At 48.2% G+C, this 136,889-nt stretch overlaps 1 protein-coding gene across 1 annotated transcript; it reads right to left on the bottom strand.

The window, feature by feature from the left end:
- Window positions 1-22,467: 22,467 nt before the first annotated feature.
- On the bottom strand, window positions 22,468-80,856 carry rhpn2 (rhophilin, Rho GTPase binding protein 2). Its single transcript, XM_041192395.1, has 15 exons — window positions 80,420-80,856; window positions 61,256-61,371; window positions 49,292-49,420; window positions 46,635-46,710; window positions 45,303-45,380; window positions 43,815-43,939; window positions 42,759-42,925; window positions 36,275-36,462; window positions 34,814-34,970; window positions 34,322-34,441; window positions 32,083-32,274; window positions 31,887-31,963; window positions 30,279-30,425; window positions 29,587-29,745; window positions 22,468-24,243 (listed from the first exon to the last, which is right to left on the bottom strand). Exons 1-15 carry the CDS (start codon window positions 80,486-80,488, stop codon window positions 23,992-23,994), a joined length of 2,052 nt encoding a protein of 683 aa, XP_041048329.1. The 5' UTR covers window positions 80,489-80,856; the 3' UTR covers window positions 22,468-23,991.
- Window positions 80,857-136,889: the final 56,033 nt, after the last annotated feature.

The following is a 136,889-nucleotide window of genomic DNA, read 5'->3' as shown; positions in this document are numbered from 1 at the left end:
CATCTCACTCTCACTCTCAGGGTGCTCACTCACTCTCTCCCCCTCGCCCACTGTGAGAGGGTCAGTGTGTGTGTGTCCATCTCACTCTCACTCTCAGGGTGCTCACTCACTCTCTCCCCCTCGCCCACTGTGAGAGGGTCAGTGTGTGTGTGTCCATCTCACTCTCACTCTCAGGGTGCTCACTCACTCTCTCCCCCTCGCCCACTGTGAGAGGGTCAGTGTGTGTGTGTCCATCTCACTCTCACTCTCAGGGTGCTCACTCACTCTCTCCCCCTCGCCCACTGTGAGAGGGTCAGTGTGTGTGTGTCCATCTCACTCTCACTCTCAGGGTGCTCACTCACTCTCTCCCCCTCGCCCACTGTGAGAGGGTCAGTGTGTGTGTGTCCATCTCACTCTCACTCTCAGGGTGCTCACTCACTCTCTCCCCCTCGCCCACTGTGAGAGGGTCAGTGTGTGTGTGTCCATCTCACTCTCACTCTCAGGGTGCTCACTCACTCTCTCCCCCTCGCCCACTGTGAGAGGGTCAGTGTGTGTGTGTCCATCTCACTCTCACTCTCAGGGTGCTCACTCACTCTCTCCCCCTCGCCCACTGTGAGAGGGTCAGTGTGTGTGTGTCCATCTCACTCTCACTCTCAGGGTGCTCACTCACTCTCTCCCCCTCGCCCACTGTGAGAGGGTCAGTGTGTGTGTGTCCATCTCACTCTCACTCTCAGGGTGCTCACTCACTCTCTCCCCCTCGCCCACTGTGAGAGGGTCAGTGTGTGTGTGTCCATCTCACTCTCAGGGTGCTCACTCACTCTCTCCCCCTCGCCCACTGTGAGAGGGTCAGTGTGTGTGTGTCCATCTCACTCTCAGGGTGCTCACTCACTCTCTCCCCCTCGCCCACTGTGAGAAGGTCAGTGTGTGTGTGTCCATCTCACTCACACTCTCAGGGTGCGCACTCACTCTCTCCCCCTCGCCCACTGTGAGAGGGTCAGTGTGTGTGTGTCCATCTCACTCTCAGGGTGCTCACTCACTCTCTCCCCCTCGCCCACTGTGAGAGGGTCAGTGTGTGTGTGTCCATCTCACTCTCACTCTCAGGGTGCTCACTCACTCTCTCCCCCTCGCCCACTGTGAGAGGGTCAGTGTGTGTGTGTCCATCTCACTCTCACTCTCAGGGTGCTCACTCACTCTCTCCCCCTCGCCCACTGTGAGAGGGTCAGTGTGTGTGTGTCCATCTCACTCTCAGGGTGCTCACACACTCTCTCCCCCTCGCCCACTGTGAGAGGGTCAGTGTGTGTGTCCATCTCACTCTCACTCTCAGGGTGCTCACTCACTATCTCCCCCTCGCCCACTGTGAGAGGGTCAGTGTGTGTGTGTCCATCTCACTCTCAGGGTGCTCACTCACTCTCTCCCCCTCGCCCACTGTGAGAGGGTCAGTGTGTGTGTGTCCATCTCACTCTCACTCTCAGGGTGCTCACTCACTCTCTCCCCCTCGCCCACTGTGAGAGGGTCAGTGTGTGTGTGTCCATCTCACTCTCAGGGTGCTCACTCACTCTCTCCCCCTCGCCCACTGTGAGAGGGTCAGTGTGTGTGTGTCCATCTCACTCTCACTCTCAGGGTGCGCACTCACTCTCTCCCCCTCGCCCACTGTGAGAGGGTCAGTGTGTGTGTGCCAATCTCACTCTCACTCTCAGGGTGCTCACTCACTCTCTCCCCCTCGCCCACTGTGAGAGGGTCAGTGTGTGTGTGTCCATCTCACTCTCACTCTCAGGGTGCTCACTCACTCTCTCCCCCTCGCCCACTGTGAGAGGGTCAGTGTGTGTGTGTCCATCTCACTCTCACTCTCAGGGTGCTCACTCACTCTCTCCCCCTCGCCCACTGTGAGAGGGTCAGTGTGTGTGTGTCCATCTCAATCTCAGGGTGCTCACTCACTCTCTCCCCCTCGCCCACTGTGAGAGGGTCAGTGTGTGTGTGTCCATCTCACTCTCACTCTCAGGGTGCTCACTCACTCTCTCCCCCTCGCCCACTGTGAGAGGGTCAGTGTGTGTGTGTCCATCTCACTCTCACTCTCAGGGTGCTCACTCACTCTCTCCCCCTCGTCCACTGTGAGAGGGTCAGTGTGTGTGTGTCCATCTCACTCTCACTCTCAGGGTGCTCACTCACTCTCTCCCCCTCGCCCACTGTGAGAGGGTCAGTGTGTGTGTGTCCATCTCACTCTCAGGGTGCTCACTCACTCTCTCCCCCTCGCCCACTGTGAGAGGGTCAGTGTGTGTGTGTCCATCTCACTCTCACTCTCAGGGTGCTCACTCACTCTCTCCCCCTCGTCCACTGTGAGAGGGTCAGTGTGTGTGTGTCCATCTCACTCTCACTCTCAGGGTGCTCACTCACTCTCTCCCCCTCGCCCACTGTGAGAGGGTCAGTGTGTGTGTGTCCATCTCACTCTCACTCTCAGGGTGCTCACTCACTCTCTCCCCCTCGCCCACTGTGAGAGGGTCAGTGTGTATGTGTCCATCTCACTCTCACTCTCAGGGTGCGCACTCACTCTCTCCCCCTTGCCCACTGTGAGAGGGTCAGTGTGTGTGTGTCCATCTCACTCTCACTCTCAGGGTGCTCACTCACTCACTCTCTCCCCCTCGCCCACTGTGAGAGGGTCAGTGTGTGTGTGTCCATCTCACTCTCACTCTCAGGGTGCTCACTCACTCTCTCCCCCTCGCCCACTGTGAGAGGGTCAGTGTGTGTGTGTCCATCTCACTCTCACTCTCAGGGTGCGCACTCACTCTCTCCCCCTCGCCCACTGTGAGAGGGTCAGTGTGTGTGTGTCCATCTCACTCTCACTCTCAGGGTGCTCACTCACTCTCTCCCCCTCGCCCACTGTGAGAGGGTCAGTGTGTGTGTGTCCATCTCACTCTCAGGGTGCTCACTCACTCTCTCCCCCTCGCCCACTGTGAGAGGGTCAGTGTGTGTGTGTCCATCTCACTCTCACTCTCAGGGTGCTCACTCACTCTCTCCCCCTCGCCCACTGTGAGAGGGTCAGTGTGTGTGTGTCCATCTCACTCTCACTCTCAGGGTGCGCACTCACTCTCTCCCCCTCGCCCACTGTGAGAGGGTCAGTGTGTGTGTGTCCATCTCACTCTCAGGGTGCTCACTCACTCTCTCCCCCTCGCCCACTGTGAGAGGGTCAGTGTGTGTGTGTCCATCTCACTCTCACTCTCAGGGTGCTCACTCACTCTCTCCCCCTCGCCCACTGTGAGAGGGTCAGTGTGTGTGTGTGTCCATCTCACTCTCACTCTCAGGGTGCTCACTCACTCTCTCCCCCTCGCCCACTGTGAGAGGGTCAGTGTGTGTGTGTCCATCTCACTCTCAGGGTGCTCACTCACTCTCTCCCCCTCGCCCACTGTGAGAGGGTCAGTGTGTGTGTGTCCATCTCACTCTCACTCTCAGGGTGCTCACTCACTCTCTCCCCCTCGCCCACTGTGAGAGGGTCAGTGTGTGTGTGTCCATCTCACTCTCACTCTCAGGGTGCGCACTCACTCTCTCCTCCTCGCCCACTGTGAGAGGGTCAGTGTGTGTGTGTCCATCTCACTCTCACTCTCAGGGTGCTCACTCACTCTCTCCCCCTCGCCCACTGTGAGAGGGTCAGTGTGTGTGTGTCCATCTCACTCTCACTCTCAGGGTGCGCACTCACTCTCTCCCCCTCGCCCACTGTGAGAGGGTCAGTGTGTGTGTGTCCATCTCACTCTCACTCTCAGGGTGCTCACTCACTCTCTCCCCCTCGCCCACTGTGAGAGGGTCAGTGTGTGTGTGTCCATCTCACTCTCACTCTCAGGGTGCGCACTCACTCTCTCCCCCTCGCCCACTGTGAGAGGGTCAGTGTGTGTGTGTCCATCTCACTCTCAGGGTGCTCACTCACTCTCTCCCCCTCGCCCACTGTGAGAGGGTCAGTGTGTGTGTGTCCATCTCACTCTCACTCTCAGGGTGCTCACTCACTCTCTCCCCCTCGCCCACTGTGAGAGGGTCAGTGTGTGTGTGTCCATCTCACTCTCACTCTCAGGGTGCTCACTCACTCTCTCCCCCTCGCCCACTGTGAGAGGGTCAGTGTGTGTGTGTCCATCTCACTCTCACTCTCAGGGTGCGCACTCACTCTCTCCTCCTCGCCCACTGTGAGAGGGTCAGTGTGTGTGTGTCCATCTCACTCTCAGGGTGCGCACTCACTCTCTCCCCCTCGCCCACTGTGAGAGGGTCAGTGTGTGTGTGTCCATCTCACTCTCACTCTCAGGGTGCTCACTCACTCTCTCCCCCTCGCCCACTGTGAGAGGGTCAGTGTGTGTGTGTCCATCTCACTCAGGGTGCTCACTCACTCTCTCCCCCTCGCCCACTGTGAGAGGGTCAGTGTGTGTGTGTCCATCTCACTCTCACTCTCAGGGTGCTCACTCACTCTCTCCCCCTCGCCCACTGTGAGAGGGTCAGTGTGTGTGTGTCCATCTCACTCTCAGGGTGCTCACTCACTCTCTCCCCCTCGCCCACTGTGAGAGGGTCAGTGTGTGTGTGTCCATCTCACTCTCACTCTCAGGGTGCTCATTCACTCTCTCCCCCTCGCCCACTGTGAGAGGGTCAGTGTGTGTGTGTCCATCTCACTCTCACTCTCAGGGTGCTCACTCACTCTCTCCCCCTCGCCCACTGTGAGAGGGTCAGTGTGTGTGTGTCCATCTCACTCTCACTCTCAGGGTGCTCACTCACTCTCTCCCCCTCGCCCACTGTGAGAGGGTCAGTGTGTGTGTGTCCATCTCACTCTCACTCTCAGGGTGCTCACTCACTCTCTCCCCCTCGCCCACTGTGATAGGGTCAGTGTGTGTGTGTCCATCTCACTCTCACTCTCAGGGTGCTCACTCACTCTCTCCCCCTCGCCCACTGTGAGAGGGTCAGTGTGTGTGTGTCCATCTCACTCTCAGGGTGCTCACTCACTCTCTCCCCCTCGCCCACTGTGAGAGGGTCAGTGTGTGTGTGTCCATCTCACTCTCAGGGTGCTCACTCACTCTCTCCCCCTCGCCCACTGTGAGAAGGTCAGTGTGTGTGTGTCCATCTCACTCACACTCTCAGGGTGCGCACTCACTCTCTCCCCCTCGCCCACTGTGAGAGGGTCAGTGTGTGTGTGTCCATCTCACTCTCAGGGTGCTCACTCACTCTCTCCCCCTCGCCCACTGTGAGAGGGTCAGTGTGTGTGTGTCCATCTCACTCTCACTCTCAGGGTGCTCACTCACTCTCTCCCCCTCGCCCACTGTGAGAGGGTCAGTGTGTGTGTGTCCATCTCACTCTCACTCTCAGGGTGCTCACTCACTCTCTCCCCCTCGCCCACTGTGAGAGGGTCAGTGTGTGTGTGTCCATCTCACTCTCAGGGTGCTCACTCACTCTCTCCCCCTCGCCCACTGTGAGAGGGTCAGTGTGTGTGTGTCCATCTCACTCTCACTCTCAGGGTGCTCACTCACTATCTCCCCCTCGCCCACTGTGAGAGGGTCAGTGTGTGTGTGTCCATCTCACTCTCACTCTCAGGGTGCTCACTCACTCTCTCCCCCTCGCCCACTGTTAGAGCGTCAGTGTGTGTGTCCATCTCACTCTCAGGGTGCTCACTCACTCTCTCCCCCTCGCCCACTGTGAGAGGGTCAGTGTGTGTGTGTCCATCTCACTCTCACTCTCAGGGTGCTCACTCACTCTCTCCCCCTCGCCCACTGTTAGAGCGTCAGTGTGTGTGTCCATCTCACTCTCAGGGTGCTCACTCACTCTCTCCCCCTCGCCCACTGTGAGAGGGTCAGTGTGTGTGTGTCCATCTCACTCTCAGGGTGCTCACTCACTCTCTCCCCCTCGCCCACTGTGAGAGGGTCAGTGTGTGTGTGTCCATCTCACTCTCACTCTCAGGGTGCGCACTCACTCTCTCCCCCTCGCCCACTGTGAGAGGGTCAGTGTGTGTGTGCCAATCTCACTCTCACTCTCAGGGTGCTCACTCACTCTCTCCCCCTCGCCCACTGTGAGAGGGTCAGTGTGTGTGTGTCCATCTCACTCTCACTCTCAGGGTGCTCACTCACTCTCTCCCCCTCGCCCACTGTGAGAGGGTCAGTGTGTGTGTGTCCATCTCACTCTCACTCTCAGGGTGCTCACTCACTCTCTCCCCCTCGCCCACTGTGAGAGGGTCAGTGTGTGTGTGTCCATCTCACTCTCAGGGTGCTCACTCACTCTCTCCCCCTCGCCCACTGTGAGAGGGTCAGTGTGTGTGTGTCCATCTCACTCTCACTCTCAGGGTGCTCACTCACTCTCTCCCCCTCGCCCACTGTGAGAGGGTCAGTGTGTGTGTGTCCATCTCACTCTCACTCTCAGGGTGCTCACTCACTCTCTCCCCCTCGCCCACTGTGAGAGGGTCAGTGTGTGTGTGTCCATCTCACTCTCACTCTCAGGGTGCTCACTCACTCTCTCCCCCTCGCCCACTGTGAGAGGGTCAGTGTGTGTGTGTCCATCTCACTCTCAGGGTGCTCACTCACTCTCTCCCCCTCGCCCACTGTGAGAGGGTCAGTGTGTGTGTGTCCATCTCACTCTCACTCTCAGGGTGCTCACTCACTCTCTCCCCCTCGCCCACTGTGAGAGGGTCAGTGTGTGTGTGTCCATCTCACTCTCACTCTCAGGGTGCGCACTCACTCTCTCCCCCTCGCCCACTGTGAGAGGGTCAGTGTGTGTGTGTCCATCTCACTCTCAGGGTGCTCACTCACTCTCTCCCCCTCGCCCACTGTGAGAGGGTCAGTGTGTGTGTGTCCATCTCACTCTCACTCTCAGGGTGCGCACTCACTCTCTCCCCCTCGCCCACTGTGAGAGGGTCAGTGTGTGTGTGTCCATCTCACTCTCAGGGTGCTCACTCACTCTCTCCCCCTCGCCCACTGTGAGAGGGTCAGTGTGTGTGTGTCCATCTCACTCTCACTCTCAGGGTGCTCACTCACTCTCTCCCCCTCGCCCACTGTGAGAGGGTCAGTGTGTGTGTGTCCATCTCACTCTCAGGGTGCTCACTCACTCTCTCCCCCTCGCCCACTGTGAGAGGGTCAGTGTGTGTGTGTCCATCTCACTCTCAGGGTGCTCACTCACTCTCTCCCCCTCGCCCACTGTGAGAGGGTCAGTGTGTGTGTGTCCATCTCACTCTCACTCTCAGGGTGCTCACTCACTCTCTCCCCCTCGCCCACTGTGAGAGGGTCAGTGTGTGTGTGTCCATCTCACTCTCACTCTCAGGGTGCTCACTCACTCTCTCCCCCTCGCCCACTGTGAGAGGGTCAGTGTGTGTGTGTCCATCTCACTCTCAGGGTGCTCACTCACTCTCTCCCCCTCGCCCACTGTGAGAGGGTCAGTGTGTGTGTGTCCATCTCACTCTCACTCTCAGGGTGCTCACTCACTCTCTCCCCCTCGCCCACTGTGAGAGGGTCAGTGTGTGTGTGTCCATCTCACTCTCACTCTCAGGGTGCTCACTCACTCTCTCCCCCTCGCCCACTGTGAGAGGGTCAGTGTGTGTGTGTCCATCTCACTCTCACTCTCAGGGTGCTCACTCACTCTCTCCCCCTCGCCCACTGTGAGAGGGTCAGTGTGTGTGTGTCCATCTCACTCTCAGGGTGCTCACTCACTCTCTCCCCCTCGCCCACTGTGAGAGGGTCAGTGTGTGTGTGTCCATCTCACTCTCACTCTCAGGGTGCTCACTCACTCTCTCCCCCTCGCCCACTGTGAGAGGGTCAGTGTGTGTGTGTCCATCTCACTCTCACTCTCAGGGTGCTCACTCACTCTCTCCCCCTCGCCCACTGTGAGAGGGTCAGTGTGTGTGTGTCCATCTCACTCTCACTCTCAGGGTGCTCACTCACTCTCTCCCCCTCGCCCACTGTGAGAGGGTCAGTGTGTGTGTGTCCATCTCACTCTCACTCTCAGGGTGCTCACTCACTCTCTCCCCCTTGCCCACTGTGAGAGGGTCAGTGTGTGTGTGTCCATCTCACTCTCACTCTCAGGGTGCTCACTCACTCTCTCTCCCCCTCGCCCACTGTGAGAGGGTCAGTGTGTGTGTGTCCATCTCACTCTCACTCTCAGGGTGCGCACTCACTCTCTCCCCCTCGCCCACTGTGAGAGGGTCAGTGTGTGTGTGTCCATCTCACTCTCACTCTCAGGGTGCGCACTCACTCTCTCCCCCTCGCCCACTGTGAGAGGGTCAGTGTGTGTGTGTCCATCTCACTCTCACTCTCAGGGTGCTCACTCACTCTCTCCCCCTCGCCCACTGTGAGAGGGTCAGTGTGTGTGTGTCCATCTCACTCTCAGGGTGCTCACTCACTCTCTCCCCCTCGCCCACTGTGAGAGGGTCAGTGTGTGTGTGTCCATCTCACTCTCACTCTCAGGGTGCTCACTCACTCTCTCCCCCTCGCCCACTGTGAGAGGGTCAGTGTGTGTGTGTCCATCTCACTCTCACTCTCAGGGTGCGCACTCACTCTCTCCCCCTCGCCCACTGTGAGAGGGTCAGTGTGTGTGTGTCCATCTCACTCTCAGGGTGCTCACTCACTCTCTCCCCCCTCGCCCACTGTGAGAGGGTCAGTGTGTGTGTGTCCATCTCACTCTCACTCTCAGGGTGCTCACTCACTCTCTCCCCCTCGCCCACTGTGAGAGGGTCAGTGTGTGTGTGCCATCTCACTCTCATCTCAGGGTGCTCACTCACTCTCTCCCCCCTCGCCCACTGTGAGAGGGTCAGTGTGTGTGTGTCCATCTCACTCTCACTCTCAGGGTGCTCACTCACTCTCTCCCCCTCGCCCACTGTGAGAGGGTCAGTGTGTGTGTGTCCATCTCACTCTCAGGTGCTCACTCCTCTCTCCCCTCGCCCACTGTGAGAGGGTCAGTGTGTGTGTCCATCTCACTCTCACTCTCAGGGTGCTCACTCACTCTCTCCCCCTCGCCCACTGTGAGAGGGTCAGTGTGTGTGTGTCCATCTCACTCTCACTCTCAGGGTGCTCACTCACTCTCTCCCCCTCGCCCACTGTGAGAGGGTCAGTGTGTGTGTGTCCATCTCACTCTCACTCTCAGGGTGCTCACTCACTCTCTCCCCCTCGCCCACTGTGAGAGGGTCAGTGTGTGTGTGTCCATCTCACTCTCACTCTCAGGGTGCGCACTCACTCTCTCCCCCTCGCCCACTGTGAGAGGGTCAGTGTGTGTGTGTCCATCTCACTCTCACTCTCAGGGTGCTCACTCACTCTCTCCCCCTCGCCCACTGTGAGAGGGTCAGTGTGTGTGTGTCCATCTCACTCTCACTCTCAGGGTGCGCACTCACTCTCTCCCCCTCGCCCACTGTGAGAGGGTCAGTGTGTGTGTGTCCATCTCACTCTCAGGGTGCTCACTCACTCTCTCCCCCTCGCCCACTGTGAGAGGGTCAGTGTGTGTGTGTCCATCTCACTCTCACTCTCAGGGTGCTCACTCACTCTCTCCCCCTCGCCCACTGTGAGAGGGTCAGTGTGTGTGTGTCCATCTCACTCTCACTCTCAGGGTGCTCACTCACTCTCTCCCCCTCGCCCACTGTGAGAGGGTCAGTGTGTGTGTGTCCATCTCACTCTCACTCTCAGGGTGCGCACTCACTCTCTCCTCCTCGCCCACTGTGAGAGGGTCAGTGTGTGTGTGTCCATCTCACTCTCAGGGTGCTCACTCACTCTCTCCCCCTCGCCCACTGTGAGAGGGTCAGTGTGTGTGTGTCCATCTCACTCTCACTCTCAGGGTGCTCACTCACTCTCTCCCCCTCGCCCACTGTGAGAGGGTCAGTGTGTGTGTGTCCATCTCACTCTCAGGGTGCTCACTCACTCTCTCCCCCTCGCCCACTGTGAGAGGGTCAGTGTGTGTGTGTCCATCTCACTCTCACTCTCAGGGTGCTCACTCACTCTCTCCCCCTCGCCCACTGTGAGAGGGTCAGTGTGTGTGTGTCCATCTCACTCTCAGGGTGCTCACTCACTCTCTCCCCCTCGCCCACTGTGAGAGGGTCAGTGTGTGTGTGTCCATCTCACTCTCACTCTCAGGGTGCTCACTCACTCTCTCCCCCTCGCCCACTGTGAGAGGGTCAGTGTGTGTGTGTCCATCTCACTCTCACTCTCAGGGTGCTCACTCACTCTCTCCCCCTCGCCCACTGTGAGAGGGTCAGTGTGTGTGTGTCCATCTCACTCTCACTCTCAGGGTGCTCACTCACTCTCTCCCCCTCGCCCACTGTGAGAGGGTCAGTGTGTGTGTGTCCATCTCACTCTCACTCTCAGGGTGCTCACTCACTCTCTCCCCCTCGCCCACTGTGAGAGGGTCAGTGTGTGTGTGTCCATCTCACTCTCACTCTCAGGGTGCTCACTCACTCTCTCCCCCTCGCCCACTGTGAGAGGGTCAGTGTGTGTGTGTCCATCTCACTCTCACTCTCAGGGTGCTCACTCACTCTCTCCCCCTCGCCCACTGTGAGAGGGTCAGTGTGTGTGTGTCCATCTCACTCTCAGGGTGCTCACTCACTCTCTCCCCCTCGCCCACTGTGAGAGGGTCAGTGTGTGTGTGTCCATCTCACTCTCACTCTCAGGGTGCTCACTCACTCTCTCCCCCTCGCCCACTGTGAGAGGGTCAGTGTGTGTGTGTCCATCTCACTCTCACTCTCAGGGTGCTCACTCACTCTCTCCCCCTCGCCCACTGTGAGAGGGTCAGTGTGTGTGTGTCCATCTCACTCTCACTCTCAGGGTGCTCACTCACTCTCTCCCCCTCGCCCACTGTGAGAGGGTCAGTGTGTGTGTGTCCATCTCACTCTCAGGGTGCTCACTCACTCTCTCCCCCTCGCCCACTGTGAGAGGGTCAGTGTGTGTGTGTCCATCTCACTCTCACTCTCAGGGTGCTCACTCACTCTCTCCCCCTCGCCCACTGTGAGAGGGTCAGTGTGTGTGTGTCCATCTCACTCTCACTCTCAGGGTGCTCACTCACTCTCTCCCCCTCGCCCACTGTGAGAGGGTCAGTGTGTGTGTGTCCATCTCACTCTCTCAGGGTGCTCACTCACTCTCTCCCCCTCGCCCACTGTGAGAGGGTCAGTGTGTGTGTGTCCATCTCACTCTCACTCTCAGGGTGCTCACTCACTCTCTCCCCCTCGCCCACTGTGAGAGGGTCAGTGTGTGTGTGTCCATCTCACTCTCACTCTCAGGGTGCTCACTCACTCTCTCCCCCTCGCCCACTGTGAGAGGGTCAGTGTGTGTGTGTCCATCTCACTCACTCTCAGGGTGCTCACTCACTCTCTCCCCCTCGCCCACTGTGAGAGGGTCAGTGTGTGTGTGTCCATCTCACTCTCACTCTCAGGGTGCTCACTCACTCTCTCCCCCTCGCCCACTGTGAGAGGGTCAGTGTGTGTGTGTCCATCTCACTCTCACTCTCAGGGTGCTCACTCACTCTCTCCCCCTCGCCCACTGTGAGAGGGTCAGTGTGTGTGTGTCCATCTCACTCTCACTCTCAGGGTGCTCACTCACTCTCTCCCCCTCGCCCACTGTGAGAGGGTCAGTGTGTGTGTGTCCATCTCACTCTCACTCTCAGGGTGCTCACTCACTCTCTCCCCCTCGCCCACTGTGAGAGGGTCAGTGTGTGTGTGTCCATCTCACTCTCACTCTCAGGGTGCTCACTCACTCTCTCCCCCTCGCCCACTGTGAGAGGGTCAGTGTGTGTGTGTCCATCTCACTCTCACTCTCAGGGTGCTCACTCACTCTCTCCCCCTCGCCCACTGTGAGAGGGTCAGTGTGTGTGTGTCCATCTCACTCTCACTCTCAGGGTGCTCACTCACTCTCTCCCCCTCGCCCACTGTGAGAGGGTCAGTGTGTGTGTGTCCATCTCACTCTCAGGGTGCTCACTCACTCTCTCCCCCTCGCCCACTGTGAGAGGGTCAGTGTGTGTGTGTCCATCTCACTCTCACTCTCAGGGTGCTCACTCACTCTCTCCCCCTCGCCCACTGTGAGAGGGTCAGTGTGTGTGTGTCCATCTCACTCTCACTCTCAGGGTGCTCACTCACTCTCTCCCCCTCGCCCACTGTGAGAGGGTCAGTGTGTGTGTGTCCATCTCACTCTCACTCTCAGGGTGCTCACTCACTCTCTCCCCCTCGCCCACTGTGAGAGGGTCAGTGTGTGTGTGTCCATCTCACTCTCACTCTCAGGGTGCTCACTCACTCTCTCCCCCTCGCCCACTGTGAGAGGGTCAGTGTGTGTGTGTCCATCTCACTCTCACTCTCAGGGTGCTCACTCACTCTCTCCCCCTCGCCCACTGTGAGAGGGTCAGTGTGTGTGTGTCCATCTCACTCTCACTCTCAGGGTGCTCACTCACTCTCTCCCCCTCGCCCACTGTGAGAGGGTCAGTGTGTGTGTGTCCATCTCACTCTCACTCTCAGGGTGCTCACTCACTCTCTCCCCCTCGCCCACTGTGAGAGGGTCAGTGTGTGTGTGTCCATCTCACTCTCACTCTCAGGGTGCTCACTCACTCTCTCCCCCTCGCCCACTGTGAGAGGGTCAGTGTGTGTGTGTCCATCTCACTCTCACTCTCAGGGTGCGCACTCACTCTCTCCCCCTCGCCCACTGTGAGAGGGTCAGTGTGTGTGTGTCCATCTCACTCTCAGGGTGCTCACTCACTCTCTCCCCCTCGCCCACTGTGAGAGGGTCAGTGTGTGTGTGTCCATCTCACTCTCACTCTCAGGGTGCTCACTCACTCTCTCCCCCTCGCCCACTGTGAGAGGGTCAGTGTGTGTGTGTCCATCTCACTCTCACTCTCAGGGTGCTCACTCACTCTCTCCCCCTCGCCCACTGTGAGAGGGTCAGTGTGTGTGTGTCCATCTCACTCTCACTCTCAGGGTGCTCACTCACTCTCTCCCCCTCGCCCACTGTGAGAGGGTCAGTGTGTGTGTGTCCATCTCACTCTCACTCTCAGGGTGCGCACTCACTCTCTCCCCCTCGCCCACTGTGAGAGGGTCAGTGTGTGTGTGTCCATCTCACTCTCACTCTCAGGGTGCTCACTCACTCTCTCCCCCTCGCCCACTGTGAGAGGGTCAGTGTGTGTGTGTCCATCTCACTCTCACTCTCAGGGTGCTCACTCACTCTCTCCCCCTCGCCCACTGTGAGAGGGTCAGTGTGTGTGTGTCCATCTCACTCTCACTCTAGGGTGCTCACTCACTCTCTCCCCCTCGCCCACTGTGAGAGGGTCAGTGTGTGTGTGTCCATCTCACTCTCACTCTCAGGGTGCTCACTCACTCTCTCCCCCTCGCCCACTGTGAGAGGGTCAGTGTGTGTGTGTCCATCTCACTCTCACTCTCAGGGTGCTCACTCACTCTCTCCCCCTCGCCCACTGTGAGAGGGTCAGTGTGTGTGTGTCCATCTCACTCTCACTCTCAGGGTGCTCACTCACTCTCTCCCCCCTCGCCCACTGTGAGAGGGTCAGTGTGTGTGTGTCCATCTCACTCACTCTCAGGGTGCTCACTCACTCTCTCCCCTCGCCCACTGTGAGAGGGTCAGTGTGTGTGTGTCCATCTCACTCTCACTCTCAGGGTGCTCACTCACTCTCTCCCCCCTCGCCCCACTGTGAGAGGGTCAGTGTGTGTGTGTCCATCTCACTCTCAGGGTGCTCACTCACTCTCTCCCCCTCGCCCACTGTGAGAGGGTCCAGGTGTGTGTGTCATCACTACTCTCAGGGGTGCTCACATCACTCTCTCCCCTCGCCCACTGAGAGAGGGTCAGTGTGTCTGGGTGTCCATCTCACTCCTTAGGGTGCTCACTCACTCTCTCCCCCTCGCCCTCATGTGAGAGGGTCAGTGTGTGTGTGTCCATCTCACTCTCACTCTCAGGGTGCGCACTCACTCTCTCCCCCCCTCGCCCACTGTGAGAGGGTCAGTGTGTGTGTGTCCATCTCACTCTCTCTCTCAGGGTGCTCACTCACTCTCTCCCCCTCGCCCACTGTGAGAGGGGTCAGTGTGTGTGTGTCCATCTCACTCCACTCTCAGGGTGCTCACTCACTCTCTCCCCCTCGCCCACTGTGAGAGGGTCAGTGTGTGTGTGTCCATCTCACTCTCACTCTCTGGGTGCTCACTCACTCCTCTCCCCCCTCGCCCACTGTGAGAGGGTCAGTGTGTGTGTGTCCATCTCACTCTCACTCTCAGGGTGCTCACTCACTCTCTCCCCCTCGCCCCACTGTGAGAGGGTCAGTGTGTGTGTGTCCATCTCACTCTCACTCTCAGGGTGCTCACTCACTCTCTCCCACCTCGCCCACTGAGAGCGGGTCAGTGTGTGTGTGTCCAATCCACCTCTCACTCTCAGGGTGCTCACTCACACTCTCCCCCTCGCCCACTGTGAGCGGAGTCAGTGTGTGTGTGTCCATCTCCACTCTCACTCTCAGGGTGCTCACTCACTCTCTCACCCTCGCCCACTGTGAGCGGGTCAGTGTGTGGGTGTCCATCTCACTCTCACTCTCAGGGTGCTCACTCACTCTCTCCCCTCGCCCCACTGTGAGAGGGTCAGTGTGTGTGTGTCCATCACTCTCACTCTCCAGGGTGCTCACTCACTCTCTCCCCTCGCCCACTGTGAGAGGGTCAGTGTGGTGTGTGTCTCCTCTTCACTCTCAGGGTGCTCACTCACTCTCTCCCCCTCGCCCACTGTGAGAGGGTCAGTGTGTGTGTGTCCATCTCACTCTCACTCTCAGGGTGCTCACTCACTCTCTCCCCCTCGCCCACTGTGAGAGGGTCAGTGTGTGTGTGTCCATCTCACTCTCACTCTCAGGGTGCCTCACTCACTCTCTCCCCCTCGCCACACTGTGAGAGGGTCAGTGTGTGTGTGTCCATCTCACTCTCAGGGTGCTCACTCACTCTCTCCCCCTCGCCCACTGTGAGAGGGTCAGTGTGTGTGTGTCCATCTCACTCTCACTCTCAGGGTGCTCACTCACTCTCTCCCCCTCGCCCACTGTGAGAGGGTCAGTGTGTGTGTGTCCATCTCACTCTCAGGGTGCTCACTCACTCTCTCCCCCTCGCCCACTGTGAGAGGGTCAGTGTGTGTGTGTCCATCTCACTCTCACTCTCAGGGTGCTCACTCACTCTCTCCCCCTCGCCCACTGTGAGAGGGTCAGTGTGTGTGTGTCCATCTCACTCTCACTCTCAGGGTGCTCACTCACTCTCTCCCCCTCGCCCACTGTGAGAGGGTCAGTGTGTGTGTGTCCATCTCACTCTCAGGGTGCTCACTCACTCTCTCCCCCTCGCCCACTGTGAGAGGGTCAGTGTGTGTGTGTCCATCTCACTCTCACTCTCAGGGTGCTCACTCACTCTCTCCCCCTCGCCCACTGTGAGAGGGTCAGTGTGTGTGTGTCCATCTCACTCTCACTCTCAGGGTGCTCACTCACTCTCTCCCCCTCGCCCACTGTGAGAGGGTCAATGTGTGTGTGTCCATCTCACTCTCAGGGTGCTCACTCACTCTCTCCCCCTCGCCCACTGTGAGAGGGTCAGTGTGTGTGTGTCCATCTCACTCTCACTCTCAGGGTGCGCACTCACTCTCTCCCCCTCGCCCACTGTGAGAGGGTCAGTGTGTGTGTGTCCATCTCACTCTCACTCTCAGGGTGCGCACTCACTCTCTCCCCCTCGCCCACTGTGAGAGGGTCAGTGTGTGTGTGTCCATCTCACTCTCACTCTCAGGGTGCTCACTCACTCTCTCCCCCTCGCCCACTGTGAGAGGGTCAGTGTGTGTGTGTCCATCTCACTCTCACTCTCAGGGTGCTCACTCACTCTCTCCCCCTCGCCCACTGTGAGAGGGTCAGTGTGTGTGTGTCCATCTCACTCTCACTCTCAGGGTGCTCACTCACTCTCTCCCCCTCGCCCACTGTGAGAGGGTCAGTGTGTGTGTGTCCATCTCACTCTCACTCTCAGGGTGCGCACTCACTCTCTCCCCCTCGCCCACTGTGAGAGGGTCAGTGTGTGTGTGTCCATCTCACTCTCAGGGTGCTCACTCACTCTCTCCCCCTCGCCCACTGTGAGAGGGTCAGTGTGTGTGTGTCCATCTCACTCTCACTCTCAGGGTGCTCACTCACTCTCTCCCCCTCGCCCACTGTGAGAGGGTCAGTGTGTGTGTGTCCATCTCACTCTCACTCTCAGGGTGCTCACTCACTCTCTCCCCCTCGCCCACTGTGAGAGGGTCAGTGTGTGTGTGTCCATCTCACTTCATTCAGGGTGCTCACTCACTCTCTCCCCCTCGCCCACTGTGAGAGGGTCAGTGTGTGTGTGTCCATCTCACTCTCACTCTCAGGGTGCTCACTCACTCTCTCCCCCTCGCCCACTGTGAGAGGGTCAGTGTGTGTGTGTCCATCTCACTCTCAGGGTGCTCACTCACTCTCTCCCCCTCGCCCACTGTGAGAGGGTCAGTGTGTGTGTGTCCATCTCACTCTCACTCTCAGGGTGCTCACTCACTCTCTCCCCCTCGCCCACTGTGAGAGGGTCAGTGTGTGTGTGTCCATCTCACTCTCAGGGTGCTCACTCACTCTCTCCCCCTCGCCCACTGTGAGAGGGTCAGTGTGTGTGTGTCCATCTCACTCTCACTCTCAGGGTGCTCACTCACTCTCTCCCCCTCGCCCACTGTGAGAGGGTCAGTGTGTGTGTGTCCATCTCACTCTCACTCAGGGTGCTCACTCACTCTCTCCCCCTCGCCCACTGTGAGAGGGTCAGTGTGTGTGTGTCCATCTCACTCTCACTCTCAGGGTGCTCACTCACTCTCTCCCCCTCGCCCACTGTGAGAGGGTCAGTGTGTGTGTGTCCATCTCCTCACTCTCAGGGTGCTCACTCACTCTCTCCCCCTCGCCCACTGTGAGAGGGTCAGTGTGTGTGTGTCCATCTCACTCTCACTCTCAGGGTGCTCACTCACTCTCTCCCCCTCGCCCACTGTGAGAGGGTCAGTGTGTGTGTGTCCATCTCACTCTCACTCTCAGGGTGCTCACTCACTCTCTCCCCCTCGCCCACTGTGAGAGGGTCAGTGTGTGTGTGTCCATCTCACTCTCAGGGTGCGCACTCACTCTCTCCCCCTCGCCCACTGTGAGAGGGTCAGTGTGTGTGTGTCCATCTCACTCTCACTCTCAGGGTGCGCACTCACTCTCTCCCCCTCGCCCACTGTGAGAGGGTCAGTGTGTGTGTCCATCTCACTCTCACTCTCAGGGTGCTCACTCACTCTCTCCCCCTTGCCCACTGTGAGAGGGTCAGTGTGTGTGTGTCCATCTCACTCTCACTCTCAGGGTGCTCACTCACTCTCTCCCCCTCGCCCACTGTGAGAGGGTCAGTGTGTGTGTGTCCATCTCACTCTCACTCTCAGGGTGCTCACTCACTCTCTCCCCCTCGCCCACTGTGAGAGGGTCAGTGTGTGTGTGTCCATCTCACTCTCACTCTCAGGGTGCTCACTCACTCTCTCCCCCTAGCCCACTGTGAGAGGGTCAGTGTGTGTGTGTCCATCTCACTCTCACTCTCAGGGTGCTCACTCACTCTCTCCCCCTCGCCCACTGTGAGAGGGTCAGTGTGTGTGTGTCCATCTCACTCTCAGGGTGCTCACTCACTCTCTCCCCCTCGCCCACTGTGAGAGGGTCAGTGTGTGTGTGTCCATTTCACTCTCAGGGTGCTCACTCACTCTCTCCCCCTCGCCCACTGTGAGAGGGTCAGTGTGTGTGTGTCCATCTCACTCTCACTCTCAGGGTGCTCACTCACTCTCTCCCCCTCGCCCACTGTGAGAGGGTCAGTGTGTGTGTGTCCATCTCACTCTCACTCTCAGGGTGCGCACTCACTCTCTCCCCCTCGCCCACTGTGAGAGGGTCAGTGTGTGTGTGTCCATCTCACTCTCACTCTCAGGGTGCGCACTCACTCTCTCCCCCTCGCCCACTGTGAGAGGGTCAGTGTGTGTGTGTCCATCTCACTCTCAGGGTGCTCACTCACTCTCTCCCCCCTCGCCCACTGTGAGAGGGTCAGTGTGTGTGTGTCCATCTCACTCTCACTCTCAGGGTGCGCACTCACTCTCTCCCCCTCGCCCACTGTGAGAGGGTCAGTGTGTGTGTGTCCATCTCACTCTCAGGGTGCTCACTCACTCTCTCCCCCTCGCCCACTGTGAGAGGGTCAGTGTGTGTGTGTCCATCTCACTCTCACTCTCAGGGTGCGCACTCACTCTCTCCCCCTCGCCCACTGTGAGAGGGTCAGTGTGTGTGTGTCCATCTCACTCTCAGGGTGCTCACTCACTCTCTCCCCCTCGCCCACTGTGAGAGGGTCAGTGTGTGTGTGTCCATCTCACTCTCAGGGTGCTCACTCACTCTCTCCCCCCTCGCCCACTGTGAGAGGGTCAGTGTGTGTGTGTCCATCTCACTCTCACTCTCAGGGTGCTCACTCACTCTCTCCCCCTCGCCCACTGTGAGAGGGTCAGTGTGTGTGTGTCCATCTCACTCTCACTCTCAGGGTGCTCACTCATTCTCTCCCCCTCGCCCACTGTGAGAGGGTCAGTGTGTGTGTGTCCATCTCACTCTCACTCTCAGGGTGCTCACTCACTCTCTCCCCCTCGCCCACTGTGAGAGGGTCAGTGTGTGTGTCCATCTCACTCTCACTCTCAGGGTGCGCTCTCACTCACTCCCCCTCGCCCACTGTGAGAGGGTCAGTGTGTGTGTGTCCATCTCACTCTCACTCTCAGGGTGCTCACTCACTCTCTCCCCCTCGCCCACTGTGAGAGGGTCAGTGTGTGTGTGTCCATCTCACTCTCAGGGTGCTCACTCACTCTCTCCCCCTCGCCCACTGTGAGAGGGTCAGTGTGTGTGTCCATCTCACTCTCAGGGTGCTCACTCACTCTCTCCCCCTCGCCCACTGTGAGAGGGTCAGTGTGTGTGTGTCCATCTCACTCTCACTCTCAGGGTGCTCACTCACTCTCTCCCCCTCGCCCACTGTGAGAGGGTCAGTATGTGTGTGTCCATCTCACTCTCACTCTCAGGGTGCTCACTCACTCTCTCCCCCTCGCCCACTGTGAGAGTGTCAGTGTGTGTGTGTCCATCTCACTCTCAGGGTGCTCACTCACTCTCTCCCCCTCGCCCACTGTGAGAGGGTCAGTGTGTGTGTGTCCATCTCACTCTCACTCTCAGGGTGCGCACTCACTCTCTCCCCCTCGCCCACTGTGAGAGGGTCAGTGTGTGTGTGTCCATCTCACTCTCACTCTCAGGGTGCGCACTCACTCTCTCCCCCTCGCCCACTGTGAGAGGGTCAGTGTGTGTGTGTCCATCTCACTCTCAGGGTGCTCACTCACTCTCTCCCCCTCGCCCACTGTGAGAGGGTCAGTGTGTGTGTGTCCATCTCACTCTCACTCTCAGGGTGCGCACTCACTCTCTCCCCCTCGCCCACTGTGAGAGGGTCAGTGTGTGTGTGTCCATCTCACTCTCAGGGTGCTCACTCACTCTCTCCCCCTCGCCCACTGTGAGAGGGTCAGTGTGTGTGTGTCCATCTCACTCTCAGGGTGCTCACTCACTCTCTCCCCCTCGCCCACTGTGAGAGGGTCAGTGTGTGTGTGTCCATCTCACTCTCAGGGTGCGCACTCACTCTCTCCCCCTCGCCCACTGTGAGAGGGTCAGTGTGTGTGTGTGTGTGTTGATATGTGATGCTGACAGTGAGTGAGAAACCTGAGACTGGGACCAAGGCAGACTCGAAGGAAAAACCTTTTCAGGCACTGAGTGTTTAGGGTCTGGAATGCTGTGCCTGAGAGAGTGGTGGAGGCAGATTCATCTGAAACATTCAGAAGGAATTAGACTGCTATCTGAAAAGGAAGAATGTGCAGGGTTACATGGAGAGGGTGGGGGAATGGAACAAGAAGAGTTGCTCAGCTGGAGACCCAGTGCAGACGCTATGGGCCATGTGCCCTCCTTGTGCACCATAACAATCCTGTGGGTTCACATCCCACCCATTCCCACCCATCCCACCCATTCCCACCCATTCCCACCCATCCCACCCATTCCCACCCATTCCCACCCATTCCCACCCATTCCCACCCATTCCCACCCATCCCACCCATTCCCACCCATTCCCACCCATTCCCACCCATCCCCACCCATTCCACCCATCCCACCCTCCTTGTGCACCATAACAATCCTGTGGGTTCACCTCCCACCCATTCCCACCCATCCCACCCTCCTTGTGCACCATAACAATCCTGTGGGTTCACATCGCACCCTTTGCGGCTGGTGGAATTTAAATTAAATTAATTTTTAAGAATTGGAATGGAAAGCTAGTCATTGATTGTTATAAAAACCCATCTGGTTCACAAATGTCCTTTCAGGAAAGAAATCTGCTGTGCTTACCTGGTCTGGCCTACATGTGACTCCAGACCCACAGCAATGTGGTTGAAATGGCCCAGCCAGACATTCAATTCCAGGCTAAAAAGACAATCAGACAATTCCAGTGTCTGACTGCCTGTTAGGGGAAAACAGCAAGAAAAGAAATAGATCCATTTCTTACATTTGACAAAACATTACAATAAAGAAAAAAAAACAAACATGCTGGAACCATTCAGGTCAGTCAACATCTCCAGGGAGAGAAACAGAGTTAATGCTTCAGCTCGGATTTTTGCAGCATTCTGATTCCCTAAATGGCTGCCTATTCCCCTGTGTAACTAAACAGGACGAGTCTCATTCCATCAGCATTAGTCAGAACTTTAGATTCTGCAACAATGTGCCTATCTGATTGAACTCAACCCAGCTTTATTGCCACAGGGTTAGAACATGCGTGTCAGCAAGTGATTTCCAATCTAGAGCAGTGAGGAAATTCACCTCACTGAGAAGGTGCTGACTGTAGCTCGGGTTCAGAACAGATAACTGAAAGTTGTTAGAAGCGCTGGAATCTGGGAATGGTTACACTGGGGAATAAGCAGCCAGGGAGACTTTATTGGACAGGACAAATCCGTAGTATCTGCTTCCATCATCTCCCTAGAGAATCGGTTCCCTAAATTGACCACTTGCTAGAGTTTAGAAGGATGAGAGGAGATCTCATTGAGGTATATAAGATGCTAAAGGGGATAGACAAAGTAGACATGGAGCGGATGTTTCCCCTTGTGGGGCATTCTAGAATGAGAGGCCATAGTTTTAGGCTAAGGGGTGGTAGATTTAAATCAGAGATGAGGAGGAATTACTTTTCTCAAAACGTCATGAATCTGTGGAATTCACTACCTCAGAGTGCAGTGGATGCCAGGACACTGAATAAGGTTAAGGAGATAGGCAGATTTTTAGTTAGTAATGGATTGAAAGGTTATGGGGAGAGGGCAGGAGATTGGAGTTGAGGCTGAGATGAGATCAGCCATGATTGTATTGAATGGCGGGGCGGGGCAGGCTCGAGGGGCTGAATTGCCTGCTCCTAGTTCTTATGTACTAACTTTTCTTCTCCCACTGCTGTTGTGATCATTTGAGTCGCTAGGAAAGCATAGCAGAATTTCCCATGACAATTTGCTTGTGTGTGTGTGTGTGTGTGTATGTGGGGTATGGTCTGAGTTATTGGCTGAAACTGTCCCTCTCCGCAGCTTGACTGGTTACTCGTGTCCAGTTCTCTCCTGCTGTGGGTCTACTTGCCATTGCTTCTTGTACTGGTCACCGAGCCCAAGAAATGTAACAGTAATGTGACCAAGATGGGAGGAGTGTGCGAATTATCGAGTCCAACTACTCTGCAGGCTGTGCGATTAATTTAAATGTTTAATTTTCTCACTGAAATGGCCAATTGTGTTCCTATACCTCTAGGCTTCTTTCAAAAAACCCCAGTAATTTATTTTAAAATAAAACTTCTGTGAACAAGTTGCAAGTACTGGATAACACGTAATAGTAATCAGGAAGTATAACTATCTATCTCTTCCTAAAGAAATCCCCAGCACACACACACACACACAAACAAAGGACAAACAGAGTTTCTGCAGAGATGGGCTTTTGAGAATGGGCGTTACAAAATGAAGGATAAAGTCCACAGGGTCTCGACGCTGTTGACCTGGATTTCCCTCGTGTGAAGATAGGCCGCTGGTCCCAGTGGATGCCTGGATGTTCTCACCAACTGGTCTCAGCTTTGCAGGTCCAAATACAGACCAGTTACACTCAGATGAGGGTTCTCTGGCTACAGGTTGACAGCCACACACAATCGCAGGCAAGGTAGAGAGAGGGAGCCAGTCAAGGGAGCCTTCTTTCCTTAGCTTGTTCACAACTTCAGTTTTTTCCTCTCACCCATGTGGCTGCCGTTTTTGTCTCCCAGCTTTTCATTAATTAAAGTGCTTTGCAGCTCAACACAAATAACTCCTCAAGTACCATAAAGGTCAGGTGATTTCTTGGAAGAGGCCTGCTTATTTACAGTTCCAAGACCTTTTTAAAAAATCCCAGGTTAGCATCCAGATGTCCAGATTATACCAAATCCTTCCATTTTGTAAAAGAAAACTTCAGGCTTGAAAGATATGATTCTAACAACAGGCAGGCAATTGTACATTTATTTTGATCTTTAATTTCTACACATTAAAAAAAAATCTCATTTTACAGATGTAATCACAACATAAATAATCCAAATACAAAACAAAGGCTAGAGGATGTGAGCTGGGAGTCTCCTGGAGTAGAAGTGTGGATCTCTCTATTGTGTATGGGTTGGGTAACTTGTTCCTGGAGTTTATTGTTCTGGTGGGACAGAGTTTAAATAGAAATGGAATCCTCATGGGAGGCACCAGTTTAACAGAGTAATAGTAAAGGAGAAATAAACATGAAGCCTTCCACAGGGGGAGAGCTCTTTTACCACTTCCATATTCGATGGGTAAATGCACTCCCAACACCAGCAGAAAGTGCCATCTCTTGGTGGATAGATCCTATCCTAGAGGGATGGGGTCAGTGCCTCTAATGGTCAGATCAAAGAGGGGCATTAATCTCACCATCACGACACAGAATGGAAGATAGTGCAGTAAACCATACAGTTGGGGCAGAGCTTAGTGAAAAGATCAAAATCTACACATCTCGATTAAATGAACTTGTTAAATACAGGACAAGTTCTGTACAAAACACTTGAATAAGTATTTATATATAAGTTAAACCCACATAGACCCTGGTTAAACAATGCAGTTAACCCAATGGCATGTACCCAAAAATAAATCAGACTTGCTGTTTAAGATTTATATTCTAATTGTTAAATTAAGGCACAATTTTCATTTGAGTATCAAACAGTAATATTTTAAATCTACCCTGTAGATAGTATTTATAAACTAACAGAATATAGTATTGACCATACAACCTCAAGAATTCAAAGCATTTGTTTAATTTCCTTTTAAATAGAAAGGAATCAGCTTGCTGTTCATTCTTCAGTGGTTTGAATGTGCGAGAGGGATGTCAATTCACCTTTGGCCTTTGACCCCATTTCTGGGGTGTGTACCAAAGAGGATCATAATCGATCACAGCAATCAGAAGTTCTATAGTTCTGAATAATGAAAAACTGAGGAGAGTTTGTCAGAATGAAGTGTCCTGACCCTCTCCCCTCCTTGTATGTCAACTCCATACCCATCAAGAAGCTTAAATCCAAGCGTGTAGTGTTTCATAAGAGCAATACATACAGACATTACATAGAGGCTGTGAAGTCCCTAACAATTCTTTAGCAATCAGATGTGATAGAGCTGGAACACCTCAGTTATGCTGTAGGACATGAGTCATGAGCTAGTTCTGGGGAGAAAGTGATCAACTGATTGTCAGTTATAGAAATGTGTGCGAGAGCTACACATTCAGACAGATTCATTGAGCTGCTTGGCAAGAGTAGAGATTAAATAGCTGGACTTCAAGCAGGAGAGATACTGCACCTGCAAGGACATGGTGTTTGAGATAAACCATGCACATCTGTACCCTCAGACACAATTCAGGAAGCCTCCATTTATTGGCTTATGGTCCAAACGAGAGCATAGACAGGGTAGAATTGTCTACAAAGCTTTAGGAGTTTGAATCAGGAGCCCAGTCAGTAGACAGGGCCCCTCAGTACAGAGAGCTCCCATCAGATGTGTCTCGGAAGTGGGCAGTGCTGTCAGGGACTTGCTGGGGGCTGCTATCCACTGCTGAGGGAAGGCTGACTGTACTCGCTGTCTTCTTTGTGTTCTTAATGCCCCAGTTCAGGAACGACAGTTTCTTCACCACTTTCTTGCCCTTCCTGCTTTTCCCATCATCCAGAGTCAAGCACGTCAATGAATAAGTCTTGGGTAACCCACCATAGTACGTCGCACACTTGGGCTGAGATCAGAAGGGAAAAAAACATTAGCAAGGAATTTTAAAATGGCCAAGATCAGTCAATGAGCTGCCTATGCCTGAAAGATATGAATTATTTGCTAAACCATCTCCATTGGTAAAAACTCGAGGCTTCTCAATAACAAACCAATTTCCCCTCTGTAATTAGCAAGTTGCTATGTGACAATGGGAAGTCACAGGTTGGAAAGTTGCAAGCTCACTACCTAGGTTTAGAGGAAGACTAAGACATGTTCCTGCTTTTAATTAAAAAGGAACCCTTCCCCCTCCCATTTATTACCATGCTTTGTAATTCTTGCAGACCAATATTTGACCTTTTGTCAGCTTCAGCAAGGATACTATGCACATTTAATAAAGTGAACATTTCTACAATAGAAACCTCCTTAAAGCACCCTGTCTCTCTCTCTCTCTGTGTGAGGGAGAGATCATTATTCAACAGGCTACAGGGTGTTCAAAAAAATTGAGGGGAGGAGAAAGAGACCAGTAATTAGCAGCAGATAAACACATCCTGGTAAACAAACTCGACTGAGCTCCCAGTGGCCTGTTTATTCAGGAGACTACTCCAAAACATCAGATTTAATCACACCGTTAGACAGTGTACAGAGCAAGACCGGAAATAAAAGCAAGGGGGAGAACAATGTTATATATAAAAATAAATAGGTATGGAATGAGTTACAAGCTGGGATAAATAGATAGGACTGAAACTAGTCATTTATAATAAACCCCCTTAAAATGGGAATACAATGTTCACTGCTTGGGCCAATATTTCTTGAAGCTTCTGGTCATTTCCATTAGAGTGCAGCTTGCTGGAGTAAATAATGGAAATATTTATAGAGTTCCAACTGCAATTTATGGGGAGACAGGGGTGTAGTGTTAATGTCACCAGTAATCCAGGGGTCCAGGCCTTTGCTCTGGGGACATGGGTTCAAATCTCACACGCCAGCTGGTGGAATTTAAATTCAATGAATAAAATCTGGAATTGAAAAGCTAGTCTCAGTAATAGTGACCACGAAACTATCATCGATTATTGTAAAAACCCCATCTGGTTCACTAATGTCCTTTGGGAAAGGAAAGCTACCATCCTTACTTTGGTCCCTGGGATGAGGGGGCTGTCCTATGATGAGGGACCGAGTAAATTGGGCCGATATTTTCTGGAGTTTAGAAGGACGAAAGGTGATCTAATTGAAACCTATAAAATCCTGAAAGGGTTTAATAGGGTGGACGCTGAGAGATTGTTTCCACTGGCTGGGGGAATCTAAAACACGGGGGCACAGCCACAGGATAAGAGGCAGGTCATTTGGGACTGAGAGGAGGAGAAATTACTTCACTCAAAGGCTTTGGAATTCTCTACCCCAGAGGGTTGTGGATGCTCCATCACTGAATATATTTAAGGCCGGGATAGACAGATTTTTGGTCTCTCAGGGAATTAAAGGACGTGGGGAGTGGGCAGGAAATTGCAGTTGAAGTCCAAGATCAGCCATGATGGTATTGGATGGCGGAGCAGGCTCGATGGGCCGAAAGGTCCACTCCTGCTCCTATTTCCTGTGTCTTTACCTGGCCTACATGTGACTCCAGACCCACAGCAATGTGGGTGACTCTTAATTGCCTCTGAAATGGTCCAGCAAACCATTCAATTCAAGGGCAGTTAGGGACGGGCAACAAATGTTGGCCTCGTCAGTGATGCCCACATCCCGTGAAAGAATCAAAAAAAGCAGTTATACTGCAGGCAGCGAGAAGCTGAAACTTGCTGGGGTTTTTGGGGAAAAGTGGAAGGGTGGAAGAAGTTCCATCACCCCTGCAGAGTCTCAGGAATAATCAAACCTTTCTCAATCTCCTCCATCCTACAGGTACAATCATTGGCTTATCACACATACACTGTTTTTAATAGAATCCTCAATCCCAAAGTGTTTATTGACATGAGGCCGAGTGGGACAGCTGAGTACACACTCACCTGATCCCTGTGTACGGTAACTACAGCTCAAAGAACTCGTTTGCATTACGGTTGGAAGGACACCACTGCACAGAAACAAAGTAAAGCTGTACAGCTGGGGCTGAGATCACCAGGACTAGGCCAGAAACAGCTGGAGAACCAGATACCAAGATCACACCAGCCCAATGCAACATCCCCAGCAGGTCAGTGTAAAAACAGCCAGCTTCATTTCCACCCCCGCAGCATCTGCAGCAAGTCACCCAGTCACTGCTGGGCAGCTAAATGGCATCCTAAAGCTAGTCACCGCACTCTGCCCTATGGGGGTGGGGGAAACCAAACATTCTGCTCCGATGCAGCACTTGTGGCAGAACCTGCTTCTCATGGATTGGTCTCTTCAGCCATCAGCAAAAGTGACACCATCTTATGTAGCAGGTAGGATGCTTATGATGTTCTAACTGGAAATGCAGATCAACAGTGGGACATATTAGGCAAAGTTGTGATGCTCACAATCCAAAGACTTGTTGATTTGCACTGATGAGGAATAGGAAAGGCCATTTAGCCCCATGAGCTTGTTCATTCCTCCCCCCGCCCCCCGAGCAGATCCCCAAAGCCTGCCCACCATCTACAAAGCACAAGTCAGGAGTGTGATGGAATACTCTCCACTTGCCTGGATGAGTGCAGCTCCCACAACACTCAAGAAGCTCAACACCAGGACAAAGCAGTCCGCTTGATTGGCACCACATCCACAAACATTCACTCCCTCCACCACCGACACACAGTAGCAGCAGTGTGTACCATCTACAAGATGCACTGCAGGAATTCACCAAGGGTCCTTACACAGCACCTTCCAAACCCATGACCGCTACCATCTAGAAGGACAAGGGCAGCAGATAGATGGGAACACCACCACCTGGAAGTTCCCCTCCAAGTCACTCACCATCCTGACTTGGAAATATATCGCCGTTCCTTCACTGTCGCTGGGTCAAAATCCTGGAACTCCCTCCCTAACAGCACTGTGGGTGTACCTACACCACATGGACTGCAGCGGTTCAAGAAGGCAGCTCACCACCACCTTCTCAAGGGCAATTAGGGATGGGCAATAAATACTGGTCCAGCCAGTGAAGCCCACATTCTGTGAATGAAAATAAAGATCAGCACTCTGGTGACTGCAGCAACACTCCAACAGTCACAACTTCTCTTGGGGTGGTTCAAGGAGGGGGGACAAAAGCGTGGCTAGGAATCCAGCTCAGTCAAGATGTTCCAGAAGCCTGTGTATATGGCAGTACATGGAGTGCTCCCTCAGTGGCCAAGGTAAAGAGCACAGTAGAGGAGACAGTGTACTGAATCAGTCTGCAGTACAAAACGCACATGCACATCCTCTTCTCTCTCCTACCTATGCCTTTGGCAATAACAGCTCACCAGTCATGGAGTCAGCCACACTCCACTCACTAACCCATTTGTTCTTCCCAGGGTTTGGAAGTGGCTAGTGAGATAGTTGATGTGTAGGTTTTAATTTTCCAAAATTCCCTAGATTTGGGGGAAGGTTCTATTAGATTAGAAAATAGTGAATGTAACTCCTTTCTTCAAAAAAAGGGAGGGAGACAGAAAGCAGGAAAATACAGACCAGTTAGCCTAATATCTGTCAAAGGGAAAATATTAGAAGTTATTATTAAAGATGTTATCCCAGGGCACTTAGAAAAATTCAAGGTAATCAGAGTCAACATGGTTTTATGAAAGGGAAATCATATTTAACCAATACATTGGAGTTCTTTGAGGAAGTAACGTGCTGTGGATAAAGGGGAACCAGTGGATGTACTGTATTTAGATTCCAGAAGGCATTTGATAAGGTGCCACATCAAAGGTTATTGCAGAAAATAAAGGCTCATGGTGTAGGGGATAACATATTGGCATGGATAGAAGATTGGCTAGCTAACGGGAAACAGAGAATAGGCATAAATGGAGCATTTTCTGGTTGGCAAGGTATAACGAGCGCTGTGCCACAGGGATCAGTGCTGGGACCCCAACTTTACAATTTATATAAACAATTTGGATGAAGGGATGGATGGAATGGTTGCTAAGTTTGCTGATGACACATGATCGGTAGGAAAGTAGGTTGTGAAGAGGGCGTTAGGAGGCTACAAACAGATATACAGGTTAAGTGAATGAATGGACAAGGATCTGGCAAATGGAGTATAACGTGAAATTGTCCATTTTGGCAGGAAAAATAAAAGAAGCATATTATCTAAATGGTGAGAGATTGCAGTGCTCTGAGATGGAGGGATCTGGGTGTCCTAGTGCATGAATCACAAAAGGCTAGTCTGTAAGTACACCAAATACTTAAGAAAGCTAATAGAATGTGATCATTTATTACGAGGGGGAATGAATACAAAAGCAGGGAGGTTATGCTTCAGTTATACAGAGCACTAGTGAGACTGCATCTGGAGCACTGTGTACAATATTGGTCACCTTATTTAAGGAAGGGTGTAAATGCGTTGGAAGCAGTTCGGAGAAGGTTTACCAGAGTAATACCTGGAATGGGTGGGTTGTCTTATGAGGAAAGGTTGGACAGACTGGGCTTGTATCCGCTAGAGTTTAGAAGAGTAAGAGGTGATTGAAACATATAAGATCCTGAGGGGTCTTGACAGGGTGGATATGGAGAGGATGTTTGCTCTTGTGGGAGAATCTAGAACTCAGGGTCACTGTTTAAAAATAAGGGGTCGCTCATTTAAGACAGTGATGAGGAGAAATTTTTTTCTCTGAGGGTTGAGAGTCTTTGGAACTCTCTTCCTCAAAAGGTGGTGGAAGCAAAGTCTTTGAATATTTTTAAGGCAGAGCTAGATAGATTCTTGATAAGCAAGGGGGTGAAAGGTTATCAGGGGTAGGTGGGAATGTGGGGTTGAGGTTACTATCAGATCAGCCATGATCTTATTGAATGGTGGAGCAGGCTCGAGGGGCCGAGTGGCCTACTCCTGCTCCTAATTCAGATGTTAATATGTTTGGATAGTCGCAGTGCAAGGATGGGTCAACAGAGTCAGTCAATCAATAACAAAGAGAATCAAAAGAAACAAAGAGAAGCTGGGTTCATTCTGATCCCTACTGTGGCTACACTGACATTTTCCTGGGTTATGGATCTCAATCAGGAGCGAGGACCCAGGCTGGATTTCTGTTCTTCCCCCACTTCCCTCCCAGGATCGGGACTGTGAAACAGAAACTCAGCTGCAACGGCTAACTCAACCCAGGCAGCAGGATTGGAACTTGTCTGCTAGACAGATTTTCATTAGGATATTGAGCAGAGTAATCAGTGCTGGCATTGTGTACCTACTCCACTGAATTTCATCATCTCGGTGCAGAATCCTATACATAGAGCCAGTGAGATCTGACAATTGCACACATTCACTCACCAGCTGCACAGTCTCCAGTCCTTGAAGGCTGATAACCTGAATGTCTCGTCCATCTTCCGGTATCTCCTTCAGCATCTTAATCACCTCACTCACCGAATTCCATTTACAATCTTTCCCTGCGACAGACACAATGATATCTCCATCCCTCAGCCCTGACCGCTGAAAAGAGAGAGAAATTGAGACACAGACACACAGAGTCTGGACTCCCAATCACTGATGCATTAACCTACCTCACACCAGGGTTGCCTTAGGGATGGGGAGGGGATGGTGTTGGAGGAAAGGACAGAGAAGGAGGTTGGAATGTCAACTTGTGAAACTCCTGCCAGCTCCGTCTGTTCACCCAGCGGGTGCTTAGGCCTTAAGCCTGATCCTTGTGGATCTTCCTGCGAGTCTAGTTTGATTGCTGGCAGGTACTTCAGTTTTGGTAAAAGGCAGGAGAAGGGGTGGGTCACATAGGCCAAGTCTGACTCTGCCTCCCTGCAGCGATCAGAGCACCAATTCTGTTGTGGCGATACCTTCCCTGTTCCAGGGAAGTGTGCAGAAGCAGAATGTCGAGCTTGAGATCCACCAGCTCGACACAGAAACTCTATCCAACAAATGGACAGATGGGAGTGAGAAATAAATTAAATAGCAAGTGATGTTTGTTATCAAGCAACAGGTTTTTAAGCAGAGAAAATTGAGGCTTTACTTACAGCAGCACCACTGGTGGGATCCAAGCTCATAACCTGCACTGCTGACTCGCCCTGGAGCGTGAATCCTTGATCCTGGTCCCCTGGCATCAAGTGAATTTTACGCGGTGCTGTCCATTTCTGTTTAGCCGAGAACACACTAAGCGGGCCCTGAGAGAAACAACTGCAGTTAACGACACGCCTGAGAAACTGATTCAATAAAATACTGGAATTTCTAGTAAGTGCCATTTGTGGGATCTTCCTGTACCAGTGAGATTAATGGCCGCTCAATGTGTTTTTGGCTGTGCTGGTTTGAGGAAGAAGTATTGGACCCAGGAGAAGCTCACCAGCTAGTGCCCAGCTGGACACGTCAGACAGCCGGAGTCAGTCGTGGCTCCAGTGGGTGGCATCCAGCCTCGTGGGTTCAAGTCTCACTCCAGAGAACTGAACACATAATCCAGGCTGACACTCCCCGTGCTGAGCAAGTGCTGAACTGTTGGGAAGGCTGTGTCTACGCTCTCAGATGGATGTAAAAGATCACATAGCATCATTTGAAGAGCAGGTCAGTGTTTCAAGAAGCCCCATCAGCAGAAGCCTAGGAAAGCAGGCCTGCCCCCGAATGCCTGAAGACTAATGCTTCAGTCACCACCATTCCCTTTCCTACTCTCCAACCCAGCACTTTTCCTGCCTCATTACCTCCCTCAAAAACTTCTCGGACAATCCCTCCACCCCACTGAGTTGCCTCCTGTTACTGACCAACAGGGAGCTGCTGCCTTTCCTGGGTGCTGTGGAATTGCTGGTAGCCATTATTTAAAAGGACTGAAGAGGAAAAGTTAAAAGCAGTGTGGAGCGCCAGGTCACTGTTTATGAAGGCAGATGTGTAACACAAACCATGAGCTACAGTGAAAGTGGGCAGAGTCTGAAACAACACCTGACTGACTCCTCCACTCAACGTTGTCCACAGAGACACACAACTCATTAAAAACTGACAGATAACTGATATGCTGAGATGAAGATGGACAGAAGAACATTTGTATGGAGCATAAACACTGGTACAGAACTTTCGAGTCTGTTCTGTGCTGTGTTTTTATGTAACGCTGATTTCCTTATTCAGCAACTGTACCACTGAGTGTGGCTCTAATCTACACAATCTGCTTCTTGACTCCAGCAATCTAATCTACTCAAGCAGCAACTGCTCTTGTAGAAATGGAGTTTCAGTGTTTGGGGTGGGGACCTGGGGGGAGTCAGTCAGGAATCCTGATCATTGTCCAACAATCATTAGTTGCCTAAATAGTTCCCTAACAGGGACAGGACAGAGTTCAGCCAGGACCACTATTTCCAAATTGATCAGCCTGTCCGCTTATTATGGAGACAAAGGATGTCCACTCAGGTGAGAATGACCATCATGGTAGAATAGTCAGTGTCTTGAGCAGAGGGAAATGTTTACAGGAAAGTGTTGGTGGAAAGCTGGATATTGGGAGTTACACTTGGCAGTAAGCGGGTGAACTCTCAGCCCCGAGTCTCCGCCTGCTCCCAATCCTCCCCCCAGCCCCCACTTCCCATCCTCCCCCAGCGCCCCCTGTTGCCATGCCCCTGGCTCCCCGCCCCCACCCTTCAGCCTGTAACACGTACCAGCTTGTGGAAAAAATCCACCACTTTCACCTTGGAGAATTGCGGCTGCACAACTTCAATCTTTTGATCACTTTTAGCTGCGGGGAGAAAAAAAAACCCACAACATAATCAATAAATCACACAGGACCAGAGTGATGGTGATGGAGAAATGTATCAGAATAAGAGAGATGCACACTGGGAGAGGCGGCAAGAGTACCGATTATATTGGGAGCGTTCATCATGTCAAAATCATCCTCTTGATCGTGTTCAGAATACTTGGTGAGTGAGCGTTTATGGGAAACTCTCAGAATCTCTTGAAGGATCTCGTTCTTCCTCAGAGGTTTGCAGAGGTTCTGAACCCTCATGGCCTCCTCCTGTCCCATTATGGCTTTCCTCAGGTGAGCTTTCCCTGTAGATACAGGACATGTATGAGGAAGTGTTCATTGCTGACTGACCAGTAAAAGGCTCTCAGCTCAGAATGAAGCTTTTATTTCCTAACCGACTATCCCATTCACTACAATATTTCAGATTTTCAAATCGGCAAACATTTAAAACCCCCCCTCTCTCTCTAAACCCCCCCTCTCTCTCTCTAAACCCCCCCTCTCTCTCTCTAAGGGAAATCAGTGTCAGAGCAGTCAGAGGGGTTTTACATTCTAGGAGAATTTAGTGAGGGTTCAGAACAAATATGTCAGCTCAAAGAAAATGGGTGGGAATCCCAAATCTAGACACTCCAGGATGTCAAAGGACATATAGAGTAGGATAAAGCAAACAAAAGGGAAGCATGTGTCAGACACTGAGAGCTCGATACTGCAGAAAGCCTTGAGGAGTGGAAAAGAGGAGGGCTTTCGCTAACAAAGAAATGAGGGAGACAGAGAAAAGGCATGAAAAATAATATTGGTAAGTAAAATGAAAGAGAACTCAGTTTTATAAAAACATAAAAAGCGAGAGGATAATTAAGGAAAGGGTAGAGCCTATTAGAGAACAAAAAGTTAATTGGTGTGTGGAGGCAGAAGATGTGGGCATGATTCTTATTTTATATCCGTCTTTACAAAAGGGGAAGATGCAGTCATTGCAGTTAAAGAGGAGGAGTGTGAAGTGTTGGATGAGGTAAACATAGAGAAAGGACATATTAAAGGGGGTTAGTATCTTTGAAAGTGGATAAATCACTAGGTCCAGATGAAATGAATCCCAGGCTGTTAAAAGAAGCACAGCAGGAATTAGCGTAGGCCCTGAGCATCACTTTCCAATCCTCTCCAGCCACAGGTGCAGTGCCAGAGGACTGCAAACATTGTTCAAAAAGAGAGGAGTGGACAGACTGAGTAAGTACAGGCCAGTCAGACTGACCTATGATTTTTTGGAAAAAATCTTCACGACATAGATGACTATGTGTGGGGTAGGATTAGTAAGTTTGCAGATAACGCAAAGATTGGCCGGGTGGTTAACAGTGAGATTGAGTGTCTTGGGCTACACGAAGATATAGACGGGATGGCCAAATGGGCAAATAAGTGGCAGATGGAATTTAATCCTGAAAAGTGTGAGGTGATACACTTTGGAAGGAGTAATTTGACAAGGAAGTATTCAATGAATGGCATGACACCAGGAAATTCTGAGGAACAAAGGGACCTTGGCATGTGTGTCCATAGATCTCTGAAGGCAGAGGGGCACGTTAGTGGTTAGGGGTGATGAAAAGGGCATATGGGACACTTGCCTTTATCAATCGAGGCATAGATTACAAAAGTAGGGAGGTCATGTTGGAGTTGTATAGAACCTTAGTGAGGCCACACCTGGAGTACTGTGTGCAGTTCTGGTCACCACATTATAGGAAGGATGTGATTGTACTGGAGGGGGTGCAGAGGAGATTCACCAGGATGTTGCCTGGGATGAAACATTCAAGTTACGAAGAGAGGTTGGATAGACTTGGGTTGTTTTCGTTGGAGCAGAGAAGACTGAGGGGCGACCTGATCGAGGTGTACAAGATTATGAGGGGCATGGACAGGGTGGATAGGGAGCAGCTGTTCCCCTTAGTTGAAGGGTCAGTCACAAGGGGGCAGTGAGGGGCAGGAGGTTTAGGGGGGATGTGAGGAAAAACTTTTTTACCCAGAGGGTGGTGACGGTCTGGAATGCGCTGCCTGGGAGGGTGGTGGAGGTGGGTTGCTTCACATACTTTAAGAAGTACCTGGATGAGCACTTGGCACATCATAACATTCAAGGCTATGGGCCAAGTGCTAGTAAATGGGGTTAGGTAGGTAGGTCAGGTGTTTCTCACGTGTTGGTGCAGACTCGATGGGCCGAAGGGCCTCTTCTGCACTGTGTGATTCTGTGACACAATGTTATGGAGAAAAGCGCAAAATTATTCAAGGACAAACAAGGATTTGTTAAGGGAAGCAATTCTTACACCCAGAACACGCCTACTCTGCTACAAAGCAATCTCCGGAGTGCAGGCAGCAGTTTCTTACCTACACGTTTGCGTTCTTCTTTGCTCTGGAGGATAGACAGTGGTGCGAGGCCATCAGGCATTGAATCATACAGCTTAGAGAGCAGCATCTCCTGTTGGTCAGCATCATCCCGGGCATTCACTGCAACACACACACACACACGCACACGGTGAGAGAACACCAACACTGAACATACTACCTGCTATCCGATAGTTTACAGGTTGTCCTTCTCCATACACCTTGATTAATTCATAGGCTCCATCACCTCGCTCACTGCAGCGGTTCAAGAAGGCAGCTCACTACCACCTTCTCAAAGGCAACTAGGGATGGGTAATAAATGCTGGCCCAGCCAGTGACGCCCACATCCCGTGAATGAATAAAAAAATCTCCAAGAGTGAGCATTAGCTGGTTATTTGATTATGGAGGGCATCAAGGTGAACATATACAACTGGCCTCCATCTGGCCATCTGTCCCCACCCACCCTCTCCAAGCCTGGCAGCTCCCAGTACTCACATTGGTGATCCAGCATTGCAATAGCCATAAAATAATGCGCCAGTGCTCTGTAATGCTCCAGCTTCACCTGGACAGTGTAGGACCATGCTGGGGGAACATGCTCCTTGATTGGAGCCTGTGTGATGGACTGGTTAATGAAGCTGTACACATCGGACACCTAGGAAATCCAGAAAAGAAGCATTAACCAAGTCAGCTAACACTGCTCAAATTAAACTCAATTTTCAAAATCAACAATCATGCGTCGTATACAAACCGCCCGCTGTGTGCAAGCCGCCCGCTGTGTACAAATCGCCCGCTGTGTGCAAGCCGCCCGCTGTGTGCAAGCCGCCCGCTGTGTGCAAGCCGCCCGCTGTGTGCAAGCCGCCCGCTGTGTGCAAGCCGCCCGCTGTGATTCCCCACAGGACAGTGACCATGACCGGGATTTTCCGGTCCCGTTGTGGTGACCCAGCCAAAAGTCCACTGACTTCCTGCAGGGGCAGGAAATCCTGCCCTATGTTTCCAAAAACACTCCATTGGCTGCAAAAGCTGTGGGATGCCCTGAGCTTGTGAAATTTCTTTAAATTCCAAGTTAGTATTAATCATCACTTCACTTCCCTCACCCAGTCCATGTCCTGCTGCCTGGACCTTTCACAGCAAATCCACAGCACAAGTTGGAGAATTAGCCACAGACACACCCTAGCAGCAGGTATCACCCATTACAGTTGTTGGCACGAGGGGATAACAGAGAGACTATGTTACATATGATATTGACAAGGTGGACGTGGAAAGGATGTTTCCTCTTGTGAATGAGTCCAGAACTAGGGGGCACTGTTTTAAAATTAGGGTTCACCCTTTTAGGTCAAAAATGAAGAGAATGTTTTTCTCTCAGAGGGTTGTGTGACTTTGGAACTCTCTGCCTCAGGAGGTGATGGAGGCGGGGTCACTGAATATTTTTAAGGCAGAGGTAGATTGATTTCCTTGTCTAACAAGAATCTAAGTTTATCAGGTGTAGATGGGAATGTGGAAATCAAAACACAAACAGATCAGCCATGATCTTATTGAATGGCGAAGCAGTCTCAAAGGGCCGAATGGCCTCCTTCTGCTCCTATTTCGTATGTACTGGAGAAGCAGTCCAAAGGCCCCAGTTAATAATCTGAACGCAAGTTCAAATCCTAGCAGCTGGGGATGAAATAAATCTGGAATTATAAAGCTAGTCTCAGTAATGATGAGCATGTAAGTACTGAATTGTAGTGAACCAGATGGGTTTTTACAAGTGGCCTTTAAGGAAGGAAATCTGCTGTCCTTACCTGGTCTGGCCTAAACATGACTCCACAGCCACAGCAATGTGATTAATTCTTAAGTGCCCTCTAAGATGCCCTCAGCTATATTCAAGATGGCTGACCACCACCCTCAAAGGGCATGGGAAATAAATGTCGACCATACTCACATCACATGAATTAAAAACCCAAGCATGTAACGTACCCTGGCAGCTTCCTGTGCCACCTGCAGCAGGTTGAAGTATTGGTTGCGAATTCCAGGCAGCACCATCTTCTCAAAGGCACATTCCTGGGCTTGGGCTAACATCAAGCGGATCAGCATGTTCTGCATCGATGGGCTCATGTCGAAACTTGGGGTGTGGGTGAAGGTTTCTTTCAAGTGGCTCAGCACCCCTGAAAACAGAGTAAGGTGAGGAATGTGGTAGGGACACTCGACAGATGGTTACACTACCTTTTACCTCAAGGGCAATTTCTTTTGTCTCTTGTTTTAGTTGAAATCTCATCATTACTCGTTGGTCCAATCATTCAATCCCCTAAAAGGCTCAGAGCGCAAATAATGTTACCCTACATTATACTCCATCTGCCATCTTGTTGCCCATTCACTTAACCTGTCCATATCTCTTTTACAGCCTCTCTGTGTCCCCCCCACAGCTTACCTTCGCACCGAGTTTGGTATCATCAGCAAACTTAGATACATTACTCTCTGTCTCTTCATCTGAGTAATTAGTCGAGATTGTAAATAGCTGAGTCTCCAGCACTGATCCTTGCGGCACTCCACTATTCACTACCTGCAAGTAGCTGAGTCTCCAGCACTGATCCTTGCGGCACTCCACTATTCACTACCTGTAAATAGCTGAGTCTCCAGCACTGATCCTTGCGGTACTCCACTATTCACTACCTGCTAACTTGAAACAGTCCTGTTTAATTCCTGCTCTCTGCACAATGGGGTGAAATCTTGCAGAAGAAACCTTGGTTAGTTTCTGCCGTCCATTTTGTAGATGGTACATACTGCTTAAACTGGGCTGGTATTCCCTTGAACATAGAAGATTAAGGTGTGACCTACTTAAGAAATAGAAGCACAGGTAGGCCATTTAGCTCATTGTGCCTGCTTCACCATTCAATAAGATCGCAACCGAACTTCTCATATCTTTCAAATTCTTTAGTGTCCAATCATACCTCAGTTTGTATATACTCATCAATGGAGCATCCACAGTCCTCTTAAAGGTAGAACGAATTCCAAAAATTCACAACCGTGAGTGAAGAAATTTCTCCTCATCTCAGTTCTAAATAGCTGTGCCCCCCTGCTACTAGACTCTTAGGGGAAACAACCTCTCAGGATCTACCCTGTCGAGTGCCTTAAGAATTTTGTATATGTTTCAATGAAGTCTCAACAACACACTTAGAAAGGCATAGTATGATTAGAACAAGTCAGCATGGTTTTGCTAAAGAGAAATTTTGTTTAACAAATTTATTAGAGGATTTTGAGGATGTAACTAGTAGGGTAGATAAAGGGGAAGCAGTAAATGTGGTATACTTGAACTTCGAAAAGGCATTTGGTAAGGTGCAGCACAAAAAAACATGGTAGGCAAGATAAGGACTCATGGAATTGGGGGTGATATTTTAGCATGGATAGAGGATTGGTTAAAGGACAGGAAGCAGAGAGCAGGCATAAACGGGACTTTTTCAAATTAGCAGGTAGTAAATAGTGGAGTGCCGCAAAAATCAGTGCTGGGTCCCCAGCTATTTACAATCTACGTTAATGACTTGGATGAAGAGACAGAGAGTAATGTGTCTAAGTTTGCTGATGATACCAAGCTAGGTGGGAAGGTAATCTGTGGGGGGGACACAGAGAGGCTACAAAGAGGTTTGGACAGGTTAAGTGAGTGAGCAACAAGATGGCAGATGAAGTATAATGTGGGGAAGTGGGAAGTTATTCACTTTGGTTATAAGAACAGAAAAGCAGAATATTTTTTAAAAGGTGAGAAATCTGTAAATGTTGGTGTTCAAAGAGGCTTGGGTTGGCTTGTATAGGAAACGCAGAAAGTTAGCTTGCAGGTATAACAAGCAATTCGGAAGGCAAATGGCATGTTGGCCTTTATTGTGAGGGGATTGGAGTACAGGAATAAAGAAGACTTGCTACAATTGTATAGGGTTTTGGTGAGACCACATCTGGAATACTGTGTGCAGTTTTGGTCTCCACATTTAAGAAAGGATATACTTACACTGGAGGTGGTACAGCGACAGTTCACTAGATTGGTCCCTGGGATGAGGGGGTTGTCCTATGATGAGAGGCTGAGTAAATTGGGTTTATATTCCCTGGAGTTTAACTCCCTTTTTAGTTATTTAAAGAACCTGTTACTAATGTTTTGTTTGCACTTCAGCCCCACGGTCCTGATCTACGGGCACCCAGTGCGGAAGGGGGTCGGAAAGGAGGAGGACCTCCTCGTGAACCTGCTGCTGAGCCTGGCCAAGTTGGCTATTAACAGGTCCAGGCAGCGGGCGATCGACGGGGGAGTCCCGCCCGATTGTTTGTCCCTCTTCCGCGGCTACGTTCGCGGCCGGATGTCCCTGGAGAGGGAGCACGTGGTGTCTGCTGGCACACTCGAGGCCTTCCGTGCTCGGTGGGCACCGCGGGGACTGGGGTGCTTTATCGACCCCTTAAATCACATTTTAATTTAAAGTTTGTAAGTTTCCTTTAAACTTTGTTCTTGGTTTTACAGCTGACCTGAATTAGGGGCTGTGTCTGATTTATCCCAGTTTTGTTAATTTGGTTTAATTGGTTTTAACTCAAAAGAGTTACATCTTCCCTGGAGTTTAGCAGAATGAGAGGTGATCTCATTGAAACATACAAAATTCTGAAGGGTTTTGACAGGGTTGATGCTGAGAGACTGTTTCCATTGGTCGGGCAATCTAAAACACAGGGGCACAGTCTCAGGATAAGGGCCCGATTATTTCGAACTGAGATGAGGAGAAATTACTTCACTCAAAGGGTTGTGAATCTTTGGAATTCTCTGCACCAGGGGGTTATGGGTGTTCCGTCGTTGAATATGTTTAAGTCTGGGATAGGCAGATTTTTGGTCTCCCAGGGAATTAAGGGATATGGGGAGCAGATGGGAAAGTGGAGTTGAAGCCCAAGATCAGCCATGATCATACTGAAGGCGGAGCAGGCTCGATGGGCTGAGTGGTCTACACCTGCTCCTACTTATTGTGTTCTTGTGTCACCTCCCATTCTTCAAAACTCCAGAAAGCAGAGGCCCATTCTACTCGATCTCTCCTCAAAGGCCAACCCTCTCATGCCAGGAACCTTTATTTCTATACTCACTGTACTCTAGGTGTGTCTCCCTGAGGCCCTTTACAACTGAAGCAACATTTCCTTACTCGTACTCCAACTCTCATGCAATAACGTTAGCATACAATTTGCCTTCCTAATAGCTTGCTGTATCTGGATGCTAGCTTTCTGTGAGTGAGGTGTTTAAGATGAATAAAGATAAAAGCAAAATACTGCAGATGCTGGAACTCTGAAATAAAAACAGAAAATGCCGGAAAAACTCAGCAGGTCTGACAGCATCTGTGGAGAGAGAAACAGAGTTAATGTTTCGAGTCCGTATGACTCTCCTTCAGGATTCAGATGAATAAGGAATTTGATGAGAGAGAGAGAAAACTATTTCCTCTGAATGAGGGAGTCCTGAACAAAAGGAACATAGGCCCCAATTTTAACTCAATCAAAAATCCATTCACTTAGACAGAGTTAAAGTCAGGCCCATAATCTTAAAATTAGGGCCAGGCTGTTCAGTGACAATGTCAGAAAGCACTTTACACAGAGGGTGGTGGGATCTGGAACTCTCTTCCACCCGCACCGCCCCCGCGCCCCCCCCCACACACACACTGAGATACATGTAGACTTGTTAGGCAAAGGAATTCAGGATTATGGAATCAAGCTGAGTCAATGGTGTTAAGATACAGATCAGCTGAAATCTAACTGAATGCTGCAACTTGCTCAAGGGGCCGAATGTCTTTCCCTTGTTTGTATGTTAATACAGAGCATGTAGATACACAATAAGAGACATCACCCAGATAACCTCAATCTGCAGACTTCCTATCAGAGCTCAGTGGATGGTCCAGAGCTGGGGTCCCGGACAAGACCCCTGCTCTGAGCCTCCGGCATACGGTGTGTACAGGGACTCCAGATGTGAGGTCACTTGTGTTGTCTGAACATCTCCTGCTTCAGGTGCTACACACAGCTGCCTCATAATTCACGTTAAAAGCAAACATCCCTCTGTCCCCAAACAAACACAGAGCTGGCTGGGATAATCCTTATTCCAGCGGTGTAGGAGGAACAGTTTGTTGGTGGATCAGGGTGAGCAGCTGAATTTGATACTCTGTGAGAGAGTCAGTAAAATCTCCTCCTCCCCCCTCCAGCTAGCACAGGTACCCTGACTCCTCCCCCGCTCAAGAGAACCAGTACCCCTCCTCTCGCCATCACACAGGAAAAGCCAATATCCCTCCTCTCCTGAAGGAGCTGTCTCAAGCTCCATTTGACTCAGTACCAGAGCTGGAAGATCAGGGAGCTTTGAAATACTGTGTGTAGGTGAGGCACTTCCAGTACAAAACAGTTTAGCAACCAGTAACTATACACAGAGTCATAATCCTGTTGAACATTGGCTCTGTACAGTGACGTAACGAGTGATCCTTACCCTGCTGAATAAACACTGACTCTGTACAGTTACACAGTGAGTGATCCTTACCCTGCTGAATAAACAGTGAATCTGTACAGTTACACAGTGAGTGATCCTTACCCTGCTGAATAAACAGTGAATCTGTACAGTTACACAGTGAGTGATCCTTACCCTGAATAAACAATGACACTGTCCAGTGACACAGTGAGCGATCCTTACCCTGAATAAACAATGACACTGTCCAGTGACACAGTGAGTGATCCTTACCCTGAATAAACAATGACACTGTCCAGTGACACAGTGAGTGATCCTCACCCTGAATAAACAGTGACTCTGTACAGTTACACAGTGAGTGACCCTTACCCTGCTGAATAAACAGTGAATCTGTACAGTTACACAGTGAGTGATCCTTACCCTGAATAAACAGTGACTCTGTACAGTGACACAGTGAGTGATCCTTACCCTGAATAAACAGTGACTCTGTACAGTGACACAGTGAGTGATCCTTACCCTGAATAAACACTGACTCTGTACAGTGACACAGTGAGTGATCCTTACCCTGAATAAACAGTGACTCTGTACAGTTACACAGTGAATGATCCTTACCCTGAATAAACAGTGACTCTGTACAGTTACACAGTGAGTGATCCTTACCCTGAATAAACACTGACTCTGTACAGTTACACAGTGAGTGATCCTTACCCTGCTGAATAAACAGTGACTCTGTACAGTTACACAGTGAGTGATCCTTACCCTGAATAAACAGTGACTCTGTACAGTTACACAGTGAGTGATCCTTACCCTGAATAAACAGTGACTCTGCACAGTGACAGTGAGTGATCCTCACCCTGAATAAACAGTGACTCTGTACAGTGACACAGTGAGTGATCCTCACCCTGAATAAACAGTGACTCTGTACAGTGACACAGTGAGTGATCCTCACCCTGAATAAACAGTGACTCTGTACAGTGACACAGTGAGTGATCCTTACCCTGAATAAACAATGACACTGTACAGTTACACAGTGAGTGATCCTTACCCTGAATAAACAATGACACTGTACAGTGACACAGTGAGCGATCCTTACCCTGAATAAACAGTGACTCTGTACAGTTACACAGTGAGTGACCCTAACCCTGAATAAACAGTGACTCTGTACAGTGACACAGTGAGTGATCCTCATCCTTAATAAACAGTGACTCTGTACAGTGACACAGTGAGTGACCCTAACCCTGAATAAACAGTGACTCTGTACAGTGACACAGTGAGTGACCCTAACCCTGAATAAACAGTGACTCTGCACAGTTACACAGTGAGTGATCCTTACCCTGAATAAACAATGACACTGTACAGTGACACAGTGAGCGATCCTTACCCTGAATAAACAGTGACTCTGTACAGTTACACAGTGAGTGACCCTAACCCTGAATAAACAGTGACTCTGTACAGTAACACAGTGAGTGACCCTAACCCTGAATAAACAGTGACTCTGTACAATGACACAGTGAGTGATCCTCATCCTTAATAAACAGTGACTCTACAGTGACACAGTGAGTGACCCTAACCCTGAATAAACAGTGACTCTGCACAGTTACACAGTGAGTGATCCTTACCCTGAATAAACAGTGACTCTGTACAGTGACAGTGAGTGACCCTAACCCTGAATACAGTGACTCTGTACAGTAACACAGTGAGTGATCCTTACCCTGCTGAATAGCACCAATTCCACCTGCACATGTACAGATTGCTGTGACAAGCTGACAGTTTTAACATGACTTTGAAGGGGCTAATGATGAGCAGGTTCCAGAAGATCATGGACATCCTGTGCTGGTGTCCACATGGGATAGACTGGACAACCAGTCACCAATTCCACAGCTTATGCAAACGCAACATCTGTAGAATGGGCTGAGTTGGGTGGTAGGGGGTCCAGGGAGGGAGGTGAAATAGAAGTTGGCTAGTGGAAAAGCTACTGAACAAGGGAAGTAATGTCATTTAGACAGTCTGGATGCTGACCTGCTGCTTTCTGGAAAGCATCGATGGCACTTTCAAGTCCAGCTTGGGTCCTGCGATCACTCCGGGTGCCCATCTGGGTGTAAAGTGCTCCAATATTGAAGAGAATGCTGGCTTTCTCCAGAGACAGATGTTGTTGGCACACAGGCACGCCAGTGAAGGAGTCATACCTAGTAATGACAACAGTCAAACCACAGTCAGAGTTCAAAGGAAGGAATCAAAAGCTTTGAAAAGGGAAATGTATTTATACAAATCTTCTCATATCTCAACATCATCTCATAATAGGGGGCGTTGACATGTAGGGTTTCAGGCAAATGTAGCTGCCAATGTGCACACAGCAGAGGCAAGTGGAGTAGTTTCTGTTTGAGGGATGAATACAGGCCACGGCACCAGTGAGAATTCCCCTGATTTTCTACTAGTTACTATCACACCCAAGGAAGCAGATGGAGTCTCAGTTTAATGTCTCATTCTAAAGATAACACCTCAACACTGCAGCACTCCCTCAGTACTGACCCTCCGACAGCGCAGCACTCCCTCAGTACTGCCCTCTGACAAGGCAGTGCTCCCTCAGTACTGACCCTCCGACAGTGCAGCACTCCCTCTGTACTGACCCTCCGACAGTGCAGCACTCCCTCAGTACTGACCCTCCGACAGCGCAGCGCTCCCTCAGTACTGCCCTCCGACAGCACAGCGCTCCCTCAGTACTGACCCTGCGACAGCACAGCGCTCCCTCAGTACTGACCCTCCGACAGCGCAGTGCTCCCTCAGTGGTGACCCTCTGACAGTGCAGTGCTCCCTCAGTAATGCACCGGGAGCCTTGGACTACATTTTGTGTTTTTGTATAGGACTGGACTGGATTTAAATTTACAACCTGTCGACTCAAGTTGAAAGTGATTCAAAAACAGCCCAAATTTGTTGAACACGCTGATTACCATAAATGAAACAACAACTCCGAGCTGGAAAGACAGGTTTGAGACTAATAGACAGTCTGGTGACAGAACTGGGAATGGGGGAGGGGAGTGGGAGAGAGAGAGAGAGAGAGAGAGAGAGATTCCTCACCAGGTGAAGAAAAGCCCCAGGTGTCGGTTCAGTTGGAAGAACCGATTCTCCATGAAGTTGAGCTGATTGTAGTAGGACATCAGCAGCTCAACACCCAACCCGTTTCGGCTTGGAGTCCGGACAGCCTGTAAAGAGGGGACAGATCTCAATCATAGGTCAACACAGAGGGCAAAGCTGCACAGAGAAGATTCCTGTTGTGGAAAGTGGCCTGTACTCGACTGGTCACCCAAGAGGGAACATTCAAATGTCACCAGGGCAATTTAGACTGGTAGAAGATACAGCAGACAATTCAGCCCAACCAGTCTGTGCCAGCATTCATGCTCCACACAAGCCTCCTCGCATCCTACTTCATCTCACACAATCAACATTTTCTTCTATTATTTTCTCCCATCGTCTGTTTATCCAGCTTCCTCTTAAATGTCTCTATACTATTCACCTCAACCACTCCCTGTGGGAGCAAGTTCCACATTCTCACCACTCTCTGGGTAAAGAAGTTTCTCCTGAATTCCCCATTGAATTATTAGGATTATCACATTTTTGTGGATGCTACTTCTGGTTTCACATCTTCTCCATGTCAATCTTACAGCACAGTAGGAGGTCATTCAGCCCATCATGCCTGTGCTAGCTCTGATAGAGCTATCCATTGCAAGAGGAATGAAATATAAAAATAGGGAAGTATTGCTACAGCTGTACTGGACAATGGTGTGACCAGACCTGGAGTACTGCGTACAGTTTTGGTCTCCTTACTTAAGGAGGGATATACTTGCATTGGAAGCAGTTCAGAGGAGGTTCACTTGGCTGATTCCTGGGATGAAGAGGTTGTCTTATGAGGAAAGGTTCAGCAGATTGGACCTTTACTCATTGGATTTTAGAGGAATGGGAGGTAATCTTATTAAAACATGTAAGGTTCTGAGCTTGGCGGGTGGTGGGGGGGGGGTGTTGGGGGCTGGATGCTGAGAGGATGTTTGCCCTCGTGGGGGAACCTAGAACTATGGGGCACAATTTAAAAATAAAGTATCTCCCATTTAAGTTGGAGGTGAGGAAGAGTTTCTTCTCTCAGAGAATCATTAGTTTTTGGAATTCCCTTCCCCAGAGAGCAGTGGAGGCTGAGTCATTGAACATATTCAAGGCCGAGTTAGGTTTTTAATCAGCGAGGGCTATGGGGCCAGACAGGAATGTGGAGTTGAGGTCACAATCGGGTCAGTCATGATCTTATTGAATGACGGAGCAGGCTAGAGGGGCTGAATGGCCTACTCCTATTTCTTATGAATTTGACCTTTTTGCATGGAGACTACTGTTTTGGAGAAAATAACTCATTGTTTCCAGCACATGAGCAGCCTGGTGCTCCAGTGATAGACTGCTCCTTCAGGAGGGGTAGGGGAGACATGTGCACGTGTAACAGAACACAGTCTGACACTGGATGGAGACCTCGGGCCTCACCTGTACACGGGACACCCAATGCAATGCGGTCTCTGTCGGAAAGCTCACCTGCCGCATGTCCATCACATCCAGGATCTTATCTTCATATTCTGCTGGGTCCTCGCTGTAGTGTTCCTGAATGAAATCCTGTGGAAAAAAAGAGGAGAACCCTAAAGCATCTAGAGGCTGCACTGGAGAGCTAAGAGGCAATGAAACTCATGTGGGTCTAAATAAAAAAAAAACAAACACATTTGGAAGAACACAAGTTACTAGAGACTTGCTGAAGGTTACTAACTCCTCAGTCCCGGCCATGATCACATTTCCTTGGCATTCAGGCGATATTGGAATGCTTTTCTATCAGTAAGCAATAATCTCCATGGTAACAACTGATCATATACAAATCTCTAACCTGTGACAGAAATGGCCCTCCCCCCAGCCCCTGCCCTCCCAGTAAGATCAGCCTTGGGCAACAGCTCATCACTAAAGCTGTGTGATCCACACGGTGAGCAGCAGATTGACATTTTAATGTTCCTTAAAAAGGAAATCTTCTCTTGGTTGTTCACTCACACAACCCCCAAGAATCTTCATCTGTTAACAGGAGCAGCAGTTCTGGGCACATCGCAGAGAAGCACCATAGGTATTCTAACTCAAACAGGGAGAGGCCAGTCTCCCAAGGCCCAGCATTTACACTGGATTCACGTGACAGACAACAGTAACAACACAGCTGCTCACAACATCCACCACCTGCATTCATCTAGCGCCTTTAACATAGACAAACAACCCAGAGTGCTTCACAGGAGCATTAACAAAGAAGTATTCTTACTGGATAATATTAACCAGCAACTAAAAACGCTTCCCCCATTCCCAATCATCCTCATTTAGTCTCCTGTTCTCATTTAATTTTAAACAAATTTCATTTTGAGAAAACAACATCGATTCTTCCTACTTTGCTCCCACCACGCACACATTTTCAGTGACTAGCAGTTTCCCAGCCAATTATCAATTCAGGTTTAAAAGACTGACCAAGCAATCAGGCTTTGAGGTGCTGCATTGTCTGGGAGCGGCTGTTCAGATTAAACCAAGGCCAGGTCTGCGTCCTCAGATGGGCATGAACGATCCCACAGCAGCGAGTTCTCTCTCGGCCAACAGTTACCACTCAAAGTTACTTAAAAAAAAAGGCTCAGATGATATTGTTTGTGGGATCTTGCAGTGTGCACACTGGCTGCCATATTCCCTACACAATAGCAAAGTCTATACATCAGCTACTTTGGGATGTCCTGAGATGGTAAAAGGCGCTAAAGAAATGCAGGATCTTATTTCAAGTTTTGATATGAAATTAAATTCAATAAGTTTGTTGCACAGGAACTGTGCCCTTGATAGCCAAAGCCACTCCAGCCTTACCTTGATGGGTGTCACAAAATCAACTTCCTTTGTTTCTTTCAGTCCCAGTGGGATGAGGGGAAAGCAGAGCGCATCCCTGCAAAAAACGTCAGGAAAATCGTCAGTCAGGCTTGAGAGTGAGTTTACAAAACCGTCCATATTGTACAGTCAACAGCAACCAAATCCTGACTCAAATCCCAAAACGTCTCATATCCCAGCTGGATGTCCCAAAGTGAGCAGAGTTAACACTGCAAATCCCACAGCAAAGTTTAGAAAGAGCAATGACCCCTATGGTCAAATCATCTCAATAGAGAAAAAAAAAACGATCAGTGTGGTCTGTGAGGGAGGCAAATTAAAATACAAACCAATACGAGATCCATAATGGATTATAGGGATTGAGTAGCTTTCATTTCCCTGGATCTAGTGACAGAATTTAATGGGTTAAAGCTGCAGAATCAGAAGTGAGGGCAGAACTTTACTTAAAAGAATGAAGGAGACAGAATTGGCTGCAGGGACCCCAGCGATAGAAAGAGAGAGAGAGAGAGAGAGAGAGAGAGAGTAACAAAGAAATAGAAAATCTTTGTCCGCAGCAACAAGGGAAATCTAGACGGAGCTGGTGAGATCAGAGACACAATGCGGGTTTTTATCACATTATCTCACTGCATTTGAACAAGGTTGAGTTACACTGAATGGACCAGGAGTCCAGCCAGTACATTCCACTCGAGGTGCCAGGGAGACTGCACATAGACTGCCTTTGTTCATAGTACTGACTGAAAGGACCTCTCCACACCAGGTCTCAGTCTGCATTCATTCCCTATTCAATGCCTTGCTTGAATTGATGTCACTTATAAGCTTTCCTTTCCCCACCCACCCATTCCTTTCCCTCCCCCAACCTTCTCCCTCCCCACCTCCTCCTTTTCCTTGCCCTCTCCCCACCTCCCTTTTGCCAACCCATGCCTACTGGTGAGGAAGGACTTGCCAGCTTTAGCCCAGCTTGGAGTTATACTGTTCCCGATGGAGTCAGGTTAATTCAGTAACACAGCACTTATGTTACTGGGTTAATAATCCAGAGATAGGAGCTCAGACCACGGCAACTGGGGAATTTAAAATTTAATTCATGAAACCTAGAATTAAAAACTAGCATCAACTATTGGATTGTTGTGAAAACCCATCTGAGTCACTAATGTCCTTTAGGGAAGGAAATCTGCCATCCTTACCTGGTCTGGCCTACATGTGACTCCAGACCCACAGCAATGTGGCTGACTCTTGAACGCCCTCTAAAATGGCCGAGCAAGTCACTCAGTCATACCAAACCACTGTGACAAAGAATAGTGGCAGCTGCTTCACCGCCACCTTCTCAAGGGCAATTAGGGATGGGTAATAAATGCTGGGCTAGTCAGCGACACCCACATCCCATGAAAGAATAAAAACAGACACCACAATTAGCGCCTGGGTTAAGGAGGGAGAACCTGCTGAGGCCCATATTAATCACTGAACCTCCCTTTGAAGAGTGAGCAGCTGTGAAACCCCCGTTGTTGAATAGCTCACCAATTTTTTTAGATTCACAATCTTCCCTCTAAACTGGGAATGAGCAGGGAACAAACAGGCCATGCACCAGCAATGTTTCTTTTATGATAAATGACCCAGTGTTAATCTTAAAGGGACCACACACTGCAACAAGCCAGCCAAACGCAGCAGATAGAAATTAGAGGGAACATTGTCCACAGATCGAGAACGTCTCCCTGGAGTGAGGCCCCAAAGGGCACTCAGCCCCCGACACCCATAACCCCAGTGAAAGGCAGCATCATCAGGATAGGAGAGAACAAGCAGCAAGTTAAAGAGATCGGGGCCTGAGCACTAATAAATGGGGCTTTCCTAGTTGGTTAATGGGGCAGAGGGTAACACTGGGGCACAGGGTAACACTGGGGCAGGGTCCACATTCAGGCTCCAGTAGCTGAGGAACATAAGTACAAGGCGAACTGTAAAAGACGTAGAGAGCAGAAGCAGCTTGCCCACAGGGTGTTGAAGCCATGGCATTTACACTGTGGGATGTACCCATCAGATTTGCAGCCTGGAATTCGTAGCCTGAGATGACAGAGAAACTGTGAACCTTCAGGATCAGGCTGGAGAGATGGGAAAAGGAAAAGGGAATCTGGGGAAACTGGAATAGGTGAGGGAGAATGGCTCGAATGATCTGTTTCAGTCTTAACAACAGATCGATAAACCCGAGAATCAAAGCTGGTCACATAGACAGCTGTCGGTCTTAATCGGGGTATCCCCTCACTCCCACCCCCTCCGGCTCAGCCCCCAGGGCCTCTGACCCGCAATCCCCCAGGACCCTGCCTCCTAACTCAGCCTCCCAGGAACCCCATCCCACCCCCACCTGCACAGCACCAGGAACCCCATCCCACCAGGACCACCACCACCACCAACATTGCCCCCTGCTCCAGCTCAGCAGCCCCCCCAGGATCTCCTGGCTCAGCCCACCAGGACCACCCCCCTCTCTCTCTCCCCCCCCTCCACCAACCCCCACAAGCAGACAGGCCAGCCAGCAACATGAAATGGAGTCCCAAATGGAAAGGGGGAAAGGGTCACTGAGAGAACAGCAGCAACCACCAGCAGGGATCACTTTATAACAAATGCTTTAACCCGAGGTTTTTGAATGGTTTGGAACTCACTTTTCATTCTGATAAACTTCAACAGAGCCGTTTAACCCTTCCAGCTCCTCCTTCAACAGCTGCAAGTTGGAGTTGACAAAGCTCAGTTCCAGCATCACCATATCGCGGACTTTGCTGTTGTCAGTCGCCCTGTAAGACAAAGACCCACAAGTCAAGCTCTCAGCCTGCTCCAGGTATATCTACAGACATCTCACTCTCTACCTGGGCCCAGCTTCCCCATCACTCACTGGGATACAGGTTCCAAACCCTCTGTACCCCATCCAGAAAGCACACTTCACCTGTGAGTGAGTGTCAACACACTCCTGCCAAAGAAAATCCAAAGTAACCAGAAACATCTACACCACGGTCACCCACAGCTCCCCAAATCTCCCCATAACCCAGTTGTAACACTGAAAGCATAAGCACACATGTGTCTGTTCCTTCTCTCTCCAATTCCTGACTGTGCCTTTGCTGGTTATGGGACTCAAACGGTCTCCATAGTTTGCACTTTGGACTGGCCTCTCCACAATTTCAGCATCTCATTTACTGCTGAACTTTCGACAAGGTCAAACACGTTAACATGCTGCCAATCGAGCATGACACATGACAGCATGTGACACAGCCAAGTAGCAGGGCACAGCTTTGGTCTCAGTGAGTGCGTTTCAGCAGCTTCGAAATGGCTTTTGCAGCAACATTGCTGGACTAAGTGAACAGGAAAGAGTAATCCTGATCACTGCTCCAAGAACTCTCCCGGGAAACTGGGCAATAGGCTTTAACAGGTGTAAACTCTTCACCGTGTTCAAGGACCCACCACAGAGAAAACTTTCTCCCCGATTTCAGGGAGGAATCAGGAGGGAGATTGAAGCCTCTGAGTTACTGTGTGGAGTGAATTCAAAGCAAGTGCTGCCCCTCAGCACACCCCCTCCCACCTTCCTACCTACATCACAGTCATACCACAGTAACAAAACACGTTCTGCAGCATATAACTTCCATCTGATCAGCAGCAAGATCTCTGCTCAAACCCATATCACTTGCTCATCATACACTCCCCTAAAACTCCAGACATTCAACAACTTATATTTATATCGTACAATATAGTGTCTCAAACCCAGCTGTCCTATCACCGGGCATTTTTAAAATGGATGCATGGCACATAAAAAAAACTCACCTGGACAATTGGGCTAGGCGCTGTATTGGCTGGTGTGGCGTTGGATCAGTTATCCCATTCACCGCTGATGACCTTTGATCCCACCCAACTCGGTTTACCTGAACCACTCAACCCGAACTCTGGCAGGGCCTCGGTCCCAGGGTTTGAGACACTACACCTGTGTCTTTAACGCACCAAAATGCCCCAAAGTGCTTCACAGGAACATTATAGAACAAAGTGTGACACTGCGTCACTTAAGGAGCTTGGTCACAGAGGTAGGCTTTGAGTGTCTTAAAGAAGGAAAATGAGGAAGAGAGACAGAGGTGTAGAGAGGAAATTCCAGAGCTTGGGGCCCAGACAACTGAAGGCATCATCGCCAGTGCTGGAGTGATTAAAACCAGGATTGCACAAAAGGTCAGAATTAGAGAAGTACAGAGATATCGGAGGGTTATGGGCTGGAGGAGATTACAGAGATAGGAAGAGGTGAGACCATGGAGAGGTTTGAAAACAGGGATGAGGATTTTAAAATCATGATGTTGTTTGACTGGGAGCCAGTGTATGTCAGTGAGCGCAGAGGTGATAGGGCAACAGGGCTTGGCGTGAGTTAAGAGACTGGCAGCAGAGTTTTGGGTGATTTCAAATTTACAGAAGGTAGAATGTGGGAAACTAGCTAGAGTGTGTTGGAATAGTCGAGTCTCGAGATAACAAAGCCATGTATTTATCTCTTTTTGCATTTCCAATCAGGACATGTAACAAGCTATATTTGATGAATAGTCTGGGATGTAGAATATCAGGTCCTGTATGGGATACAAAGAAAAACTTACTTTTCTTAAGGCTCTTTCACCTCCCAAAGTGCTCACTAGTCAGTGAATGACTGCTGGAGCGTGATTATCTCTGCAGTGTAGGAGGTGCAGCAGCTAATCTGCACACAGTAAACCTCCACATCACTCTGATAATGACCAGATCATCTGTTTTCAATGATAGATAAAGAGTTAGGAATGAAATTGACCATTACACCAGGGAGAACACTCCTGTTCTTCTAATAGTTTGATAGGATTGACAGGGAAATGAAATCTTAGTTTAACATCTCACCTGAACTAGGAGCCGGGATTTTCCAGTCCCGCGTGTAGTGGGAATCGCTGCGGGCTGGACAGAAAATTTGACGGACCGGCCAAAGGTCTGTTGATTTCGGGCGGGAATTTCCAGTCCCGCGCCAGACAGGACTGGAAAATGCCAGCCATGGTACCTCTGACAGTGCAGCATTCCCTTACTACTGCAGTGGGAGAGTCAGCCTGGAATTTTGTGTGTATATCTTTGGAGTGGGTCCTGGATACAAAACCTTCTGACTCAGAGGAGATAACACCACTCACTGAGCTACAACTGACACCACAGGGAGTGTTGCAGATTTATCCCTAGTCTGTATGAAGTGTGACTGGGCAGCATCAGTATGTTCCCAATGGGTGTGACTGGGAACTGAAGGAGAAATAATCAGCAGAGGTCCTGCAGCCCTGCGCTTGCTGTACTGGTCAAGGGTTTTGTTAAACCCAGGAGTGGGTGAGGGGCTTAGGGGTGATCGCAGGATCCCTGGGATTGAAGAAAGGAGTCTGCGGAGACCAGCTGTGCCTGGAGAGTCACAGAGCTGGACAAGGACTTCATGGTGAGGAGCTTTTAAAAAACCCCCAAAAATCTATGGGCGCTGGAGGGGAATTGGAAAGAGAAAGGTGGGTAATGAAATTACGAACAATACCCCAGCAGAAAGGAGAACGAGTTTTAAATGAGACTGTGTGGTGCACATACAGCCCCTCCCAGATCGAAACACAACGTTGCTAAACCAGAGCAGCAAGTTAAACATCAAGCAGACACAATCCCAGAGACTGATAGCCTGAGCAGATATGAACACATACAAACATATGCATCAGGAGCAGGAGAAGGCCACTCGGCCCCTCGAGCCTGCTCCACCATTCAATAAGATCACGGCTGATCTGATTGTAACCTCAACTCCACATTCCTGCCTACCCCCGATAACCTTTCACCCCCTTGTTTATCAAGACTCTATCCACCCTCTGCCTTACAGATATTCAAAGACTCTGCTTCCACCTCCTTTTGAGGAAAAGAGTTCCAAAGACTCATGACACTCAGAAAAAATTTCTCCTCAACTCTGTCTTAAATGGGTGACCCCTTATTTTTAAACAGTGGCTCCTAGTCCTAGTCTCTCCCACAAGGGAAACATCCTTCCTTCATCCACCCTGTCAAACCCCCTCAGGATCTTATATGTTTCAATCAAGTTGCCTCTTACTCTTCTAAACTCCAGCAGTGTTTGTTTTTATTCATTCAAGGTGTATGGGCATCACTGGCTGGGCCAGCATTTATTGCTCATCCCTAATCACCCTTGTTCAAAGGGCATTTAAGAGTCAACCATATTGCTGTGGATCTGGAGTCACATGTAGGCCAGACCAGGTAAGGTCTGCAGATTTCCCCATTAACTTCAGATTTTTAATTGAATTCAAATTCCACCATCTGTCATGGTGGGATTTGATCCCAGGTCCCCAGAGCATTACCCTGGGTCTCTGGAATACTAGTCAGTGACAATAACACTATGCCTCTGCCTCCCCACAAAGATACAAGCCCGGCCTGTCCAACCTTTCCTCATAAAACAACCCGCCCATTCCTGGTATTAGTCTGGTAAACCTTCTCAGAACTGCTTCCAATGTATTTACACCCTTCCTTAAATAAGGTGACCATAAGGGACCAAGGGGGCAATCTGTGGCTGGAGCCAGAGGACATTGCTAGAGTGTTGAATGAATACTTCACATCCGTCTTCACCCAAGAGAATGAGGATGAAGGTATGGAACTCGGGGAGAGAGACTGCGAGGTTCTTAAGCAAATTGATATAGGGAGTGACAAGGTATTGGAGGCGTTGGCAGGCTTAAAAGTGGACAAATCTCCAGGTCTGGATGATTTGTGTCCCAGACTGCTGAGGGAGGCAAGGGAGGAAATTGCAGGGGCTGTGACCTCAATTTTTAATTCCTCTCTGGCCACGGGGTAGGTGACAGAGGACTAGAGAACAGCTAATGTGGTTCCGCTATTTAAGAAAGGCTGTAGAGATAAGCCAGGGAACTACAGGCCAGTGAGTCTCACGTCAGTGGTAGGGAAACTATTGGAGAAAATTCTGAAGGAGAGAATCTATCTCCACTTGGAGAGGCAAGGTTTGATCAGGGATAGTCAGCATGGCTTTGTCAGAGGGAGGTCATACCTAACAAATGTGATTGAATGTTTTGAGGAGATGACCAGGTGTGTAGATGAGGGTAGTGCAGTTGATGTAGTTTATATGGATTTCAGCAAAGCCTTTGACAAGGTCCCACATGGGAGACTTATAAAGAAGGCAAATGCACATGGGATACAGGGTAATTTGATAAGGTGGATTCAAAATTGGCTTAGTTGTAGGAGGCAGAGGGTGATGACAGAAGGATGCTTCATTGACTGGAAGCCAGTGTCCAGTGGGCATACCACAGGGATCTGTGCTGGGTCCTCTATTATTTATCATTTATATAAATGATATAGATGACTATGTGGGGGGTAGGATTAGTAAGTTTGTGGATGACACAAAGATTGGCCGGGTGGTTAACAGTGAGGTTGAGTGTCTTGGGCTACAGGAAGATATAGACGGGATGGTCAAATGGGCAGATAAGTGGCAGATGGAATTTAACTCTAAAAAGTGTGAGGTGATGCACTTTGGAAGGAGTAATTTGACAAGGAAGTATTCAATGAACGGCATGACACTAGGAAGTTCTGAGGAACAAAGGGACGTTGGCGTGTGTGTCCATAGATCTCTGAAGGCAGAGGGGCATGTTAGTGGGGTGGTGAAAAAGGCACATGGGACACTTACCTTTATCAATCGAGGCATAGATTACAAAAGTAGGGAGGTCATGTTGGAGTTGTATAGAACCTTGGTGAGGCCACAGCTGGAGTACAGTGTGCAGTTCTGGTCATCACATTATAGGAAGAATGTGATTGCACTGGAGGGGGTGCAGAGGAGATTCACCAGGATGTTGCCTTGGATGAAACATTTAAGTTATGAAGAGAGGTTGGATAGACTTGGGTTGTTTTTGCTGGAGCAGAGAAGACTGAGGGGCGACCTGATCGAGATGTACAAGATTATGAGGGGCATGGACAGGGTGGATAGGGAGCAGCTGTTCCCCTTAGTTGAAGGGTCAGTCACAAGGGGACATAAGTTCAAGGTGAGGGGCAGGAGGTTTAGGGGGGATGTGAGGAAAAACCTTTTTACCCAGAGGGTGGTGACGGTCTGGAATGCGCTGCTTGGGAGGGTGGTGGAGACGGGTTGCCTCACATCCTTTAAAAAGTACCTGGATGAGCACTTGGCACGTCATAACATTCAAGGCTATGGGCCAAGTGCTGGTAAATGGGATTAGGTAGGTAGGTCAAATGTTTCTCACGTGTCAGTGCAGACTCAGTGGGCCGAAGGGCCTCTTCTGCACTGTGATTCTGTGACCAATACTGTACACAGTGCTCCAGGATGTGGTCTCACCAATGCTCTGTATAACTGAAGCATAACCTCCCAACTTTTGTATTCAATTCCCCTCGCAATAACCAATAACATTCTATTAGCTTTCCTAAATACTTGCTGTACCTGCATATTGCGATTTGCCTTTTGCGATTCATGCACTAGGGCACCCAGATCCCTCTGCATCTCAGAGCTCTGCATTCTCTCACCATTCTTCCTGCCAAAATGAACAATTTCCCACTTTCCCACATTATACTTCATTTGCCGGGTCTTTGCCCATTCATTCACTTAATCTATCTGTATCCTTTTGTACCCTCCTTGTGTCCTCTTCACAACTTACTTTCCTACCTATCTTTGTGTCATTAGCAAATTTAGCAACCATTCCTTTGGCCCCTTCATCCAAATCATTTATATAAATTGTAAAGAGTTGAGGACCCAGCACTGATCCCTGTGACACATCACTCATCACATCCTGCCAACCAGAAAATGACCCATTTACGCCAACTCTCTGCTCCCTGTTAGCCAGCCAATCCTCTATCCATGCCAATGTGTTACCCCTACACCATGAGCTTTTACTTTCCACAAAAATCTTTGATGTGGCTATGTCGTCTCTGCCCGATTATTTTGGATTTTTCTAATTGCCCTGCTAGACCATCTTTAACAATAACTTCTAACATTTTCCCTATGACAGATGTTAAACTAACTGGCCTGTAGATTCCTGCTCCCTCCCTTTTTGAACAAAGGAGTTACATTTGCTATTTTCCAATCTCAGCACCTTCCCTGAATCTGGTGAATTTTGGAAAATTTTAAAAAAGCATCAACTATCTCACCAACCATTTCTTTTAAGATCCTAGGATGAAGTCCTTCAGGACCTGGGGACTTGTCAGCCCACAGTTCCAATTGTTTGCTCAGTTCCACTTCCCTGGTGATTATAATTTTATTGAGTTCCTTCCTGCCTTCATTTTCCTCATTTACAGCTATTTCTGGAAGGTTACTTGTATCCTCTATTCCTACAGGATGAAAAAGTTAGAAAAAGCAAAAGGAAAGGAACACCTCCTTCCCCTCATCATAGAACTCCCCCACTCACCAAACTCCCAGGTGTGCACTCAGTTCCAAAGCTGCATTCATTTGCCTATTGGCACCAGCCCATGGCCAGGATGTTATAACCCTCCCACCTGGCAGGATATCACAGTCCCACCGAACACCAAACTGAATGGAAATTAAAATTGCTTGCTGCATCTGCTGGTGGTGTTGGGGGGCAGCGGGGGGGTGGTGGAGATACGCCACAGTGGGGCTGTAAAATCCTGGCCCATGTCTGGAGGCTCACAAGCGGCTTTTCTTCATGCACGAGGTGAGACAGAGTGTGGGCTGGCTATTAAACTGCAGGGGCATCACACCTAACATCCGTCATCAGGATTCACTGGACAGTGATCAGCAGCAGGAACCCTAGCTGATTACCCCTCTCTCTAACCTGGGGCTACTGAGGCTGACTGCAGGGGGCCTCCCTCTGCTGGTTGAGGTCAGAGAGCTTGGGCATTCGACTGGCAGAAGATGGGAAGTGGTGTTTCCATAAGGATCAGTGCTGGGTCACTGCTGTTCACAGTTTGGTTAAAGTGAATAGTATAGATGGTTTAAGGGGAGGCTGGTGAGCATATGAGAGAGAAGTGAATAGAAAGTTATAGTGATTGATTTAATTGAGAAAAGGTGGCAGGGGGGGCTCGAGTAGAGCATAAAAACCAGCACGGATTGGTTGGACTGAATGGCCTGTTCCTGTGCCACATAGTTTATGTGATCCTGTGTAAGCTAAAGGTACAATTAGTTACTCAGTCATCAGGAAACCTCCTTTTCATTCTCAATTCCCACGATTTCACCATGAAACAACAGCCCACCCTGATCAACGCCACCAAATCATCTGATTCCCAACTGACAGGGACCAGGGGAGTGAAAGCAGCTTCAGGCTTCTGCTCTGAGCTTCAGAATATCTCACCCCATCTCACCCCATCTCTGTCCTAAATGGGCGGCCCCTTGTCCCCTCCAGATCTGATATGTTTCATTCAGGTCACCTCTTACTCTTCTAAACTCCAGTGGATACAAGCCTAGCCTGTCTAACCTTTCCTCATAAGTCAATCTGCCCATTCCAGGTATTGATCTAGTAACAAAAACAGAAAATGCTGGAAAAACTCAGCAGATCTGGCAGCATCTGCGGAGAGAGAAAGAGAGCTAACGTTTGCAGTCTGTGTGACCCTTCTCCAAGAGAGTTCTGAAGAAGGGTCACATTCAGCATTTCATGTTTGTATTTCAGATTTCCAGCAGTATTTTGTTTTCACTCCGACAAAGAGCTGACTGTGGTGAAAGGTTCAAATCCTGGATGGCACAAGGTCGGAACCTGAATTCAGGGGGAACTTTTACACTCAAAGGGTTACAGCGGACGGAATATCTTGCAGGCATTGAGAGTGACCAAGAAACAATGCGATGTGATTCTAGAGCAAGGGAGGTGTTGGGGTGGGGGGGATGGTACTGGTGGAACTGTAGCCAATCGCTGCTGGTAGAATAGGAGATGAGAAAGGGATTGTAATGCAAGGAACTGACTGCAAGAGCCCCACTCTATTCTGGAGAGCAGCTTTAAGGGACATTGTCTCTGCTATCCAGAGATTTATAGGTTGACATTTGCTGCCTTCCTGCTACTCGTTGGCACAGTGCAGCCACAGAGTGAGGTTGCAGCAGCTAAAGAACATTCACCATGTTTGAGCTAGAGCCAGATGCACAATGGGACAGAGTGTGCAGCTCGGGAACCGAGTGTTCTCATTGTGAGCACAAACTCTGCACCTCTTTGAAATGAAAGAACAGAACATCACTGGACAGATACCGTGGGCTTGGATGGGCACTGACTGAATCAGGCAGAACTCAATGTTTTGGAGCGTTGCAGGAAGGATCACTCCCTGGGCTAAGATAAAACCACTTCTGAATCAGAGTGAGACAAAGAGAGAGTGCAAGAGAGAGCGAGAGAGACAGAGAGAGAGGGACAGAGAGAGAGAGACAGAGAGAGAGGGACAGAGAGAGAGGGACAGAGAGAGAGGGACAGAGAGAGAGGGACAGAGAGAGAGGGACAGAGAGAGAGGGACAGAGAGAGAGGGACAGAGAGAGAGGGACAGAGAGAGAGGGACAGAGAGAGAGGGACAGAGAGAGAGAGAGAGAGAGAGAGAGGGACAGAGCCAGTGTGCGAGAGAGGGACAGAGAGGGACAGAGAGAGAGGGACAGAGAGAGAGGGACAGAGAGAGAGGGACAGAGCCAGTGTGCGAGAGAGGGACAGAGAGGGACAGAGCCAGTGTGCGAGAGAGAGAGAGAGAGAGAGAGGGACAGAGAGAGAGGGACAGAGAGAGAGGGACAGAGAGAGAGGGACAGAGAGAGAGGGACAGAGAGAGAGGGACAGAGAGAGAGGGACAGAGAGAGAGAGAGAGACAGAGAGAGAGGGACAGAGAGAGAGGGACAGAGAGAGAGGGACAGAGAGAGAGGGACAGAGAGAGAGAGGGACAGAGAGAGAGGGACAGAGAGAGAGAGAGAGAGAGAGAGAGAGGGACAGAGAGAGAGGGACAGAGAGAGAGGGACAGAGAGAGAGGGACAGAGAGAGAGAGGGACAGAGAGAGAGAGGGACAGAGAGAGAGAGGGACAGAGAGAGAGAGGGACAGAGAGAGAGAGGGACAGAGAGAGAGGGACAGAGAGAGAGAGGGACAGAGAGAGAGAGGGACAGAGAGAGAGAGGGACAGAGAGAGAGGGACAGAGAGAGAGGGACAGAGAGAGAGGGACAGAGAGAGAGGGACAGAGAGAGAGAGAGAGGGACAGAGAGAGAGGGACAGAGAGAGAGGGACAGAGAGAGAGGGACAGAGAGAGAGGGACAGAGAGAGAGAGAGAGGGACAGAGAGAGAGGGACAGAGAGAGAGGGACAGAGAGAGAGGGACAGAGAGAGAGGGACAGAGAGAGAGGGACAGAGCCAGTGTGCGAGAGAGGGACAGAGAGGGACAGAGCCAGTGTGCGAGAGAGAGAGAGAGAGAGACAGAGCCAGTGTGCGAGAGAGAGAGAGAGAGAGAGAGGGACAGAGAGAGAGGGACAGAGCCAGTGTGCGAGAGAGGGACAGAGAGGGACAGAGCCAGTGTGCGAGAGAGAGAGAGAGAGAGAGAGAGAGACAGAGCCAGTGTGCGAGAGAGAGAGAGAGAGAGAGAGGGACAGAGAGAGAGGGACAGAGCCAGTGTGCGAGAGAGGGACAGAGAGGGACAGAGCCAGTGTGCGAGAGAGAGAGAGAGAGAGAGAGGGACAGAGAGAGAGGGACAGAGAGAGAGGGACAGAGAGAGAGGGACAGAGCCAGTGTGCGAGAGAGAGAGAGAGAGAGGGACAGAGAGAGAGGGACAGAGAGAGAGGGACAGAGAGAGAGGGACAGAGAGAGAGGGACAGAGAGAGAGGGACAGAGCCAGTGTGCGAGAGAGGGACAGAGAGGGACAGAGCCAGTGAGCGAGAGAGAGAGAGAGAGAGAGAGAGAGACAGAGCCAGTGTGCGAGAGAGAGAGAGAGAGAGAGAGGGACAGAGAGAGAGGGACAGAGCCAGTGTGCGAGAGAGGGACAGAGAGGGACAGAGCCAGTGTGCGAGAGAGAGAGAGAGAGAGAGAGGGACAGAGAGAGAGGGACAGAGAGAGAGGGACAGAGCCAGTGTGCGAGAGAGAGAGAGAGAGAGGGACAGAGAGAGAGGGACAGAGAGAGAGGGACAGAGAGAGAGGGACAGAGAGAGAGGGACAGAGCCAGTGTGCGAGAGAGAGAGAGGGACAGAGAGAGAGGGACAGAGAGAGAGGGACAGAGAGAGAGAGACAGAGAGAGAGAGACAGAGCCAGTGTGCGAGAGAGGGACAGAGAGGGACAGAGCCAGTGTGCGAGAGAGAGAGAGAGAGAGAGAGGGACAGAGAGAGAGGGACAGAGAGAGAGGGACAGAGAGAGAGGGACAGAGAGAGAGGGACAGAGAGAGAGGGACAGAGAGAGAGGGACAGAGCCAGTGTGCGAGAGAGGGACAGAGAGGGACAGAGAGAGAGGGACAGAGAGAGAGGGACAGAGAGAGAGGGACAGAGCCAGTGTGCGAGAGAGGGACAGAGAGGGACAGAGCCAGTGTGCGAGAGAGAGAGAGAGAGAGAGAGGGACAGAGAGAGAGGGACAGAGCCAGTGTGCGAGAGAGAGAGAGAGAGAGGGACAGAGAGAGAGGGACAGAGCCAGTGTGCGAGAGAGAGAGAGAGAGAGGGACAGAGAGAGAGGGACAGAGAGAGAGGGACAGAGAGAGAGGGACAGAGAGAGAGGGACAGAGCCAGTGTGCGAGAGAGGGACAGAGAGGGACAGAGCCAGTGTGCGAGAGAGAGAGAGAGAGAGAGAGGGACAGAGAGAGAGGGACAGAGCCAGTGTGCGAGAGAGGGACAGAGAGGGACAGAGCCAGTGTGCGAGAGAGAGAGAGAGAGAGAGAGAGAGACAGAGCCAGTGTGCGAGAGAGAGAGAGAGAGAGAGAGGGACAGAGAGAGAGGGACAGAGCCAGTGTGCGAGAGAGGGACAGAGAGGGACAGAGCCAGTGTGCGAGAGAGAGAGAGAGAGAGGGACAGAGCCAGTGTGCGAGAGAGGGACAGAGAGGGACAGAGCCAGTGTGCGAGAGAGAGAGAGAGAGAGAGAGGGACAGAGAGAGAGGGACAGAGCCAGTGTGCGAGAGAGAGAGAGAGAGAGAGAGAGGGACAGAGAGAGAGGGACAGAGCCAGTGTGCGAGAGAGAGAGAGAGAGAGGGACAGAGCCAGTGTGCGAGAGAGAGAGAGAGAGAGAGAGAGAGAGACAGAGCCAGTGTGCGAGAGAGGGACAGAGCCAGTGTGCGAGAGAGGGACAGAGAGGGACAGAGCCAGTGTGCGAGAGAGAGAGAGAGAGAGAGAGGGACAGAGCCAGTGTGCGAGAGAGGGACAGAGAGGGACAGAGCCAGTGTGCGAGAGAGAGAGAGAGAGAGAGAGAGGGACAGAGCCAGTGTGCGAGAGAGAGAGAGAGAGAGAGAGAGAGGGACAGAGCCAGTGTGCGAGAGAGGGACAGAGAGGGACAGAGCCAGTGTGCGAGAGAGAGAGAGAGAGAGAGAGGGACAGAGCCAGTGTACGAGAGAGAGAGAGGGACAGAGAGAAAGAGACAGAGGGACAGAGAGACAGAGGGACAGAGGGACAGAGTGAGGGACAGAGAGGGACATAGAGAGAGGGAGAGGGATGGAGACAGAGAGTAAGAGACAGAGAGAGAGAGGGACAGAGATCATACACTAACTGGGCTTACCGCAGTAAGTTTTCTGCTCCAGCTCGCAGCCGCATTGCTTTAATAATCTGCTGGTTGAGGGTCACTCTCTGGCTCTGCAATTTGCTGCGACCTGTCTGGGCATATGGGTTACATCCCTGAAGAAAAAAAAAAGATTGTCAGTGAGGATGGGAGCCGAGGTGGGGAAGAGGAGAGGGGGTAGGTGGCTCACAATGAGCGAAGCTGGAGAATAACAATGTCTGCTGTATCCCTCTCTCCCTCCCCCAGACACCCACAATCTCACACACACACACACACATTACTGAATGGGTCCAAGTCACCTGTCAGGGCACAGTGACCTCTGCCTGAAAGGCACAGTGAGTTCAACCATCTTAGAAACGAAAATGAGCAATTTCCGCCCAGGAGAGTAAAGAGTTCAAGTGAGGGGACAAAGCAAATTGGAGAACAACAAACGGTACAGCCCCTATCACCAGATAAAATCAGCAGCACAGGCCATTCAACCCATTGCATCGGTACTGGCTCCAAGAGGCAAAAAGACTCTTTTGTCTAAAGAACCTTTCATACCCTCAGGACCTCCTACAGTCTGTCAGAGCCAGTGAAGCAGTCAAAGGAGTGGTCACTGACATAATGTATGAAACACAGCAGCAAAATCACACACTTGCTTATGTGATCATTATCGAATAGCTGTATCTGGCATATCCAACAGGTGGATGTGATTTGTCCAGTGTGTGGGCGAAGAGGGTTAACACGCTTTCCACTTTTCTGTGCTTCTCGTTTTCAGCCCCCACCACTGGCTCACAGCAATGTGAAAATCAGCCAGATGTGTAAGTCTCTCCCTGTCAGTACACAGTCTCTCCATCATCAAGTCTTCAGCCAGATGTGTATGTCTCTCCCTGTCAGTACACAATCTCTCCATCAGTCCTCAGTTACACCTCCTCATGGCGACTCACGGAAACCAGGTCCCTTGAGGCCTCGGGCTAAAGCTTCAGAGGAACTTGGGGGAGGTTTGGCCCCAGACACGCCGTGTGTGGGCCCACTGGCATGTGGACAGGCGCTAGCACATGTACCAACCTCCCAGCTGTGGGTGAATAGCTCCACTGCCTTGTGGATACCTGGGGAGGGTTGAAGACTGAGGGAGTAAAACCCTGACCTAAAATCTGGAGTGGAGCCCAAAGCGGGACCGATGTCTCAATTCCTCATCTTTCCGGCAACTCCTGGAACCGGGCCGGTGCCAAGCGTGACGCTTTGCATCCCTTTGCGCTCAAGCAGAGAGGTCAAGAGGGGTCCCTGACGTCTGGGCAGCCCAGAGTCTGCATTAATTTTGCCCTGGAGGACACTCCAGTTTCACTGCAGAACTTTATCACAACACGGGAGACAGCAGTTACAGCCCAACTCGATTGGTGTAGAGAACGGGTACTTCGGGCTGTCTCCCATGGTGAGAGGGAGCATCGTGTCCCAATGGTCAGCCATTGCCAGCCTCAAGTCCGGCAGCCCCCGAGTAGTGAGGTGCTGACCTGCCACAGTCCATCTGCTTCAATGGGTGTTTGCAGCTTTGAGTCACTTATCAAAAAGCGGACAGAATCCATCGTACCCGGGCAAATAAATAAAACAAACAAAATGAAAGGCAACCCCAACTCTTTGATTGACAAACTGGAACATCACGACTATGTGCACGGGGTTTACAGACGACTTGCAGCTGGTCAATAACCCAAGCAAGACAACCGTGATCAACATGGCTGTACATTGACAGGGCTGCCCAACAAGAGACCAGGCTCCCACTCGGAGTAAAACATTACCCGTTCATCTGGCAGAGGAAAGAGTTCAGAGGAATGTGTGAGCAAGGTGTAGGCTTCGCTGTAAGGAACCCGCTACTCGATAATCGAACCCCACACAAATGGTTCAGGTGTTCTCTCCATCCACCTGTCAAACAGGGTCAGTTAATCTCATGAGTATCTGTGCTCCAGCAGAGAGGTGAAAGACCAGTTCTGTGAGGAGTTTGACGCTGCTTTCAGCAGAATCCCTGAGTCAGAACATCTTTACCTATTGGGGGATTTTAACACAAGGCTGTGTTTTTTTATTTCAGTCATGGGATGTGCATCGGTGGTGGAGGGAGTGAATGTTTGTGGATGTGGTGCCAATCAAGCAGACTGCTTTGTCCTGGATGGTGTCGAGCTTCTTGAGTGTTGTTGGAGCTGCACTCATCCTGATAAGTGGGGAGTATTCCATCACACTCCTGACTTGTGCCTTGTAGATAGCAGACATGCTTTGGGGAGTCAGGAGGTGATTACTAGCACATTATTTATATGGCTAGTCCAGTTCAGTTTCTGGTCAATGGTAAGCCCCAGGATGTTGACAGTGGGGGATTCAGTGATGGTAATGCTATTGAATGTTAAGGGGCAATGGTTAGATTCTCTCTTGGAGATGGTCATTAACTGGTGTGGCGTGGACGTTAATTGCCACCTGTCAGCACAAGCCTGGATATTGTCCAGGTCTTGCTGCATTTGGACATAGACTGCTTCAGTATCTGAGGAGTCACAAATGGTGCTGAACATTGTCAATCATCAGCGAACATCCCCACTTCTGACTGTAAGATGGAAGGGAGGTCATTGATGAAGCAGCTGAAGATAGTTGGCAAGAGTGGGTGCGGACCATAAAACGCTCCTGCCTTAGATATCGTGGCCTGGGAAAAATAAACAAGAATGGACAGAGACTAATTGAGATAAAAACAAAATACTGGAAATACTCAGCAGATCTGGCAGCATTTATGGAGAGAGAAACAGAGTTAATGTTGAATCAGTAGGATTCTTCTTCAGAGCTAAAGAGAAGCAGAAATATGATGGATTTTATACTGTTTAAGAGGGGATGGAGCAGGTGGAGCAAAATAGAAGGTCGGGTCGATGTGAGCTCAGGAGCAATTTGATAAAGATGGACACAAGACAAAGAGAGTGTTAATGGTAGTGTCAAAGACTGAAGAAGCTGCTGATAGTGGCATAAAGGTAAGATAGCAGAATATGTTAATAGCAGAACAACGGTCTGTTCTTGGTGAAAGCACAACATAAAAACAAGTGACAGATGTCCCTTTTTGGGGTGGGGGGTGGAGAAAAAGGATAAAAATAAGTTTAAAAAATTTTTAAATGGATTTTAAACAGGGGTAAAGATGGAGGAGAGAGTTCATGGTCAGAAGTTGTTGAACTCAAATGTCAAGTCCGGAAGGCTGTAAAGTGCCTAATCGGAAGATGAGGTGTTGTTCCTCCAGTTTGCGTTGAGCTTCACTGGAACATTGCAGTGGGCCAAGGACAGACATGTGAGCATGAGAGCAGGGTGGAGTGTTGAATTGGCAAGTGACAGGAAGGTCTGGGTCATGCCTGTGGACTGAGCGAAGGTGTTCCGCAAAGCGGTCACCCAGTCTGCATTTGGTCTCTGCAATGTACAGGAGACCACAATGGGAGCAACGAATGCAGTAGATCAAATTGATGAAGGTGCAAGTGAAGCGCTGCTTCACCTGAAAGGAGTGTTTGGGGGCCTTGGACAATGAGGAGGGAGGAGGTAAAGGGGCAGGTGTTACACCTTCTGCGATTGTATGGGAAGGTGCCATGGGAAGGGGATGAGGAGTTGGGGGTGATGGAGGAGTGGACCAGCGTGTCCCGGAGGGAATGGTCCCTATGGAATGCTGACAGGGGGGGTGGTGAGGGGAAGATGTGTTTGATGGTGGCATCATGCTGGAGTTGGCGGAAGATAATCCTTCGAATGCAGAGGCTGGTGGGGTGAAAAATGTGGAAAAGAGGGGTCCTATCGTGGTTCTGGGAGGGAGCGGAAGGCGTGAGGTCAGAGGTGCTGGAGATTGGTCAGACATGGGTTGAGGGCCCTGTCAACCACAGTGGAGGTGGGTGGGGGTATCCTTGATTCAGGAAAAAGGAAAACATGTCAGAAGCACAGTTTTGGAAGGTAGCATCATCGAGACAGCAGCCACGAGCTACCATGAGCTTTGTGTAACTAACACCGTCTTACAGAACAAACCATGGCACAAGGCATCCCGGAGACATCCAAGATTGGGTCATTAGCGCCAGCCGGATCTGAGCATCACCTGACGTGACTCTGAACAGGATTCCCGACACACACAGCTACCACAGCGCTGACTGTGATACAGATCCCTCCCTGGCCTGCACTCATGTGGGGATGTAACCCTTGAAGATTTTTCATTCAAAGCACAAATGCTGTCCCCGTATCAACATCAGCCATAAGGGCTACCCAATAAAAACCAACATACCCTCAACTGGATTAAACAGGCACTCTGGCATTCCCACACAGAGTGCCAGAAACAAAATGGAACATACTTCGGGACACCATCTACAATACCACACCCTCAACACATGGGGAACAAGAGCGGAAAAATGCTGACAGGTTCCATCCCAGCGATGTGAACATTGAACCTGCCATTGAAGCAAGCAATCCACTTTTATTAATTATAAGAGAGACCCAACCTGGAAAACTTGGAATGGACTAAGAGCCACTCGAAGTGAAGGCCAACAGACTGCTAGGCAGCGTGTCAACGACATTATTACAACTCTGCCAGAATATCCAGATGTCCCTCGACACAGGGAATGCATGATGGGATCAGAAAAGGACAACTGGGTCCATCAATGAAGGAAACAGCTCCATGGAAAACCAAGGCAGGGGAGGTCATCACCGACTGTAATAAAGAGGCGGAGAGATGGGTGGAACGCTACCTTGAGCTGGACTCTAGGGAGAACATTGTCACCGAGGAAACTCTAGACGCCACAGAAAGCCTGTCCATCAGGGCAAAGCTGGATATTGAAGCCACAGTAGAGGAGCTGAGCAAAGTTACTGACTCACTTGCAATGGGCAAAACTCCAGGTGCTGATGCTCTACTGCCTGAACTCATTAAGCACGAGAAACCAGCACCTCCTGCAGCAACTACACAAACTTCTGTGTCTCTGTTGGAGGGAAGGGGCAGTGCCCAAGGTAAATGATGTAAAGATTGTGACCCTGTACAAGAATAGGGGGGCCCACAGTGATTGCAATAACTATTGAGGCCTCTCCTTGCTGAGTATCACGGGAACAGTATATGTCCATGTTGTCATCGTCAGACTGCAGATCCTGGCTGAACGTATCCACCCTGAATCCCTGTGTGGTTTTAGAACTGAAAGGTCTACGATGATCTTCTCAGTCCAGCAGCTACAAAGGAAATGTCATGAACAAAGGAGATACTATATGTTGCCTTCATCAATCTCACCAAGGCGTTCCACCATGCCAGCAGAGACAGTCTATTGAAGCTGCTGGAGAAAACTGGCTGCTCAAGGTGATCTCCTCTTTCCATGAGGACATGATGGACCCTGTCAGCAATGACGGAGCAACTTCGGAACCCTTCGAGACCCACAGTGGGGTCAAACAGGGTTGTGTTCTGGCACTGACACCCTTCAGCAGATTCTCCTCTTTGCTGCTGCCTTCAGGTCACTTACAGAGGTGTCCACTCACACATCAGAACTGATGGAAAACTGTTCAAACTTGCTCACCTGAGATCAGAGACAAAAGTGTGCCAAGTCCGCAGCAATGAGCTGTTCTACACTGACAATGCTGCGCTATCCACACTGAGGAACACCTTCAGTAGCAAATGGACAGACTCCCACCTGTAAAGAGTTTGGTTTGACCATCAGCATCAGGAAGACAAGTGTCATGGTCCAGGATGTTTCTGTCCCACCATCTATCAGCATTGACAATGTAACACTGGAGGTGTCTCGCTCCACAATCACCAGCAATCGGCCACTTGATGCTGAAATCAACGCATGCATCACAAAAGCTGCAGCTATTATATCCAAGCTGAGGAAGAGAGTGGGGAACAATAGCAACCTGACTGAGATCATTAAACTGCAAGTCTACCAAGCTTGTGTCCTCAGTGGTGAGACCTGGGCAATATATTCTGGGCAGGAGAAAAAGCTGAACAGTTTCCGTTTTCACTATCTCAGGCATATCCTCAACATCTCTCGGCAGGACAAGGTCACCAACTCCGAGGTCCTGGAGTGTGCTCATTCTATCAACATACACTCATTGCTCAGCCAATCGCATCTCTGCTGGCTCAGCCAATCGCATCTCTGCTGGCTCAGCCAATTGCATCTCTGCTGGCTCTGCCAATCGCATCTCTGCTGGCTCTGCCAATCGCATCTCTGCTGGCTCTGCCAATCGCATCTCTGCTGGCTCTGCCAATGGCAGCTCTGCTGGCTCAGCCAACGGCATCAGATGGACGACAACCATAAACCCAAAGACCTTCTATATGGTGAATTGGCTGCTGGATCACAACCTTCTGGGCAGCCATACCTCCCTTACAAGCAGACCTGCAAGTGAGATATGAAGATGGCGAACATTGACACTGACAGCTGGGAGACAGTCGCTGACAGCTGTGACCTCAAACCGGCTGCTTGGAAGGGGGTTGGAACAGGTCAACAGAAACAAAAAGCTCAGCCCGATGAGAAAAGAGCCCAGAGAAAACAAAGGGCAGTGAAGCCTGTAGCTTCTCAATGCCCTGTCTTCCTGTGCAGCAAATATAACACAGATTGCCATGTCAGTGAGGCTGCTGAAGCGGAGCAGGTGATGCCCAACGCAGAGTGGACCAACACAGGGCAAACCACCATCTTATGAGACAGAAGGCAGAGATCTGTTGTATCCAATTAATCCCAGCCTTCAACTTCTCACCACATCCGTTTGAAACTTTTATTTTTCAAATCTTTATCATCTTTCCTTTTAAAAGTTATTGCAGTTTCTATTTCTCCCGCTCTCTCTGATCAGACACGCAAATCCCAACAACCCCATGTTCATCAGGTCACTAGGACCAGAGGATTTAACTTCAAAATCAAATGGAAAAGTTTATCTGAGACCAGTCATATGAAAAGGTCTAAAATGATAATAAAACATTTAGAATTTTGGGGTCCAGGATGTATCAAGACACGAAGCTGCCTCGTCTGACCTGAATATAGTCTCTCAGTCAGAGTATATTCAAGACAACAACTTACATTTATATACCACCTTTAAACATAATAAAACATCCCAAGGTGCTTCACAGGAACATTATAAAACAAAGTATGACACTGAGCCACGTAAGGAGATATTAGATCAGAGACCAAAATCTTTGTCACAGAGATAAGTTTTAAGGAGCGTCTTAAAGGAGCAGAGAGAGGTAGAGAAATGGAGAGATGGAGGGAAGGAATTCCAGAATATAGGGTGCAGACAACTGAAGACACAGCCACCTATGGTGGAGCGATTAAAATCGGGGATGGACAAGGGGCCAGAATTAAAGGAATGCAGAGATCTCAGAGGGTTGTGGGTTGGAGATTACAGAAAAAAGGGAGGGGTGAGGCCATGGAGGGATTTGAAAACAAGGATGAGAATTTTAAAATCAACACATTGCTTGCCTGGGAGCCAATTTAGGTCAGTGAGCCGAGGACTGATAGGGGAACAGGGCTAAGGGAAATCAGATTGGTGCAGAAAAACACCTCTGACCACAATTCCAACAGACAGTTGTCTGCCCATAGTGTCCTCAAGGCCCTGTGGGAAAAGGAGATGGTAGATCCTGTTGGATGGTTCCCTGAACAGACTGTCAAAGCCATTGGCTGCCCCCAAGCCTTAGTGCATCCCTCGGCACATAGTCCTGGACCTTGGAATATGCCAGTCTGCAACACTCAGTCATGGATGGCTCTTTGCACTGGAAGACCAGCAAGTTTCAGGCAGACCAAAGAGCGTTTTTGGTTGAGCTGGTAGCCTTCCAGCAGCAGTTGGTGTTTATCTCAGTGTGCGCCCCTGGGAACAGCCCATAGAGCACAGAGTCCCGGCAATCAGAGCTGCTCAGGTTCGTCAATTCCACTCCAGACCTTTGCTGCAAAGACACATTACAGAAGGCAGACTGCCTCATCACTAGAACTTTCAAACAAGGACCAAGACGTAGCTGGGCTGATGGTGAGAAAGGCCCTCCCTCTCAGATCCTTCCTACATGTGCACAGTCTCATCCCTCTGCGTGTCGCCCTCTAGTCAGCTGCAGTGGAGGAGAGACCATCGCCCACCTCCTTCTGGAATCTGTAATGTGTCTTTGCAAAGAAGGTCTGGAGCGGTTTCTACGATCCTGAGCAGTTCTGTGATGCAGGACTCTGTGCTCTATGGGCTGTTCCCAGGGACACATACCCAAGACTACATCAGCTACTCCTGGAGGATCATCAACTCGGTGAAAGACTCTCTTTGGTCTGCCCGAAACTTGCTGCTCTTCCAGTGCAAAGAGTCATCCATGACCGAGTGTTGCAGACTGGCACATTCCAAGGGCCAGGATTGTGTCCTGAGGGATATGTTAAAGCTTGAGGGCAGCAACCACAGAGAGACAATGTGGAAAGGCCATGTCTAAGACCCTCCTTCCAGAGGGATAGGAAACCCCATAAAAGCCCTTGGGCCAGAAGCAGCAGATAATGTTTGACATGAAATGTAAATGTACAATGTAACTCTAACCTATAATTGTAAGTGTAGAGAGGCACCTCCGAGTGTCATATACTGTACTGAAAGAAATTGAACTGTATTGCACTTTATATAACTATTTTCAATTCATATAATGTACTTTTACAAATTTTCTGAATAAAGTGTACTTTTTGGAAAAAAAAAACTAAAGGAAAATCAAGGGATAAGAGGATGGGGCAGGAAAATGGAATTGATGTAGAAAATGTTCCTTCCTAACAGCACTGTGGGTGTACCTACACCACACGGACTGCAGCAGTTCAGGAAGGCAGCTCACCACCAATTCCTTGAGGGAAATCAGAGATGGGCAATAAATGCTGGTACATTTAGCAGGACATGAGGCTAAGAGGTGAGGCACTAGAGAGACTGCATCCCAAAAAACATTTTCTTGCTGCCTTTTGGATGAGATGTTAAACCGAGACTGTGTCTGCCTTCTCAAGTGGATGTAAAAGATCCGGTGACTCTGTTCAAAGAGCAGGGGGGCTTTCCCCGGGTGCTTCAGGCAATATTTACACCTCAAACAGATTATCTAGTCGTTCACGCATTGTAATTTGTGGGGACTTGCTGTGCGTAAATTGGTTGCTGTGTTTCCTACATTACATCAGAGACTAACTTCAAAAGTATTTCATTGCCTGCGAAGTGCTCTTGGACATCCTGAGGGTCTGAAAGGCGCTATAGGAATGAAAGATTTTGAGGCGCAGAACTATTTTTAAAATGGAACAAGCTGTCCTTGTTTTGGTTTCATTGTGGCCCACTAGTGCCATGAACAGTGGAGACAGTATATCCAGTGACCAAATGCATTAGGAAGGAGGAGATATTTCTAGCTCGTGCCCTGTGTGTGACTCACTCCATCCTATGACGTGTGTATGATGCAATCTCTGGGTGCAGGTAGCAAAGGGTGGGATCCTCCTGTGCAGAGGCCATGATGTAACGTGGGGTCAATGCCCCGGCCCTCCCCAGCACAGTCAGCAAGTTTCAAGGGCAGGTCGGAACCCAGGTCGCCTTCATTGAAAAAAGGGAATTGGACAAACCCCTGAACCTTGTTCCTTGTTATCTGCACTGAGTCACCTCCTTGTAGAACCACCTGCAGCCTATATGGTTAAGAGGCTACTACAGTGCTGTTAGGTAAATATTTGATCAGGGAAAATAATGGCAAGGCTCTGGAGGATAAAGGTTGGGGGCCGGGGGGGTGGGGGATTAATTGGATTGCTTTTTTGAAGAGCCAGTAAAGGCACGATGGGCCAAATGGCCTCCTCTGAAAATCAGAAGGGAAATTCTCAGATGGGAATGGGCAGTGAATGACCCTCTTGTTAAATCTCACAACTCGCTCAGTAAAATGTTAACAATATGAGAAAGAAAAAAACAAGACGTTTGAATCATATCGTTCTCAGTAACCGGCGGGTAACACAGCAGCTGAACAATTTCAACCTGCAATGGGGAAAGACATACACTCACTCACTCACTCACACACACCCTATCACCTTGTATTTATACAGCATCTTTAACATAATAAAATGTCCCATGGTACTTCACAGGAGTGTTACAAGCCCAAATCTGGCAGCCAGCCACATAAGGAGATATTAGGACAGGGAGCCAAAAACATGGTCAAAGAAGTAAGTTTTAAGGAGTGTCTTAAAGGAGGAAAGTAAGGTAGAGGGGTGGAGAACTTCAGGGAGGGAATTCCAGAGGTTGGGAGATAAGCAGCTGGAGGCACGGCCGCCAATGGTGGAGCGATGGAGCTTTAAGCTGTAGCTAATTTCCAAATGGCCTCAGCATGAAGAACCCTCATGGTCCCCTAACCCCATCTCAGGAGGATTCAAACATCAGCTTTGTTACTGCACACACACAGCTCGCCCCCAGTCCTGAGAAGCCTGTGACATCTCCCATGGCCCCCTCATTCAGACATGGTTAGGGTCACCTGCAGTGAGCTGAATACCGACATGTAGTGTTTAAAGGATATTCAAAAAATTCAATTAACCATTGGACTAATCCCCACGTCACACATTCCTGGTACAAATGCATCCATGACAACCATCTGTTATCATTGACAATTAATACACATTCCAGAAGCTTCTCTCTCTCACACACAAACACACACACCTTTGTGTACATTTAGCAATCACTGGTGTCAACTTTGAACAGTAATAAACTCTCTCTCACTCTCTGGGTGTAGCTGCCTACTGCACTCAGTCCATGAACCTATACATAGGCCCTGAGGCTGCCACAGATCAATCAGAGATATACCCTGACCATTCTTTTCACCTCCTAAATATCCTATGTCATTCAGTGTCAAATTTTGTCCAATAAAGCTCCTTGGGGCATGTTGGTATGTTAAAGGTACTGTATAAACTGTGGTGGCTGAGAACAGGGTTGACCTAGGTGCAAGTTGTCTTCAATCAGCTGTCACTAACAAGGTCGACGTGTTTAACCAACATCCTTAAGGAGCTGCCTCAGTCCCTGTGGAGTCCCGTCCAGCCAAATCAGACTCTGCCAGTCTATGTTTAATGCTCCTGTTCCAGGCGGAGTTGGCTAAAGCTACATTAGGGTCAACCTCTCTCTAGTCACTCAGCTGCTCAGTAAACAAAGCAGCTTTATTTTGAAGCAATTCATTTTGGTTAACTAGAACTGAGAAAGCTGAGAGTCCTGCAGATAAGAGCTGCCTCTGAGGGTCTCCAGCACCTCCTCTTCCTCACACCGCAGGTGTAGAATGACCTAGAAACTGTATTAACAGAAGATTGGGGTGCGTTGGGGACGAGGGCAGGGGGAGTGGGGGGGGGGTGTAAACAAGGGGATTCTCAATTTTTCCTCAGGGTTTTCTGGATGTGAGAGGCCAGTTTGACCCTCTGCTCAACACCCAGTCCAGGGCAATTGTTGCCTCAACACTGCTGGACAGGCCTGGGACTCCACAACACGGGAGAGAGATTCCCTATTGTCCACAGAACCTTTCCCATGGCAGCAGTGCTAGCTCCTGTCTGGATGTGTGACCGTATCAGATTGAGCAAATTCATCTAATGATGCCAATAATGACTTGAGTTCACTAGGAGACACCTGATGCCTCTACACTGCAGGTAAAGGAGCTCCTCATTCAATTCCAACAGTAGCCGGAAATGCAAACTGAAGCCAACAACCAGGGCAAGTTAGGCAGCGATTCTCTGCCAGGAATAAAGAGAGTGAGGGAATTTGGTGGAAGGGGCACAGACTGCTTGACCAAAGTGAGGGTGAGGGTGGCAAACATTCTGATTTTTGTTGTTGGAACAAGGCCAAGCTGTCATTATTGTCCATTTCTTTGTTGCTTCAGGATATTGAGTCAACAGGGTAGGATGGAGCTAGAGTCACGTGTAGGCCAGGCTGATGAGGTTAGTCAGGAGCCCAGCCCTGAGGGACTGAGTGAACTAATTGGAACGATGTCCCCAACCAATCCTGCTGCTGTTTAACTTCTCAAACTCTAGATTTCTAGAACACCCCCAGAATTCCAGAGATCTAAATCATAATCTCAACCATTAAGCTCAGTTACTTGTCAAAAGGCAATATGATTCTGTGTTGTTTCACATCTGTGACCTCTCACCTGATGAAAGGTTATGACCGGAAACATTAACTCTGTTTCTCTCTCCACAGATGCTGCTCAAGCTGCTGAGTTTTTCCCCAGCATTTTCTGTTTTCGTTTGTGAAATATTATATTATAATGTTCACAGAAGTGTTTTTTTTAATTCTTTCTTGCTATCAGTGTCATTGGTAAGGTCGGATTTTGCCATTCAACCCCCATTTCCCATGAGAAGTTGGTGGGGAACTGCAGCAGTTAGACTAACTAAAAGAGCATTGCAGTCTTAATTTCATTCACACAGACTAGTCAAACACCACTACAAGACATATCCAGCTGGAAATGCAAACATTAACCCTTTCCCCACTGCCTCTACAGTTACATAATCAGCATCAAGTCTCAGCTTTCAGCAAGAGATCCCAGACCCAGTGCTGACAGTGTTAAAATTAAAACAGGTTTCTTTAGCTGCTCCATCTGGAAACACAACCCTGCCCCCTGGAAGCAGTGGGGGGGGGCACAGGCCCTGGCCCTGGGGAATGGTGGGTGTGGAGGGACACAGGCCCCACCGCTCAGGAACGGTCGACATGAGCTCTCTCTCTGTCTCTCTCTCTCTCTCTCTACCTCATGCCCTCACTTGTTTGCTTGCTGCCAGTCTGGGACTGAAACACTGACTCCACAGAGAGTGAGGCACAGCCCAATGGGCTCCACAAACAGCAATGCCAGCCTCAATTCACCACATCTTACACTTTCCGTCCCAGATTTCACCAGCTTTACTTCAGGTCACTGGACAGTGATCAGGAGCAGGAACCCTGGCTGATTCCCCCTCTCTCTCTCTAACCCAGGGATCACTGGACAGTGATCAGGAGCAGGAACTCTGGCTGATTTCCCCTCTCTCTCTCTAGCCCAGGGGTCACTGGTCAGTGATCAGGAGCAGGAACCCTGGCTGATTTCCCCTCTCTCTCTAACCCAGGGATCACTGGACAGTGATCAGGAGTAGGAACCCTGGCTGATTTCCCCTCTCTCTCTCTAACCCAGGGGTCACTGGTCAGTGATCAGGAGCAGGAACCCTGGCTGATTTCCCCTCTCTCTAACCCAGGGGTCACTGGACAGTGATCAGGAGCAGGAACCCTGGCTGATTCCCCCCCTCTCTCTCTAACCAAGGGGTCACTGGATAGTGATCAGGAGCAGGAACCCTGGCTGATTCCCGCTCTCTCTCTAACCCAGGGATCACTGGACAGTGATCAGGAGCAGGAACCCTGGCTGATTCCCCATCTCGCTCTCTAACCCAGGGATCACTGGTCAGTGATCAGGAGCAGGAACCCTGGCTGATTCCCCTCTCTCTCTCTAACCCAGGGATCACTGGACACTGATCAGGAGCAGGAACCCTGGCTGATTTCCCCCTCTCTCTCTCTCTAACCCAGGGATCACTGGACAGTGATCAGGAGCAGGAACCCCAGCTGATTTCCCCCTCTCTCTCTCTCTAACCCAGGGATCACTGGTCAGTGATCAGGAGCAGGAACCCTGGCTGATTCCCCCTCTCTCTCTCTAACCCAGGGATCACTGGACAGTGATCAGGAGCAGGAACCCCAGCTGATTTCCCCCTCTCTCTCTCTCTAACCCAGGGATCACTGGACAGTGTTCAGGAGTAGGAACACTGGCTGTGAAATATGTCAGCAGAGCAGGAGTCGGCCATTCAGTCTTTACTGATAGGTGCAGAAGAGTGAATGAAAAGTGAGTGTTTCAGACTGTGTGACATTCCTCTTCTCCTTCAATTGACACGAGTTCACAGAACTTGGAGGTCAACCAAACATCCTGAAACAAATTCAGTAAACATATTGATTTTAGATAGTGAGTCACCTGTTCAAACATCAAACAAGGCCCACTCCAGCTCAGGAATAATATTGTGAATTCAGCCGTATCGACCATCTAGAAAATGTCAGCAGTAGAAAGTCACTGGCTCCCATTGCGCCTTGCACCTGTTCACACACACGCTGCTGTCCCAGAACAATACTGTGAGCAAGTGTGGGAAAAACACCTTAAACCACTGGCTAATTAAACAGAAAATAAATTCAGTTTATCACTCTGCCCAGTCTCAGCATGGCAACCAGCTGCCTTCCCTATTAAGTAAAGTGAGGAACTTCACTAAACACTGCAAGCCCTTTGCTAAACTAATCCAATTAAACTGTATCAATCCCAAACTAATCCACTGTCCCATTCTTCCCCCATATCCCTGTATCAGTGCTCAAGCTAAGTCCACCTCTGCATATGGCCCCGCAACTACCTCCACTTCAAATATTCATCCATTTCTCTCTTTAAAACTGCAGTGATCTCTGCCCCAACCACTCCATGTGGTAAAACATTCCACACGCCACCAACCTTCTGTCTTCCCAAATCTCAGCAACACATCAAAAAGGAACTTAATGACTTCTCTCATCAATTTCACACAGGGTTTCATCTTTCACTATCAAAACCCTCCAATTTTTAAAATCCTTCTCAATTTACCCTAAGTTAATTCAGGACATCTTCTTCCCCCCTCATGCCACAGCTAAACTACTAGGATCCATCCTATTTTATTCATGTGGCACCTTTCACCAACACTGGACATCTCAAAGCACTTTACAGCCAATGAAATACTTTTTGAAGTGTAGTCACTGTTGTAATGTAGGAAATGAGTAATGGAAAATGAGAATGGAAGAAGGGACATGAAATTCGTAAGCACATCCAACACTAACACTGTCCCAATTTTATTAACTTGTAATGTGTTCATGTTTAATAAATGTGTAAAAGGAGAAATGTTTTCAGTAGAGGAGGGTCAGGATACAGAGGGCCCAGATTTAACAGAATGGGTAAAAGGTCCAAGAGGGGAGATCAGAATTATCTAAATAAAGACAGCAAGTTATCTCGAACTGGAATGCACTGCCTGAGAGTGGTGGAAGCAGATGGAAGGGAATACATTTTGGTGGGAAGAATGATACCTCATACTCCTTGGAAAATAAGTGTTTCAATGGGGTGGAGGAACAGAGAAGTCCAAGCATACAAATATACAGTCCACTAAAAAGTGGCAACACAGGTTAGTGAGGTCATAAAACTGCAAACAATGCACCAGGGTTCATTGCTATAGGGGCAGAATTGAAAAGCAGAGAAGTTATGTTAAATTTGTACAGAGCCTTTGTTATAGTACATTTGATGCACTGGCAATATTTTTGATGTTATTATAAAGAAAAAGGAAACACACACATTGGAGAATGATATTATAACCTCTTGGTTCTAATATGAGGAAAGGACAACTAGACCAGGGCTCTTTAGAGAAGGCTGAAGGGTTATGAAAGATTTCGATAGGGTAGAGGTAGAGGTGTTTCCACTTGCAGGGCAGTCCAGAACTAACTGGGGACCTTAAATATAAGATAGTCACTAATAAATCCAATAGGGAATTCAGGAGATATTTCTTTACCTAGAGAGTGGTGAGAATGTGGAACTTGCTACAACATGGAGTGGTTGAGGCAAACAGGTTAGATGCATTTAAGGGAATCTTGTATAAACGCACAGGAGGAAAAGGAATAGGATATGTTGACAGGGTTCGATGAAGAGGCTGGGAATAGGCTTGTATGGAGCATAAACACCAGCATGGAGCGGTTGAGCTGAATGGCCTCTTTCTGTGCCAATCACAGAATGATCTTCACAATAGTAACTTTCAAAAAGGAATTGGATGCATCTGAAAAAAAATTGCAGGACAATAGGGAAAGAGAAGAGGATTGGACCAATTAGATTGCTCTTTCAAAGAGCTGGCACAGTCAACATGGGCCAAATGTCTCCTATGCGGGATCATTCTACAATCATGGACGTGTGCATCTAAAAACAAAACTCTCGGGCCTTTTCTATTCCAGTGGGAATAGTCCCAGTCTTTGTAGACAATATTCCAGCAATAGTACTCAAGACTTGTGCTCCAGAACTTGCCTGCGCCCCTAGCCAAGCTGTTCCAGTACAGCTACAACACTGGCATTTACCTGACAGTTTGGAAAATTGTCCAGGTATGTCCTGTACACAAAAAGCAGGACAAATCCAACCTGGCCAATTACTGCCCCATCAGTCTACTCCCCATCAGTAAAATAATGGAAGGGGTCAATGACTGTACTGTCAAGCGGCACTTGCTTAATAATAACCTCACTGACGTTAACGTTGAGTTCCGCCAGGGCCACTCAGCTCCTGACCTCATTACAGCCTTGGTTCAAACATAGACAAAAGAGCTGAGCTCCCGAGGTGAGGTGAGAATGACTGCCCTTGACATCAAGGCAGCATTTGACCGAGTGTGGTATCAAGGAGCCTGAGCAAAACTGGAGTCAATGGGAATCAGGGGGAAAACTTTCCGCTGGTTGGAGTTATACCTAGCACAAAGGAAGATGGTTATGGTTGTTGGAGGTCAGTCATCTCAGTTCCAGGACATCACTGCAGGAGTTCCTCAGGTTAGTGTCCTTGGCCCAACCATCTTCAGCTGCTTCATCAATAACCTTCCTTCCATCATAAAGTTAGAAGTGGGGATGTACGCTGATGATTGCACAATATTCAGCACCATTCACAACTCCTCAGATACTGAAGCAGTCCAAGTACAAATGCAGCAAGACCTGGACAGTATCCAGGTTTGGGCTGATGAGTGACAAATCACATTCACACCACACGTATGCCAGGCGATATACTTCTATCTCCAACATGAGAGAATCTAACCATCTCCTCTTGACATTCAAGAGCATTACTATCGCTGAATCCAATAATATCAACATCCTGGGAGCTATCATTGACCAGAAAATGAACTAGACTAGTATATAAATACTGTGGCTACAAGAACAGGTCAGGGGCTAGAAATTCTGTGGCAAGTAACTCACCTCCTGACTCCCCAAAACCTGACAACCATCTACAAGGCACAAGTCAGGAGTGTGATGGAATATTCTCCAATTGCCAGGATGAGTGCAGCTCCAACCATACACAAGAAGCTCAACACCTTCAAGACAAAGCACCCAATCCACCACCATAAATATCCACTCCCTTCACCACTGACGCACAGTGGCAGCAGTGTGTACCATCTACAAGATGCACTGCAGGAATTCACCAAGGCTCCTTTGACAACACCTTCCAAACCCACAATTACTACCACCTAGAAGGACAAGGGCAGCAGACAGATGGGAACACCACCAGCTGGAAGTTCCCCTACAAGTCACTCACCATTCTGACTCGGAAATATATCATCTTTCCTTCACTGTTGCTGGGTCAAAATCCTGGAACTCCCTCCCTAACAGCACTGTGGGTGTACCTACACCACACGGACTGCAGCGGCTCAAGAAGGCAGCTCACCACCACCTTCTCAAGGGCAATTAGGGATGGGTAATAAATGCTGGTCCAGCCAGTGACACCCACTTCAAAAGGTGGAATGAAAACTCTCAAGTCTCTTCTCACTATATTTCCCGATGCCTAGATCATTCTCCCCAAAATTTGGTTTCAACATCCTTTCCATAATGGGGCAGCTGCAGTATTGACTGTGCCCTAACCTCACCTCGTGTTATTATTAAACCTGGGAACTTCAATCCTTGTTAATAAAGCCCAAATTCACAGATAAATTGAAACAAAGTTAGATGCAAGAATGAAGGTGGTTGGGGGGGGGGGGGGGGGGGGTGGTGGGCAGTGAAACTCCAGGATCACCCCCCAAACCCAGGGATCAGGGATCACACACCCCCACCCAAACCCAGAGATCAGGGATCAGGGATCACCCCCCCAACCCAGGGATCAGGGATCACCCCCCACAACCCAGGGATCAGGGATCACCCCCCCCAAACCCAGGGATCAGGGATCACCCCCCCAAACCCAGGGATCAGGGATCACACACCCCCACCCAAACCCAGAGATCAGGGATCAGGGATCACCCCCCCAACCCAGGGATCAGGGATCACACACCCCCACCCAAACCCAGAGATCAGGGATCAGGGATCACCCCCCACAACCCAGGGATCAGGGATCACCCCCCCCAACCCAGGGATCAGGGATCACCCCCCCCAAACCCAGGGATCAGGGATCACCCCCCCCCAAACCCAGGGATCAGGGATCACCCCCCCCAAACCCAGGGATCAGGGATCACCCCCCACAACCCAGGGATCAGGGATCACCCCCCCCCAAACCCAGGGATCAGGGATCAGGGATCACCCCCCACAACCCAGGGTTCAGGGATCACCCCCCCCCCCCAAACCCAGGGATCAGGGATCACCCCCCACAACCCAGGGATCAGGGATCACCCCCCCCCAAACCCAGGGATCAGGGATCAGGGATCACCCCCCCAACCCAGGGATCAGGGATCACCCCCCCCCCCCCAAACCCAGGGATCAGGGATCAGGGATCACCCCCCACAACCCAGGGATCAGGGATCACCCCCCACAACCCAGGGATCAGGGATCACCCCCCCCAAACCCAGGGATCAGGGATCACCCCCCCCAAACCCAGGGATCAGGGATCAGGGATCACCCCCCCAACCCAGGGATCAGGGATCACCCCCCACAACCCAGGGATCAGGGATCACCCCCCCCCAAACCCAGGGATCAGGGATCAGGGATCACCCCCCCAACCCAGGGATCAGGGATCACCCCCCACAACCCAGGGATCAGGGATCACCCCCCCCCCAAACCCAGGGATCAGGGATCAGGGATCACCCCCCACAACCCAGGGATCAGGGATCACCCCCCCCCCAAACCCAGGGATCAGGGATCAGGGATCACCCCCCCAACCCAGGGATCAGGGATCACCCCCCACAACCCAGGGATCAGGGATCACCCCCCCCCCCCAAACCCAGGGATCAGGGATCAGGGATCAGGGATCACCCCCCCAACCCAGGGATCAGGGATCACCCCCCCCCCAAACCCAGGGATCAGGGATCAGGGATCACCCCCCACAACCCAGGGATCAGGGATCACCCCCCACAACCCAGGGATCAGGGATCACCCCCCCCCCCCCCAAACCCAGGGATCAGGGATCAGGGATCAGGGATCAGGGATCACCCCCCCACCCCCGGGATCAGGGATCACCCCCCCCCCCCCCCCAAACCCAGGGATCAGGGATCAGGGATCAGGGATCAGGGATCACCCCCCCCCGGACCCCCGGACACTGACCTTACGGAAGCGGCCGCTCTCCCGGACCGGGCTGGCCGGGTGTCCACCTGTCCGGAGAGTCTCGGTCATCGCGGCCGGAATCAGTGACCCGGAGTCGCTCCGAATGTCAAACCCGCGGATTCCGCTCCGGCTCTCAGTCGATCCCGGGCTCCGGCTCTCAGTCGATCCCGGGCTCCGGCTCTCAGTCGATCCCGGGCTCCGGCTCTCAGTCGATCCCGGGCTCCGGCTCTCAGTCGATCCCGGGCTCCGGCTCTCAGTCGATCCCGGGCTCCGGCTCTCAGTCGATCCCGGGCTCCGGCTCTCAGTCGATCCCGGGCTCCGGCTCTCAGTCGATCCCGGGCTCCGGCTCTCAGTCGATCCCGGGCTCCGGCTCTCAGTCGATCCCAGCTGCTCGCTCTCTCGCTCCCGGGTGGATCTGAACCGGTTTCTCCGCTGCTGCCGCCTCTTGAATCCGAGTCCAGGATCCGCCCCCTTCAAACAGCCAATCAGAGAGAGAGAAACCGGATCAGAGAGAAACCGGATCAGAGAGAAACTGGATCAGAGAAACCGGATCAGAGAGAAACCGGATCAGAGAGAAACCGGATCAGAGAGAAACCGGATCAGAGAGAAACTGGATCAGAGAAACCGGATCAGAGAGAAACCGGATCAGAGAAACCGGATCAGAGCGAGAAACCGGATCAGAGAGAAACTGGATCAGAGAGAAACCGGATCAGAGAGAAACCGGATCAGAGAGAAACTGGATCAGAGAAACCGGATCAGAGAGAAACCGGATCAGAGAGAAACTGGATCAGAGAAACCGGATCAGAGAGAAACCGGATCAGAGAAACCGGATCAGAGCGAGAAACCGGATCAGAGAGAAACTGGATCAGAGAGAAACCGGATCAGAGAGAAACCGGATCAGAGAGAAACCGGAGAGAAACCGGATCAGAGAGAAACTGGATCAGAGAGAAACCGGATCAGAGAGAGAAACTGGATCAGAGAAACCAGATCAGAGTGAGAAACCGGAGAGAAACCGGATCAGAGAGAGAAACTGGATCAGAGAAACCGGATCAGAGCGAGAAACCGGATCAGAGAGAAACCGGATCAGAGCGAAAACCGGATCAGAGAGAAACCGGATCAGATAAAAAGGATCAGAGAGAGAGAGAAACCGGATCAGAGAGAAACCGGATCAGAAAGAAACTGGATCAGAGAAACCAGATCAGAGAGAGAAACCGGATCAGAGAAACCGAATCTGAGAGAGAAACTGGATCAGAGAGAAACCGGATCAGAGGGAGAGAAACCGGATCTGGGAAACCGGATCAGAGAGAAACCGGATCAAAGAGAGACGAACCAGATCAGAGAGAGAGAAACTGGATCAGTTAAACCGGATCAGAGAAAGAGAAACCGGATCAGAGAGAAACCGGATCAGAGAAACCAAATCAGAGAGAGACCGGATCAGAGAGAAACCGGATCAGAGAGAAACTGGATCAGAGAGAGAGAAACCAGATCAGAGAAACCGGATCAGTGAGAAACTGGATCAGAGAGAGAGAAACCAGATCAGAGAAACCGGATCAGAGAGAGAGAAACCAGATCAGAGAGAGAGAAACCGGATCAGAGAAACCAGAACAGAGAGAGAGAAATTGGATCAGAGGGAGAGGAACCGGATCAGAGAAACCAGATCAGAGAGAGAAACCGGATAGAGAGAGAGAAACCGGATCAGATAAACCGGATCAGAGAGAAACCGGATCAGAGAAACTGAATTAGAGAAAAACTGAATCAGAGAGAGACTGGATCAGAGAGAAACCGGATCAGAGAGAAACCGGAACACCCTACACCACAATAAATCAAATCAATCAATAACCTACACGCTAATAAAGCAAATCAATCAACACCCTACACTCTAATAAATCAAACCAATCAACACTCTACATGCTAATAAATCAAATCAATCAACACCCTACACACTAATAAATCAAGTCAAAGAACACCCTACACCTCAATAAATCAAATCAATCAACAGACTGCACGCTAATAAATCAAAACAATCAACACCCTACACACCAATAAATCAAATCAATCAACACCCTACACTCCTATAAATCAAATCAATCAACAACCTACACCACAATAAATCAAATCAATCAGCAACCTACATGCTAAAAAATCAAATCAATCAACAACATACACACCAATAAATCAAATCAATCAACACCCTGCATGCTAATAAATCAAAACAATCAACACCCTACACCCCAATAAATCAAATCAATCAACACCCAGCACGCTAATGAATTAAATCAATCAACACCCTACAGTTGAATAAATCAAATCAATCAACATCCTACATGCTAATAAATCAAATCAATCAATACCTTACACACTAATAAATCAAATCAATCAACATCCTGCACCCCAACAAATCAAATCAATCAACACCCTACACGCTAATAAAGCAAATCAATCAACACCCTATATGCTACTAAATCAAATCAATCAACAACCTACACCCCAATAAATCAAATCAATCAACAACCTACACCCCAATAAATCAAATCAATCGACATCCTGCACCCCAACAAATCAAATTAATCAACACCGTATATGCTAATAAATCAAATCAATCAACAACCTACACCCCAATAAATCAAATCAATCAACACCCCACACGTTAATAAATCAAATCAATCAACACCCTGCACGCTAATAACTCAAATCAATCAACATCCTACACGCTAATAAATCAAATCAATCAACAACCTACACCCCAATAAATCAAATCAATCAACACCCTACACGCTAATAAATCAAATCAGTCAACAACCTACAACCCAATAAATCAAATCAATCAACACCCTACACGCTAATAAATCAAAACAATCAAAACCCTACACCCAATAAATCAAATCATTCAACACCATACACGCTAATAAATCAAATCAATCAAAATTCTACAGCCCAATAATTGAAATCAATCAACTCCCTACATGCTAATAAATCAAATCAATCAACATCCTGCACCCCAACAAATCAAATCAATCAACATACTGCATCTCAACAAATCAAATCAATCAATGCCCTACACGCTAATAAATCAAATCAATCAACGCCCTACACGCTAATAAATCAAATCAATCAACATCCTAAACCCCAATAAATCAAATCAATCAACACCCTACATGCTAATAAATTAAATCAGTCAAAACCCTGCCCCCCAATAAATCAATCAACATCCCGCACCGCAATAAATCAATCAACGACCGCACCGCAATAAATCAGTCAACAACCTGCATCCCAATGAATCGTTCAATCATCATCCTGCCCCCCAATAAATCAAATTAATCAAAACACTACACGCTAATAATTCAAAACAATCAACACTCTACGCTCCAATAAGTCAAATCAATCAACAACCTACACGTTAATAAATCAAATCAATCAACATGCAGCAGCCCAACAAATCAAATCAAGCAACACCGTATACGCGAATAAATCAAAGCAATCAACACACTACATGCTAATAAACCCAACACCCAACCCGCTAATAAATCAAATCAATCAACACCCGACACGCTAATAAATCAAATCAATCAACATCCTACACGCTAATAAATCAAAACTATCAACAACCTACACCCCAATAAATCAAATTAATCAACACCCTACACCCTAATAAATCAAAACAATCAACACCATACACGCTAATAAATCAAATCAATCAACACCCTAGACGCTAATAAATCAAATCATTCAACACCCTACACCCCAATAATTCAACTCAATCAACACCCTACACGCTAATAAATCAAATCAATCAACAACCTACACGCTAATAAATCAAATCAATAAACACCTTACATGCAAATAAATCAAATCAATCAACATCATGCACCCCAATAAATCAAAACAATCAACACCCTACATGCTAATAAATCAAATAAAGCAACATCCTGCACCCCAACAAATCAAATCAATCAACACCCTACATGCTAATAAATCAAAACAATCAACACACTACATGCTAATAAACCAAATCAATCAACGCCCTACACACTAATAAATCAACTCAATCAACACACTGCACGCCAATAAAGCAAATCAATCAACACCCTACATGCTAATAAATCAAATCAATCAACATCCTACATGCTAATAAATTAAATCAGTCAAAACCCTGCCCCCAATAAATCAATCAACACCCCGCACCGCAATAAATCAATCAACACCCCGCACCGCAATAAATCAATCAACAACCTACATCCCAATGAATCGATCAATCATCATCCTGCACCCCAATAAATCTATTCAATCAATATGCTATACGCTAATAAATCAGATCAATCAAAACCCTACATGCTAATAAATTAAATCAGTCAAAACCCTGCCCCCCAATAAATCAATCAACAACCCGCATCACAATAAATCAATCAACACCCTGCACCGCAATAAATCAATCAACAACCTGCATCCCAATGAATCGATCAATCATCATCCTGAACCCAATAAATCAAATCAACATCCTACACCCCAATAAATCTATTTAATCAATATGCTACACGCTAATAAATCAAATCAATCAACATCTTACACCCTAAAAAATCAATACAATCAACAACCTACACTCTAATAAATCAAATCAATCAACATGCAACACTACAACAAATCAAATCAATCAATACCATACACGCTAATAAACCAAATCAATCAACGCCCTACACGCTAATAAATCAAATCAATCAACATCCTATACGCTAATATATCAAAACCATCAAGACACTACACTCCAATAAAACAAATCAATCAACACCCTACACCCCAATAAATCAAATTAATCAATACTGTACACGCTAATAAATCAAATCAATCAACACCCTGCACCCCAATAAATAAAATCAATCAACACTGTACACGCTAATAAATCAAATCAATCAACACCATACACGCTAATAAATCAAATCAATCAACATCCTACATGCTAATAAATCAAATCAATCAACATGCAGCATAACAATAAATCAAATCAATCAATACTGTACACGCTAATAAACCAAATCAATCAACGCCCTACACGCTAATAAATCAAATCAATCAACATCCTATACGCTAATATATCAAAACCATCAAGACACTACACTCTAATAAAACAAATCAATCAACACCCTACACCCCAATAAATCAAATCAATCAATACCGTACACGCTAATAAATCAAATCAATCAACACCCTGCACCCCAATAAATAAAATCAATCAACACCATACACGCTAATAAATCAAATCAATCAACACCATACACGCTAATAAATCAAATCAATCAACACCCTACACGCTAATAAATCAAATCAATCAACATCCTACATGCTAATAAATCAAAACCATCAAGACACTACACTCTAATAAAACAAATCAATCAACACCCTACATCCCAATAAATCAAATCAATCAACGCCCTACATGCTAATAAGTCAAAGCAATCCAAACCCTACACCCCAATAATTCAAATCAATCAACACCCTACACGCTAATAAATCAAATCAATCAACACCCTGCACCCCAATTAATCAAATCAATCAACACCTTACATGCTAATAAATCAAATCAATCAACATCATGCACCCCAATAAATCCAATCAATCAACACCGGATACGCTAATAAATCAAATCAATCAACATCCTACACCCCAATAAATCAAATCAATCAACACACTACATGCTAATAAACCAAATCAATCAACACCCTACATGCTAATAAATCAAAACAATCAACGCCCTACACCCCAATAAATCAAATCAATCAACACACTACATGCTAATAAACCAAATCAATCAACACCCTTCACGCTAATAAATCAAATCAATCAACACCCTACACGCTAATAAACCAAATCAATCAACGCCCTACACGCCAATAAAGCAAATCAATCAACATCCTACACACCAATAAATCAAATCAAACAACATCCTAAACCCCAATAAATCAAATCAATCAATGCCCTACACGCTAATAAATCAAATCAATCAACAAACTACACCCCAATGAATCAAATCAATGAACACCTTACATGCTAATAAATCAAAACAATCAACACCCTACACCCAATAAATCAAATCATTCAACACCCTACACCCCAATAAATCAAATCAATCAACACCCTACACGCTAATAAATCAAATCAATCAACGCCCTACATGCTAATAAATCAAATCAATCAAAGTCCTACACGCTAATCAATCAAATCAATCAACATCATACATGCTAATAAATCGAATCAATCAACACCCTACACCCCAATAAATCAAATCAATCAACACCCTACATGCTAATAAATCAAATCATTCAAAACCACGCCCCCCAATAAATCAATCAACACCCCACAACGCAATAAATCAAATCAATTAACATCCTACATGCTAATAAATCAAAACAATCAACACACTACATGCTAATAAACCCAACACCCAACACGCTAATAAATCAAATCAATCAACACCCTACACTCTAATAAATCAAATCAATCAACATCCTACATGCTAATAAATCAAATCAATGAACAACCTACACCCCAATAAATAAAATCAATCAACACCTTACATGCTAATAAATCAAAACAATCAACACTCTACACACTAATAAATCAACACTATCAACACCCTACACCCAATAAATCAAATCAATCCACACCCTACACGCTAATAAATCGAATCAATCAACACCCTTCACGCTAATAAATCAAATCAATCAACACACTACACGCCAATAAAGCAAATCAATCAACACCCTACACACCAATAAATCAAATCAATCAACATCCTAATCCCCAATAAATCAAATCAATCAACACCCTACATGCTAATAAATCAAATCAATGAACAACCTACACCCCAATAAATAAAATCAATCAACACCTTACATACTAATAAATCAAAACAATCAACACCCTACACCCCAATAATTCAAATCAATCAACACCCTACATGCTAATAAATCAAATCAATCAACATCCTACATGCTAATAAATCAAATCAATGAACAACCTACACCCAAATAAATAAAATCAATCAACACCTTACATACTAATAAATCAAAACAATCAACACACTACACCCCAATAAATCAAATCAATCCACACCCTACATGCTAATAAATCAAATCAATCAACACCCTACACCCCAATTAATCAAATCAATCAACACCCTACACGCTAATAAATCAAATCAATCAACACCCTACACGCTACTATATCAAATCAATCAACATGCTGCACCCCAATAAATCAAAACAATCAACACCCTACACGCTAATAAATCAAATCAATCAACATCCTGCAACCCAACAAATCAAATCAATCAACACCATATACGCTAATAATTCAAACCAATTAACATCCTACATGCTAATAAATTAAATCAATCAACATCCTGCAACCCAACAAATCAAATCAATCAACACCATATACGCTAATAATTCAAACCAATTAACATCCTACGTGCTAATAAATCAAAACAATCAACACACTACATGCCAATAAATCAAATCAATCAACACCCTACACGCTAATAAATCAAATCAATCAACACCCTACACGCTAATAAATCATATCAATCAACACCCTACACGCTAATAAATCAAATCGATCAATACCCTACACGCTACTAAATCAAATCAATCAACAACCTACACACCAATAAATCAAATCAATCAACACCCTACACGCTAATAAATCAACACAATCAACACCCTACACCCAATAAATCAAATCAATCCACACCCGACACGCTAATAAATCAAATCAATCAATGCCCTACATGCTAATAAATCAAATCAGTCAAAACCCTGCCCCCCAATAAATCAATCAACACTCCGCACCACAATAAATCAATCAACACCCCGCACCGCAATAAATCAATCAACACCCTGAACCGCAATAAATCGATCAACACCCCGCACCGCAATAAATCAATCAACACCCCGCACCGCAATAAATCAATCAACACCCTGCACCGCAATAAATCAATCAACACACCGCACCGCAATAAATCAATCAACACCCCACACCGCAATAAATCAATCAACACCCCGCATCGCAATAAATCAATCAACACCCCGCACCGCAATAAATCAATCAACACACCGCACCGCAATAAATCAATCAACATCATGCATCCTAATGAATCGATCAATCATCATATTGCCCCCCAATAAATCAAATCAAAACCCTACAAACTAACAATTCAAAACAATCAACACCCTACACCCCAATAAATCAAATCAATCAACACCCTACACGCTACTATAACAAATCAATCAACATGCTGCATCCCAATAAATCAAATCAATCAACACCCTACACGCTAATAAATCAAATCAATCAACATCCGGCAACCCAACAAATCAAATCAATCAACACCATATACGCTAATAATTCAAACCAATCAACATCCTACATGCTAATAAATCAAATCAATCAACACCCTGCACACCAATAAATCAAATCAATCAACGTCCTACATGCTAATAAATCAAATCAATCAACATCCTACGTGCTAATAAATCAAAACAATCAACATACTACATGCTAATAAACCAAATCAATCAACGCCCTACACGCTAATAAATCAAATCAATCAACAGCCTACGTGTGTAAATAAATCAAATCAATCAACAACCTACACCCCAATAAATCAAACCAATGAACACCTTACATGCTAATAAATCAAAACAATCAACACCCTACACCCAATAAATCAAATCATTCAACTCCCTACATGCTAATAAATCAAATTAATCAACACCCTGCACCCCAAGAAATCAAATCAATCAACACCCTACACGCTAATAAATCAAATTAATCAACACCCTGCACCCCAATAAATCAAATCAATCAACACCCTACACATCAATAAATCAAATTAATCAACACCCTGCACCCAAATAAATCAAATCAATCAATACCCTACACTTCAATAAATCAAATCAATAAACACCCTACACGTTAATAAATCAAATCAGTCAAAGTCCTACACGCTAATAAATCAAATCAATCAACATCCTACATGCTAATAAATTGAATCAATCAACACCCTACACCCCAATAAATCAAATCAATCAACACCCTACATGCTAATAAATGAACTCATTCAAAACTCTAGCCCCCAATAAATCAATCAACACCCCGCACCGCAATAAATCAATCAACAACATGCATCCCAATGAATCGATCAATCATCATATTGCCCCCCAAAAAATCAAATCAACATCCTACACGCCAATAAATCAAATCAATCAAAACCCTACATGCTAATAAATCAAATCAGTTAACATCCTACATGCTAATAAATCAAAACAATCAACACACTACATGCTAATAAACCCAACACCCAACACGCTAATAAATCAAATCAATCAATACCCTACACGCTACTAAATCAAATCAATGAACAAACTACACACCAATAAATCAAATCAATCAACACCCTGCACCCTAATAAATCAACACAATCAACACCCTACACCCAATAAATCAAATCAATCCACACCATACACGCTAATAAATCGAATCAATCAACGCCCTTCACACTAATAAATCAAATCAATCAACACACTACATATTAATAAACCAAATCAATCAACGCCCTACACGCCAATAAAGCTAATCAATCAACACCCTACACACCAATAAATCAAATCAATCAACATCCTAAACCCCAATAAATCAAATCAATCAACATCCTACATGCTAATAAATCAAAACAATCAACACCCTACACCCAATAAATCAAATCATTCAACACCCTACATGTTAATAAATCAAATCAATCAAAAACCTACACCGCAATAATTCAAATCAATCAATAGCCTACACGCTAATAAATCAAATTAATCAAAACCCTGCACCCCAATAAATCAAATCAATCAACATACTACATGCTAATAAACCAAATCAATCAACACCCTTCACGCTAATAAATCAAATCAATCAACACACTACATGCTAATAAACCAAATCAATCAACGCCCTACACGCCAATAAAGCTAATCAATCAACACCCTACACACCAATAAATCAAATCAAACAACATCCTAAACGCCAATAAATCAAATCAATCAACATCCTACATGCTAATAAATCAAAACAATCAACACACTACATGCTAATAAACCAAATCAATCAATGCCCTACACGCTAATAAATCAAATCAATCAACAGCCTACATGCTAATAAATCAAATCAATCAACAACCTACACCCCAATAAATCAAATCAATGAACACCTTACATGCTAATAAATCAAAACAATCAACACGCTACACCCAATAAATCAAATCATTCAACACCCTACACCCCAATAATACAAATCAATCAACACCCTACACGCTAATAAATCAAATTAATCAACACCCTGCACCCCAATAAATCAAATCAATCAACACCCTACACACCAATAAATCAAATCAATAAACACCCTACACGCTAATAAATCAAATCAATCAAAGTCCTACACGCTAATAAATCAAAACAATCAACACACTACATGCTAATAAACCCAACACCCAACACGCTAATAAATCAAATCAATCAACACCCTACACGCTAATAAATCAAATCGATGAATACCCTACACGCTACTAAATCAAATCAATCAACACCCTACACGCTAATAAATCAAATCAATCAACACCCTACACGCTAATAAATCAACACAATCAACACCCTACATCCAATAATTCAAATCAATCCACACCCTACAGGCTAATAAATCGAATCAGTCAATGCCCTTCACACTAACAAATCAAATCAATCAACATCTTATACGCTAATAAATCAAATCAATCAACACCCTACACGCTAATAAATCAAATCATCAACGCCCTTCACACTAATAAATCAAATCAATCAACACACTACATATTAATAAACCAAATCAATCAACGCCCTACACGCCAATAAAGCAAATCAATCAACACCCTACACACCAATAAATCAAATCAATCAACATCCTAAACCCCAATAAATCGAATCAATCAACATCCTACATGCTAATAAATCAAATCAATAAACACCCTACACGCTAATAAATCAAATCAATCAAAGTCCTACACGCTAATAAATCAAAACAATCAACACACTACATGCTAATAAACCCAACACCCAACACGCTAATAAATCAAATCAATCAACACCCTACACGCTAATAAATCAAATCGATGAATACCCTACACGCTACTAAATCAAATCAATCAACACCCTACAGGCTAATAAATCAAATCAATCAACACCCTACACGCTAATAAATCAACACAATCAACACCCTACATCCAATAAATCAAATCAATCCACACCCTACAGGCTAATAAATCGAATCAGTCAATGCCCTTCACACTAACAAATCAAATCAATCAACATCTTATACGCTAACAAATCAAATCAATCAACACCCTACACGCTAATAAATCAAATCAATCAACGCCCTTCACACTAATAAATCAAATCAATCAACACACTACATATTAATAAACCAAATCAATCAACGCCCCACACGCCAATAAAGCAAATCAATCAACACCCTACACCCAATAAATCAAATCATTCAACACCCTACATGTTAATAAATCAAATCAATCAAAAACCTACACCGCAATAATTCAAATCAATCAATAGCCTACACGCTATTAAATCAAATTAATCAAAACCCTGCACCCCAATAAATCAAATCAATCAACATACTACATGCTAATAAACCAAATCAATCAACACCCTTCACGCTAATAAATCAAATCAATCAACACACTACATGCTAATAAACCAAATCAATCAACGCCCTACACGCCAATAAAGCTAATCAATCAACACCCTACACGCCAATAAAGCTAATCAATCAACACCCTACACACCAATAAATCAAATCAAACAACATCCTAAACGCCAATAAATCAAATCAATCAACATCCTACATGCTAATAAATCAAAACAATCAACACACTACATGCTAATAAACCAAATCAATCAATGCCCTACACGCTAATAAATCAAATCAATCAACAGCCTACATGCTAATAAATCAAATCAATCAACAACCTACACCCCAATAAATCAAATCAATGAACACCTTACATGCTAATAAATCAAAACAATCAACACGCTACACCCAATAAATCAAATCATTCAACACCCTACACCCCAATAATACAAATCAATCAACACCCTACACGCTAATAAATCAAATTAATCAACACCCTGCACCCCAATAAATCAAATCAATCAACACCCTACACACCAATAAATCAAATCAATAAACACCCTACACGCTAATAAATCAAATCAATCAAAGTCCTACACGCTAATAAATCAAAACAATCAACACACTACATGCTAATAAACCCAACACCCAACACGCTAATAAATCAAATCAATCAACACCCTACACGCTAATAAATCAAATCGATGAATAACCTACACGCTACTAAATCAAATCAATCAACACCCTACACGCTAATAAATAAAATCAATCAACACCCTACACGCTAATAAATCAACACAATCAACACCCTACACCCAATAAATCAAATCAATCCACATCCTACAGGCTAATAAATCGAATCAGTCAATGCCCTTCACACTAACAAATCAAATCAATCAACATCTTATACGCTAATAAATCAAATCAATCAACACCCTACACGCTAATAAATCAAATCAATCAAAGTCCTACATGGTAATAAATCAAAACAATCAACACACTACATGCTAATAAACCCAACACCCAACAGGCTAATAAATCAAATCAATCAACACCCTACACGCTAATGAATCAAATCGATCAATACCCTACATGCTACTAAATCAAATCAATCAACACCCTACACGCTAATAAATCAAATCAATCAACACCCTACACGCTAATAAATCAAATCAATCAACACCCTACACGCTAATAAATCAACACAATCAACACCCTACACCCAATAAATCAAATCAATCCACATCCTACAGGCTAATAAATCGAATCAGTCAATGCCCTTCACACTAACAAATCAAATCAATCAACATCTTATACGCTAATAAATCAAATCAATCAACACCCTACACGCTAATAAATCAAATCAATCAATGACCTAAATGCTAATAAATCGAATCAATCAACACACTACATCCCAATAAATCAAATCAATCAGCACCCTACATGCTAATAAATCAAATCAGTCAAAACCCTGCCCCCCAATAAATCAATCAACACCCCGCACGGCAATAAATCAATCAACACCCCGCACCGCAATAAATCAATCAACATCATGCATCCCAATGAATCGATCAATCATCATATTGCCCCCCCAATAAATCAAATCAAAATCCTACATGCCTATAAATCAAATCAATCAAAACCCTACAAACAAATAATTCAAAACAATCAACACCCTACACCCCAATAAATCAAATCAATCAACACCCTACACGCTAATAAATCAAATCAATCAACACCCTACACGCTAATAAATCAAATCAATCAACACCCTACACGCTAATAAATCAAATCGATCAATACCCTACACGCTACTAAATCAAATCAATCAACAACCTACACACCAATAAATCAAATCAATCAACACCCTACACACTAATAAATCAAATCAATCAACACCTTTCACGCAAATAAATCAAATCAATCAACACCCTACACCCCAATAAATCAAATCAATCAAAATCCTGCATGCTAATAAATCAAATCAATCAACACCCTACACCCCAATGAATCAAATCAATCAACACCCTACACACTAATAAATCAAATCAATCAACAACTTTCACGCAAATAAATCAAATCAATCTACACCCTGCACGCTAATAAATCAAATCAATCAACAGCTTTCATGCAAATAAATCAAATCAATCAACACTCTACACCACAATAAATCAAATCAATCACAATCCTGCATGCTAATAAATCAAATCAATCAACACGCTACATGTTAATAAATCAAATCAATCAACCCCCTTCACGCAAATAAATCAAATCAATCAACACCATACATGCTAATAAATCAAATCAATCAACACCCTGCAAGCTAATAAATCAAATCAATCAACGCCCTACACGCTAATCAATCAAATCAATCAACATGTGGCAACCCAACAAACCAAATCAATCAACACCCTGAACGCTAATAAATCAAATCAGTCAACATCATATACGCTAATAAATCAAAACAATCAACAAACTACATGTTAATAAACCAAATTAATCAACACCCTACATCCCAATAAATGAAATCAATCAACACTCTACATGCTAATAAATCAAACCAATCAACACCCTACACCCCAATAAATGAAATCAATCAACATCCTACACGCCAATAAATCAAACCAATCAACACCCTACACCCCAATAAATGAAATCAATCAACACCCTACACGCTAATAAAGCAACACCCTACACGCTAATAAATCAAATCCATCAACATCCTATGCGCTAATAAATCAAATCAATCAACACCCTACACGCTAATAAATCAAATCCATCAACATCCTATGCGCTAATAAATCAAATCAATCAACACCCTACACGCTAATAAATCAAATCCATCAACATCCTATGCGCTAATAAATCAAATCAATCAACACCCTACACGCTAATAAATCAAATCCATCAACATCCTATGCGCTAATAAATCAAATCAATCAACACCCTACACGCTAATAAATCAAATCAATCAACCCCCTTCACGCAAATAAATCACATCAATCAACACCCTACACGCTAACAAATCAAATCAATCAAAACGCTACACCCCAATAATTCAAATCAATCAACACCCTACACGCTAATAAATCAAATCAATCAACACCCTGCACCCGAATAAATCAAATCAATCAAAACGCTACACCCCAATAATTCAAATCAATCAACAACCTACATGCTAATAAATCAAATCAATCAACACCCTGCACCCGAATAAATCAAATCAATCAAATCCCTATACACTAATAAGTCAAATCAATCAACACCTTACACGCTAATAAATCAAATCAATCAACGTCCTACAGGCTAATAAATCAAATCAATCAACGCCCTACATGCTAATAAATCAAATCAATCAACACCCTACATGCTAATAAATCAAATCAGTCAAAACCCTGCACCCCAATAAATCAAATCAAGCAACATCCTGCGCCCCAATAAATCACATCAAGCAACATTCTGCACCCCAATAAATTAAATCAAGCAACATCCCACACCCTAATAAATCACATCAAGCAACATCCTGCACCCCAATAAATCAAATCAAGCAACATCCTGCACCCCAATAAATCAAATCAATCAACACCCTGCACCCCAATAAATCAATCAACATCTGCTACCACCATAAAAAATCAATCAACAACTGGCAGCCAATAAATCAATCAACACCCTGCACCCCAATAAATCTAATCAATAAACTTCCTGCATTCCCATAAATCAATGAATTGACACCCTGCAGCCCAGTAAATCAAATATATTAACACCCTGATCCCCAATCAACCGAACGACATCTTACAACCCAATAAATCAATCAGCAAGCTGCATACCAATAAATCAAATCAATCAACATCCTGTACCCCAATAATTCAATCAATCAACAGCCTGCATCTCGATAAATCAAATCAATCAACGTCCTGAACCACAATAAATCAAATCAATCAACATCCTGCACCGAAATAAATAACTCAGTCAGATAACATTCTGCACCCAAATAAATCAATCAACAAACTGTACCTCAATCAATCAATCAATCAACATCCAGTACCCCTCAAAAAATCAATCAACATCTTGCACCCCAATAAATCAGGTCAATCAACAACCTGCACCCCAATAAATCAATCAACACCCCACACCACAATAAATCAATCAAGAAACATCCTGTACCCCAATAAATCAATCAATGAACATCCTGTCCCCAATAAAACAATCAACAACCTGCATCCCAATGAATTGATCAATCATCATCCTGCCCCCCAATAGATCAAATCAACATTCTACATCCCAATAAAATCAAATCAATCAACACCCTGGACCTCAATAAACCAATCAATCAACAACCTGTAACCTCAATCACTCAATCAACATGCAGCACCCCAATAAATCAAATGAATCAGCAGCCCTCACGCCAATGAATCAGATCAATCAAGATCCTGTACCCCAATAACTCAATGAATCAACATCCTGCACCCTAATGAATTCAATAAATCAACAGCCTGAACCCCAATAAATCAATTTCCAACCTGCACCTCAATAAACCAATCAACATCCTGCAGCCAATAAATTAATCAATCAACATGCTGCACACCGATAAATCAATCAATCAATATCCTTCACACCAGTAAATCAATCAACATCCTGCATTGCAATAAATCTATCAATCAACGTCATGAACCATAATAAATTAAACCAATCAATACCCTGCACCCCAACAAATCAAATAATCAACAACCTGAACCCAAATCAATCAATCAACATCCTACCCTCCAATAATTCAAAACAACGTCCTATACCCCAATAAATCAATCACCCAACACCCTGCACCCCAATAAATCAAATAATCAACAACCTGAACCCCAATCAATCAATATTCTGCCCTCCAATAATTCAACTCAACACCCTGCACCCCAATAAATCAAATAATCAACAACCTGAAACCAAATCAATCAATCAACATCCTACCCTCCAATAATTCAAATCAACATCCTGCACCCCAATAAAACAATCAATCAACGTTCTGCACCCCCAATCAATCAATCAAGATCCTGCACCCTAATAAAATGAAATCAATTAACATCCTGCACATGCAATAAATCAAATCAATCAACATGCAGCACCCCAATAAATCAAACGAATCAGCAGCCCACAGGCCAATGAATCAGATCAATCAAGATCCTGAACCTCAATAACTAAATGAATCAACATCCTGCACCCTAACGAATTCAATAAATCAACAGCCTGAACCCCAATAAATCAATTACCATCATGCACTCCAATCAATCAATCAACATCCTGCAGCCCACTAAGTCAAATCAATCAATATCCTTCACACCAGTGAATCAATCAACATCCTGCATCTCGATAAGTCTATCAATCAAGGTCCCCAACCATGATAAATCAAATCAACAACTTGCAGCTCAATAAATCAAATCAATAAACTTCCTGCATCTCCGTAAATCAATGAATTGACATCCTGCAGCCCGTAAATCAAATGCATTAACATCCTGATCCCCAATCAACCGATCGACATCTTACAACCCAATAAATCAATCAACATCCTGCACCCCAATAATTTAACCCATTAGCATCTTGCATCTCGATAAATCAATCAAACAACATCCTGCACCCCAATAGACCAATCAACACCCCACACCCCAATAAAATCAATCAACATCCTGCACCCCAATAGACCAATCAATACCCCACACCCCAATAAATCAATCAATCAACATCCAGCACCCCAATAGACCAATCAAAACCCCACACCCAATAAATCAATCAACATCCTGCACCCCAATAGACCAATCAACACCCCACACCCAATAAATCAATCAATGAACATCCTGTCCCCAATAAAACAATCAACAACCTACATCCCAATGAATCAATCAAAAAACCTCCTGCCCCCCCAATAAATCAAATCAACCTCCTGCCCCCCCAATAAATCAAACGAATCCACAATCCAGATACCAATGTCTCAAATCAATCAACATCCTGCATCTGGTGTGTGAACACCAGTAAATCAATCAACATCCTGCATCCCAATAAATCAATCAATCAACACCCAACACCCCAATAAATCAACTCAATCAACATCCTGCATCCCCATAAATCAAATGAATTAACATTCTGTACCCCAATAAATCAACTCAATCAACATCCTGCACTCCAATAAATCAATTAATCAGCATCCTGCACCCCAATAGACCAATTAACACCCCACACCCAATAAATCAATCAATGAACATCATGTCCCCAATAAAACAATCAACAACCTACATCCCAATGAATCAATCAAAAAACCTCCTGCCCCCCCAATAAATCAAATCAACCTCCTGCCCCCCAATAAATCAATTAATCAGCATCCTGCAGCCCCATAAATCAATCAACATCCTGCACCCCAATAAACCAATCAACACCTCACACCCCAATAAATCAATCAACATCCTGCACCCCAATAGACCAATCAACACCTCACACCCCAATAAATCAGTCAACATCCTGCACCCCAGTAGACCAATCAACACCTCACACCCCAATAAATCAATCAACATCCAGCACCCCAATAGACCAATCAACACCCCACACCCAATAAATTAATCAATGAGCATCCTGTCCCCAATAAAACAATCAACAACCTACATCCCGATGAATCAATCAAAAAACCTCCTGCCCCCTCAATAAATCAAATCAACCTCCTGCCCCCCAATAAATCAAACGACTCCACAATTCAGATAACAATGTCTCAAATCAATCAACGTCCTTCACACCAGTAAATCAATCAACATCCTGCATCTCAATAAATCAATCAATCAACACCCAACACACCAATAAATCAACTCAATCAACATCCTGCATCCCCATAAATCAAATGAATTAACATCCTGTATCCCAATAAATCAAATCAATCAACACCCTGCACCCCAATAAATCAACTCAATCAACACCCTGCACCCCAATAAATCAATTAATCAACATCCTGCACCCCAATAAATCAATTAATCAGCATCCTGCAGCCCCATAAATCAATGAATTGACACCCTGCAGCCCAATAAATCAAATCCATTAACACCCTGATTCCCAATCAATCAATCAACATCTTACAACCTGAACCCCAATAAAGCAATCGATCAACAACCTGCACCCCAATAAATCAATCGATATTCATCCAGTACCCCAATAAAATCAATCAACATCCTGCATCCAATTAACTCAATCAATCAATCAATCAATATCCTGCACCCCAATAAATCAATCAATCAATCAACACCCTGCGCACCAATAAAGCAATTAAACAACATCCTGCACCCCAATAAATCAAATCAATTAACATGCTGCACCTCAATAAATCAAATCAATCAATATCCTGTACACCAATCAATCAATGAATGAACATCCAGCACCCAAATAAATCAATCAACATATTGCACCCCAATAAATCAAATCAATCAACATCCTGTACCCCAATAAATCAATCAATCGATCGATGACCATCTTGCGCCCCAATGAATGAATCAACATCCTGCACCCCAATAAACCACACCAATAAGTATCCTGGACTCCAATAAATGAATCAACATCCTGCACCCCAATACATCCAATCCATCAACACCCTGCACCCCAAGAACTCATGTGAGCAGCAGATCATAAAACCCTTCCTGTAACCACATACTACTCTGAAAATCAAACACTGCTCCCTACAAAATCAGTGTTCCTGTCTGCCTGACTGTTCCCACAGCAACTCCTGAAAAGCTCTGACACACTGCCAAGAAGCAAAAGAAGCAAAAGATTCCCAGAAGATAAAAAACATAATATGTTCCAGCCAGGCTGCCCAGAAATCCAGCACTGCCAACAGTAGCTACAAAGAATGCACACAACACAGAAATGATAATGTGGAGTGCTGTTATGAACCAGTTCTCCTGAGAAAGCTTTGAAAAACAAATCCATCCATTTAAGAGGATATTATTGTCACACACAGAGGTTATTGTGAAGTGGCCAATTCTGTATCTCAAAGACATTGACTCGCAGGGGGGAAAGTCAAAACCAGCATATGGAAATGTTTCCATTTATTTCCCTCTGCTTACTCGGATTTTTCAGCTGCTGAGGTAAATTGGGAATGGGGTGAAAGCTCCCTGCTTGGACAGTGTGCTTGTATAGTAGCCTCAGCTGGCATTCTGCAATTGGAAACCCTGTACCTACAGTGAATCAGGAAAGTTCAGAATTTATCTTTTGATTTGATGCTTGAGGAGTGGCTGACACTGCTAAAGCCGTATTTATTGCCCAGCTCATTAGCTCCAGGAGGATTGAGAGTTAAGTACACTCTGGGCTAGACAAGCTCACTTAGTGAATCAGTTCGGTTTTTACAATAATTGCACAGTCATACGGACTCGAAACGTTAACCGTGCTCCTCTCCGCAGACGCTGCCAGACCTGCTGAGCTTTTCCAGGTGTTTTTATTTTGGTTTTGGATTTCCAGCATCCGCAGTTTTTTGCTTTTATTTTTGCATAGATTTCACTGTCATTTTATGTGGTGCCTGCCTCCACATTTGCAGATTTACTCAGTTCAATTTCTCAACTTGAGAGGGATCTGAGGATAAACTTTCCACAGAACTTGGCTTTCTGTGTGTCTTTCATAACAGCACATGTCCAAAAGCACGTGACAGCCACTGAAATATTTCACTGAAATATGGTTGTAATTATAGAAAACCATGTGCACAGCAAGCTCCCATAAACAATGATAAAGACAAAATAATCCAACTTTCTGACTTTGCCTGAGGAATAAATATTGGCGCAGACATAGCGGGGGAGCGACCTTGCTCTTCCTCAAACCTGTTATTTAGCAAATTTTACATCCACTGAAGAGGGAAAGGGTAGGTGTGGGGTGGAAGCGGTGGCGGGGGGGGGGTAACCTCAGTTTAGTGTCTCATCTCCTTCAACTATACTGTGAACTTGAATTTTAGGCTTAAGTCACCCGTGTGGGACATGGACGCACAAAGCACCTTGATGCTAATCCGGTACAATAACCATCAGGCCACAGTGCTGTGTTGTAGAGGAAGCTTTATTCTATATCTAATTCATACTGAACATATCCTGAGAGTGTTTGATGGGGACAGTGTAGAGGGAGCTTTACTCTGTATCTAACCCCGTGCTGTACCTGTCCTGGGAGTGTTTGATGGGGACAGTGTAGAGGGAGCTTTACTCTGTATCTAACCCTGTGCTGTACCTGTCCTGGGAGTGTTTGATGGGGACAGTGTAGAGGGAGCTTTACTCTGTATCTAACCCTGTGCTGTACCTGTCCTGGGAGTGTTTGATGGGGACAGTGTAGAGGGAGCTTTACTCTGTATCTAACCCTGTGCTGTCCCTGTCCTGGGAGTGTTTGATGGGGACAGTGTAGAGGGAGCTTTACTCTGTATCTAACCCAGTGCTGTACCTGCCCTGGGAGTGTTTGATGGGGACAGTGTAGAGGGAGCTTTACTCTGTATCTAACCCCGTGCTGTACCTGTCCTGGGAGTGTTTGATGGGGACAGTGTAGAGGGAGCTTTACTCTGTATCTAACCCTGTGCTGTACCTGTCCTGGGAGTGTTTGATGGGGACAGTGTAGAGGGAGTTTTACTCTGTATCTAACCCCGTGCTGTACCTGTCCTGGGAGTGTTTGATGGGGATAGTGTAGAGGGAACTTTACTCTGTATCTAACCCCGTGCTGTACCTGTCCTGGGAGTGTTTGATGGGGACAGTGTAGAGGGAGTTTTACTCTGTATCTAACCCCGTGCTGTACCTGTCCTGGGAGTGTTTGATGGGGATAGTGTAGAGGGAACTTTACTCTGTATCTAACCCCGTGCTGTACCTGTCCTGGGAGTGTTTGATGGGGACAGTGTAGAGGGAGTTTTACTCTGTATCTAACCCTGTGCAGTACCTGTCCTGGGAGTGTTTGATGGGGACAGTGTAGAGGGAGATTTACTCTGTATCTAACCCCGTGCTGTACCTGTCCTGGGAGTGTTTGATGGGGACAGTGTAGAGGGAGCTTTACCCTGTATCTAACCCCGTGCTGTACCGGTCCTGGGAGTGTTTGATGGGGACAGTGTAGAGGGAGCTTTACTCTGTATCTAACCCCGTGCTGTACCTGTCCTGGGAGTGTGTGATGGTACAGTGTTACATACAGAGTAAAATTACTCCTCTCATTGCTAACTAAAATGTGTTAATTTAGCCTCAGGGCAGTCCCAGCTGCTTCATCCCACTGTTGATTAATATATAAGCACAAGTACTTATACCATAGAAGTCCCTCATTCCTAACCATCACCACCACCTTCTCAAGAGCAACTAGGGATGGGCAATAAATGCCGGCCCAGCCAGTGAAGCCCACATCCCGTGAATGAATAAAAAAAAGTGGTAGGTCTGTACCCCATTCAGGGTGTGTTTTGATCTGGGGTCTGTATCCCAGTAAGAATGGGGAGAGCTTAAATGAGAAATAATAATCAGCTGTAAATTTTCACCCTGAGTGTGGACTTCAGGTTTTGTCCTTTTTGTGCTTATTTCTCTAGAGGCAGGGCTTTAGCCAACGTGCAGGTGGAACCAGTTTAGCTGGAACCAGGTTATCAGGCAGGAATCAAATTCCATTCAGCCAAATAAGGTTGGGTTTCAGGCAATTGTCTAAGGGCATCGTCCAAGGAACAAGAGGAGGCCATTCAGTCCCTCGAGACTGTTCCATCATTCAATTAGATTATGACTGATCTGCACCTTAATTGTATTTACTGGTATCTGTCTTGACTCCATATGCTCTTGGTACCCTCACCTATTGCAAGTTTCAGTGCCACCCCCTCCCCCACAACACCTTTTGGTGGGGGAAGGGGGAGATTTCCAAATTTCCATCACCACTTCTATGAAAAAGTATGTCCTGATTTCACTGTTTCATTGCTTAGTTCTAATTTTAAAACTATGCTCACTTACTCTGGACTCCACCACTTGAGGTCTACCACTTTAAACACTTCAGTTAGATGACCCTTCAATTCTATAAATCCAAGGGGAATACAAGAGAAGTTTATGCAACCTTCCCTCACAACATTAACTACATGAATGTTTAATTATAGTGCCTTTGATATAGTAAAACATCCGGAGGCACTTCACAACAACTATTATCTAATACAATTTGACACTGAGCCAATGCAGACATTAAGTTAGGTGACTGAAAGCTAGTTTAAAGGGGTAGGTTTTGCGGAGTGTTTCAAAGGAGGGAAGTGGAGCAGAATGTTGGAGAGGTGTAGGGAGGGTGTTCCAGAACTTAGGGCCTTGCCAATGGAAACCACAGACACCAATGGTGGAACAATTAAAATTGGAGATATCTCAGAGAGTTGTGTGGTTGGAGATTACAGAGATTGGGATTGGTTAAGAACTTGGAGGGATCTCAGAATGAAGATGAAAATTTTATAAGATCTGTTCCCTAGCTATTGACTCCATCCCTCTCTCTTGCAAGAAGATAACTAAGGAAAGAGTAGGGCCCATAAAGGACCAAAAACATAACCTACGTGTGGAGGCGGGCGATGGGGGTATGATTCTTACTGAATACTTTGGGTCTGTCTTCACAAAAAAGGGGGACAATGAAAACATTGTAGTTAAGGAGGAGGAATGTGAAGTACTAGATGTGATAAACATAAGGATAGAGGAAGTATTAAGGAGATTAGCATCCTTGAAAGTGTATAAATCACCAGGGCTGGATGAAATGTACCCCAGGCTGTTAAAAGAAGCCAGAGAGAAAATTGCGGAGGGTCTGACCATCATTTTCCAATCTTCACTGGATATTGGTGAGGTGCTGGAGGATTGGAGGTCTGCTAACGTTGTACCTTTGTTTAAAAAGGAGCGAGAAATAGACTGAATAATTACAGGCCAGTCAGGCTGACCTCGGTAGTGGGCAAAGTATTGGAATCAATTCTGAGAGACAGGATAAACTGTCACTTAGAAAGGCACAGATTAATCAAGGGCAGTCATACAAACATACGCATCAGGAGCAGGAGTAGGCCACTCGGCCCCTCGAGCCTGCTCTGCCATTCAATAAGATCATGGCTGATCTGAATGTAACCTCCAATCCACATGCCTGCCTACCCCCGATAACCTTTCACCCTCTTGTTTATCAAGGATCTATCTAGCTCTGCCATAAAAAAATTCAAAAACTCTGCTTCAGCTGTGTTTTGAGGAAGAGTTTCAAAGACTCATGACCCTCTGAGAGAAAAAATTCTCTCAAATGGGCAAATCCTTATTTTTATCCAGTGGCCCCTAGTTCTAGATTGTCCCACAAGAGGAAACATCCTCTCTACATCCACCTTTTCTTTTACCACCTATTTCTATTACTATTTTAAAAATTTATTTCCATCCATTGTTTTATCTCCACCTTTTAGCCTATTTCAATCCCTTCCCCCCAACCCCACCCCCACTAGGGCTATCTGTACCTTGCTCGTCCTGCTTTCTACCCTTAATGTCAACATTAGCACATCCTTTAGCTAATATCATCACCATCAACACCCCTTTGACCTTTAGGCTATGACATCTTTGGCAACCTCTCCTTTACCTCCACGTATCACTGACCCTCTATCCAGCTCCACCTGTCCCACTCCCCTTAAACAGCTTATATTTCACCACATTTCTATTTCTCTTTAGTTCTGATGAAGACTCATACGGACTCGAAACATTAACTCGGTCTTTCCCTCCACAGATGCTGTCAGACCTGCTGAGAAATGTTAGAAAACTCCCTGCTCTGCTTCGAAATGGCCCAGATCCTCAAAAGCCACTTCAATCACTGAGACCTGGGTTTAACCATCTTAGGACAGCGCATGCTTCCCAGCAAGAGGAGGACATTGACCAGATAAAAACAATTTCAAAAAATGTTAAAAAGAGTAGACAGAGTTAAAGAGGTGTGTCTTAGAGCTGGAAGGGTTACACAGGGGATAGAGGGCTGGGATGATTGGCACAATGTTAGGCAAATTTAACACCTGGTCTGACAAAAACTGATTAAAATTCAAGTATGCCCAGAACATTGAAGAGATTGTTACATGCCCTGACAATGATGCTCACAACCTGTCACATAATGATATAGTACAGCATGAGGCCATTTGACCCATCGTGCCTGTGCTGGCTCTTTGAAAGAGCTATCCAATTAGTCCCACTCTCCCTGCTTTACTGTCATAGCGCTGCGAATGTTTGCTTTTCAAGTAAATATCCAATTTATAATTGTATATGAAGCAATCTTTGATGCTGACAGGTGCTATGTACATCGTCACTCAGAGGTGTTAAAAAATGTCTTCACACAGAGAGGTGTTGGGGTTTGCCACAGGGAACGTGTGAAGTTGAGACCATTGCAGCTTTTAAGAAAGAACTGTATAAATATTCAAAAGCAGAGGCAACTTTTAAAAATTCATTTTACTGGATGTGGGCCTCACTGACTGGGCCAGCATTTATTGCCCATCCCTAATTGCCCTTGAGCTGCCTTCTTGAACTGCTACAGTCCATGTGGTGTAGGTACACCCACAGTGTTGTTAGGGAGGGAGTTCCAGGATTTTGACCAAGCGACAGTGAAGGAACAGCGATATATTTCCAAGTCAGGATGGTGAGTGACTTGGAGGGGAACTTCCAGGTGGTGGTGTTGTTCCCATGTGTCTGCTGCTTTTGTCCTTCTAGGTGGTAGTGGTCATGGGTTTGGAAGCTGCTGCCTAAGGAATGTTGGTGAGTTCCTAAAGTGCATCCTGTAGATGGTACGCAATGCTGCTACTGTGTGTTGAGAGTGAATGTTTGTGGATGGGGTGCCAATTGACCGGGCTGCTTTGTCCTGGATGATGTCAAGCTTCTTGAGTGTTGTTGGAGCTGCACCCATCCAGGCAAGTGGAGAGTATTCCATCACCATATTATCTGGCTAGCCCAATTCCGTTTCTGGTCAATGGTAACCCTCAAGATGTTGATAATGGGGGATTCAGTGATGGTAATGCCATTGAATGTCAAGGGGCGATGGTTAGATTCTCTCTTGTTGAAGATGGTCATTGCCTGGCACTTGTGTGGCATGAATGTTAGTTGCCACTTGTCAGCCCAAGTCTGGATACTGTCCAGGTCTTGCTGCATTTGGACATGGACTGCTTCACTAACTGAGGAGTCACGAATTGTGCTGAACATTGTGCAATCATCAGCGAACATTCCCACTTCTGACTTTATGATGGAAGGAAGGTCATTGGTGAAGCAGCTGAAGATGGTTGGGCCGAGGACATGGATATGGGGTGAGTGTGGGGCTTTGAAGAGGGCATTGGCTTTGTTGATAAAGTGAAAGACAGAAAACAGAACTTGAGTTTCAGAGACAGAGCGAGACTGCAGAGACATTAGCCTTTGATCATTGAAATAGTAGTTCAGTGTCTCTGGAGATGTCAGTGATGACTGCTCGAGAAAAGCTCAGTGATAAGCTGGCTGCCTAGTGGGACTGGGACCCAGTTTGATCCCCAGCCTCAGGGTGACCAGATTTTCAAAAGTCAAAACTGGGTCAAATTGAAAAGCCTTGGGAAGGCGGAGTTCCATGATGATAGGCGACCAATGGCAGGAGTCTGAGGGAGGGGAGATGAAGATAGGAGGGCAGGTGATGACATCTCCCAGAATAATGTGCAGCAAGAGTTGGCAACCCTAAAGACACCCAGCTTTTGAAGAGAGCAGTTACAAATCACACACTTTTATTTCAACGACATTTCTGCCTCATTTAAAAAAAAATTGAACCAAGTCTTCGTTTGTCACAAGATTCTTGAATCCTCTAACCCACTCTAACTTTACAGTGCAACACACATTGGGTAAAACCATTTAAAAACCTCATTTATTTTCATTTACACACTGGGTTCTAACAATAGATGTTTTCAGCCAGAAGTTGGATTTTAAACGAGTGAACATACCTCAAGTGTGGGAGATTTTATTTGCACCCAGAGCCTCAAACAGGAAAGCTTGTGATCTTTCAATGAGAAGTTTGGTTGAACGTGCCATGGCTCAAACAAACTTGCTTGCCACCTTCCATAGCGCTGGTTGGTGATACCGATGACCACTGTATAACTATCTCTTCAAGTGAGGCTTGAGGTTAGCAGGCACCACTGTTAATCTTCTGTCATTACCCAGAGGCTGATTTCTTCCCCGCTCCCAGGTGTCATGGGATAATTTATAGGAGGTCCTGGAGGTAAATTACCCCCAGTAATCCTTATAAATTACCCCTAGTAATCCTTATAAATTACCCCAATAATCCCTGTAAATTACCCCCAGTAATCCCTGTAAATTACCCCAGTAATCCTTATAAATTACCCCCAATGATCCCTATAAATTACCCCCAGTAATCCCTATAAATTACCCCCAGTAATCCCTATAAATTACCCCCAGTAATCCTTATAAATTACCCCCAATGATCCATATAAATTACCCCCAGTAATCCCTATAAATTACCCCAGTAATCCTTATAAATTACCCCCAATGATCCCTATAAATTACCCCCTGTAATCCCTATAAATTACCCCCAATGATCCATATAAATTACCCCCAGTAATCCCTATAAATTACCCTCAATGATCCCTATAAATTACCCTCAATAATCTCTGTAAATTACCCCCAGTAATCCCTATAAATTACCCCCAATGATCCCTCTAAATTACCCCCAATAATCTCTGTAAATTACCCTCAGTAACTCCTATAAATTAATGCCTCTCCTGCTGGTCTCCAACTCTTCCCCACTCTCTCCTGCTGGTCTCCAATTCTTCCCCACTCTCTCCTGCTGGACCCCGCTCTTCCCCACTCTCTCCTGCTGGTCTCTGGCTCCTCCCCACTCTCTCCTGCTGGACCCCGCTCTTCCCCACTCTCTCCTGCTGGTCTCCAATTCTTCCCCACTCTCTCCTGCTGGACCCCGCTCTTCCCCACTCTCTCCTGCTGGTCTCTGGCTCCTCCCCACTCTCTCCTGCTGGACCCCGCTCTTCCCCACTCTCTCCTGCTGGTCTCCAATTCTTCCCCACTCTCTCCTGCTGGACCCCGCTCTTCCCCACTCTCTCCTGCTGGTCTCTGGCTCCTCCCCACTCTCTCCTGCTGGTCTCCAACTCTTCCCCACTCTCCCCTGCTGGTCTCTGGCTCCACCCCACTCTCTCCTGCTGGTCTCCAACTCTTCCCCACTCTCCCCTGCTGGTCTCCTCCATGGAATCCCTGATTGGCCAATCAAAGGGTTCTGATAGAATGGTCAGTCAGGTCATTGAAAGGTGAACCAATCAGGGTAGCAAAAAGTTATCTCATTGAAAACCAGTCTATTTTGGGGAAAATAAATGTGCCACCAGTGCCAGTTCTGGATGATGATGTGAAGGATTTCTTTTATTTATTCATGGGATATGGGGATCGCTGGCTGGGCCAGCATTTATTGGCCACCCCTAGTTGCCCTTGAGAAAGTGGTGGTGAGCTGCTTTCTTGAACCGCTGCAGTCCATGTGGTGTAGGTACACCCACAGTGCTGTTAGGGAGGGAGTTCTAGGATTTTGACCCAGTGACAGTGAAGGAACAGTGATATATTTCCAAGCCAGGATGGTGAGTGACTTGGAGGGGAACTTCCAGGTGGTGGTGTTCCCATCTATCTGCTGCCTTTGGCCTTTTAGGCAGTAGTGGTCATGGGTTTGGAAGGTGCTGTTTAAGCAGCCTTGGTGAATTCCTGCAGTGCATCTTGTAGATGGTACACACACTGCTGCCACTGTGCGTCGGTGGTGGAGGGAGTGAATGTTTGTGGATGTGGTGCTAATCAAGTGAGCTGCTTTGTCCTGGATGGTGTCAAGCTTCTTGAGTGTTGTGGGAGCTACAGTCATCCAGGCAAGTGGGGAGTATTCCATCACACTTCTGACTTGTGCCTCGTAGGTGGACAGGCTTTGGGGAGTCGGGACGTGAGTGACTCGTCGCACGATTCCTAGCCTCTGACCTGCTTTTGTAGCCACAGTATTTATATGGCTAGTCCAGTTCAGTTTCTGGTCAATGGTAACCTCAAGAATGTTGATAGTGGGGTAATGGTGATGGTAAAGCCATTGAACATCAAGGGGTGATGGTTGGATTCTCTCTTGCTGGAGATGGCCATTGCCTGACATTTGTGTGGTGTGAATGTTACTTGCCACTTGTCAGCCCAAGCCTGGATATTGTCCAGGTCTTGCTGCATTTGGACATGGACTGCTTCAGTACCTGAGGAGTCACGAATGGTGCTGAACATTGTGCAATCATCAGCGAACATCCCCACTTCTGACCTTATGATGGAAGGAAGGTCATTGATGAAGCAGCTGAAGATGGTTGGGCCAAGGACACTACCCTGAGGAACTCCTGCAGTGATGTCCTGGAGCTGAGATGACTGACCTCTAACAACCACAACCATCTTCCTTTGTGCTAGGTATGACTGCAACCACTGGAGAGTTTTCCCCTCTGATTCCCATTGACTCCAGTTTCGCTGGGGCTCCTTGATGCCACACTTGGTTAAACGCTGCCTTGATGTTAAGGGCAGTCACTCTCACCTCACCTCAGGAGTTCAGCTTTTTTGTCCATGTTTGAACCAAGGCTGTAATGAGGTCAGGAGCTGAGTGGCCCTGGCAGAACCCAAACTGAGCATCAGTGAGCAGGTTATTGCTGAGCAAGTGCCACTTGATAGCACTGTTGATGACCCCTTCCATGACTTTACTGATGATGGAGAGTGGACTGATGGGGCTGTAATTGGCCGGGTTGGATTTGTCCTGCTTTTTGTGTACAGGACATACCTGGGCAATTTTCCACATAGCCGGGTAGATGCCAGTGTTGTAGCTGTACTGGAACAGCTTGGCTAGGTGCGCGGCAAGTTCTGGAGTACAAGTCTTCAGTACTATTGCCGGAATATTGTCAGGACCCATAGCCTTTGCAGTATCCAGTGCCTTCAGCTGTTTCTTGATATCATGTGAAGTGAATTGAATTGGCTGAAGACTGACATCTGTGATGCTGGGGACCTCTGGGACACCGGGACATTTAATGAAAAACCGGGTAAGTCCTGGCAAAACCAGGAGCTCCGGTCACCATACCCATGCTCTGAGTTAATCTCCAGATCCTCAGATTGGGCTCCTGCTCACAAGTAAGTATTCACGACACCTGCTGCAAAAGTGCATTGGTGTGGACTTTGTGTGAAGACAGAATTGAGTTTGGCTGTGATGCAGTCACACAGTACCCTGAGACAGTCTCTTCAATCTCAGACGTGAAGGCATAGCTGGTCAGGAACAAGCAACGGCACGTGTAACGTGTCTACAACTCCAAGAAGTGAGAAAAAGAAATGGTTGAAAGAGCAACATTAGATAAAAAGAATGGGACTAAATATTATAAGGATGAGGCCAAATACAATCACAGAGAGTGTGCAGAACACAATGGCTCCAATACTGACAACGCAATGGAAACACTAACTGTGGAATGTAGTCTGACCAGTCCCAACAATGTCGAATGAGATGTCACGCTGATAGCTTGGAATTCTGCCAGATTACCCGAGCCTAGTAAACAAGCAATGTTCTGACAATTCACGGTCCTCCCAGCTTTCCCCCACCCCCAGCCCATGGCGCCCTTTTAAGATGATACTGGCGAGCAAAACATCCCATAAGAGATTAAATAAACTGGGAAGATTCAATGTGGCAGACGGACCCCACTGAGACGAGAACACATCAGCTACGGTCTGTTTGAGTGATGAACCGGGCTAGTGTCCTGGCGACTCGAATAACTAGAGGTGTAGATCGGATGTTTAACTAATTAGTGGGGAGAAGGTTCAAGTGAAGGAAAATTTTAAAAGTCAAAAAGAAGTAAGAGAGCAGAGGTGCAGGGTAGTGAAGACGAGAACGATAATCAAAGTGTGACAGGAAGGGGCAGAAAAAATAAGCAGAAGTGTGCAGCAGAAATTAGAACCAGAATGGGTAATAATGGTAAAAAGTCAAAGCTTAAGGCTCTTTATTTGAATGCACACAGCATTTGTAACAAGGTAGATGAGTTAACAGCAAAAATAGAAATAAATGAATATAACTTGATAGTTGTTACAGAGACCTGGTTGCAGGGTGACCAAGACTGGGAACTCAATATTCAAGGGTATTCGACATTCCAGAAAAATAGGCAAATAGGGAAAGGAGGTGGGGTAGCTTTGTTAATAAAGGAAGGTATCAGTGAGATGGTGAGTATAGGTACAATAGATCGTGATGTGGAAACACTTTGGGTGGAAATAAGGAATAGCAAGAGGAAGAAGTCACGGGTGGGAGTCATCTATAGACTCCCGAAGAGTTGCCTCACTGTAGGACAAAGTATAAATCAGGAAATAATGGAGGCATGTAAGAAGGGCATTACAATTGTCATGGGTGATTTTAATCTGCATATTGACCGGGTAAATCAGATTGGCAGGGGTAACATGGAAAATGAATTTGTAGAGTGCATCAGGGATTGTTTCCATAAGACATTAGACATAGGAGCAGAAATTAGGCCATTCGGTCCATCGAGTCTGCTCCGCCATTCAATCATGGCTGATAAGTTTCTCAACCCCATTCTCCTGCCTTCTCCCCATAACCTTTGATCTCCTTACCAATCACGAACCTATCTATCTCAGTCTTAAATACCCACAATGACCTGGCCTCCACAGCCTTCTGTGGCAATGAATTCCATAGATTCACCACTCTCTGGCTAAAGAAGTTTCTCCTCATCTCTGTTCTAAAAGGTCTTCCCTTTACTCTGAGGCTGTGCTCTCGGGTCCTAGTTCTCCTACTAATGGAAACATCTTCCCCATGTCCACTCTATCCAGGCCTTTCAGTATTCTGTATGTTTCAATCAGATTCCCCCTCATCCTTTTAAACTTCATTGAGTATAGACCCAGAGTCCTCAAACGTTCCTCATATGTTAAGCTTTTCATTCCTGGGATCGTTCTCGTGAACCTCCTCTGGACCCTCTCCAGGGCTAGCACATCCTTCCTGAGAAATGGGGCCCAAAATTGCTCACAATATTCTAAATGTGGTCTGACCAGAGCCTTATAAAGCCTCAGCAGCACATCCCTGCTTTTATATTCTAGTCCCCTCGAAATAAATGCCAACATTGCATTTGCCTTCCTAACTACCGACTAATACTGGGTCATTGGTAAACTGTTGTCAGGCACACCGCACTCTGAAACCGAGTGACAGAAGACACCATAAACAGATGCTATGAATCTGTCATCAACTACCCCCAGAAGCTTGTCACACCGTGAGTCAACCGGCCTCACTGAACACCGCCTTTCACACGAGGGTTTCCAATCTCCACTGTGCAAGGACCTGCTTCGGAATCAACTTCTTCTCCCAGACCAACACTTTCTTTCAGATGCCTTCAACCTGCAAGTTAACCTTAAGAGAATCCTGGACTAGGACTCCCAAGTCCCTTTGCACTCCAGATTTCTGAATTCTCTCTCCATTTAGAAAATAGTCTATGCCTCTATTCTTCCTACCTAAGTGCATGACCTCACACTTCTTAGAGCAATACGTTGCAGAATCCACCCGGGAACAGGCTATTTTAGATCCAGTAATGTGTAATGAGGTGGAACCAATAATAGATATTGTAATTAAGGATCCTCTAGAAGGTAGCGATCACAACATGGTAGAATTTCACATTCAGTTTGAGGGCGATCAACTCGGATCTCAAACCAGTGTCCTCAACTTAAATAAAGGCAATTACAGGGGTATGAAGAAAGAGTTGTCTAAAGCGGGCTGGGAAAATAGACTAAGGGGAAGGTCAGTGGATGAGCAGTGGCAGACATTTAAGCAGATATTTCATAACACTCAGCAAAAATTTATCCCGGTCAAAAAGAAGGACTCAATGAGAAGGATGAACCATCTGTGGTTAACAAAGAAGGTCAAGGAGAGTATCCAATCCAAAACTAAGGCATACAAAATGGTGAAAACTAGTGGTAGGCCAAAGGATTGGGAATCTTTTAGGAACCAGCAGCGGATGACTAAAAAGCTAATAAAAAGGGAGAAAATTGATTATGAAAATAAATTGGCAAGAAATTTAAAAACAAACAGCATGAGCTTCTACTAGTATATAAAAAGAGATTGGCTAAAGTGAGCGTGGAACCCTTGGAGGATGTGATTGGAGAATTGTTAACAGGGAACAGGGAAATGGCGGATAATTTAAACCAATATTGTGCATCTGTCTTCACGGTGGAGAACATTATAAACATCCCAAAGATAACAGATAAGCAAGGAGCTAATGGGAGGAAAGATCTTGTAACAGTCTCTATCACGAGGGATAAAATATTTGACTAACTAATGGAGCTAAAGGCAGACAAGTTGCCAGGACCTGATGGCCTGCATCCAAGGGTTTTAAAGGAAATGGCTGCATAGGTAGTGGAGGCATTGGTGGAAATATTCCAGAGCTCACTGGATTCCGGGAAAGTCCCAGCGGATTGGAAAACTGCTAATGTGACTCCCCGTTCGAGAAGGGAGGGAGACAAAAAGCAGGAAACTATAGGCCAGTCAGTCGAACATCTGTCATTGGGAAAATGCCAGAGTCCATTATTAAGGAAGAAATAGCAAGGCATTTAGAAAAGCTTAACACAATCAGAGTCAACATGGTTTTGTGAACGGGAAATCATGTTTGACAAATTTGCTAGAGTTCTTTGAGGAAATAACAAGCAGAGTTGATAAAGGGGAACCAGTAGATGTGGTGTATTTGGATTTCCAGAAGGTATTCGATAGGGTGCCAGATAAAAGGTTATTGCACAAGATAGGAGCTCACGGTATTGGGGCAAAATATTAGCATGGACTGAGGATTGGTTAACATACAGAAGACAGAAAGTCGGGATTAATGGGTCTTTTTCAGGTTGGAAAGATGTAACTAATGGAATGCCACAAGGATCAGTCCTACGGCCTCAATTATTTACTATCTATATTAATAATGACTTGGAGGAGGGAGCAGAGTGTAATGTATCCAAATTTGCTGATGATACAAAAATAGATGGGAGGGCATGTTGTGATGAGGACATAAGGAATCTGCAAGGGGATATAGACAGATTGAATGAGTGGACAAAAACATGGCAGATGGAGTTTAATGTAGGAAAGTGCGAGGTCATGCACTTTGTTAGGAAGAATCAAAAGGCAGACTATTATTTAAATGGAGAGAGTCTCCAAAAAGTGCAGCACAGAGAGATCTGGCTGTTCTTGTGCATGAAACACAAAAAGTTATCATGCAGGTGTAGCAAGTAATTAAGAAGGCAAATGGAATTTTGGCCTATATTGCTAGGGGGTTGGAGTTTAAAAATAGGGAAATCTTGTAACAACTGTACAGGGTGTTGGTGAGGCCAAACCTGGAGTACTGTGTACAGTTTTGGTTTCTATATTTAAGAAAGGATATACTGCATTGGAGGTAGTTCAAAAGAGATTCACAAGGCTGATTCCTGGGATGAAGGGGTTGACTTATCAAGAACAGCTAAAAAAGTTAGGCCTTTATTCATTAGAGTTTAGAAGAATGAGGGGTGATCTTATTGAAATGTACAAGATTCTGAGGGGGTTTGACAGGGTAGATGTTGAGAAGATATTTCCACTAGTGAGGGAATCTCGAACTAGGGGACATAGTTACAGAATAAGGGGGCACTCATTTAAAACTGAAATGTGAAGGAATTTTTTCTCTCAGAGGGTAGTGAATGTCTGGAATTCTCTACCCCAGAGAGTTGTGGAGGCTAGATCACTGAAAGTATTTAAAGAGGAGGTAGATAGATTTTTGAAATATGGGGGAGTCAAGGGCTATGAGGGGCTGGCATGAAAGAAGAGTTGAGACCTGGGGCAGATCAGCTATGATCTTATTGAATGGGGGGGGGGCATGCTTGAGGGGCCGAATGGCCTACTCCTGCTCCTAATTCTTGTGTTCTTATGAGGGAGTGCCGCACTGGCGGAGGGTCAGTACTGAGGGACTGATGCACTGTTGGAGGGTTAGAACTGAGGGAGTGCTGCACTGTCAAATGGTCAGTACTGAGGGAGTGCTACACTGTTGTAGGGTCAGAATTGAGGGAGTGCTGCACTGTTGTAGGGTCAGTACTGAGGGAGTGCTGCACTGTTGTAGGGTCAGTACTGAGGGAGTGCTGCACTGTCGTAGGGTCAGTACTGAGGGAGTGCTGCACTGTCGTAGGGTCAGTACTGAGAGAGTACTGCACTGTTAGAGGATCAGTACTGAGGGAGTGCTGCACTGTCAAAGCATCAATACTGAGGGAGTGCTGCACAGTCAGAGGGTCAATACTGAGGGAGTGCTGCACTGTCAGAGGGTGAATACTGAGGGAATGCTACACTGTAAGAGTCAGCAACTTCAGGGTCTATCCCACAGTGAGAGTCAGCACCTTCAGGAACTGTCCCGCAGTGAGAGTCAGCAACTTCAGGAACTGTCCCCGAGTGAGAATCAGCACCTTGAGGAACTGACCCCCAGTCGGAGTCAGCACCTTCAGGAACTGTCCACCAGTGAGAGTCAGCACGTTCAGGGACTGTCCCCCAGTGAGAGTCAGCACCTTCAGGAATTGTCCCCCAGTGAGAGTCAGCACCTTCAGGAACTGTCCCACAGTGAGAGTCAGCACCTTCAGGAACTGTCCACCCAGTGAGAGTCAGCACCTTCAGGAACTGTCCCCCAGTGAGAGTCAGCACCTTCATGAAATGCCCCCCAGTGAGAGTCAGCACCTTCAGGAACTGCCCCCCAGTGAGAGTCTGCACCTTCAGGAACCGACCCCCAGTGAGAGTCAGCACCTTCAGGAACTGCCACCCAGTGAGAGTCAGCACCTTCAGGAACTGTCCCCCAGTGAGAGTCAGCATCTTCAGGAACCGTCCCCCAGTGAGAGTCAGCACCTTTATGAACTGTCCCCCATTGAGAGTCAGCAACCTTCAGTAACTGTACCCCAGTGAGAGTCAGCACCTTCAGGAAATGTCCCCCAGTGAGAGTCAGCACATTCAGGAACTGTCCCCCAGTGAGAGTCAGTACCTTCAAGAACTGTCCCCCACTAGAGTTAGCACCTTCAGGAACTGTCCCCCAGTGAGATTCAGCACCTTCAGGAATTGTTGCACACTGAGAGTCAGCACCATCAGTAACTGTCCCCCAGTGAGAGACAGCACCTTCAGGAACTGCCCCCCAAGTGTGAGTCTGCACCTTCAGAAACTGTACCCCAGTGAGATTCAGCACCTTCAGGAACTGTCCCCCAGTGAGAGTCAGCACCTTCAGGAACTGTCCCCCAGTGAGAGTCAGCACGTTCAGGAACTGCCCTCCAATGTGAGTCAACAACTTCAGGAACTGTCCCCCAGTGAGAGTCAGCATCTTCAGGAACAGCCCCCCAGTGAGAGTCAGCACCTTCAGGAACTGTTCCTCATTGAGAGTCAGCACCTTTATGAACTGTCCCCCATTAAGAGTCAGTACCTTCAGTAACTGTCCCCCAGTGAGAGTCAGCAGTTTCAGGAACTGTTGCACATTGAGAGTCAACACCTTCAGGAATTGTCCCCCAGTGAGAGTCAGCACCTCCAGGAACTGGCCCCCATTGAGAGTCAGCACCTTTATGAACTGTCCACCACTGAGAGTCAGCACCTCCAGGAACTGTCCCCTAGTGAGAGTCAGCAACTTCAGGAACCGTGCCCCAGTGAGACTCAGCACTTTCAGGAATTGTTGCACACTGAGAGACAGCACCTTCAGGAACTGTCCCCCAGTGAGAGTCAGCACCTCCAGGAACTGTCTCACATTGAGAGTCAGCACCTTTATGAACTGTCTACCATGGAGAGTCAGCAAATCCAGGAACTGTCCCCCAGTGAGAGTCAGCACCTTCAGGAACTGTCCCCCAGTGAGAGTCAGCACCTTCAGGAACTGTCCCCCAGTGGGAGTCAGCACCTTCAGGAACTGTACCCCAGTGAGAGTCAGCATCTTCAGTAACTGTCCCCCAGTGAGAGTCATCACTTACAGGAAGTATCCATCATGACAGTCAGCACCATCAGGAATTGTCCATCACTGAGAGTCAGCACCTTCAGGATCTGTCTCCCAGTGAGAGTCTGCACCTTCAGGAACTGTTGCACATTCAGAGTCAACACCTTCAGGAAATGTCCCCCAGTGAGAATCAGCACATTCAGTAACTGTCCCCCAGTGAGAGTCAGCACCTTCAGGAACTGTCACACAGTGAGAGTCAGAACCTTCAGAAACTTTCCCCCAGTGAGAGTAAGCACCTTCAGGAACTGTCCCCCAGTGAGATTCAGCACCTTCAGAAACTGTTCCCCAGTGAGAGTCAGCACCTTCAGAAACTGTCCCCCAGTGAGAGTCAGCACCTTCAGGAAATGTCCCCCAGTAAGAGTCAGCACCTTCAGGAACTGTCCCCCAGTGAGAGTCAGCACCTTCAGGAACTGTCCCCTAGTGAGAGTCAGCACCTTCAGGAACTAACCCCCAGTGAGAGTCAGCACCTTCAGGAACTGACCCCCAGTGAGAGTCAGCAACTTGAGTAACTGTCCCCCATTGATAGTCAGCACCTTCAGGAACTGTCACCCAGTGAGAATCAGCACCTTCAGGAACGGTCCCCCAGTGAGAGACAGCACCTTCAGAAACTGTCCCCCAGTGAGAGTAAGCAGTTTCAGGAACTGTTGCACATTGAGAGTCAGCACCTTCAGGAACTGTCCCCTAGTGAGAGTCAGCACCTTCAGGAACTGACCCCCAGTGAGAGTCAGCACCTTCAGGAACTGACCCCCAGTGAGAGTCAGCACCTTGAGTAACTGTCCCCCATTGATAGTCAGCACCTTCAGGAACTGTCACCCAGTGAGAGACAGCACCTTCAGAAACTGTCCCCCAGTGAGAGTAAGCAGTTTCAGGAACTGTTGCACATTGAGAGTCAACACCTTCAGGAAATGTCCCCAAGTGAGAGTCAGCACCTTCAGGAACTGCCACCCAATGAGAGTCAGCATCTTCAGGAACTGTTCCTCATTGAGAGTCAGCACCTTTATGAACTGTCCCCCATTGAGAGTCAGAACCTTCAGTAACTGTACCCCAGTGAGAGTCAGCACCTTCAGGAACTGTCCCCCAGTAAGAGTCAGCACCTTCAGGAACTGTCGACCATTGAGAGTCAGAACCTTTATGAACTGTCCACAATTCAGAGTCAGCAGCTCCAGGAACTGCCCCCAAGTGAGAGTCAGCAACTTCAGGAACTGTGCCCCAGTGAGACGCAGCACCTTCAGGAATTGTTGCACACTGAGAGTCAGCACCTTCAGGAACTGCCCCCCAGTGAGAGTCAGCACCTTCAGGAACTGTCCCCCAGTGAGAGTCAGCACCTTCAGGAACTGTCCCCCAGTGAGAGTCAGCACCTTCAGAAACTGTACCCCAGTGAGAGTCAGCACCTTCAGGAACTGTGCATCAGTGAGAGTCAGCACCTTCAGGAACTGCCCATCAGTGAGAGTCAGCACCTTCAGGAACTGTCCCCCAGTGAGAGTCAGCACCTTCAGGAACTGTCCCCCATGGAGAGTCAGCACCTTCAGGAACTGTCCCCCATGGAGAGTCAGCAACTTCAGGAACTGACCCCCAGTGAGAGTCAGCACCTTCAGGATCTGTACCCCAGTGAGAGTCAGCACCTTCAGAAACTGTCCCCCAGTGAGAGTCAGCACCTTCAGGAAATGTCCCCCAGTGCGAGTCAGCACCTTCAGAAACTGTCCCCCAGTGAGAGACAGCACCTTCAGAAATTGTCCCCCAGTGAGAGTCAGCACCTTCAGCAACAGTCCCCCAGTGAGAGCCAGCACTTTGAGTAACTGTCCCCCAGTGAGAGTCAGCACCTTCAGGAACTGTCCACCAGTGAGAGTCAGCACCTTTGCGAACTGTCCCCCAGTGAGAGTCAGCACCTTGAGTAACTGTCCCCCAGTGAGAGTGAGCAACTTCAGGAACAGTCCCCCAGTGAGAGTCAGCACCTTCAGGAACTGCCTCCCAGTGAGATTCAGCAACTTCAGGAACTGCCCCCCAGTGAGAGTCAGCACCTTCAGGAAATGTCCCCCAGTGAGAGTCAGCATCTTCAGGAGCTGCCCCCCAGTGAGAGTCAGCACCTTCAGGAACTGTCCCCCAGTGAGAGTCAGCACATTCAGGAACTGTCCCCCAGTGAGAGTCAGTACCTTCAAGAACTGTCCCCCACTAGAGTTAGCACCTTCAGGAACTGTCCCCCAGTGAGATTCAGCACCTTCAGGAATTGTTGCACACTGAGAGTCAGCACCATCAGTAACTGTCCCCCAGTGAGAGACAGCACCTTCAGGAACTGCCCCCCAAGTGTGAGTCTGCACCTTCAGAAACTGTACCCCAGTGAGATTCGGCACCTTCAGGAACTGTCCCCCAGTGAGAGTCAGCACCTTCAGGAACTGTCCCCCAGTGAGAGTCAGCACGTTCAGGAACTGCCCTCCAATGTGAGTCAACAACTTCAGGAACTGTCCCCCAGTGAGAGTCAGCATCTTCAGGAACAGCCCCCCAGTGAGAGTCAGCACCTTCAGGAACTGTTCCTCATTGAGAGTCAGCACCTTTATGAACTGTCCCCCATTAAGAGTCAGTACCTTCAGTAACTGTCCCCCAGTGAGAGTCAGCAGTTTCAGGAACTGTTGCACATTGAGAGTCAACACCTTCAGGAATTGTCCCCCAGTGAGAGTCAGCACCTCCAGGAACTGGCCCCCATTGAGAGTCAGCACCTTTATGAACTGTCCACCACTGAGAGTCAGCACCTCCAGGAACTGTCCCCTAGTGAGAGTCAGCAACTTCAGGAACCGTGCCCCAGTGAGACTCAGCACTTTCAGGAATTGTTGCACACTGAGAGACAGCACCTTCAGGAACTGTCCCCCATTGATAGTCAGCAACTTCAGGAACTGTCACCCAGTGAGAATCAGCACCTTCAGGAACGGTCCCCCAGTGAGAGACAGCACCTTCAGAAACTGTCCCCCAGTGAGAGTAAGCAGTTTGAGGAACTGTTGCACATTGTGAGTCAACACCTTCAGGAAATGTCCCCAAGTGAGAGTCAGCACCTTCAGGAACTGCCACCCAATGAGAGTCAGCATCTTCAGGAACTGTCCCCCAGTGAGAGTCAGCATCTTCAGGAACTGTTCCTCATTGAGAGTCAGCCCCTTTATGAACTGTCCCCCATTGAGAGTCAGAACCTTCAGTAACTGTACACCAGTGAGAGTCAGCACCTTCAGGAACTGTCCCCCAGTAAGAGTCAGCACCTTCAGGAACTGTCGACCATTGAGAGTCAGAACCTTAATGAACTGTCCTCAATTCAGAGTCAGCAGCTCCAGCAACTGTCCCCAAGTGAGAGTCAGCACCTTCAGGAACTGTGCCCCAGTGAGACGCAGCACCTTCAGGAATTGTTGCACACTGAGAGTCAGCACCTTCAGGAACTGCCGCCCAGAGAGAGTTAGCACCTTCAGAAACTGTCCCCCAGTGAGAGTCACCACCTTCAGGAACTGTCCATCAGTGAGAGTCAGCACCTTCAGGAACTGCCCATCAGTGAGAGTCAGCACCTTCAGGAACTGTCCCCCAGTGAGAGTCAGCACCTTCAGGAAATGTCCGCCAGTGAGAGTCAGCACCTTCAGAAATTGTCTCCCAGTGAGAGTCAGCACCTTCAGGAGAAGTCCCCCAGTGAGAGCCAGCACCTTGAGTAACTGTCCCCCAGTGAGAGTCAGCACCTTCAGGAACTGACAACCAGTGAGAGTCAGCACCTTGACGAACTGTCCCCCAGTGAGAGTCAGCACCTTGAGTAACTGTCCCCCAGTGAGAGTGAGCACCTTCAGGAACAGTCCCCCAGTGAGAGTCAGCACCTTCAGGAACTGCCTCCCAGTGAGATTCAGCAACTTCGGGAAATGCCCCCCAGTGAGAGTCAGCACCTTCAGGAAATGTCCCCCAGTGAGAGTCAGCATCTTCAGGAGCTGCCCCCCAGTGAGAGTCAGCACCTTCAGGAACTGTCCCCCAGTGAGAGTCAGCACATTCAGGAACTGTCCCCCAGTGAGAGTCAGTACCTTCAAGAACTGTCCCCCACTAGAGTTAGCACCTTCAGGAACTGTCCCCGTGTGAGATTCAGCACCTTCAGGAATTGTTGCACACTGAGAGTCAGCAGCATCAGTAACTGTCCCCCAGTGAGTGTCAGCACCTTCAGGAACTGCCCCCCAAGTGTGAGTCTGCACCTTCAGAAACTCTACCCCAGTGAGAGTCAGCACCTTCAGGAACTGTCCATCAGTGAGAGTCAGCACCTTCAGGAACTGTCCCCCAGTGAGAGTCAGCACCTTCAGGAACTGTCCCCCAGTGAGAGTCAGCACCTTCAGGACCTGTCCCCCAGTGAGAGTCAGCATCTTCAGGAACAGCCCTCCAGTGAGATTCAGCACCTTCAGGAACTGTTCCTCATTGAGAGTCAGCACCTTTATGAACTGTCCCCCATTAAGAGTCAGTACCTTCAGTCACTGTCCCCCAGTGAGAGTCAGCAGTTTCAGGAAATGTTGCACATTGAGAGTCAACACCTTCAGGAATTGTCCCCCAGTGAGAGTCAGCACCTCCAGGAACTGTCCTCCATTGAGAGTCAGCACCTTTATGAACTGTCCACCATTAAGAGTCAGCACCTCCAGGAACTGTCCCCTAGTGAGAGTCAGCAACTTCAGGAACCGTGCCCCTGTGAGACTCAGCACCTTCAGGAATTGTTGCACACTGAGAGACAGCACCTTCAGGAACTGTCCCCCAGTGACAGTCAGCACCTCCAGGAACTGTCTCACATTGAGAGTCAGCACCTTTATGAACTGTCTACCATGGAGAGTCAGCAAATCCAGGAACTGTCCCCCAGTGAGAGTCAGCACCTTCAGGAACTGTCCCCCAGTGAGAGTCAGCACCTTCAGGAACTGTCCCCTAGTGAGAGTCAGCACCTTCAGGAACTAACCCCCAGTGAGAGTCAGCACCTTCAGGAACTGACCCCCAGTGAGAGTCAGCAACTTGAGTAACTGTCCCCCATTGATAGTCAGCACCTTCAGGAACTGTCACCCAGTGAGAATCAGCACCTTCAGGAACGGTCCCCCAGTGAGAGACAGCACCTTCAGAAACTGTCCCCCAGTGAGAGTAAGCAGTTTCAGGAACTGTTGCACATTGAGAGTCAACACCTTCAGGAACTGTCCCCTAGTGAGAGTCAGCACCTTCAGGAACTGACCCCCAGTGAGAGTCAGCACCTTCAGGAACTGACCCCCAGTGAGAGTCAGCACCTTGAGTAACTGTCCCCCATTGATAGTCAGCACCTTCAGGAACTGTCACCCAGTGAGAGACAGCACCTTCAGAAACTGTCCCCCAGTGAGAGTAAGCAGTTTCAGGAACTGTTGCACATTGAGAGTCAACACCTTCAGGAAATGTCCCCAAGTGAGAGTCAGCACCTTCAGGAACTGCCACCCAATGAGAGTCAGCATCTTCAGGAACTGTTCCTCATTGAGAGTCAGCACCTTTATGAACTGTCCCCCATTGAGAGTCAGAACCTTCAGTAACTGTACCCCAGTGAGAGTCAGCACCTTCAGGAACTGTCCCCCAGTAAGAGTCAGCACCTTCAGGAACTGTCGACCATTGAGAGTCAGAACCTTTATGAACTGTCCACAATTCAGAGTCAGCAGCTCCAGGAACTGCCCCCAAGTGAGAGTCAGCAACTTCAGGAACTGTGCCCCAGTGAGACGCAGCACCTTCAGGAATTGTTGCACACTGAGAGTCAGCACCTTCAGGAACTGCCCCCCAGTGAGAGTCAGCACCTTCAGGAACTGTCCCCCAGTGAGAGTCAGCACCTTCAGGAACTGTCCCCCAGTGAGAGTCAGCACCTTCAGAAACTGTACCCCAGTGAGAGTCAGCACCTTCAGGAACTGTGCATCAGTGAGAGTCAGCACCTTCAGGAACTGCCCATCAGTGAGAGTCAGCACCTTCAGGAACTGTCCCCCAGTGAGAGTCAGCACCTTCAGGAACTGTCCCCCATGGAGAGTCAGCACCTTCAGGAACTGTCCCCCATGGAGAGTCAGCAACTTCAGGAACTGACCCCCAGTGAGAGTCAGCACCTTCAGGATCTGTACCCCAGTGAGAGTCAGCACCTTCAGGAACTGTCCCCCAGTGAGAGTCAGCATCTTCAGGAACTGTTCCTCATTGAGAGTCAGCCCCTTTATGAACTGTCCCCCATTGAGAGTCAGAACCTTCAGTAACTGTACACCAGTGAGAGTCAGCACCTTCAGGAACTGTCCCCCAGTAAGAGTCAGCACCTTCAGGAACTGTCGACCATTGAGAGTCAGAACCTTAATGAACTGTCCTCAATTCAGAGTCAGCAGCTCCAGCAACTGTCCCCAAGTGAGAGTCAGCACCTTCAGGAACTGTGCCCCAGTGAGACGCAGCACCTTCAGGAATTGTTGCACACTGAGAGTCAGCACCTTCAGGAACTGCCGCCCAGAGAGAGTTAGCACCTTCAGAAACTGTCCCCCAGTGAGAGTCACCACCTTCAGGAACTGTCCATCAGTGAGAGTCAGCACCTTCAGGAACTGCCCATCAGTGAGAGTCAGCACCTTCAGGAACTGTCCCCCAGTGAGAGTCAGCACCTTCAGGAAATGTCCGCCAGTGAGAGTCAGCACCTTCAGAAATTGTCTCCCAGTGAGAGTCAGCACCTTCAGGAGAAGTCCCCCAGTGAGAGCCAGCACCTTGAGTAACTGTCCCCCAGTGAGAGTCAGCACCTTCAGGAACTGACAACCAGTGAGAGTCAGCACCTTGACGAACTGTCCCCCAGTGAGAGTCAGCACCTTGAGTAACTGTCCCCCAGTGAGAGTGAGCACCTTCAGGAACAGTCCCCCAGTGAGAGTCAGCACCTTCAGGAACTGCCTCCCAGTGAGATTCAGCAACTTCGGGAAATGCCCCCCAGTGAGAGTCAGCACCTTCAGGAAATGTCCCCCAGTGAGAGTCAGCATCTTCAGGAGCTGCCCCCCAGTGAGAGTCAGCACCTTCAGGAACTGTCCCCCAGTGAGAGTCAGCACATTCAGGAACTGTCCCCCAGTGAGAGTCAGTACCTTCAAGAACTGTCCCCCACTAGAGTTAGCACCTTCAGGAACTGTCCCCGTGTGAGATTCAGCACCTTCAGGAATTGTTGCACACTGAGAGTCAGCAGCATCAGTAACTGTCCCCCAGTGAGTGTCAGCACCTTCAGGAACTGCCCCCCAAGTGTGAGTCTGCACCTTCAGAAACTCTACCCCAGTGAGAGTCAGCACCTTCAGGAACTGTCCATCAGTGAGAGTCAGCACCTTCAGGAACTGTCCCCCAGTGAGAGTCAGCACCTTCAGGAACTGTCCCCCAGTGAGAGTCAGCACCTTCAGGACCTGTCCCCCAGTGAGAGTCAGCATCTTCAGGAACAGCCCTCCAGTGAGATTCAGCACCTTCAGGAACTGTTCCTCATTGAGAGTCAGCACCTTTATGAACTGTCCCCCATTAAGAGTCAGTACCTTCAGTCACTGTCCCCCAGTGAGAGTCAGCAGTTTCAGGAAATGTTGCACATTGAGAGTCAACACCTTCAGGAATTGTCCCCCAGTGAGAGTCAGCACCTCCAGGAACTGTCCTCCATTGAGAGTCAGCACCTTTATGAACTGTCCACCATTAAGAGTCAGCACCTCCAGGAACTGTCCCCTAGTGAGAGTCAGCAACTTCAGGAACCGTGCCCCTGTGAGACTCAGCACCTTCAGGAATTGTTGCACACTGAGAGACAGCACCTTCAGGAACTGTCCCCCAGTGACAGTCAGCACCTCCAGGAACTGTCTCACATTGAGAGTCAGCACCTTTATGAACTGTCTACCATGGAGAGTCAGCAAATCCAGGAACTGTCCCCCAGTGAGAGTCAGCACCTTCAGGAACTGTCCCCCAGTGAGAGTCAGCACCTTCAGGAACTGTCCCCTAGTGAGAGTCAGCACCTTCAGGAACTAACCCCCAGTGAGAGTCAGCACCTTCAGGAACTGACCCCCAGTGAGAGTCAGCAACTTGAGTAACTGTCCCCCATTGATAGTCAGCACCTTCAGGAACTGTCACCCAGTGAGAATCAGCACCTTCAGGAACGGTCCCCCAGTGAGAGACAGCACCTTCAGAAACTGTCCCCCAGTGAGAGTAAGCAGTTTCAGGAACTGTTGCACATTGAGAGTCAACACCTTCAGGAACTGTCCCCTAGTGAGAGTCAGCACCTTCAGGAACTGACCCCCAGTGAGAGTCAGCACCTTCAGGAACTGACCCCCAGTGAGAGTCAGCACCTTGAGTAACTGTCCCCCATTGATAGTCAGCACCTTCAGGAACTGTCACCCAGTGAGAGACAGCACCTTCAGAAACTGTCCCCCAGTGAGAGTAAGCAGTTTCAGGAACTGTTGCACATTGAGAGTCAACACCTTCAGGAAATGTCCCCAAGTGAGAGTCAGCACCTTCAGGAACTGCCACCCAATGAGAGTCAGCATCTTCAGGAACTGTTCCTCATTGAGAGTCAGCACCTTTATGAACTGTCCCCCATTGAGAGTCAGAACCTTCAGTAACTGTACCCCAGTGAGAGTCAGCACCTTCAGGAACTGTCCCCCAGTAAGAGTCAGCACCTTCAGGAACTGTCGACCATTGAGAGTCAGAACCTTTATGAACTGTCCACAATTCAGAGTCAGCAGCTCCAGGAACTGCCCCCAAGTGAGAGTCAGCAACTTCAGGAACTGTGCCCCAGTGAGACGCAGCACCTTCAGGAATTGTTGCACACTGAGAGTCAGCACCTTCAGGAACTGCCCCCCAGTGAGAGTCAGCACCTTCAGGAACTGTCCCCCAGTGAGAGTCAGCACCTTCAGGAACTGTCCCCCAGTGAGAGTCAGCACCTTCAGAAACTGTACCCCAGTGAGAGTCAGCACCTTCAGGAACTGTGCATCAGTGAGAGTCAGCACCTTCAGGAACTGCCCATCAGTGAGAGTCAGCACCTTCAGGAACTGTCCCCCAGTGAGAGTCAGCACCTTCAGGAACTGTCCCCCATGGAGAGTCAGCACCTTCAGGAACTGTCCCCCATGGAGAGTCAGCAACTTCAGGAACTGACCCCCAGTGAGAGTCAGCACCTTCAGGATCTGTACCCCAGTGAGAGTCAGCACCTTCAGAAACTGTCCCCCAGTGAGAGTCAGCACCTTCAGGAAATGTCCCCCAGTGCGAGTCAGCACCTTCAGAAACTGTCCCCCAGTGAGAGACAGCACCTTCAGAAATTGTCCCCCAGTGAGAGTCAGCACCTTCAGCAACAGTCCCCCAGTGAGAGCCAGCACTTTGAGTAACTGTCCCCCAGTGAGAGTCAGCACCTTCAGGAATTGTCCACCAGTGAGAGTCAGCACCTTTGCGAATTGTCCCCCAGTGAGAGTCAGCACCTTGAGTAACTGTCCCCCAGTGAGAGTGAGCAACTTCAGGAACAGTCCCCCAGTGAGAGTCAGCACCTTCAGGAACTGCCTCCCAGTGAGATTCAGCAACTTCAGGAACTGCCCCCCAGTGAGAGTCAGCACCTTCAGGAAATGTCCCCCAGTGAGAGTCAGCATCTTCAGGAGCTGCCCCCCAGTGAGAGTCAGCACCTTCAGGAACTGTCCCCCAGTGAGAGTCAGCACATTCAGGAACTGTCCCCCAGTGAGAGTCAGTACCTTCAAGAACTGTCCCCCACTTGAGTTAGCACCTTCAGGAACTGTCCCCCAGTGAGATTCAGCACCTTCAGGAATTGTTGCACACTGAGAGTCAGCACCATCAGTAACTGTCCCCCAGTGAGAGACAGCACCTTCAGGAACTGCCCCCCAAGTGTGAGTCTGCACCTTCAGAAACTGTACCCCAGTGAGATTCGGCACCTTCAGGAACTGTCCCCCAGTGAGAGTCAGCACCTTCAGGAACTGTCCCCCAGTGAGAGTCAGCACGTTCAGGAACTGCCCTCCAATGTGAGTCAACAACTTCAGGAACTGTCCCCCAGTGAGAGTCAGCATCTTCAGGAACAGCCCCCCAGTGAGAGTCAGCACCTTCAGGAACTGTTCCTCATTGAGAGTCAGCACCTTTATGAACTGTCCCCCATTAAGAGTCAGTACCTTCAGTAACTGTCCCCCAGTGAGAGTCAGCAGTTTCAGGAACTGTTGCACATTGAGAGTCAACACCTTCAGGAATTGTCCCCCAGTGAGAGTCAGCATCTCCAGGAACTGGCCCCCATTGAGAGTCAGCACCTTTATGAACTGTCCACCACTGAGAGTCAGCACCTCCAGGAACTGTCCCCTAGTGAGAGTCAGCAACTTCAGGAACCGTGCCCCAGTGAGACTCAGCACTTTCAGGAATTGTTGCACACTGAGAGACAGCACCTTCAGGAACTGTCTCCCATTGATAGTCAGCACCTTCAGGAACTGTCACCCAGTGAGAATCAGCACCTTCAGGAACGGTCCCCCAGTGAGAGACAGCACCTTCAGAAACTGTCCCCCAGTGAGAGTAAGCAGTTTGAGGAACTGTTGCACATTGTGAGTCAACACCTTCAGGAAATGTCCCCAAGTGAGAGTCAGCACCTTCAGGAACTGCCACCCAATGAGAGTCAGCATCTTCAGGAACTGTCCCCCAGTGAGAGTCAGCATCTTCAGGAACTGTTCCTCATTGAGAGTCAGCCCCTTTATGAACTGTCCCCCATTGAGAGTCAGAACCTTCAGTAACTGTACACCAGTGAGAGTCAGCACCTTCAGGAACTGTCCCCCAGTAAGAGTCAGCACCTTCAGGAACTGTCGACCATTGAGAGTCAGAACCTTAATGAACTGTCCTCAATTCAGAGTCAGCAGCTCCAGCAACTGTCCCCAAGTGAGAGTCAGCACCTTCAGGAACTGTGCCCCAGTGAGACGCAGCACCTTCAGGAATTGTTGCACACTGAGAGTCAGCACCTTCAGGAACTGCCGCCCAGAGAGAGTTAGCACCTTCAGAAACTGTCCCCCAGTGAGAGTCACCACCTTCAGGAACTGTCCATCAGTGAGAGTCAGCACCTTCAGGAACTGCCCATCAGTGAGAGTCAGCACCTTCAGGAACTGTCCCCCAGTGAGAGTCAGCACCTTCAGGAAATGTCCGCCAGTGAGAGTCAGCACCTTCAGAAATTGTCTCCCAGTGAGAGTCAGCACCTTCAGGAGAAGTCCCCCAGTGAGAGCCAGCACCTTGAGTAACTGTCCCCCAGTGAGAGTCAGCACCTTCAGGAACTGACAACCAGTGAGAGTCAGCACCTTGACGAACTGTCCCCCAGTGAGAGTCAGCACCTTGAGTAACTGTCCCCCAGTGAGAGTGAGCACCTTCAGGAACAGTCCCCCAGTGAGAGTCAGCACCTTCAGGAACTGCCTCCCAGTGAGATTCAGCAACTTCGGGAAATGCCCCCCAGTGAGAGTCAGCACCTTCAGGAAATGTCCCCCAGTGAGAGTCAGCATCTTCAGGAGCTGCCCCCCAGTGAGAGTCAGCACCTTCAGGAACTGTCCCCCAGTGAGAGTCAGCACATTCAGGAACTGTCCCCCAGTGAGAGTCAGTACCTTCAAGAACTGTCCCCCACTAGAGTTAGCACCTTCAGGAACTGTCCCCGTGTGAGATTCAGCACCTTCAGGAATTGTTGCACACTGAGAGTCAGCAGCATCAGTAACTGTCCTCCAGTGAGTGTCAGCACCTTCAGGAACTGCCCCCCAAGTGTGAGTCTGCACCTTCAGAAACTCTACCCCAGTGAGAGTCAGCACCTTCAGGAACTGTCCATCAGTGAGAGTCAGCACCTTCAGGAACTGTCCCCCAGTGAGAGTCAGCACCTTCAGGAACTGTCCCCCAGTGAGAGTCAGCACCTTCAGGACCTGTCCCCCAGTGAGAGTCAGCATCTTCAGGAACAGCCCTCCAGTGAGATTCAGCACCTTCAGGAACTGTTCCTCATTGAGAGTCAGCACCTTTATGAACTGTCCCCCATTAAGAGTCAGTACCTTCAGTCACTGTCCCCCAGTGAGAGTCAGCAGTTTCAGGAAATGTTGCACATTGAGAGTCAACACCTTCAGGAATTGTCCCCCAGTGAGAGTCAGCACCTCCAGGAACTGTCCTCCATTGAGAGTCAGCACCTTTATGAACTGTCCACCATTAAGAGTCAGCACCTCCAGGAACTGTCCCCTAGTGAGAGTCAGCAACTTCAGGAACCGTGCCCCTGTGAGACTCAGCACCTTCAGGAATTGTTGCACACTGAGAGACAGCACCTTCAGGAACTGTCCCCCAGTGACAGTCAGCACCTCCAGGAACTGTCTCACATTGAGAGTCAGCACCTTTATGAACTGTCTACCATGGAGAGTCAGCAAATCCAGGAACTGTCCCCCAGTGAGAGTCAGCACCTTCAGGAACTGTCCCCCAGTGAGACTCAGCACCTTCAGGAACTTTCCCCCCAGTGAGAGTCAGTACCTTCAGGAACTGGCCCCCAGTGAGAGTCAGCTCCTTCAGGAACTGTTCCTCATTGAGAGTCAGCACCTTCAGAAACTGTCCCCCAGTGAGAATCAGCAGTTCAGGGACTGTTGCACATTGAGAGTCAACAACTTCAGGAAATGTCCCCCAGTGAGTGTCAGCAGCTCCAGGAACTGTCCCCCATTGAGAGTCAGTACCTTTATGAACTGTCCACCAGTTAGAGTCAGCACCTTCAGGAACTGTCCCCCATGGAGAGTCAGCAACTTCAGGAACTGACCCCCAGTGAGAGTCAGCACCTTCAGGATCTGTACCCCAGTGAGAGTCAGCACCTTCAGAAACTGTCCCCCAGTGAGAGTCAGCACCTTCAGGAAATGTCCCCCAGTGCGAGTCAGCACCTTCAGAAACTGTCCCCCAGTGAGAGACAGCACCTTCAGAAATTGTCCCCCAGTGAGAGTCAGCACCTTCAGCAACAGTCCTCCAGTGAGAGCCAGCACTTTGAGTAACTGTCCCCCAGTGAGAGTCAGCACCTTCAGGAACTGTCCACCAGTGAGAGTCAGCACCTTTGCGAACAGTCCCCCAGTGAGAGTCAGCACCTTGAGTAACTGTCCCCCAGTGAGAGTGAGCAACTTCAGGAACAGTCCCCCAGTGAGAGTCAGCACCTTCAGGAACTGCCTCCCAGTGAGATTCAGCAACTTCAGGAACTGCCCCCCAGTGAGAGTCAGCACCTTCAGGAAATGTCCCCCAGTGAGAGTCAGCATCTTCAGGAGCTGCCCCCCAGTGAGAGTCAGCACCTTCAGGAACTGTCCCCCAGTGAGAGTCAGCACATTCAGGAACTGTCCCCCAGTGAGAGTCAGTACCTTCAAGAACTGTCCCCCACTTGAGTTAGCACCTTCAGGAACTGTCCCCCAGTGAGATTCAGCACCTTCAGGAATTGTTGCACACTGAGAGTCAGCACCATCAGTAACTGTCCCCCAGTGAGAGACAGCACCTTCAGGAACTGCCCCCCAAGTGTGAGTCTGCACCTTCAGAAACTGTACCCCAGTGAGATTCGGCACCTTCAGGAACTGTCCCCCAGTGAGAGTCAGCACCTTCAGGAACTGTCCCCCAGTGAGAGTCAGCACGTTCAGGAACTGCCCTCCAATGTGAGTCAACAACTTCAGGAACTGTCCCCCAGTGAGAGTCAGCATCTTCAGGAACAGCCCCCCAGTGAGAGTCAGCACCTTCAGGAACTGTTCCTCATTGAGAGTCAGCACCTTTATGAACTGTCCCCCATTAAGAGTCAGTACCTTCAGTAACTGTCCCCCAGTGAGAGTCAGCAGTTTCAGGAACTGTTGCACATTGAGAGTCAACACCTTCAGGAATTGTCCCCCAGTGAGAGTCAGCACCTCCAGGAACTTTCCCCCCAGTGAGAGTCAGTACCTTCAGGAACTGGCCCCCAGTGAGAGTCAGCTCCTTCAGGAACTGTTCCTCATTGAGAGTCAGCACCTTCAGAAACTGTCCCCCAGTGAGAATCAGCAGTTCAGGGACTGTTGCACATTGAGAGTCAACAACTTCAGGAAATGTCCCCCAGTGAGTGTCAGCAGCTCCAGGAACTGTCCCCCATTGAGAGTCAGTACCTTTATGAACTGTCCACCAGTTAGAGTCAGCACCTTCAGGAACTGACCCCCAGTGAGAGTCAGCACCTTCAGGAACTTTCCCCCAGTGAGATTCAGCACCTTCAGAAACTGTCCCCCAGTGAGAGACAGCACCTTCAGAAACTGTCCCCAGTGTGTCAGCACCTTCAGGAACTGTCCCCCAGTGAGAGTCAGCACCTTCAGGAACAGTCCCCCAGTGAGAGTCAGCACCTTGAGTAACTGTCCCCCAGTGAGAGTCAGCACCTTCAGGAACAGTCCCCCAGTGAGAGCCAGCACCTTGAGAAACTATCCCCCCAGTGAGAGTCAGCACCTTCAGGAACTGCCTCCCAGTGAGAGTCAGCAACTTCAGGAACTGCCCCCTAGTGAGAGTCAGCACCTTCAGGAACTGTTCCCCAGTGAGAGTCAGCAACTTCCGGATCTGCCCCCCAGTGAGAGTCAGCACCTTCAGGAACTGTCCCCCAGTGATTGTCAGCACCTTCAGGAACTGTCCCCCAGTGAGAGTCAGCACCTTCAGGAACTGTCCCCCAGTGAGACTCAGCACCTTCAGGAACTGTTCCCCTGTGAGAGTGAGCACGTTCAGGAACTGTCCCCCAATGAGACTCAGCACCTTTAGGTATTGATGCATACTGAGAGTCAGCACCTTCTGGAACTGCCCCCCAGTGAGAGTCAGCACCTTCAGGAACGGTCCCCCATTGATAGTCAGCATCTTCAGGAAATGTCCCCCAGTGAGAGTCAGCACCTTCAGGAACTGTCCCCCAGTGAGAGTCAGCACCTTCAGGAACTGTCCCCCAGTGAGAGTCAGCACCTTCAGGAACTGCCCCACAGTGAGCGTCAGCACCTTCAGGAAATGTCCCCCAGTGAGAGTCAGCACCTTCAGGAACTGACCCCCAGTGAGAGTCAGCACCTTCAGGAACTGACCCCCAGTGAGAGTCAGCACCTTGAGTAACTGTCCCCCATTGATAGTCAGCACCTTCAGGAAATGTCCCCCAGCGAGAGTCAGCACCTTCAGGAACTGTCCCCCAGTAAGAGTCAGCATCTTCAGGAACTGTCCCCCATTAAGAGTCAGTACCTGCAGTAACTGTCCCCCAGTGAGAGTCAGCAGTTTCAGGAAATATAGCACATTGAGAGTCAACACCTTCAGGAATTGTCCCCCAGTGAGAGTCAGCACCTCCAGGAACTGTCCTCCATTGAGAGTCAACACCTTTATGAACTGTCCACCATTAAGAGTCAGCACCTGCAGGAACTGTCCCCTAGTGAGAGTCAGCAACTTCAGGAACCGTGCCCCTGTGAGACTCAGCACCTTCAGGAATTGTTGCACACTGAGAGACAGCACCTTCAGGAACTGTCCCCCAGTGACAGTCAGCACCTCCAGGAACTGTCTCACATTGAGAGTCAGCACCTTTATGAACTGTCTACCATGGAGAGTCAGCAAATCCAGGAACTGTCCCCCAGTGAGAGTCAGCACCTTCAGGAACTGTCCCCCAGTGAGAGTCAGCACCTTCAGGAACTGTCCCCTAGTGAGAGTCAGCACCTTCAGGAACTAACCCCCAGTGAGAGTCAGCACCTTCAGGAACTGACCCCCAGTGAGAGTCAGCAACTTGAGTAACTGTCCCCCATTGATAGTCAGCACCTTCAGGAACTGTCACCCAGTGAGAATCAGCACCTTCAGGAACGGTCCCCCAGTGAGAGACAGCACCTTCAGAAACTGTCCCCCAGTGAGAGTAAGCAGTTTCAGGAACTGTTGCACATTGAGAGTCAACACCTTCAGGAACTGTCCCCTAGTGAGAGTCAGCACCTTCAGGAACTGACCCCCAGTGAGAGTCAGCACCTTCAGGAACTGACCCCCAGTGAGAGTCAGCACCTTGAGTAACTGTCCCTCATTGATAGTCAGCACCTTCAGGAACTGTCACCCAGTGAGAGACAGCACCTTCAGAAACTGTCCCCCAGTGAGAGTAAGCAGTTTCAGGAACTGTTGCACATTGAGAGTCAACACCTTCAGGAAATGTCCCCAAGTGAGAGTCAGCACCTTCAGGAACTGCCACCCAATGAGAGTCAGCATCTTCAGGAACTGTTCCTCATTGAGAGTCAGCACCTTTATGAACTGTCCCCCATTGAGAGTCAGAACCTTCAGTAACTGTACCCCAGTGAGAGTCAGCACCTTCAGGAACTGTCCCCCAGTAAGAGTCAGCACCTTCAGGAACTGTCGACCATTGAGAGTCAGAACCTTTATGAACTGTCCACAATTCAGAGTCAGCAGCTCCAGGAACTGCCCCCAAGTGAGAGTCAGCAACTTCAGGAACTGTGCCCCAGTGAGACGCAGCACCTTCAGGAATTGTTGCACACTGAGAGTCAGCACCTTCAGGAACTGCCCCCCAGTGAGAGTCAGCACCTTCAGGAACTGTCCCCCAGTGAGAGTCAGCACCTTCAGGAACTGTCCCCCAGTGAGAGTCAGCACCTTCAGAAACTGTACCCCAGTGAGAGTCAGCACCTTCAGGAACTGTGCATCAGTGAGAGTCAGCACCTTCAGGAACTGCCCATCAGTGAGAGTCAGCACCTTCAGGAACTGTCCCCCAGTGAGAGTCAGCACCTTCAGGAACTGTCCCCCATGGAGAGTCAGCACCTTCAGGAACTGTCCCCCATGGAGAGTCAGCAACTTCAGGAACTGACCCCCAGTGAGAGTCAGCACCTTCAGGATCTGTACCCCAGTGAGAGTCAGCACCTTCAGAAACTGTCCCCCAGTGAGAGTCAGCACCTTCAGGAAATGTCCCCCAGTGCGAGTCAGCACCTTCAGAAACTGTCCCCCAGTGAGAGACAGCACCTTCAGAAATTGTCCCCCAGTGAGAGTCAGCACCTTCAGCAACAGTCCCCCAGTAAGAGCCAGCACTTTGAGTAACTGTCCCCCAGTGAGAGTCAGCACCTTCAGGAACTGTCCACCAGTGAGAGTCAGCACCTTTGCGAACTGTCCCCCAGTGAGAGTCAGCACCTTGAGTAACTGTCCCCCAGTGAGAGTGAGCAACTTCAGGAACAGTCCCCCAGTGAGAGTCAGCACCTTCAGGAACTGCCTCCCAGTGAGATTCAGCAACTTCAGGAACTGCCCCCCAGTGAGAGTCAGCACCTTCAGGAAATGTCCCCCAGTGAGAGTCAGCATCTTCAGGAGCTGCCCCCCAGTGAGAGTCAGCACCTTCAGGAACTGTCCCCCAGTGAGAGTCAGCACATTCAGGAACTGTCCCCCAGTGAGAGTCAGTACCTTCAAGAACTGTCCCCCACTTGAGTTAGCACCTTCAGGAACTGTCCCCCAGTGAGATTCAGCACCTTCAGGAATTGTTGCACACTGAGAGTCAGCACCATCAGTAACTGTCCCCCAGTGAGAGACAGCACCTTCAGGAACTGCCCCCCAAGTGTGAGTCTGCACCTTCAGAAACTGTACCCCAGTGAGATTCGGCACCTTCAGGAACTGTCCCCCAGTGAGAGTCAGCACCTTCAGGAACTGTCCCCCAGTGAGAGTCAGCACGTTCAGGAACTGCCCTCCAATGTGAGTCAACAACTTCAGGAACTGTCCCCCAGTGAGAGTCAGCATCTTCAGGAACAGCCCCCCAGTGAGAGTCAGCACCTTCAGGAACTGTTCCTCATTGAGAGTCAGCACCTTTATGAACTGTCCCCCATTAAGAGTCAGTACCTTCAGTAACTGTCCCCCAGTGAGAGTCAGCAGTTTCAGGAACTGTTGCACATTGAGAGTCAACACCTTCAGGAATTGTCCCCCAGTGAGAGTCAGCACCTCCAGGAACTGGCCCCCATTGAGAGTCAGCACCTTTATGAACTGTCCACCACTGAGAGTCAGCACCTCCAGGAACTGTCCCCTAGTGAGAGTCAGCAACTTCAGGAACCGTGCCCCAGTGAGACTCAGCACTTTCAGGAATTGTTGCACACTGAGAGACAGCACCTTCAGGAACTGTCCCCCATTGATAGTCAGCACCTTCAGGAACTGTCACCCAGTGAGAATCAGCACCTTCAGGAACGGTCCCCCAGTGAGAGACAGCACCTTCAGAAACTGTCCCCCAGTGAGAGTAAGCAGTTTGAGGAACTGTTGCACATTGTGAGTCAACACCTTCAGGAAATGTCCCCAAGTGAGAGTCAGCACCTTCAGGAACTGCCACCCAATGAGAGTCAGCATCTTCAGGAACTGTCCCCCAGTGAGAGTCAGCATCTTCAGGAACTGTTCCTCATTGAGAGTCAGCCCCTTTATGAACTGTCCCCCATTGAGAGTCAGAACCTTCAGTAACTGTACACCAGTGAGAGTCAGCACCTTCAGGAACTGTCCCCCAGTAAGAGTCAGCACCTTCAGGAACTGTCGACCATTGAGAGTCAGAACCTTAATGAACTGTCCTCAATTCAGAGTCAGCAGCTCCAGCAACTGTCCCCAAGTGAGAGTCAGCACCTTCAGGAACTGTGCCCCAGTGAGACGCAGCACCTTCAGGAATTGTTGCACACTGAGAGTCAGCACCTTCAGGAACTGCCGCCCAGAGAGAGTTAGCACCTTCAGAAACTGTCCCCCAGTGAGAGTCACCACCTTCAGGAACTGTCCATCAGTGAGAGTCAGCACCTTCAGGAACTGCCCATCAGTGAGAGTCAGCACCTTCAGGAACTGTCCCCCAGTGAGAGTCAGCACCTTCAGGAAATGTCCGCCAGTGAGAGTCAGCACCTTCAGAAATTGTCTCCCAGTGAGAGTCAGCACCTTCAGGAGAAGTCCCCCAGTGAGAGCCAGCACCTTGAGTAACTGTCCCCCAGTGAGAGTCAGCACCTTCAGGAACTGACAACCAGTGAGAGTCAGCACCTTGACGAACTGTCCCCCAGTGAGAGTCAGCACCTTGAGTAACTGTCCCCCAGTGAGAGTGAGCACCTTCAGGAACAGTCCCCCAGTGAGAGTCAGCACCTTCAGGAACTGCCTCCCAGTGAGATTCAGCAACTTCGGGAAATGCCCCCCAGTGAGAGTCAGCACCTTCAGGAAATGTCCCCCAGTGAGAGTCAGCATCTTCAGGAGCTGCCCCCCAGTGAGAGTCAGCACCTTCAGGAACTGTCCCCCAGTGAGAGTCAGCACATTCAGGAACTGTCCCCCAGTGAGAGTCAGTACCTTCAAGAACTGTCCCCCACTAGAGTTAGCACCTTCAGGAACTGTCCCCGTGTGAGATTCAGCACCTTCAGGAATTGTTGCACACTGAGAGTCAGCAGCATCAGTAACTGTCCCCCAGTGAGTGTCAGCACCTTCAGGAACTGCCCCCCAAGTGTGAGTCAGCACCTTCAGGAACACTGCCCCAGTGAGAGTCAGCAACCTCAGGAACTGTCCAGCAGTGAGAGTCAGCACCTTCAGGAACTGTCCCCCAGTGAGAGTCAGCACCTTCAGGAACTGTCCCCCAGTGAGAGTCAGCACCTTCACGAACTGGCCCCCAGTGAGAGTCAGCACCTTCAGGAACAGCCCTCCAGTGAGATTCAGCACCTTCAGGAACTGTTCCTCATTGAGAGTCAGCACCTTTATGAACTGTCCCCCATTAAGAGTCAGTACCTTCAGTCACTGTCCCCCAGTGAGAGTCAGCAGTTTCAGGAAATGTTGCACATTGAGAGTCAACACCTTCAGGAATTGTCCCCCAGTGAGAGTCAGCACCTCCAGGAACTGTCCTCCATTGAGAGTCAGCACCTTTATGAACTGTCCACCATTAAGAGTCAGCACCTCCAGGAA

The sequence above is a fragment of the Carcharodon carcharias genome, chromosome 7 (genome assembly GCF_017639515.1).
Source record: "Carcharodon carcharias isolate sCarCar2 chromosome 7, sCarCar2.pri, whole genome shotgun sequence".
NCBI classification, from domain to species: domain Eukaryota; kingdom Metazoa; phylum Chordata; class Chondrichthyes; order Lamniformes; family Lamnidae; genus Carcharodon; species Carcharodon carcharias.
Note: the sequence above shows the minus strand (reverse complement) of the source record. Positions and strands in the feature narration are given on the sequence as shown.

Excerpts from the sequence above, each read along its gene's own strand:
- rhpn2 (XM_041192395.1), bottom strand. The coding sequence starts at position 80,488 with ATGACCGAGACTCTCCGGACAGGTGGACACCCGGCCAGCCCGGTCCGG. Across the intron at positions 42,926-43,814 it reads CTGGGGCTTTTCTTCACCTG|GTATGACTCCTTCACTGGCG; the intron begins GTGAGGAATCTC and ends TGTCATTACTAG. Across the intron at positions 24,244-29,586 it reads GACTGGAGACTGTGCAGCTG|CCCAAGTGTGCGACGTACTA; the intron begins GTGAGTGAATGT and ends TTCTGATCTCAG.